Source organism: Eschscholzia californica, unplaced genomic scaffold (assembly GCF_041429995.1).
Source record: "Eschscholzia californica isolate CP2 unplaced genomic scaffold, dmEscCali1.0.p SCAF_1, whole genome shotgun sequence".
NCBI classification, from domain to species: domain Eukaryota; kingdom Viridiplantae; phylum Streptophyta; class Magnoliopsida; order Ranunculales; family Papaveraceae; genus Eschscholzia; species Eschscholzia californica.
In genome coordinates, this window is record NW_028238198.1 from 10,283,213 (window position 1) to 10,425,263 (window position 142,051).

The 142,051-nt window shown below is 36.7% G+C and overlaps 13 protein-coding genes, 2 long non-coding RNA genes and 1 pseudogene across 22 annotated transcripts; 5 read left to right on the forward strand and 11 right to left on the reverse strand.

Moving 5' to 3' along the window:
• Positions 1-8,496: 8,496 nt before the first annotated feature.
• LOC147563998 (disease resistance protein RPS5-like) lies at positions 8,497-11,907 on the reverse strand. The gene has a single exon (XM_086642728.1). The coding sequence runs from the start codon at positions 11,547-11,549 to the stop codon at positions 8,598-8,600; it is 2,952 nt and encodes a 983-aa protein (XP_086498854.1). The 5' UTR covers positions 11,550-11,907; the 3' UTR covers positions 8,497-8,597.
• Positions 11,908-30,904: 18,997 nt separating this feature from the next.
• Positions 30,905-66,624, forward strand: LOC147563999 (uncharacterized). The gene is made up of 3 exons (XR_015225870.1): positions 30,905-31,086; positions 31,819-32,016; positions 66,390-66,624. It is a non-coding gene; the product is annotated as an uncharacterized LOC147563999 (long non-coding RNA).
• LOC147564000 (disease resistance protein RPS5-like) lies at positions 37,446-46,761 on the reverse strand. The gene is made up of 2 exons (XM_086642740.1): positions 45,738-46,761; positions 37,446-39,281 (listed from the first exon to the last, which is right to left on the reverse strand). The coding sequence occupies exons 1-2, from the start codon at positions 46,670-46,672 to the stop codon at positions 37,637-37,639; spliced, it is 2,580 nt and encodes an 859-aa protein (XP_086498866.1). The 5' UTR covers positions 46,673-46,761; the 3' UTR covers positions 37,446-37,636.
• On the reverse strand, positions 48,077-51,852 carry LOC147564001 (disease resistance protein RPS5-like). 2 transcript variants are annotated; one of them, XM_086642736.1, is made up of 3 exons: positions 50,978-51,852; positions 48,512-50,918; positions 48,077-48,465 (listed from the first exon to the last, which is right to left on the reverse strand). In XM_086642736.1, the coding sequence occupies exons 2-3, from the start codon at positions 50,784-50,786 to the stop codon at positions 48,425-48,427; spliced, it is 2,316 nt and encodes a 771-aa protein (XP_086498862.1). In that variant the 5' UTR covers positions 50,787-50,918; positions 50,978-51,852; the 3' UTR covers positions 48,077-48,424. The 2 variants fall into 2 exon arrangements, with proteins under 2 accessions (XP_086498862.1, XP_086498858.1); XM_086642732.1 differs by having other exon boundaries at positions 48,512-51,852.
• On the reverse strand, positions 51,929-59,493 carry LOC147564002 (disease resistance protein RFL1-like). The gene is made up of 2 exons (XM_086644418.1): positions 57,673-59,493; positions 51,929-52,276 (listed from the first exon to the last, which is right to left on the reverse strand). Exons 1-2 carry the CDS (start codon positions 59,491-59,493, stop codon positions 51,929-51,931), a joined length of 2,169 nt encoding a protein of 722 aa, XP_086500544.1.
• On the reverse strand, positions 63,401-66,075 carry LOC147564003 (putative disease resistance protein At5g63020). The gene has a single exon (XM_086642744.1). The coding sequence runs from the start codon at positions 66,019-66,021 to the stop codon at positions 63,706-63,708; it is 2,316 nt and encodes a 771-aa protein (XP_086498870.1). The 5' UTR covers positions 66,022-66,075; the 3' UTR covers positions 63,401-63,705.
• Positions 66,625-67,317: 693 nt separating the features above from the next.
• LOC147564004 (putative disease resistance protein At4g14610) lies at positions 67,318-68,705 on the reverse strand. Its single transcript, XM_086663255.1, has 3 exons — positions 68,349-68,705; positions 68,081-68,167; positions 67,318-67,677 (listed from the first exon to the last, which is right to left on the reverse strand). The coding sequence occupies exons 1-3, from the start codon at positions 68,703-68,705 to the stop codon at positions 67,318-67,320; spliced, it is 804 nt and encodes a 267-aa protein (XP_086519381.1).
• A 323-nt stretch (positions 68,706-69,028) lies between these two features.
• On the reverse strand, positions 69,029-70,428 carry LOC147564005 (putative disease resistance protein At1g15890). The gene has a single exon (XM_086663355.1). The coding sequence runs from the start codon at positions 70,426-70,428 to the stop codon at positions 69,289-69,291; it is 1,140 nt and encodes a 379-aa protein (XP_086519481.1). The 3' UTR covers positions 69,029-69,288.
• An 8,275-nt stretch (positions 70,429-78,703) lies between these two features.
• LOC147564006 (disease resistance protein SUMM2-like) lies at positions 78,704-81,604 on the reverse strand (annotated as a pseudogene).
• A 2,197-nt stretch (positions 81,605-83,801) lies between these two features.
• On the forward strand, positions 83,802-87,202 carry LOC147564007 (basic transcription factor 3-like). Its single transcript, XM_086642797.1, has 7 exons — positions 83,802-83,986; positions 85,518-85,585; positions 86,018-86,166; positions 86,279-86,335; positions 86,443-86,481; positions 86,583-86,767; positions 86,974-87,202. Exons 2-6 carry the CDS (start codon positions 85,518-85,520, stop codon positions 86,756-86,758), a joined length of 489 nt encoding a protein of 162 aa, XP_086498923.1. The 5' UTR covers positions 83,802-83,986; the 3' UTR covers positions 86,759-86,767; positions 86,974-87,202.
• Positions 87,203-89,118: 1,916 nt separating this feature from the next.
• LOC147564008 (uncharacterized) lies at positions 89,119-94,224 on the reverse strand. 3 transcript variants are annotated; one of them, XM_086642804.1, is made up of 6 exons: positions 93,674-94,224; positions 92,991-93,074; positions 91,558-91,647; positions 91,371-91,467; positions 90,089-90,239; positions 89,119-89,481 (listed from the first exon to the last, which is right to left on the reverse strand). In XM_086642804.1, exons 2-6 carry the CDS (start codon positions 93,009-93,011, stop codon positions 89,421-89,423), a joined length of 420 nt encoding a protein of 139 aa, XP_086498930.1. In that variant the 5' UTR covers positions 93,012-93,074; positions 93,674-94,224; the 3' UTR covers positions 89,119-89,420. The 3 variants fall into 3 exon arrangements, with proteins under 3 accessions (XP_086498930.1, XP_086498934.1, XP_086498926.1); XM_086642808.1 differs by having other exon boundaries at positions 92,986-93,074; positions 93,674-94,011; XM_086642800.1 differs by having other exon boundaries at positions 91,558-91,650; positions 93,674-94,007.
• Positions 94,225-95,226: 1,002 nt separating this feature from the next.
• Positions 95,227-104,032, forward strand: LOC147564009 (binding protein). The gene is made up of 13 exons (XM_086642787.1): positions 95,227-96,241; positions 96,456-96,634; positions 96,716-96,936; positions 97,987-98,195; positions 98,304-98,406; positions 99,122-99,285; positions 99,888-100,026; positions 100,746-100,922; positions 101,026-101,162; positions 102,094-102,414; positions 102,508-102,647; positions 102,742-102,839; positions 103,376-104,032. Exons 1-13 carry the CDS (start codon positions 96,087-96,089, stop codon positions 103,865-103,867), a joined length of 2,535 nt encoding a protein of 844 aa, XP_086498913.1. The 5' UTR covers positions 95,227-96,086; the 3' UTR covers positions 103,868-104,032.
• A 10,048-nt stretch (positions 104,033-114,080) lies between these two features.
• On the forward strand, positions 114,081-117,944 carry LOC147564010 (phytosulfokine receptor 1-like). Its single transcript, XM_086642765.1, has one exon. The coding sequence runs from the start codon at positions 114,562-114,564 to the stop codon at positions 117,646-117,648; it is 3,087 nt and encodes a 1,028-aa protein (XP_086498891.1). The 5' UTR covers positions 114,081-114,561; the 3' UTR covers positions 117,649-117,944.
• Positions 117,945-119,930: 1,986 nt separating this feature from the next.
• On the reverse strand, positions 119,931-123,797 carry LOC147564011 (NADPH-dependent aldo-keto reductase, chloroplastic-like). Of its 5 annotated transcripts, XM_086642774.1 has the most exons (5): positions 123,366-123,571; positions 123,118-123,234; positions 122,400-122,978; positions 121,431-121,685; positions 119,931-120,377 (listed from the first exon to the last, which is right to left on the reverse strand). In XM_086642774.1, exons 3-5 carry the CDS (start codon positions 122,964-122,966, stop codon positions 120,120-120,122), a joined length of 1,080 nt encoding a protein of 359 aa, XP_086498900.1. In that variant the 5' UTR covers positions 122,967-122,978; positions 123,118-123,234; positions 123,366-123,571; the 3' UTR covers positions 119,931-120,119. The 5 variants fall into 5 exon arrangements, with proteins under 5 accessions (XP_086498900.1, XP_086498896.1, XP_086498894.1 ...); XM_086642770.1 differs by lacking the exons at positions 123,118-123,234; positions 123,366-123,571 and adding an exon at positions 123,583-123,797; XM_086642768.1 differs by lacking the exon at positions 123,118-123,234 and having other exon boundaries at positions 123,366-123,645.
• LOC147564012 (uncharacterized) lies at positions 120,374-121,382 on the forward strand. Its single transcript, XR_015225874.1, has 2 exons — positions 120,374-121,079; positions 121,151-121,382. It is a non-coding gene; the product is annotated as an uncharacterized LOC147564012 (long non-coding RNA).
• Positions 123,798-126,267: 2,470 nt separating the features above from the next.
• Positions 126,268-129,140, reverse strand: LOC147564013 (flotillin-like protein 4). The gene is made up of 3 exons (XM_086642794.1): positions 129,116-129,140; positions 127,918-129,053; positions 126,268-126,984 (listed from the first exon to the last, which is right to left on the reverse strand). The coding sequence occupies exons 2-3, from the start codon at positions 128,845-128,847 to the stop codon at positions 126,439-126,441; spliced, it is 1,476 nt and encodes a 491-aa protein (XP_086498920.1). The 5' UTR covers positions 128,848-129,053; positions 129,116-129,140; the 3' UTR covers positions 126,268-126,438.
• Between the last annotated feature and the right edge of the window lie 12,911 nt (positions 129,141-142,051).

Sequence of the window (142,051 nt, forward strand, 5' to 3'; positions counted from 1 at the left end):
TCTTTGACTAGATGAATTAGATTCATACTTGAACAACTAGATATTAGTGTTTTAATGTTTGAATAGAGATTTAAACATAAGTTTGATGAGATCAAATTAGGGTTTTGGATGAGATTCATGACCTAGAAACACTAGAAACAAAGTTTTATGAAAAGAGTTTTCATAAACAAGTGTTAGGGTTTTAGAATTTTGATAAAAATCATCAAAACCATGAAGATTGGTTGATGATTTGATCAAAAACAGTACCTAACAGCAGCTGGAACAGAAAGAAAGAAAAGAAAAAGAAGTTGGAACGGCAGGTTTTTCCAAAAAACATGGAAACCCTACTGGCCGGACCGGCCAGGACGCGTCCAGGACGCGTCCGGGCCGGACCAGCACGTCTCGGACAGACAGTCCGAGACAGACAGGGACACGGACTGGAAATCCCAGTCCGTGAAGGACCGGGAATCCTAGTCCGAGCTGGACTAGGAGTCCGAGACTCTCGGGTCTCGGACGTCCCAGAGCGTCTAGGACGCGTCTGGGAATCCCAGTCCAACACGGACTAGGAGTCCGAGACTCTCGGGTCTCGGACGTCCCAGCGCGTGGGACGCGTCTGGGACATCCCAGTCCGAGACGGAATAGGATTCCGAGACAGGAGCGTCTCGGATATCCTTGACGCGTCTGGGACGCGCTCGAGGAACCTATTTAGAGTCTCGGTCTAGGACCGAGACACTGGACGGGCGTCCGGATGCATCGAGGATGCGTCTGGAGCAACCAGAAGCATCTCGGATGCGACTGGAAGCTTCCAGACGCAACTCGGATGCGACCGGAGCATCCAGAAGCGTCTGGGACGCGTCTGGACGCGTCCAGAAGGCATCCCAGATGGGATGGCCTAGCCGTCTGTGCACAGAAGCGTCTGGGACGCGACTGTGGGGCACGGGTGCATCTCGGACCAAAAATCCGAGATGGCACGTGTGCTGTCCCGAGACCAGACACGTCGGGGACGCGTCTGGGAGTTCCAACAGCTCTCGGATTAAGCATCCGAGAGGCATATGCAGCGACCGGATGGCCTGGACGCGTCTGGGACGCGACCAGGACGCATCCTAGACATCTCATCCGAGATGTCTATGGTCTGTCCTAGGACAGAAGCGTCTAGCTGGGCTAGGACGCGTCTGCCCGAGAGACATAGCACGGCAGGAAGGTGCTGTCTCTAGGACCGGACCTTGACTGGGCTGAGTCAAGAGTTGACCAGAAACCAGTCAAGGGGCTTTGACCAGGGTTGACTCAGATCTTTTTGAGTGAGACTCAAAGGCCTTTTGGGCCATGATCTAAAAGGGAGTTTTTCAGACTTTTCTCCCGGTTCCGAGCATAATTTTTCCGACTTAGACCCGGGTTAGTAGAGTACCCAAACGGAGTTTTTCCTTATTTTGATTTTGGAAACAATTAAGGAAGAAACATAATGTTTTAGTTTGAGTATTGAGAATACGAAACTTTAGAAACATTAGACATAGAGATGTCACAAATTCCCACGAATAGCTATGCGATAGCAAAACCTAGAAACGAATCTAGGATACATACTTTATTTATTATGATTGTCATATTTTTGTATGTATGGATATATGTGATTGCGTAGAATAGTATACCTTTAGATAGGATTATCGTTTCTTGTTCTAAGCGCAAGGAGTTGTGCCCGAATAATACTTAGAGTATAGGGTCTTAGAATCTATTGACGAACTGAATGATGAGATCATGGTTCAAGTGGGAGTAGTCAATAGAGGTTCTTGGATATGAATCCAATCGAACCATAGGCGAACAAGAAATAAACTTAAAAGATGGGATCTTTTAAGGGTTAATACTAAGATTTAACAAATCATTACGCAAACCCACATAAACTTTTACGTAATAAATCATGAATGGTTATGCAAGAGTTCACAGTAACGCAACTTGATAAATTACGTAATAAGTCCCAAAAAGAATTTTGAGTAAAGCCTACCCAGATTAAGACACCTGTTGAGCCCTTGTTCATCGATGGTGGGTCATGCCAAAGCAGGGTGCCATCTTTTACCTCGGGACAATACGGGTAGATCTATGAAGAGGTCTACATGTCTAAATGGTTATTCTCAAACGAATCAGCAAAAGGGTTTTGGATTTCGAGGTTAAAGGACGATTTAATGTTTAAATCGTTAACCAAGAATCATATGAGATATGATCAGTAAGGAGTTACTCACCCAGGAGGGTGGAGTTAAGGGCAGTGCCAAAGTACGCTTAGCTTCACAGGAATGGGATCTTGGAATTATATTATTCTAAGGGGACAACAAAAGTAGAATAATATAGGCAAATTAGGAAAATTGCCAGGATAACAAGTTTAATCACTTTCGCATTTCTTACGTGTAGTTTAATTATGACAACAACCATCTTCAACCTCTACACCATACTTGAGAAATTGAACGACACCAACTTCGTTCAATGGGAGAGGAACCTAAGAAAGGTTCTAGGAAAAAGCGCAGAAATATTAGACATTCCGATCCCCGTGCTTTCAGAAACTTCTTCTGATGAAGAGCGTAAGCAAGTAGACGACATTCGAAGGAAGTCAGCGCCAGTAACCGGTTTAATGCTAATGGCCATGGAAAGAAAATATATAGATATGTTCATTGAAATGGAGGCATACACCATTATTCGACGGCTAAGGGAAGTGTTTAGAACACAATGTCGAATAGAAAGATTTAGAATCAGAATGGTGTTACTGGGGATGCGACTGGAGAAAGGGAAACCCGTTCGTTATCATGTTTTAAAGATGATAGATCACCTCAAAGACATGGAATGGATGGGGTCTCCTATGCCAGTCGAACTGGCGGTTGACATGATCCTGAATTCATTGGATGAAAGGTTTAAGGATGTGGTTACAAACTTTGAAGATAAGTTTGGACGGGTATCCTTCGAAAGTCTACTGGCGATTCTGGAAGTTGCTGAAAGTGGTTTCAGCACCCCTGAAACTCTAGAAGAGATTCTAGGAATTCAGGAGACAGTAAATACGGGAACGGAAGACGTTAGGAGAAGGAAGCCGTCTGGGAGGAGAATGGGCAAGAAAGCACCAAGACCCAGAACCATCCTTCCTAACAAGAGATGTCTTGTGTGCGGTAGTACATCTCATATTCGATTAAGAGATTGCCCGCGTTTTTTGGAAGAACAAAACAACGGAGCTGGGAGTTCCGGTCAAGGTAAAAATTATTAAAAGTTATTCAATTAAATACACATTCCTCAAGGTATGCGATACCTAAAAGACTCTTATCATTATGAATGACAGGAGCGAGAGGGAGCTGAGTATTTATTGAAGAGGAGATGAACCTGTCGAAAGCTGAAAAAGGCAAGAGTTGCTGGAAAAGCTCAAGAAGGATCATAGACTCGATAGGCAATACTTTAAAGTAGTTTTAGTATTTCTTTTTCTTTTTAGAACATTGACTCTGTAATGAGATTATGGGAGTGAATAAAATATGAGATATTTTATGATGTTCTTAAAGGAGCCTATCTAACTTTTAAGTGAATTTTAACGAACGATCCGACTTAGTCATTCTAAATCTTGTAAGAGTACAAGAGTTCAGTTAATCGTAGAAAACAATGTTGGACATGAAAGTCTGCGATTAGTGTGATTAGAATGGACGTAGAACTTGATTGTGGAGGAGTTTTAGAAACAAATCCAAAATCGAGAAGTGGATCGGGATGACTAAAAGAGCATGATGAGATCATGAGTCCGATAGTCATCAGTCTTCCAAAACACAAAGTCTAATACGTATCTGCCAAACCACTAAAAACCTAAAAGCTATAGTGAATAATTGAGTCCATTCGAATATGGATATCGTTTTAGAAGGAGTTCTAAAATTATCAATTATTCCAATGTCTAAAAGAGTTTTAGACATAAGTTCTTCAAGAAGAAGAACGGGGTTTTCTCGCCAAACATCGGAACACAATGAGATTGTTGCTCTCGATGGTGTCTTCATTAAAAGGAGGGTCCTTCTAAAGAAGACAAGTGGGAGGAAAAATCGAATGGGATTCGATAAAGAGCAACAAGAGGAAGTAAGGAGTTACTTGCCTTAAAACGAAAGAGAGTAAGAGTTACTCGTCTTACGTGACGAGGGATGTCGACTTGAATGGTTCAAGAGACGATCGCCTAGAAACTTCTTAAGGAGTTAAGAAGGTTGCTCAAAAACCCCAATGAATCTTGGGAAGATTCATAAGAACTATAGCAGAAACCACTCTGAAATTGGATCGGAAATCCAAAGAGATAAGAGTAAGAATGGTTGAATCTTGTGAGACAAGAAGGTAAGTGGGAGTGAAACAAGAGTTGTTTCAGGAGTCCTGTATGTGGGAGACATACAAGAAAGGACAAGAAGACGAGGGTGAATTAACCATGGGCGTCAGAAGTCTATGGAGATAGACTTTAGATGATAAAGACTCGTTCAAAAGGAGTTTTGGAGAGGTCTGAATAAGAAGTTCTCTGGGAGAGAAATTCTACCCAACTCCCGTGAAAAACACAGGAGAGACACTTATGTTAGGAAAACATAAGAACGATCATGAGATGATTGTTGTTTACCCGTACATCTAGAAGGTACTTGGAGTACGAAAAGATGTCGTCGCCCATACAAGTCAGAAGATTGAAGAAAGTCATAAAAGTAATCTTCCGAAAATAAAGATAGGAATCTTTTAGGAAGGGCTAACAGATGGGAAAGAGTTTTCCATGCTGGGAGTCGTTACTTAACTCTACTAGATAAGAAAGTAAAATTAGAACTTGGGAAGTACTAATTTCAGTGGGAGAAAACTGATAATATCATAACAGCTTACGAAGAGTTCGAAAGCAAGATAATTACAAAGCGAAGTGAAAAGGAAAACTAAACTGTCACCTTAGAACGATCATGAGATGCTCGGGTCTAAGGAATTAGGATCCAGGAGGAGAATCCTAAAAAGACTTGTAAAATTGAGAACGTGAAGGAGTTCACGCGGGTGCTCAAATTTTACAAACTCTTGTTATCCGAAATAAACTGGGTTTATTTCGTCATCTAAATTGTGGTTTAGAATTTAGACGACAGTCCAAAAGGATGGAGTGTTCCAGGTAGGTTTATTAGATACGTGATCTAATGAAAGAAACCCTACTAAGTGAACATGGAAGCACATCATCCTACTATCCCTAGTCCAGGTCATTAGTTGGACAATAATGACTTATGAAGACTAGCATGAGTGTTTGACAAGATAGCGCTGTTTCTTGGGCTATGGGAATAGGAGTATTCAAAGGTCAACTTCATGGGTGTATATCAAGAGTTGATGATACACTGGAAACCCGCCGGATGAGAGTACTTCAAGAGTTGAAGTTATAAGGTGTCATAACTCTCATTCAAGCAAATTGGAGAGATTCCTCAAAACATGAGTACTCACTCAGTTTATGGAAGGAATGTCGAACTTTGGTACCGTCAAACGCCATCCGTAAAAAGTGGTTATAAAAGCGGCATACTGGGGGAGACAGGATAGACATGAAATTGAGTGGGAGTACAAGAATGGATTATGTTTTCCTGAGTAAAATCAGGATAATGTATCTCCGGGCCACTTGATGAGTAACAACTGAAAAATGCATGGCCGTGCTCAAACGGATTAAGAGTTAATCGTTTGGATTGGAAGTTGTTCTCGGGATCAAGAGAGTCTGATAAATATGACATATCAGATGAGATACGAAAAAAACATGGGAATCGAGCATTGCACTTGTTCTAAGTACAAGTGGGAGACTGAAGGATATGGTGCCTGAAGTCTGAAGGAATGGTATCCTTCCGAAGGAGTGTCCTTCGACCAAGGATGCAATGCGTGCAATTTGGCTATTAGGATCTTAATGACCTTATTCGGAAGATCATTAGTCCGGTCCAATTAGGGGTCGTAATGCTTAGCTAGAAGCCAACTACGATCGTCGAATCAAGAGTTGATTCGCGGCTAACATAGACCGGATCCTACAAGGGTTACACAACAGAATAATGATTTGAACGGAGAGAATTGACTAGATGGGAAATGGCAAATAAGTGGATTGGATCCGTTATTGGTAAGTCCAGAAAGATTCGGAGAAGTCCGAAAGGGATAAACATGTCCGGGCCCAAAAGGGAGGCCCGGAATGGCTTTAGGAAAGCCGGCCATGTGATGGCCGGCCAAGGCAATAGGGCCGGCCATGTGATGGCCGGCTAGGCCCTAAGTGGGCCGGCCAAGGAAGCCCATAAAGGGCTATGTTGGCCGGCCACACTTAAGTGACCCAATGGAGGGTATTTTGGGTGTTGCCTGTTAATTAGGTTTATGGAATCCTAGTTTGAGTCTAATACCTCTTCTAGGGAATTCTATATATACCTAATTATACAACCTAAAGCTAAAGGCAATTTCAAGAGAGAAATTTCCCAAGTCTGAAAGAGTTTCAGAATATACATCTCAGAGAGAGAGAGAGAAAAGGAGTTTTCTCAAGTATCTAGTCAAGAAGAAGGAGTTCTTCATCTCAACCTTCAAGAAGGTCCTAGCTGACTGAAAGGAGGGAGTTCAAGTCATTATTCGGTGTCTCAAGTAGAGGAGCTACACTTGGAGCTCTTATCTTCCGAATACTGATCGGAATTTAGTTCGTGGGAAAGCGATTAAGAGGTAATCTTCTTTCCAATCTAGTTCATTGGTATGTTCATGTATAGATCCTGGATTAGTGTTAAACATATGATGTTTGAGATTCCGCTACCAACACTAATAGACAATTAGGTGTATGAGATACACTAGGTGAAAACCCTTCACCGCACCATGCGCACTCGTGCCATGGACGGCATCACCAAACCCAAGCAACAGTTTAATCTCCACACCTCCACTATTGTGCCTATTCCCAAATCCCCACAGGTTGCCTTGTCATCACCTGAATGGCTCAGCGCCATGACCAATGAGTTTAGTGCACTTATTAACAATGAGACTTGGGAGTTGGTTCCTCGTGAACCTGACATGAACATTATTCGATGTATGTGGCTCTTTAAACATAGGTTTCGTTCGGATGGTAGTTTGGAGAGGTATAAAGCTCGCCTAGTTTGTGATGGTCGCAGTCAACAGGTTGGTGTCGATTGTGGTGAGACCTTCAGTCCGGTTGTTAAACCGGCAACCATTCGCCTCATTTTGACCTTGGCTCTATCTCGTTCTTGGATGATTAATCAATTGGATGTTACTAACGCCTTCCTTCATGGCACTTTGGAAGAGACAGTTTATATGCATCAACCCATGGGGTTTCGGGATCCCCATTTCCCCGGCTATGTCTGCAAACTAAAGAAGTCCCTCTATGGTTTGAAGCAAGCTCCACGTGCCTGGTACCAGCGTTTTACCGATTTTGTTTTGTTGCAGGGCTTTATTCAAAGCAAATCGGACACATCTCTATTCATCTATCATCAGGGTCCGGACACTGCCTACTTGCTTCTTTATGTGGATGACATCATCCTCACCACCTCTTCTGATGCCCTTCGTTGTCGCTTGATGACGTCCTTGTCTGCTGAATTTGCTATGAAAGACTTGGGCCCCTTATCTCACTTCTTGGGTATTTCAGTTGCGCGGACCGGTGATAGTCTATTTTTATCTCAGCAGACATACGCACGAGACATCATCCACAGGGCAGCAATGGACTCGTGCAAACCGGTTGCTACACCGGTTGACACTGGTCCCAAGCTGGGCACCACAGGTTCTACTCCATTTCATGATCCTACCACTTACCGCAGCTTGGCAGGTGCTCTCCAGTACCTCACATTCACACGTCCCGACATCTCTTATGTTGTTCAACAGATTTGCATGCATATGCACTCTCCCACAGATGATCACTGGAACGCTCTAAAGCGGGTTATTCGGTACATACAGGGTACTACGGACTATGGTCTTTCTCTCACCCCTGCTCCCAACATATCACTTCGTGCATATACTGATGCCGACTGGGCTGGCTGTCCTGATACGCGCCGTTCTACATCCGGCTACTGCGTCTACCTTGGAGACAACTTACTTTCTTGGTCTTCCAAACGTCAGCCAACTGTGTCACGGTCTAGTGCCGAGGCTGAATACAGAGGGGTTGCTAATGTTGTGTCTGAGATATGCTGGCTTCGCAATCTATTGCTCGAACTACACCAACCGCTCCTCAAAGCTACCTTAATCTACTGCGACAATGTCAGCGCCATTTACTTATCCGGTAACCCTGTTCAGCACCAGCGGACGAAACATATCGAGCTCGACATCCACTTTGTTCGAGAGCAGGTACAGCGGGGGTGTGTTCGTGTCTTGCATGTGCCTTCACGCTATCAAGTGGCGGACATCTTCACGAAGGGTTTGCCACGCATCTTGTTCGATGACTTTCGATCCAGTCTCAACGTCCGTCAACCTCCCGATTCGACTGCGGGGGTGTAATAGCGATTATATTGTAAAGATAGCAAATCTCATTATCTTAGGAAAGTTGCTGTATTATATTAACTAGCGATTATATTGTAAAGATAGCAAATCTCATTATCTTAGGAAAGTTGCTGTATTATATTAACTAGTTTCCTATTATCATGCACAGCCTTGTATTATTTAAAGAGATCTTGATTAATGAAAGATTCATTCAGTCAAATTACCTTTCCAATATTGACGTTGTCATCGTCCCATTCCAAGCTTTCCCACCATTCCTTCCCTCCATCAATAAATTTTAAAGTGTTATTTTTGTTACTTCTGTTGTCAAATGGAAGCTTTTTCAATTTCGGACAGAACTCTACTCTTATGTATTCCAAAACGGGAAAAGCCATACTATTTGAACATATGCTCCTTAAGTTCTCAAGCCCAGACAGTGATAGATATTTCAAACTTGAAAACATATTTAACTTTGTATGATCGTCATCCACTAGAAATCCATCAGAAATTATTTCTTCTATTCCACTCATCACGGTCAGACTAAGGCTTTTAAGGTTGTGAGCATAAGTAAGCCATGTAAGGTTCTTTATTGATGAGCACCATTGAATATCCACTTCTTGAAGGTTTGAGAGACACAACAAGTGCTCTTCTTTAAGTTGATCAGCTGGCAAAATTAACTGCTTATTATCCCACACAATCTCTAACTTTGGTAACCTAAACAGAATTAGAGACTCTAAGGTTTGCATCCCCCAAGGGCTGATTTTTAACTCTTTCAATTCAAAGCAAGATTGTAACTTAAGTTTCCTCAAATTCTTCAAGTTACCAAGACATAAAGAGGATGATGAAGAAGAAGAAGATTGTGATGATAGTGAGAGGGAGGTGATATCTATAACTTGGTAAATAGATAGGCGCCTGGTGCATAATTGAAATTTGTAGATGTTAACCGACTTTTGAAGAGACACAAGATTGTCTATCCTGATTCCAAGATCATTTAAGTGTTTCAAGCTCTCTAACTCCATTAAACAAACATCTACATCCCATTCAATGTGGAAACACTCACATAGGTCCAATACTCGCAACTGTGTAAGACAACGTATCACCCCATTAGGTATTCTAATCCTAATACCTTCCAAACGTAAGAACATCAACTTCACCAAATATTTCAATGAACTAGGTAAAACCAAATATGAATCATGTTTCTTTACCTTGAGATATTGTAATTCACATAACTGACCAATACTTGCTGGCAATTCATAACTTTTATATACATTCATGCTTAGAAGTCTAAGGTTAGGCATATTGGGAAAAGCCTCACCAAGTTCGCTATTGTTCTTTAGCAAGTTGAAGAATATCAGAGTTGAGAGATTTGAGCAATTTGATGAAATACGTAGGCAATAATTGTGGATGATCTTTGGCACTAATATCCTTTCAGCCTTCTCCCACTGATCAAGTTTTGGCTCTAGGCCATTCTCTATCAGATATTTTCCTTTGCTTCTCCCGTAGTCAGAGACTATCCAAATTGCTAAATCACGAACTACATCATGCATTTTAACAAACTTGACATATCCGATAATGTCATCATCTTCCTCTAACAAACATACACTCTTGAGATATCCAATGATGTCATGACCTTGGTCACGAGCTTCGTCTATGTTCTCAAAATCGTCTATGAATCCTTCGGCTACCCAATAGTCGATAAGTTTTTCTGTATTAATACGATGATCTTCAGGGAACAATGAACAATACAGGAAGCATGATTTGATTTTTTCGCTCCGTAAATTGTCATAGCTAAACTTTAGAATAGGCAAAACTTCATCATCCATACCAGGAAAGGCTGATGCTGATTTTTGCAGTACATTTATCGCGTGCCTCCATTCATGTACCGTCTTTTTGCTTGCCATAGTTCGACCAATAGTGTTGAGCGCCAGAGGTAGACCACGACACTCTTTTGCAACGACTTCTGCAAGTGCAGGTATTTGTGGATGACCATTTACCACATCTTTTCCAACTTTCTCTTGGAACAGACTCCAAGCTCCACTCCAGTTTAAGCAATCTACTTTGATCTTTCCATGGGCTTCCATTTGCCCACAAACAACCTCAGATCTAGTAGTGAAAACTACCATAGACTTGTTGGTTTCATGAGTAGTATTGTCACAAGAAGGAACTCCTATACTTTGTAAATCAATCCGTTGCCAAATATCATCCAAAAGCAACACAAATTTCTTCTTTGTCAACACCCTGAATATATCTTTAGCTGTTGTGTTTAAATCTGGTTCGCCTGGCAGAGTCAAATGAAGTGAATCTGCGATTTGTTTCTGGACGTTTTTTAAGTTCATATCTTTAGAAACCACAACCCAAATCACCAAATCAAAGTTATGACTCATTTTGGGGAACTCATTGTTGAGTTTCTTCAGGAGTGTAGTCTTTCCAACTCCACCCATCCCATATATACCCAATATTCTAACTTTATCATCTTCATTAACAAACTTCCACAATTCTTCAAGCTTTGGTTCCATACCAACAACCATAGCTGCTGTTGGCATCTCTTGAATCTGTTCATGTGGACATCTTTCAGCAACAACACCAAATTCTCCTTCACTAATGAATTCCTTCACTGTTGATAGCTTTTCAATCACTAAGTTGCTAAGCTTGTAATCAGTCCAACAATTATTTGAACGACTAGGACGATAACAACAACAACCACGTGAATCGAGGAGTATTTGAGTAGTTATTGTTTGTTGTAAAATTCCATCAACTTCTAGCTCTATAGCTTCAACCCTTCTGAGCCAATTCTTAACTTCATCAGTGCGTTCCTTGGGTTCTCCTAGGTCTGACTCCGCAAGACGGATTTTCTTCATGACATCGATTCGTTTACTCTTCAATTGATCAATCATAGATCTCAAAGAAATGAGATTTCTTTTGAGGCTACAGAGGTTGGTAATGTGAGGAGAACAACAACCCCATAGCCGAGAGATGAGGTCGATAATGGGAGTCACAATATCCATTGAAGATAGTTTATGTTTCTGAAGTTTTTTAGTATGATAAATTTTGTAAATGAAAGATAAGAAGATGAAGAAGAGATGACACAACAAGTAAACGTTAAAAAAACAGCTGGCTACTACGCCTTTATTCTTACAAGTTGAAGAATCTAGCGTAAATGATTTCTTCATATAGACAAGTTGAAGCAAGCTTTGGGCCTACTCCTTTTCTCTTTGTCCAAATAATGCTTGACACCAGTAGCTAGTATAAAGTGGTCTTCTAAATCTAATTCATTGGATTCAGATTTGTATAATAGATGAACTCAACTATAGAGACGGTTGATTTAATGTGATTAGTAGTAGTTCGTTAATTAAAGTGCTAAGTGACAATTGAACAGTGTGGTTAGTGAGCATGGGTTTTGATTCCATTCTATGCTTCTTCAACTGTTTGATCTGGAACTATCATTCTTAAATCAAAACAAAACCCTTCTTCTGGTTTAAAAGTAGCTGCTTTAACTACCCCCACAATGCTACTCACTGTTGCTACTGTTATTGTTCTTCTCCCCTAGTAATATCAAACAAAATTTAAACAAATGAACAATACAACTTATTTGGGAATATGTAACGCCCCAAGCCTTAGCAGTCATCGATATTGTCCCCGCTTTAACCACCTCACACAGGTACGGGGTTTTGTTTTTGGCGAAGGCACTACAAGCAGCAATGTGGGACTATTACAGAATATGAGTATGTGGAAAGATCAAGGAGAGTTGGATCGAGACTCATATCGCAACAACTATTGTGGAAATATATATAAACAAATGAACAATACAACTTATTTAGGAACATGAGAGTTATTCACTTAGGTAGAAATATAAACAAAGGTTGTTTGGCAGATGATGTCAAACCAACATAAATACATAATACACATCTATTGTGGGTGCACTCCAATATCTTACTTGGACACAACTAGAGTTATGCTTTGCAATGAATAAGTTGTGTAGACACATGCATAACCCAACTCAGACTCATATCGCAACAACTAAAAGGGTTCTTACATACTTGTAGTGCCCCTACCAATATATAGGGGTGTGTATAACAATAGCCTTTTAAACCCACTTTTGAAAACTCTACTGCCCATACCCTTTTGTTTCTTTTTACTTTTTTCTCCTTCAACCGTGAGTTAGAGAGTGAGAGAGGGTTTTTGATATTATTTTTCCTAGAGAGAGAAAGCTAAAGAAGAAGGAGGGATCGGAAGCTTGGAGCTTGAGGTCTTCTTTGTTGTTCTTGGTTTGGGATTCTCTTCATTGGTTTGCTTTAGATCTAAGGTAGATTTCTATCTCTCTAGGGCTTGAATAGCCATTTTTATAGAAAATCTAGACAAATTAGATAACACTACACAAATGTATAAATTAAAAGTAGTAGATCTTTTATTTCTACATTATCATTCTTAGGTCACTTTAAAATCCCAACTATGTGTGTTAAGTTTTGTAGGATATTTGCCCTAATGTCATACTTGGTGAACCATACAATCTCTGTTAACATTTTCATGTTACATTCATGTACTACAATGATATTTAGGGCTAAACCCCCTTTATTTGCCATGATTTTAACATATGACTCTTATAATTAGATGTCTCTCACTATTTAACAATACTCTTTATATAGATACATGATCATGTCCTAGAACTCAACATGATATGAGAATTTTAGGCTATTATCATCATTGATTCATTACTTGCAAATATTATAAATATGAAACTCGTATGTCGTAATATACTAACGAATATGATTTTGATTTATGTATGTTGTGGTGTGATGTTATTATATGTGTGTGATGTGATGGAGTTGGTGGGGGGTTGTGAGAGTTTTGTGGTTGGTTCGACCCTCTCTACCGGATGTGATATAGGTATGGAGCGTATGGGGTCGGCGCTAACACAATGGATGACCTTGTAGACCGCACTCTCATACAACGTGGATACCAACTTGTCATATTGCTTTTGGTTGTTTATTACAAATGGTGTGATATTATGTATGTGTGACGTGATGGAGTTGGTGAAGGGATGTAAGAGTTTTGTGGTTGGTTCGAATCTCTCTACCGGATGTGATATAGGTATGGAGCGTATGGGGTCGGCGCTAACACAATGGATGGCCTTGTGGACCACACTCTTACATAAGGTGGACACCAACTCGTCATGTCGTTTTTTGTTGTTTGTTACATATGTGGTACACTTTATTTCTAATGGTCACAACTCGGATACTATACTTGGACATCTTTACATGATATGTGGTTGTCTATTTGTTTGGTAGCTCTTGAAACTGTCTATTGAGGCCTTAGAGGTTTCAAAATCTACTTGTTGGGGTCTGACCCAACCTTTTATTTTTCAGGACAAGGAAATCGGGTAGTGCCACCTGCTTGAGTCATAGTTAGCCTTGGAGGTGTTTCTTTAGTGGTTTTCTTTATTTCTTTAGGTAGTTATTTGGAGTTGTATCTCCTAAACACTTGGTGTTATTCTTGTTTGATCTTGTCCGACATTTGTGTTGATGACTTAGAGACACTCTGTGAGTTTTGAGAGACTTGGTAAAGTTTCATTAGTTGATTTATTGTTACTTTTTGAGCTTCATGTTCGATACTATTTGTCTCCTTGATGAGTATATCGTATATGTTTACTGTTATGTGGAGAAATGCTTTAAGTTTAGGTTTTCATGGCGGCTGACGTGGAAATCTGGATTTGGGGTGTTACAAAATGATATCAGAGCTCTAGGTTCATAAATTTTAGGGATTGTGTATAGGGCTTAACATAGTTGGAAGCAGTAGTGGCACGTTAGTCTTTTCTAGGGTGTTGTGTGTGACATTAATTTAGTTCATCGCTTTATTTTTCTCTTCATTAGATCATGGACGGAGATGGAGCTATTGGTAGGGTATGTCGTATTGCCCGCATCCAATGCCAAAGTACAGGCCGAGGTGTAGGCAGGGGGACAGGCCGAGGTGAAGGCAGGGCGGTAGGTCGAGGAGCCTTTGTTGAGGAAAGAGGATCAACAGGAACTGTGGGTACAACGGCGCAAGCTGAAAGCAGTGCAACCCAGATCAAAATCCGAATGGAGGGGCAACGGTGACCATTGATGCAACTGTATTGCAAGATCTGATAAACATTGCAGCGGAGGCTAAAATGCGGGAAAAAGATCGGGTTCAGATTCCAACACGGGAAACAGGAGGTCCTGAGGTACTTGTGGTGAATCAGAGACCACCGACTGAGATGACTTGGGTGCAGCATTATCACCATTTCAAGAAGATGGGGCCACCAGTATTTGATGGAACTGTGGGACCTATAGAAGCACATGGATGGTGCCAGAAGATGGATAAAATCTTGCAGAATCTCGAGTGCTCAGAGGCTTATAAGCAAAGAATGGCAGTGTTTCAGTTGGAAGGAAATACAGCTTCGTGGTGGGATACAGAGGCTCTGTTAGTAGATCCTATGACTATGACATGGACACAGTTTAAGGATTCATTCAAGGAAAATTAGTTTCCATATTCGACACAACAGAAGGTATCAAGAGAATTTCAAAATTTGAACCAGGGAGAGAATCAGACAGTATTAGAGTATGAGCAGGAGTTTCATCGACTGTTATTGTTTGCAACTCACTTGATCCCTACTGAACAGGATAAGATTGAGAGGGTTGTGAATGGGTTACTCCCTAACATTGCGAGACAAATCATTGGGCAACCTAGTTTTGACACTTATCAAAAAGTGGTGACATGTGTTAAGGCACAAGATGACTACATTCAAGAGATGAGGAAGCAGAGGAGTGTCAAGGGAGAGATGCGACATAACCAGAAATGGAGTGGTAATAACAATAAGAATGGTGGTAAGAATCGAAGTGACTGTAGGGTTTTATACCCTTCTACTAGTGTTTATAGCGGAAATATGACATCTAATGTCTACACTAGTATTCCCAGGATCACATGCAAAACTAGTAATTAATCTAATGGAGATAGTGGATTACCTTAATCGCTTTTCCCTCAAACTAGTTGAATTGATTGAAGAAGACCAAGAGCTTCAAGTGTAGCTCCTCTACTTGGGACACGAGCAATCAATTTGATCTCCCACCTTGTTGTATAGCTAGCACACCAATGGTGGTTGGATAATAAGAAGACCTTCTTCTTGCTTGACTAGATAGATAGTTAATGGGAATTAGCTCACTTTCTCCTCTCTACTTGATGTGGTAGAGTAAGAAAGCTTAGAGAGAAATTCCACACCTTATTCTCTGCCCTAAGAGTGTTTATATAGAACCCTAATAAGAATCCACCTCCTTTTAGGTTTCCCAAAACACCCTTTAGAATAAGATTTAGGGAAATAGTCGAAAATAGCAACTATTGGTATTTTCTCAATTCCCTAAGGAGATGACGTCCAAACCCAGCCAAAATTGGCAGATTTAATGTTCATAACATAAGGAAACGTCCCTCCAAAAATCAGCCCAATCCGAGCCCTAAAAGTGCCCGAATCGGCCTAGGCCCAAAAACCCTGCTTTTGGCCTTTTTGTACTATCTTTGCCTAATTCCTTTTTAGGCCTATGAGATATGTTTATGGGACACTCCCATGATTATATCTCACTCCCACTAGTCATATCCTAGATCAATTTGTCACTCTTATGTGTAACCCGTTGTAGGATCCGATCGAAGTTAGCCGCGAATTACTTCGTAATTCGACGATCGTAGTTGGTCTCTAGCTACAACTCTACGATCCCTAAATCAATCGGACTTGATGATCTTCCACATCAATTGTCCTATCCGACAAATTGTTCGCATTGTCACCTTGGTCGAAGGACATCTCCTTCAACTCCTTCAGACTCCCACTTGGACTTAGAACAAGTGCAATGCCTCGATTCCCGTGTCAATTTAGTATCCCATCTGATACGTCACGTCATTCAGACTTTCTTGATATCCGAGTACAACTGTAAAAGACAAACGATTAACTTTTAATCCGTTTGAGCGCGGCCACGCATTTTCAGTTGCTACTCATCAAGTGGCCTTGAGACACTTTGTACCTAATGTGATTAGGGTGACACAATCCATTCTTGCGCTCCCACTTAACTTCATGTCTATCCTGTCCTTCCCAGTGTCCGCCTTTATAACCTCCTTTTACGGCGCGGCGTTTAACGGAACCAAAGTCGGGCATTCCTTACATAAGATGAGTGGAGCACTCATGTTTTGAGGAATCTCTCCAATTGTCTTTATGAGAAGTATTGACGTTCATCACGAGTGATGTACTTCTCATTTGAGGGTTATCCAGTGTATAAACCTTTTACACACTCACGTAGTCGAATAGAATATACTATTCCTATAGCCCATGAAACTGCGCTATCCCATCGACTCCCGTGCTAGTCTTCGTGAGTCATTGTTGTCCATGCAATGACCTGGACCAGGGATTCGATAATAAATATTCCAAGTTCACTTAATAGGGTTTCATTCATCAGATCACGTATCTGACAAACCTATTTGGAATGTTTTATCATCAATGGACTGTCGTTTAAATACTAAACCAAATTTAGACGACTTGTGAAATAACTCTATTATTTCTGATAACGAGAGTTGTAAATCTGAGCCTCTTCCGTAAAAACTCTTTTTACCCACTCAGTTTTACTCGTCGAGGTTTAAAATTATACCTCATGCCTTAGACTGTGTATGAATCTCATACTATGTCTTAGGTGACAGTTCAGTTTGACTACCGTGGTAGTCGGTTTTAAACTTTGCTAATTATCAATTAATTTGAAGACGGTTATCTTCAACCTTGATAATTTCTAATAACTTTTACTAGAGTTAAGGCTTTTAATTCTTTATGTAGTATTTGCAACAGTTCCCGGCTTAAACACTTTTAGCCTACTTTCCTTCCATGTCTGAAAGTTTGCTACGATGACATGTTCAATTTTGTACTACTTCATCCTTTAGCCTTCTAGGATGTACTAAGTAGTGTTTCGGTTTTCCAATCCGAATTCGGATGTTTAAATGCTAATCATGTCCAACATGATTGACTTTATGTTTTCGAACATAAATGTCTCTCTCATGCGTGCTAGCTCATCGGTGTCTTTTCAGACTCCGATTTTTGCAACGCCCTCTGTCATGAGTTTTTGGGTCGAAATTCTTTTAGACTTTCCGAGTCTTAGATTTTCTGTTTCGGATCTCAAGCATCTCAGCGTACTGAGTCTCTCTAATCCTATCATCCTTTTGATCTATGCTTATAGATCTTCAGATGCCCAAAATGGCATTTTATCCTTTTGTGTGTGGTCCTTTATTGAGTCAGTTCGTTACTGTTATACAACACCTTATGTCGTACTCAATCTTTTGTATGTACTCTGCATACGGACCCGGAAGGTTTGTTTACTCCCACTTACCTTCTTGAAATTTCGTGATTCAAGATTTTCTTCATTCCTCAGGAATCAAACTTCTTTGATTGCCTTTTGAATCGAAGATTCTAACTCTTGCGTGCTTTTAATCCGTCGATAGATTTCTTAAGCATGCTTGTGGACATAACTTGATTGGAAGAATCTTTATTCTTCTTGTCTCGTTTCGGGAAACATGAATGTTTCCATCCTTCTCAGTTTTCTATTTTGGAAAACCAATTTAGGTCTTCTGTTGACTTAAATTATCAAGCTTCATGTCTTGACGAGATATGGATTCCACGATGATTTTGGCTTCTAGCCAAAATCTAGAGTCAGTTTCCGTTTCTGCGCAGGTCTTTTATCTCTTCAGAAATAACCTTTATTTTCTGAGTCTTTAAGATTTTATTTTGACCTTTCAGGGCTTTTGAACAACAATTTGGAGTTATCTCAACTACTTTGAGATATTCCTTTAGAGACACTTTCACTCGCTTTGAGAGTTCTCCTGCGAATGACATTCGCTTTTGTGCGGTGGGTTTACAAGATCATATCTTTAACCTTTCCTTTTCCAAGGAGTCGCAGTTTGTTGCTCTTGGTCGAATTTAATCGTCTTGTACAAGTTTCATGATTGTTCTTCATGAAACTCCATGATTTTTCTCATGATCGAATTAAATCGACTTGTACTTTTCTCCCACTTATTCTTGTAATAATTAGTGTTTTTCTCCCAGATTACTAGGTGCGCTAATTATTAGAAGAATACTATCATGAGCAACAAACACTTTGTTCTCTTGATTGCTTGTGGAAAAAGCCCAAATTTCTTCTAAAGAAATTGCGTCAGACTTTAGCTAATTTTGTAATGCCTTTACAAGCTTAGACGGACTTTGGTAGTTTTGTGAGAAGCTATGTCTAGACTAATGGATTTTGGAGGATAGAGTTTGATTCGTGTTCTTCATCTTAATCCTTTTGGACACTCCAAATATGGATAGGTTAGAAGTACGTTTGAAGATCAATTTCTGTTTCTGACTCAAGACTTTCTTTCTTGTCAGTTTGATTCATGTTTTGGTTATAGTGGACCTGTTGTCCTCATCCCTTTCCGATGAACCTATCTTATAGGTTTTTGACCAAGTTTAGAATCTTTTGGTATAGTTTGTTAAATCTAGCACTTATTAACATCCCAATTTAGAAATAAAGTTCTTTATTGATTCTCCGTAATACTTAGTACAGAGATGATGTTAAAAAACTAGAAAAACTATTAATCTAGAATAGTGCCTAAAGTAGACTTCGATCCCTTTCAGCATCCTTAGCAGTCGAGGCTTCTGCTCCCTCTTGGATCTTGTCTTCTTTAGCCAAATACTCAGTTCCCAGCTGCGCCTGTACATTCACAATGATAGGGCAATTTTAGGTATCATATACCTAGGTTTGGGAATTTTACAGTATTTGATAAGTTAACTGTTTATACCTGAATTGGAAGCCACTGTTCCATTCCTTTTGTCCTCCAAGAACTTAGGGCAGTTTCTTTTCCAGTGGCCTTTGCCATCACAGTAGAAACATTTGGTGTCAGGAGGAGGACCTTTTGTCTTTAGGTTTGGCAACTCGTTTGCCTTTTCCTTTTGACGCGGTTTTCTTCTTCTGTTTTCCACCTTTCTTGAACCCTTTGTCCTTTTGTACCATAAGAACGTCCTTCTTAGTCTCCACTATAGCGACGTCCTTTTCGGCTGTTAGAAGCATAGAATGAAGTTCCTCCAACGTTTTATCCCATCCATTCATGTTGTAGTTCATCTTAAACTGATTAAAACCACTATGGAGGGAGTGAAGGATAGTGTCGGTAGCCGTCTGTTGGCTATAAGGGAAACCTAGTTTAGCCAGCTTGCCCATGAGCCTGATCATTTGACGAACATGAGGCCCAACTGGTTTTCCCTTTTCAAGGCGCATGTCCATAATTGCTTTAGAGGTTTCAAACCTCTCCAATCTCGACTGTTTCTGGAACATTTCCCGAAGTTGTCGCATCATGGAGTAAGCATCCATGTCTATGAACTGCTCTTGCAGAGTCGGTTCCATGGTTGCTAGCATTAAGCAAGTTACAGGCTCTGCCTTTTTCCGCACACTCCTTTCTTCATCTATCTCTTCTTTAGTCGAATTATCATCCAATACAGGAATTGGAGTTTCTAGTACATGTTGCTTTCCTTCCATCCTGAGAACTATTCCCAGGTTCCTCTCCCAGTCAAGGAAGTTGTGCTCATTTAGCTTCTCCTTGTCGAGAAGTGAGCGGAAGTTGAAAATATCTTTTGTCATCTACATAAAAGAAATGGCAAAGTTTTAAACTCGTTATCATTTTTGAAAAACTTAGTTTTCCCACATTATTCAATAAAAATCGTCCCCGATTGAATAAGTGATTCCAAGACCCCAGTTCTTCGGAGTAAAGCGGACGAAGGCCCTACCCTTTGACTCCGTCGTTCCGGGTGAGTGAACTACTTCACTGATCATACCTTATGACTCTTGGTTGATAGATTTCATTAATGAATGACTAATCTATCCTTTTGCCTCGAGTATCCAAGACTCTCTTGCTGATCTCGTTGAGTAGAACCATTTAGACGTGTAGGCCTCTTCTATAGACCTACCCGCATTGTCCCAAGGTAGAGGAGGTACTCTGCGAAGGCCGACCCACCTTCCTCGAACAAGGGCGCAACGAGTGTCTTAATCTGGATAGGCGATTACTCAAGATTACTTTTGGGGACTTTTACGCTAGTCTGGCGTTTGTTATAGTGAACTATTTAGCCTAACTAACATCCACGACATAAAGCGTAAATAAGTAAGTAAATGCGCGCGAGAAAGTAAATCAAGCAGACATGGATCCTAGTATGGCCCCTAACCTAGAAGATCTAATCTCCTTTGGTTTTCTTCTTGTTTCGCCTTTTGGTTCGTCTAGATCTCCATCCTTGAACCTCCATTGATTTCTCCCACTCGCCTTTGGATTCCATCCTTGAGTTTTCTTCAATGGACTCATTGACCCTAAACTCTAATTACAAGACTCTAACGATTCGCAGATCGTATAAACTTGAAATTAAAATTAATTACAAAGCATGCACCCATCCGTGCTTAAAACAAGAATAAAGATATAAATCTATGGCCATACTAGTTTCCCGCATTCACATCACATGCAATCATATAATATATCAAGGCTAAGAATTATATATGCATGATTATCTTGGGAGATACTTTTGTTGACATCACATGTCACATTACGGACCTTAAGTCTAAATTCGAAGAATTCAACTAGTGGTGCGTTCCGGTTTTATCTTTTATGATTTCTAAAATCATCTTTAAGAAAAACTCCGTTTCGGGTTTTGAAAGCCCGGGTCAATTTCGGAAAAACATTGGTTCGATTCTTAATGATTTCATAAATCAATTTAAAGAGAAATCCGTTTTGGCCTTCTGGATGGCCCGGATTGATTTTGGAATTATTTGGTTGGAATCGGAAGAAATTTTGGCAAAAACTCCCACTCGAATGATGGTTCCTTTTTGTGGTCCGAAAAGCCTCGAAAAAGCCCGGGACAAGTCCTAGACAAGTCCCGGCCCAAGCCCAGAAAAGGGCTCGGACAAGGTCCGGACATAGCACGGCCCATAGGCCGGCATGTCCTGGCCGAAGCCTATCAAGGCCTGGTCTCGTCCTGGCCGGAGCCAGGACGCTAGTCCATGTACCAGACGCGTCCTAGACGTGTCTGATGCTGGACCGGACCAGCACTAGGTGTCTCGGACTAGTCCGAGACACCCAGAACCTCCCAGACGCGTCTCCAAGACGCGTCTGGTCGAGTGCTCTGGACGCGTCCTAGACGCGTCCAGGAAGCTCCCTCCGCAGCTGCTGGTCGCGTCTCCAAGACGCGTCCCAACAGCTGCTCTGGACGCGTCTTCAAGACGCGTCCAGAAGCTTCTGTCGCAGCTGCTGGTCGCGTCCTAGACGCGTCTCAGCAGCTGCTCTGGATGCGTCCAGAGGACGCATCCAGGAGCTCCCGGTCCGGCCAGGAAGCTTCCTGGCCGGACACTAGGGTTTTTCAAAACCCTAGTTTCCAAAAATTTTTTTTTTTTTCTTTTGCAACTCTAAGTTGCTATTTTCCAAATTTAAAACTTTTCTTAAAATTTTGAAATCTTTTAGAACACTTCTAAAATTTTTACAAAACTTGTAGAAACTTTTAAAATTTCCAAATTTTGTTTTGAGAGTTTCCCAAAACTCAAAACACTTCTTTTTAGAACACTTCTAAAATTCCAAAAATCTTTGTTTTTCAAAAGTTTCCAAAACTTGAAAACAACTCTTAATCAAACCAATTTTGGATCAAAGTCTAGGTTTTTGAAAACTTTTTCAAAGAACAATTTTGAAATCTATTTGAAAAATTCTTGAATCCCATTCAAAATCAATCAATTTCTTATGTTTAAAACTCTTTTAAACATAACTATCAACTTAATCAAGCATGGATTAGTCCGAAATTCAATCTAATTGAGTTTTAAAACACTTTTAATCATCAATTTGATTCTTAATTTGAAATTCATTGAATCCCATTCAATATTATCAAATTGTGAGTTTAAATAGTTTTAAAACACTTTTAAAATATTTTTATAAACTCAATTTATCAAACTATCAATTATATCTAATATGAACTAGTTCGATTCTTAGCAAAAACTAGTTAATAGCAAGAGGCTCTGACGCCACTGTAGGGTTTTATACCCTTCTACTAGTGTTTATAGCGGAAATATGACATCTAATGTCTACACTAGTATTCCCAGGATCACATGCAAAACTAGTAATTAATCTAATGGAGATAGTGGATTACCTTAATCGCTTTTCCCTCAAACTAGTTGAATTGATTGAAGAAGACCAAGAGCTTCAAGTGTAGCTCCTCTACTTGGGACACGAGCAATCAATTTGATCTCCCACCTTGTTGTATAGCTAGCACACCAATGGTGGTTGGATAATAAGAAGACCTTCTTCTTGCTTGACTAGATAGATAGTTAATGGGAATTAGCTCACTTTCTCCTCTCTACTTGATGTGGTAGAGTAAGAAAGCTTAGAGAGAAATTCCACACCTTATTCTCTGCCCTAAGAGTGTTTATATAGAACCCTAATAAGAATCCACCTCCTTTTAGGTTTCCCAAAACACCCTTTAGAATAAGATTTAGGGAAATAGTCGAAAATAGCAACTATTGGTATTTTCTCAATTCCCTAAGGAGATGACGTCCAAACCCAGCCAAAATTGGCAGATTTAATGTTCATAACATAAGGAAACGTCCCTCCAAAAATCAGCCCAATCCGAGCCCTAAAAGTGCCCGAATCGGCCTAGGCCCAAAAACCCTGCTTTTGGCCTTTTTGTACTATCTTTGCCTAATTCCTTTTTAGGCCTATGAGATATGTTTATGGGACACTCCCATGATTATATCTCACTCCCACTAGTCATATCCTAGATCAATTTGTCACTCTTATGTGTAACCCGTTGTAGGATCCGATCGAAGTTAGCCGCGAATTACTTCGTAATTCGACGATCGTAGTTGGTCTCTAGCTACAACTCTACGATCCCTAAATCAATCGGACTTGATGATCTTCCACATCAATTGTCCTATCCGACAAATTGTTCGCATTGTCACCTTGGTCGAAGGACATCTCCTTCAACTCCTTCAGTGACCGCTATCATGGCAACATGATGGCAAGAGGCCCCGTACAGATCGGGATGATAGAGTAGTGGTAACAACTGGTGGACAACCAAAACCACTGAAAGGCAACTGGGAAGACAGAGAGCTTTCCACGGAACTATTACACTTGTCATGGGCAGGGTCATAGAGTAGATGATTGTCTTAAGAAGAATGAGACTCGAACTGGTAATCAAGGGCGACAACATGATCATAATCAACAAGGGAGGTTGCAGGGACGGGGTCAGCAGCTGCAGCTGAATGTCGTAGTTCCTAGAGATGTTGGAGCACTTGCTGAGGTGGTTGAAGGTACATTCCTTATTCATAGTAATCTGGGAAGAGTATTATTTGATCCTGGTGCAATGGGTACATTTATTGCTACTTCGTTTGTACGCACTTTGCCTATTGTGTTAGATCGATGTGTGAGCCCTTTTATTGTGTCGTCACCTTGGGGTGGGTCTATAGTGATAGACCACATTTGTCGGGGGTGCATCATTAAGTTAGGTGAACGAGAGTTTGCTTCGGACCTCTTAGTACTTTAGTTAGTTTACTACGATGTCATCCTAGGCATGGATTGGCTTGCTTCATATCATGCACTTGCGGACTGTTTTGCCACGACAGTCATATTTTCTTTTCTGAGTGAAGAGGTATTGGTTGTGTCTGGACTTACGAGACAGATGAGGGAGATGTACTTGGGTAACGTGGAACTGATAGAGCATCCGGTAATGGGTAAGATGCTAGAGATGATTGGTGTGGTACGTGAGTATCATGGGGTGTTCAACGATATACCAGGGTTGCCACCTCCCAGAGAGGTTGACTTCTGCATAGAGTTGGAACCGGGTACTGCACCGATAGCTAGAACTCATTACCGAATGGCTCCAGTTGAACTACGTGAGCTCAAGGACCAGATTCAACAATTACTTGACTTGGGTTTCATACGCGAGAGTAGCTCCCCGTGGGGTACGCCTGTTCTTTTTGTTAAAAAGAAAGACGGGTCGATGAGGTTGTGTATCGATTATAGGGAGTTGAATAAGGTTACATTGAGGAATAAGTATTCTTTACCGAGGGTCGATGATTTATTCGATCAATTGAAAGGATCTAAGTGGTTTTCGAAGATTGACTTGAGATCAGGGTATCAACAGTTACGGGTTAGAGTGGAAGACATTCCTAAGACTGCATTTGTGACACGGTATGGTTCTTATGAGTTTTTGGTTATGCCGTTTGGCTTGACTAATGCTCCAGCGGTTTTCATGGATTTGATGAATCGGGTGTTTCGGGATTTCTTGGATAAGTTTGTCATCGTATTTATTGATGATATCCTTATCTACTCCAAAACTAAGGAAGATCACGAGGATCACTTACGACATGTACTAAAGAGACTGAAGGAACATTAATTGTATGCTAAGTTCGAGAAGAGTGAATTTTGGCAAGAAGAAGTGAAGTTCTTGGGGTCATGTTATTTCTAGCATTGGAGTATCAGTCGACTCCTCTAAGGTCGAGGCAGTGCTTAACTGGAAGCAACCTACATCAGTGACGAAGGTTCACAGTTTTGTGGGTTTGGCTGGATATTACAGGCGGTTTATCAAGGGGTTCTCGAGTATTGCAAGTCCTTTGACGAACCTAACTAAGAAGGAAGTTTCGTTTCGATGGTCTAAAGAGTGTGACCATGCATTCCAAGAACTGAAGACAAGATTGACTACTGCACCAGTTTTGACCATTCCTGAGAGTGGTGTTCGGTTAGTGTTTTATACTGATGCTTCCATTCAGGGTTTGGGTTGTGTTCTTATGCAAGGTGATAGGGTGGTTGCCTATGTTTCGAGGCAGTTGAGACTGCATGAGCGGAAGTACCTAACTCACGACTTAGAGTTGGTGGCCATAGTGTTTGCTTTGAAGATTTGGAGACATTATTTGTACGGTGAAAAGTTTGATCTCTTTACCGACCATAAGAGCCTCAAGTATCTATTCTGGCAAAAGGAGTTGAACATGCGCCAACGCCAGTGGTTAGAGTTGATGACAGACTAAGACTTCTCACTGTAATACCACCCGGGTAAGGCTAATGTATTAGCTGATGCATTAAGTCGACAACCGAGGGGTATCATAGCCGCATTGATGATGAATCAGTTGAAGATGCTGGAGGATGTGGCAACATATGACATTGATATGGTTGGGTCAGGAGTTGACTCGTTATTTCTGGGTAGTATGGTTGTTAGACCATCCTTGCTGAACCGCATTGTGGATGCACAAGTTAACGATGAGTGGTGTCAGAAATATGTTTCGTTAATGTAAGAAACTGAAACTGAGTTCAGTACAGGACAGGACGGAGGATTGAGATTTCGAGGGAGGTTATTTGTACCGGCAGATCCGGTCTTGAAACGGGATATATTAGACGAGGCACACCGGAGTAAGTACACTGTTCATCTTGGTGGTAACAAAATGTATAGAGACTTGAAGAGGCAATATTGGTGGTCCGGAATGAAGAAAGATGTTGCTGAATATGTAAGGAAGTGTGAGGTGTGTCAGATGGTGAAGGCAGAAAATCGACATCCGTTGGGGCTTCTAGAACCGTTGTCTATTCCAGAGTGGAAATGGGAGAACATATCGATGGACTTCATCACAGGTTTATCGCGTTCGAGCCGAGACTTTGATGCCATTTGGGTGATAGTTGATAGGCTGACTAAGTCGGCTCACTTCTTACCAGTGAAGACGACAGATAGTGGAGATCGACTGACACAATTTTACATTAAGGAGATTGTCAGGCTGCACGGAGTTCCAGTGTCTATTGTGTCAGATATGGATTCATCCTTTACGTCTCGGTTCTGGAAGAGTTTCCAAGCTTCTATGGGAACATCATTACACTTTAGTACAGTCTTTCACCCTCAGACCGATGGACAGACAGAGAGAGTCAACAAAGTACTCGAGGATATGTTACGATGCTCGATACCAGATCTTGGTGGTAGTTGGCAAGATCACTTGCCCTTGGTAGAGTTCGCATATAATAATAGTTACCAATCTAGCATTGGCATGACTCCTTTCGAGGCATTATATGAGAGGCCTTGTCGATCACCATTATGTTGGACAGAGGCAGGAGATGCTAAACTAGAAGGACCAGAGGTGATTCGGGATACTTCTGAAAAGATTGCGTTAATTCGGAGACGGCTCAAAGCAGCTTAGAGCCGTCAGAAGAGTTATGATGACAAACGACGTAGGGATTTGGAGTTTATCGTTGGAGATGAGGTTTTGTTGAAGGTGTCACCTATGAAGGGTGTTTTACGGTTTGGTAAGAAAGGAAAATTGGCTCCGAGATACATTGGACCTTTCAGGATAGTCGAGAACGTAGGCAAAGTGGCTTATCGTCTTGACTTGCCTGCAAGCTTGGCAGGAGTACACAACGTATTCCATATATCAATGCTTCGGAAGCATGTGAGAGATGAAGAACAACATTCAGTTATTTTCTACGATGACTTAGAACTCCAACCAGATGTAGCGTATGAGGAGGAACCCGCTCGCATCGTTGACCGTAGAGAGCATGTGCTTCGCTGGAAGACTATTCCCATGGTCAAGGTTCAGTGGAATCATCACAACGATAAATAAGTTACTTGGGAGTGCGAGGATGATATGCAGTCTCGTTGTCCCCATCTTTTTCTCTCGTCAGGTATGTTCGATTTCGAGGACGAAATTTCCTTTAGGAGCGGAGATTGTAGTGCCCTTACCAATATATAGGGGTGTATATAGCAATAGCCTTTTAAACCCACTTTTGAAAACCCTACTGCCTATACCCTTTTGTTTCTTTTTATGTTTTTCTCCTTCAACCGGAGTTAGAGAGTGAGAGTGGGTTTTGGATATTATTTTTCCCAAAGAGAGAAAGCTAAAGAAGAAGGAGGGATCAGAAGCTTGGAGCTTGAGGTTTTCTTGTCTTCTTTGTTGTTCTTGGTTTGGGATTCTCTTCATTGGTTTGCTTTGGATTAAGGTAGATTTCTATCTCTCTAGGGCTTGAATAGCAATTTTTATAGAAAACCTAGACAAATTAGATAACACTACAAACCCTAGGTTTTAGTATTACTTGAACATAGTTTAGGGTTCTTGACACAAATGTATAAATTAGAAGTAGTAGATCTTTTATTTCTACATACTCATTCTTAGGTCACTTTGAAATCCCAACTATGTGTTAGGTTTTGTAAGATATTTGCTCTAATGTCATACTTGGTGAACCATACAATCTCTATTAACGTTCCCATGCTACATTCATGTATTACAATGATATTTAGGGCAAAACCCCCTTTATTTGCCATGATTTTAACATATAACTCTTATAATTAGATGTCTCTCACTATTTAACAATACTCTTTATATAGATACATGATCATGTCCTAGAATATGATTTTGATTTATGTATGTCGTGGTGTGATGCTATTATATGTGTGTGATGTGATGGCGTTGGCGGGGGTTGTGAGAGTTTTGTGGTTGGTTCGACCCTCTCTACCGGATGTGATATAGGTATGGAGCGTATGGGGTCGGCGCTAACACAATGGATGACCTTGTGGACCACACTCTCATAGAACGTGGATATCAACTTGTCGTATTGCTTTTAGTTGTTTATTACAAATGGTGTGATATTATGTATGTGTGACGTGATGGAGTTGGTGAAGGGTTGTAAGAGTTTTATGGTTAAATCGATCCTCTCTACTGGATGTGATATAGGTTTGGATCGTATGGGGTCGGCGCTAACACAATGGATGACCTTGTGGACCACACTTTTACAAATAAGGTAGACACCAACTCGTCATGTCGCTTTTTGTTGTTTGTTACATATGTGGTACACTTTATTTCTAGTGGTCACAACTCGCAAACTATACTTGGACATCTTTACATGATGTGTGGTTGTCTATTTGTTTTGGTAGCTCTTGAAACTGTCTATTGAGGCTTTAGAGGTTTCGAAATCTACTTGTTGGGGTCTGACCCAACCTTTATTTTTCAGGACAAGGAAATCGGAAAGTGCCACCTGCTTGTGTCATAGTTAGCCTTGGAGGAGTTTCTTTAGTGGTTTTCTTGATTTCTTTAGGTAGTTATTTGGAGTTGTATCTCCTAAACACTTGGTGTTATTTTTGTTTGATCTTGTCCGACATTTGTGTTGATGATTTAGAGACACTCGGTGAGTTTTCAAAAACTTGGTAAAGTTTCATTAGTTGATTTATTGTTACTTTTTGAGCTTCATGTTCGATATTATTTGTCTCCTTGATGAGTATATCGTATATGATTACTCTTATGCGGAGAAATGTTTTAAGTTTAGGTTTTCAAGGCGGCCGACGTGGAAATCTGGATTTGGGGTGTTACAATACTTGACGGATCTATTACTCAAGGTCTACTTGTTTCTCCACGAAATCTCCGGTTAGGATGTTTCTTGGATTCAGATTGGGCAAGAAATCCTCAAGATGAATGATACATCTATTAGTGGTTATGTTGTCACCATTGCCGGTACACCAATCTCTTGGTAACGAAGAAGCAACACACAATTTATAGGAGCTTCACTGAGGTTGAGTACAAATCCCTTGCTCATGCACTGTTGAAACCATGTGGTGTGGGGTCACCACATTATTCAAAAAATTAAATTTTTCTTCATCAGGTCTTGCGACTATAGTGTGATAATCAAAGTACAATTACTTTAGCTTAAAACCCTGCTTTTCACTCCAGAATGAAGCACATTCCTATACCAAAAAATTACTTTTGAACAATTTTGTGGGTTTGGGTTCTTAGATAACTGTATAATAATCTATAGATTAAAAATGACAAAAATGGAATTTCCTGAGAGTTTTAAAAGGAAAAGATTCAATAAGAAATTTCTATCTTTGGATTTTTTTGAACTAAGATTAGAGTTTGGAAGAGAAAAACTTAATCAAAGAGTGGATTCTGAGTGGATTTCAAAGGAGAAACTAGATTATGGTTTGGATTTTTGAGTGAGAGGCCCAAAAATGGAGGGTAAATAAGCATTACCCCCAGCCCCATAAAAAAAATGAGAACCCAGTCCAAATTGTCAGGACAGCTCACATTTTTCTGGTTTTTATTTTATTTATCCCTCTTTTACCGCTCCACGGGAAAGTTCCGTGTTTTCTGACAATCTGACGGACGATAGCGAAGCAATTAATTCCCCTTACATGGCGTCATGTCAGAGAAACATTCAGATTTTTTGAAAATTCGAAAATAACGCCATTTTTTGACGAAATTTCAGCCAATTTTTTTTGGATCCCGCCTATTATATTTTGTTTCAACTCCTTTCTTCTTATTTATACATCCAAATATCTTCTTCATTATTCTTATTTTGTTTCACATTTTATCTTCTTCATCTCTTTCAATCTCTAAAAACATCAATTTTATGTTCTTTCTCTCTCTAAAAGTTTTATGTTCTTATATTTGGATGTTCATCATTCTTATTTTGTTTCACATTTTATCTTCTTCATCTCTTTCAATCTCTAAAAACATCATAGTTTTCTGCCCCCCTCTCACTAAAAGTTTTATGTTCTTATTTTTCTTCTTCATCACTCTTATTTGTTTCACATTTTATCTTCTTCATCTCTAAAAACATCAAAGTACATAACCAAATGACCAGTGCACAGAACCATTTCCGGTACAGAAGAAAATTCCAGTTCAAAAGTGTCCAGTACTAAACCAAATGGTCAGTAACAGAACAATTCCCGGTGCACAAGAAAATTCCCAGCACAAAAATGTCTTGTACATAATCAAATGGCGAGTACACAGAACAATTCCCAGTACACAAGAAAATTTCCACTACAAAAATGTCTAGTACATAACCAAATGGCTTGTACACAAAACAATTCCCGGTACACAAGAAAATTCCTAGTACAAAAATGTGTAGTACATATCCAAACAATGGCCAGTACACTAAATAATTTCCGATACACAAGAAAATTTCCTTTTACAAATCAATGAAATACTACCAAAAATGAAGAAATTTGTTTAGATTGGAAAGAGATAAGAAATAAATCTGGAAAAAATAACGAAATTTGTTGAGATTGGAGAGAGAAATATGTGTGGGAGAAAATAAAAAAGAAATAAGAAATAAATCTGGAGAAAAGAACGAAAATGGCAAGTTGGTAAATTTTGTAATGGCAATTCTATAAATTCGTGGAAAGTACAAGGTTTGATGTCAGGTGCATCAGACTATTTTTCAAAAAAATTCGCATTTCTCGGGAATTTTTCAGTGACAATTTTGTAAATTTATGAAAAGTACACAGTGATGGGAGATGTGTCAGATTATTTGTCAGAAATTTTCGAGTTTTCTGGGAATTTTTCGATGACCGTTTTGTAAATTTCGAAAAAAGAAGGGTGTTTCGGAAATTCCATCCCTAGCCTGACTTGTTGGACCTGTCCCTCATTCTTTATCTGCAGTGGACCTGATACATATTGTTGGGTTGATTTTGGACCTGCCCCTCATTTTTTATCTGCAGTGGGCGTGATACATATTGTTGGGCTGATTTTGGGCCTTTTGTCCAACCCCTCTTCGCATAACTTTTGTAAGAACTTTTAGATTCTCTCTCTCTCTAAAATGTTAGTTCAAGGGTTTTAATAAAAAAAATTCACTAGAAATCTGAAGAATCCAGGCAATTTAAGAAGGAACTAGAAGAGATTAATCGAAGGAATGCTATCCTAAGTGGTATTCATCCAAGTAAATGTAAGCAACTTATAGATGATTATTGAAGCTTTTATAGTTTTAAGGGTTTTATCATTGAAATTTTTAGCATAAAAGGGTGGGGTTTTACTAGTATTATATGTGTTTATGGTTAAATTGTAGTGTTAGAGTAGTTAGGAATTAGAAGAAGAAAAGTTTACATGCTTCACACAAGAAACTGGTTTAGTAATGTTTTAGTAATTAGTAAATCATAGAGGTCTCAAAGGTTTTAACATTTAGTAGTTCGTCGTGAGAGACTTTCAGAAAGGTATAATAATAGTCATTTGGAGTTCGGAACAAAAAAGGTTATGACATTAGAGTACACAGTGCATCGTCAGGCGGACTAATGCATTGTTGCACGTATTTGTGTTTTTCGAAGATGTTGTATTTGAATTTAGAGGAAACAAATAAAGAATAAGAACTAGAATGAAATAAAATTTCCAGCGATGTAAGAATGGACTGAACTATAGGCACAGAGTTATAATAAGCTTTTTGAAATCCTCCGAAAGAGATTTGAAGTGTATTGGAAAGTTTAGTCTTAGGTCGTTGTCGTTTTATTTAATCAACATGATGTGTATAAAAATTGATTTCATGATGTGTGAACAAATTGTGCTTGTCCATTATCAATACCTATAGCGTGATATTTCCGGAAGTTTTCTTAACTTGATTTAAACAATTATGTTGTAAGCCGGGAAAAAAAAAGTGTATTGAATAATTTTGTTGCGTTCACGCCAGATAACTCATCAAATGGAAAAAAGAGTTGCTACAAAGTGAAAGCCTATCATCTTCTCCATTTCCCCTATAAACGGGGAGTACATACAACTTCTTTAATAGAGCCTCGGTTAGCCAGACAAAAATTGAAGTGCCACCAATTTTGCTTTAAAGAACATTTCAGCAGAAGGTTATCGACGGATTGGAAGGCATCGTTATCCGGTATGTAATTTTTATTTTATATATGAAATCATTTATCTCATTCAAATTTTGTGTCATCTTGACATTTTGATGAAGGCATTACATTATATTTTCTAAAACAAAACATGTGATCTTAATTGTGATTCCAAATTCAAATTTCTCAAGGAAGATAACCATCGAGTTGTCCTATATTACATTGACAAGATCGATTGATATACATTTAGCACACTTCGTTAAGTTGAACCAAAGAAAATAAGGGAAGAAATTACATATATTTTAATAGCACTCTTTTTAGGCATTTTGCAGGTTTGTCTTTTGAGAAACACAACTCCTCCTGTTGAGGCAAAACATACTTATTATTCCACACAATCTTCGATTTAATCTGGTACTCCATGGAGATATAGGAGTTTTAGGTTTTAACTCAAGGGTGAGACATACAGAAAAGAGGAAGGAAAGTGGTCTTGACGTTGTCATCGTCCCATTCCAAGCTTTCCCACCATTCCTTCCCTCCATCAATAAATTTTAAAGTGTTATTTTTGTTACTTTTGTTGTCAAATGGAAGCTTTTTCAATTTCGGACAGAACTCTACTCTTATGTATTCCAAAACGGGAAAAGCCATACTATTTGAACATATGCTCCTTAAGTTCTCAAGCTTAGTCAGTGATAGATATTTCTGTTAAGTGTTAGTTATAGTTATGTCATAGTTAGTTATAAGAGTGTTAAGTGTTAAGTGTTAGTTATAAGAGTGAGGGTTATGCTTTATTTTTGTCCCTTGATCAAGGGTATTCTTGTAACACTTAAACCCTATGTTTATCTCTATATATACTATGCAGCCCTACTCGAGTGGGCATCCTTGAGGTTTCAAACATTCTTCATGGTATCAAGAGCCTAAAAGATCTCAAAGTTTTCAGTGCCTCCTTCTTCCTTTTCTTCATCCTCATCTTCAACTTCTTTTCTTTTCAATGGCAGCTCCAATCGAGCAATCTAACCCACCCATTATTGAAAGTCCATCAAACCCAATCTCCATTACTCCCTCTTCCCCTGTTCCCTCCCCTACTATGTCTACTCTTCCTACCTTGACTAATATTGCTAATCTCATTTCTATTCGTCTTGATCATTCTAACTACCTTCTTTGGAAAAGCCAGCTTCTACCCATTCTCCATTCTCAAGACCTCTTCAAATTTGTGGATGGTTCTCTCCCTCCACCATCACCTACTCTCCCCTCTTCATCTGATTCTTCCTCTATACCAAATCCTGACTATGTGTATTGGTATAGAGTCGACCAAATGCTACTCTCCTGGCTCAATGCTACTCTTACAGAGCCCATTTTAGCTCAAGTTCTTGGACTTAACTCTTCAAAAGCTGTTTGGGAATCACTTGAACAAACCTTCTCTTCCCTTAACTCTGCTAGGCTTATGAATCTCAAGCTTCAACTCCAAACATCAAAGAAAGGCTCTCTCTCTGTTTCTGATTATCTTCTTAAACTCAAAACATTATCTGATTCACTAGCTGCTATTGGTCATCCTGTAGCAGATGATGAACTTGTTCTTATTGTTCTTGCTGGTCTTGGACCTGAATATGAAAGTTTTGTGACCTCTGTCACTACTAGAGCCATTCCTCCCTCATATTCTGAACTTCACTCTCTTCTCCTCACCCAAGAGTTCAGACTTCAATTTATCTCAACTTCTTCCACCACTAACCCCACAGCTCTTCTCACTCAAACACCTTTATCTCCTTCATCTTCATCACCCCCTTTTTCTCGCTCATTCAACCCCAATCAAAATTTCAATAGGGGCTATAGGGGTCGTTCTTCTTACAGAGGTGGTGGTCGTGGAAGAAACTCCAATAGAGGGGGTTATTCAAGGCAATCTGTTCTAGGTCCACCTCCCTCTAGACAATCAATTGTCTGTCAATACTGTGGCAAGTATGGCCACACTGCTCGTCAATGTTATTCCCTCAATCGAACAAATGAGCTGAATCAGTCCTTTGCTGCCTTAGGGATTGATTCCATTACTACTGATCCACATTGGTATGTGGACTCGGGAGCCACTTCTCATATAGCTTCTGATGCAGCCTCTCAAATTTCTCGATCAGATGTTGCTCTCCCTGAAAGTGTGATGGTTGGAAATGGCAACACAGCTTCTGTCAATGGTGTTGGTAACTATCTTATCCCTTTTTCTAATATTATACTTCAAGACACTTTACTTGTTCCTTCCTTCAAGAAGAATCTTATTTCTCTCTCTAAACTTCTTGTTGATCTAAATTGTATTGCCATTTTTCATCGCCATGGTTTTCTGGTTCAGGACCTTCCCACAGGGAAGACACTCCTCGAAGGCAAGATGTCTAATGGTCTATTCCAAGTCTCTCCTCCATCCATCAGTACTCCTTCTCTCAACCTTTTTGCTCAGGCTGTTCCACCTGGTTCTCGCACCTCCTCTGAAGTTTGGCATCGTCGTCTTGCACATGTCAACAGTTCAAGCTTTAAATTTTTAGTTAATCAAAAGTTATTACCATTATCAAATTCTGTAATGACTAAGTTTAAATGTGATAGCTGTGTTTTGGGTAAACACCATCAATTTCCTTATCTTTCAGTTAATCATCAATCTAAATTTCCAAATGAGCTTATTCATTCTGATCTTTGGGGTCCATCTCCTTCTTTATCTAATTTAGGATATCGTTATGTATTACTGTTTGTTGATGATTATACACGATATACCTGGATTTATTTTCTTAAGAACAAGTCAGAAGTCTTCTCTCACTTCAAAATTTTCAAACAAATGGTAGAAACCCAATTCTCAAAGTCTGTTCAAATTTTCCAAACTGATGGAGGTGGAGAGTACATTAGCAATGAATTCTCTGATTTTCTTACTCAAAATGGAATTATTCATCGCAGAACTTGTCCCCACACTCCCCAACAGAATGGAGTGGCTGAGCGAAAAATTCGCCACTTAGTGGAAACAGCACTCTGTCTTCTTCATCAGTCCTCTGCACCCATTAAATTTTGGCCAGATGCTTTTCAGACTGCCATTTTTACAATTAATCAGCTTCCCTCTTCGATTCATAAAGGTATCTCACCTTTTGAAAAATTGTTTCACAAGAAACCTAACTATAATTTCCTTCGAACATTTGGCTGTCTCTGTTTTCCTCTACTAACAGCTTATCGATCTTCAAAGCTTGATTTCAAATCTAAACCATGCATCTTTCTTGGTTATAGCATCAATCACAAAGGTTACCGTTGTCTGGATATCAATTCCTCTCGAATCTATATCTCAAGAAATGTAATTTTTGATGAATTTCAGTTTCCCTTTCGGTCATCTTCCTCTTCTCCTTTTCCAAACCCTAATTCCAACTTTCCCCTTTTTAAAAACCCTAATTTCCCTCCACTATCCCTGACGTGGTCAGTCCCACTCAGAGACTCAGGGCTCACTGGTCCACCTGGACCACCTCGCCCACACATCAGCCGTCCACCCACTCAACAAATCTTACGCTCCACTCACATCAGTGATCATCACCCACCTTCTAATCCAACGGCTCCGGTGGTCGGTCACTCTAACTCACCTTCACCCACTACTTCATCACCCACTCCATCTCTCGACAATCAGTCCCCTGCATCTGACGTCCATGTGGCCACCAACCCCTCTTCATCAGACCAGTCAGCCTTTTCTGAACCCACCACCAATACCCTAAATCAACTGTCGTCTTCTCCAACTACCTCAATTCTAAATAACCAGACATCATCTTCTTCACCTGTTCTTCAACCTCCATCTTCATCTCTCCCATCCAAACCTCCTTCCACAACATCTACTCACCCTATGATTACTCGAACTAAGGATGGTACTCGAAAACCAAAGGTCTTACTAAGCTCTGTTTCTCTATCTAGCTCTAGGGATTCCAATACTTTGGAGCTTGATGAACCCAATACATTTCATCAAGCTTCGAAGCATAAACATTGGATACAAGCAATGGAGGACGAAATGTCTGCACTCCATAAAAATAAAACATGGACTCTTGTCCCTAAAGATCCTACTATGAATATTGTCGACTGTAAGTGGATTTTCAGAGTAAAGCAGAGAGCAAATGGTCAAATTGAGAGGTACAAGGCTCGGCTAGTGGCTAGAGGATACTCCCAACAACATGGGATAGATTATAATGAAACTTTTAGCCCTGTAGTGCGTCCAGCCACCATTAGAGCTATCTTATCCCTCGCAGTTTCTAGTTCTTGGTCTATAAGGCAACTAGATGTGAAGAATGCCTTCCTAAATGGTGACTTATCTGAAGCTATATTCATGAATCAGCCCAAGGGTTTTATTGATCCTAGATTTCCTAATCATGTTTGCAAATTAAGTAAAGCTCTATATGGCCTGAAGCAGGCTCCTCGAGCTTGGCATTTCAAATTCAGTTCCTTCTTATTTCAATTGGGATTTCTCCAATCAATTTTAGATCCTTCAATGTTTTATTTTAATTCATCTTTGGGATTAACCATTTTGTTGCTTTATGTGGATGACATTATAGTGACTGGGTCCTCTTCTCTGGTAATCAATCAATTAATTCAGAAGTTGAAGACCAAATTCGATATGTCAGATATGGGTGATCTCAAATACTTTTTAGGAATGGAGGCATCTAGGCACTCAACATCAATTACTCTAACTCAATCCAAATACATCAATGATCTCTTGAACAAATTTGGTATGGCAAACTCCAAACCAGTATCCACACCTGTACTCTCTGGTAAGAAGCTTTCAAAACTAGATGGAGAGACTTTATCAGACTCCTATTCATTTAGAAGCCTTGTTGGTGCACTACAATACCTAACTCTTACTCGACCAGACATCTGCTATGCTGTAAATCAAGTGTCAAAATTCATGTCTTCTCCTTCTTCAATTCATTTAACTGCAGCCAAGAGAATATTAAGATATCTAAAGGGTTCTATAAATGAAGGGATTTGCATTCGAAAATCATTATCACTTCCTATATTGGGTTTCTCTGATGCTGATTGGGCAGGTTCTCCAGATGATAGAAGATCTACCTCTGGTTCTTGTGTGTATCTTGGTCCTAATTTGATTCTATGGTCCTCCAAAACACAACCAACAGTGGCACGATCCTCAGCTGAGGCAGAGTATAGAGCTGTTGCTCACACAAGTGCAGATGTGATCTGGTTGAAGAATTTGCTTCAAGAGCTTGGGTTTCATGTTCAAACACCTCCCATTGTTCACTGTGATAACATAAGTGCTACCTATCTTGCAGTCAATCCCATCTTGCACTCAAAAACTCGACATGCTTCCATTGATTTTCATTTTGTTAGAGAACAAGTTGCAGCCAAGAAGTTAGTGGTCAAGTTCTTACCTGGCAGTGAGCAAGTAGCCGACATATTTACAAAGGGTCTCTCCACTTCAAGGTTTAATGATCTAAGATTCAAGCTCTCTCTTGTCAAACGACGTTCGGCTTGAGGGGGGATGTTAAGTGTTAGTTATAGTTATGTCATAGTTAGTTATAAGAGTGTTAAGTGTTAAGTGTTAGTTATAAGAGTGAGGGTTATGCTTTATTTTTGTCCCTTGATCAAGGGTATTCTTGTAACACTTAAACCCTATGTTTATCTCTATATATACTATGCAGCCCTACTCGAGTGGGCATCCTTGAGGTTTCAAACATTCTTCAATTTCAAACTTGAAAACATATTTAACTTTGTATAGTCGTCGTCCACTAGAGACCCATCAGAAATCATTTCTTCCATTCCATCCATCAAGGTCAGTTTAAGGCTTTTAAGGTTGTGAGCATAAGTAAGCCATGTAAGGTTCTTTATTGATGAGCACCATTTAATATCCACTTCTTGAAGGTTTGAGAGACACAACAAGTGCTCTTCTTTAAGTTGATCAGCTGCCAAAATCAACTGCTTATTATCCCACACAATCTCTAACTTTGGTAACCTAATCAGAATTAGAGACTCCAAGCTTTGCATCCCCCAAGGGCTTATTCTCAACTCTTTCAGTTCAAAGCAAGATTTTAACTCAAGTTTCCTCAAATTCTTCAAGTTAGCAAGACATAAAGAGTATGAAGAAGAAGAAGAAGAAGAAGAAGATTGTGATGATAGTGAGAGGGAGGTGATATCTTTACCTCGGTAAATAGATAGGCGCCTGGTGCATAATTGAAATTTGTAGATGTTAACCAACTTTTGAAGAGACACAAGATTGTCTATCCCGATTCCAAGATCATTTAAGTATTTCAAGCTCTTTAACTCCATTAAAATAACATCTACTTCCCATTCAATTTGGAAACACTCATATAGGTCCAATACTCGCAACTGTGTAAGACAATGTATCACCCCATTAGGTATTCTAATCGTACGACCTTCCAAACGTAAGAACATCAACTTCACCAAATATTTCAATGAACTAGGTAAAACCAAATCTGAATGTGGATTATTTTTCTTTACCTCGAGATATCGTAATTCACATAACTGACCAATACTTGCTGGCAATTCATAAATTTGCTTTGCATCTATGCTTAGAAGTTTAAGGTGAGGCATATTGTGAAAAGCCTCACCAAGTTCGCTATTGTTCTTTAGCGTGTTGAAGAATATCAGAGTTGAGAGATTTGAGCAATTTGATGAAATACGTAGGCAATAATTGCAGATGATCTTTGGCACGAATATCCTTTCAGCCTTCTCCCACTGATCAAGTTTTGGCTCTAGGCCATTCTCTATCAGATATTTTCCTTTGCTTCTCCCATAGTCAGAGACTATCCAAATTGCTAAATCACGAACAACATCATGCATTTTAACAAACTTGACTTTCATGTCGTTATCTTCCTCTAACAAACCCACACTCTTAAGATATCCGATGATGTCATGACCTTGGTCCCGAGCTTCGTCTATGTTCTCAAAATCATCTATTAATCCTTCGGCTATCCAATAGTCGATAAGTTTTTCTGTATTAATACGATGATCTTCAGGGAACAATGAACAATACAGGAAGCATGATTTGATTTTTTCGCTCCGTAAATTGTCATAGCTAAACTTTAGAATAGGCAAAACTTCATCATCCATACCAGGAAAGGCTGATGCTGATTTTTGCAGTACATTTATCGCGTGCCTCCATTCATGTACCGTCGTCTTGCTTGCCATAGTTCGACCAATAGTGTTGAGCGCCAGAGGTAGACCACGACACTCTTTTGCAACGACTTCTGCAAGTGCAGGTATTTGTGGATGACCATTTACCACATCTTTTCCAACTTTCTCTTGGAACAGACTCCAAGCTCCGCTCCAGTTTAAGCAATCTACTTTGATCTTTCTGTTGGAATCGGAGCCAATTTTGGCTCGACCCGACTCGTCAAATTCAGAAACCGAACGCGCCATTGCGTTCGTCTCGTCGAGCTCTTAAATTTAGAGCAAAGAATTACTCGAATCCGATTCCGGATGAATGAGAAATTCGAGTTTGAAGTTTGGGTGAAAAAACGGTTAAGTCAGGGTCTGAAACGTCAAACGGGACAAGTTAGATCAGGGGTCGTTTGAGCGAATACCACGCGCATCCAAATCTGTGGGCACATTTCGGTATTGATCTGACGGTGGGCGTTCCACCCGAGATTTTCACCCAGATCCGACGTCCCAGATTATAACCGACTTCAACAATCAGTTATACTTCCTGTTTGGTCCCTAATTCCGAACAGATATGTCTTTTAACCCAACAGACACTATGCATCCATTCAACTCCTATATAAACCAACCAAATCCACTCCAATTTTCAATCAATTCATTCTCTTCTCTTCTTCTCTTCCCTTCTAACAATTAGAGGTTCTGGTTAGCCTAGAATATCTAATTAAAGAAGTATTTTCTAGAGGTTCTGGATAGACTAGAATATCTAGAAAAGGAAGAAAGAAGTTCTTCATAGGTCGTCTAGAACATCAATTCAATTCATTCTCTTCTTCTCTTCCCTTCTAACAATTAGAGGTTCTGGTTAGCCTAGAATATCTAATTAAAGAAGTATTTTCTAGAGGTTCTGGATAGACTAGAATATCTGGAAAAGGAAGAAAGAAGTCTCGAGTGAAATCTGAATTTCCAAAGCATCTAGAAGATCATCCGCATCAGTCAAAGAGCTCATAATACTGACAAAGGTTCGCCCGCTTTCAGAATATAGAAGTACCATCTTAAAATTCTGAAAGGTTAGTCGTTGTATCCCGAAGGCATTCACCCTAACGTTTGGTACTGTTACGGGGTTGTAAAATGTCTTAAGGAAAGAGAATTTATTCTTGCCTCGACTACATTAAACACCTATCTCGGTTAGCCCGAAAGAAGGAATATTGACTTATCTTTATTCTTTAATAGTTTATCTCTCTATAAAGTTAGAGAAAGGAAACTCTGTCCGAATCAAGCCAAGACAGAGAGAAATCGACTTATCAATTAATAACCAGAGAACAACAATCTTAAGACATTTTATATAGCGATTATTTCTCTGGTTATAAGATATTAATTTGGCTTACTTTCTGTGTGTTTCAGAAAAGGAAATGGCACGAACAAGAACCACCCTACGGGTTCTTCAGCCTAACACCACATACGTGGAAAACCCAGAGATGTTCAAGGGAACTGACTTCGCTCTGAAGTAGAAGCGAGGCAAGTCGAGGAAAAGGCAAAGGCCTGTCGAATGCTACAAATGTAGAAAGCGAGGCCACCTAGCCAAAGATTGTCACTCCACATATGACAGTCAAAGGGAAAAAGCCGATAACCAAGCTTTATTAGCAAAAGACACCGAAAATCGGAATCACCGTCTAATGATTACTGAGTTCGAAAAGGCGTTTGATCTACTTCATAAAATGAACCTCTGTGCAGAGGCACATGAAGATAACCTGGTTAACAACCAGAGATGGTGGGTCGATTCTAAGACAAATCATCACGTTTGTAGTGACAAAAGCCTATTCTCTTCCTATACAGAGGTAGCCGAAGGAGAAACCTTATTCAAGGTAAACGGCTCGACCACCCAAGTCAAAGGAAGGGGAAAGATCGTGTTAAAATTCACTTCCGAAATAGAGGTGACTTTGACCGATGTACTCCATGCTCCAGACAATCAAAAGAACTTGATTTCTGGTTCTCTTTTAAGTGAGAACGGGTTCAGACTAATCTTTCTGTCAGATATCGTTATCATATTTAAGAAAATGATGTATATTGGAAAGGGCCACTTATGTGGGGGGTTATTTCAATTAAATATTACCCATGTAATGCCGAAGGCACCTATTATTAATAAAATTAATAATTATGCGTATATTATTGAGTCCTCCAATATTTGTCACGAAAGATTAGGACATGTGAATAATAAGTCATTAAAGACATTAATGAGCTTGGAGTTAAATTCCGAAACTCGAAATTTACTCAAGACGTACATGTCAAACATTTGTATAGTAAAAAATGACTAAAACGTTGTTCAAAGTCTTTAGACTTAATTCACAATGAACCCTATAACCTAAAAACGGTTCAAACATAAGGTGGAAAAGGCAATTCATTACCTTTATCGATGACTCCACTTGGTTCTGTTACTTACCAACACGTAAGGATAAAGCAATCGAAAAGATCGAGCTTTATAAAATCAAAGTAGAAACTCAACTTTGTAAAAAGATTGAGGCTTTGAGAAACGACTGAGATGGAGAGTATGAATCTCCCTTCGCCGAGATATACGCCAAGAATGGCATAGTTCATCAAACGGCGACTCTTTTGGTATAATGGAAGCACAGAACATTAGAAGGGATAAAACTCGATCAGTGGAGATTAAAAATCGATGATCAATCTAAGCTCGATGAATTTTGTGAAGTATTTCACTAAAATTCTACTACTAGCCAAGAACAGAAATAAGGTTCAACCCATGGTGACCACAAATGTTGACTTAGTTGATGACTCTTAAAATATCTTCTCGATAACAGAGACATCGAAAAACTAAGCGACACCTTGACCACCAAGTATCGACATAAATACTGGGTGTGAAACCGTATATCGAGAATACATAGAGCGATCAATGATGAATACATGATCTTAAAGATTCAATTCGATGACAAATCGAAGATGACAACCGCATAAGTTAGCGGAAAAGTATGTCAAGACAAATGTCAAAACCTAAACGGTTAGACAAGGTCGATGACAGAATGTTCTCGTTATACAAATAGCTACGAGACGATAAACTGTTCGAAAGAAATCATCGGTCTGAGATAATGAAAAATTCCGTGAAACACTCTCGAATACAAAGTTGACGAAGAATGCAAAATTCTGAAATTAAACTTGTCTTCGAGAAAGTAAGTTATTTCGTATAACATATTCAGGCGGTAAATAATTCTCGAGAAGGTCCTTAGGCCTGTCTAAGAATTACAAGGAATCCTCAGATATGTTAAATGGAAGGACCTTGGCTGAAAGATCTCAAGATCAGGAGTTATTATAAATAAATCCTTAAAGTCTTTGTAAGGAGGTCCCTAGTTTTGTATCATTACAGAATAGTCCTTATAAATCCTCATGGCAACCTAATCTTCTTGGATAGACAAGAGAATTAAGGTTGATAAGACGTAAAGTTGAATATTACATCATTCGGTCTAGACGTGACTCGAATAGTAAATTCAAGGGTCTTGGTAAGATTTTCAATTCAAGAGTATGAACGAAATCTAGAGACGATAAAGGACAAAAATAATGAATGATAACTTTGATGATCATAGTCTATCAAACGAGTATATATGATTAAGACATATAACTTAAGAAAGAGTTAAACGAGAAACTCGCCTTGTATTATATCTCAAGGTTTTAATGATCATAAATCATCATGTTATAGAACAAAACTAAAGACACTACACTAAAGAAATTGTGTACGAAAATAGTTTTGTTAAAGAGGAGAATCCAATGGTTACCCTAGAACTGTGGGGGCAGATATTGTTACATATCTGAACAGTACCCTATATGGAATACTATAAAATTCCACCCAAATTGACGAATAAGAGAAAATACTCTTGAAATGTGGGGGGAACCAAAAGGAACCAAAATGCCAATTATAAATGGCATAAAAGTCTCTATATTCTCCTGACGATACAACATCATATGGACGTGAAAAGAGGGAAATTATAGAGTACCTCGGAAACCAGATTTAACCAATAAGAATGTTGGTCAATAAGGTTTAATTGAGTTAAGAACTATAGTTATATTCACTAAGTTGTGACAAGAGTCGGAAATCAAGTGTGTGAATATAAGTGATGACGTGAATGTCCAAATTCACTCAACAAATCTGGGAAAAACACAAATGGAAAGAACTTCTCTTCCTAATCCTAAACTAAGTAACGAGATTCAACCGTGAATCATCTGTTCAAAAGAACAGACAATACTAGTTAGGAATAAGAAAGTGTTTAAAAAGATATGATTCGATGTTTTTCCAGATTGAATCATTACTCATGATTGATAATCTAAAGTGCAAGGTTAGACAGAGAATGGTAGAATAACCACTCAAAAACCACGATAAGCATAAATACTTGAATTTGAACAAATTCAAGAAAGAGTTATCATAGTAACAAATAGTTCTTAGGTATCTGAGCAGACTTGTATTAATTGGTTGTACATATCATAAAAGAAAACGAAGATATGTGGACAACACTCGAATCTCAGATACAAAACAGTGGATATGACAAACCACTAAGGGCTACGATATCACAAAATCCTCAGAGGCAGACGTGCATAGCTGGATCAATAATGTAATCCTAAAGGCCTTGATGGATACATTGTTTTGGAGAAAGCAAAGGAAGTAGGTGAACTTCCTGGAGGATATTTGTTTGTGATTGAAGCCAGTGCACGCAATAAACCTAAGTAGTTGTTGCGTAGGCACTAATACGGTAAGTCTAGAGAATTCAAAATAAATAGACTAGCACCGTAAAGCAATTGCTCTCAAGGAATGCATAAATTAATTATGCTCAATCCTACGTTACCTGGCGGATCCGTAAAGAACAAGGGTGAACAAGAGAGTTGAAATTGCATCATCAAGGGGAATGTGGCAAAAACGCCTAAAGTAAATGAGTAAAGGCATGGTGAAACCCTACCTAGATGACTGGAGATCCCACGATCTAGGTTCAAAGGGCAACTGAAGCTATATCCTGACTCGACAGTAACACTGTAAGAGATTTCTATCTCTTACCCATTCCTAGGATGATAACAGTGTTGCCTGCATTGAGAGGCTAAGCATTAAGCTTTTAATGAATCCGAAAACTTAGAACTTGATTCTAACGTGAGGTATAGCAGGATACCTTATTACGGATAACCTATATGTGTGTGAATTGATGCCGGTTCCGTGGGAAGGTCGTCTAGGCCGACTTCTCTAAAGCACACATGAATTCGGGAATGTTCAGGGCCGAAATGAACACAACCGAGAACCTAAGTCGGTAAGGGATTAGCTGTGTGATAGCTATTCAGGTTTACAATTTCCAGGACTCAGTTCAAGACGATAAGTTCACTGCCGTCCTTGTAGACCTTGTAGTTATTCACTAGGAAAGGTTCAAAGTCGAAAGACTACCTTCTTCCGATGCAGCGAAGTTCCGCATATGAGCTCTTTTAGTGTCAGTATGTCAGTATAGTATGTTTGTATATAGTAAACCTCGAATTTTCATTCATGTGGGGGATTGTTGGAATCGGAGCCAATTTTGGCTCGACCCGACTCGTCAAATTCAGAAACCGAACGCGCCATTGCGTTCGTCTCGTCGAGCTCTTAAATTTAGAGCAAAGAATTACTCGAATCCGATTCCGGATGAATGAGAAATTCGAGTTTGAAGTTTGGGTGAAAAAACGGTTAAGTCAGGGTCTGAAACGTCAAACGGGACAAGTTAGATCAGGGGTCGTTTGAGCGAATACCACGCGCATCCAAATCTGTGGGCACATTTCGGTATTGATCTGACGGTGGGCGTTCCACCCGAGATTTTCACCCAGATCCGACGTCCCAGATTATAACCGACTTCAACAATCAGTTATACTTCCTGTTTGGTCCCTAATTCCGAACAGATATGTCTTTTAACCCAACAGACACTATGCATCCATTCAACTCCTATATAAACCAACCAAGTCCACTCCAATTTTCAATCAATTCATTCTCTTCTCTTCTTCTCTTCCCTTCTAACAATTAGAGGTTCTGGTTAGCCTAGAATATCTAATTAAAGAAGTATTTTCTAGAGGTTCTGGATAGACTAGAATATCTAGAAAAGGAAGAAAGAAGTTCTTCATAGGTCGTCTAGAACATCAATTCAATTCATTCTCTTCTTCTCTTCCCTTCTAACAATTAGAGGTTCTGGTTAGCCTAGAATATCTAATTAAAGAAGTATTTTCTAGAGGTTCTGGATAGACTAGAATATCTGGAAAAGGAAGAAAGAAGTCTCGAGTGAAATCTGAATTTCCAAAGCATCTAGAAGATCATCCGCATCAGTCAAAGAGCTCATAATACTGACAAAGGTTCGCCCGCTTTCAGAATATAGAAGTACCATCTTAAAATTCTGAAAGGTTAGTCGTTGTATCCCGAAGGCATTCACCCTAACGTTTGGTACTGTTACGGGGGTGTAAAATGTCTTAAGGAAAGAGAATTTATTCTTGCCTCGACTACATTAAACACCTATCTCGGTTAGCCCGAAAGAAGGAATATTGACTTATCTTTATTCTTTAATAGTTTATCTCTCTATAAAGTTAGAGAAAGGAAACTCTGTCTGAATCAAGCCAAGACAGAGAGAAATCGACTTATCAATTAATAACCAGAGAACAACACTTTCCGTGGGCTTCCATTTGCCCACAAACAACCTCAGATCTAGTAGTGAAAACGACCATAGACTTGTTGGTTTCATGAGTAGTACAGTCACAAGACGGAACTCCTATACTTTGTAAATCAATGCGTTGCCAAATATCGTCCAAAAGCAACACAAATTTCTTCTTTGTCAAAACCCTGAATATTTCTTTCGCGTCTCTGTTTAAATCTGGTTCTGCAGGTAGTGTCAACCGCAGCGAATCCGCGATTTGTTTCTGAACGTTTTTTAAGTTCAGATCCTTAGAAACCACAACCCAGATCACAAAATCAAAGTTATGACTCCTTTTGGGGAACTCGTTGTTGAGTTTCTTCAAGAGTGTAGTCTTCCCAACTCCACCCATCCCATATATACCCAATATTCTGACTTGATCATCTTCGTTAACAAACTTCCACAACTCTTCAAGCTTTGGTTCCATACCAACAACAACAGCTGCCATTGGCATCTCTTGAATCTGTTCTTGTGGACATCTTTCAGCAACAACACTAAATTCTCCTTCACTAATCAATTCCTTCACTGTTGATAGCTTTTCAATCACTAAGTTGCTAAGCTTGTAATCAGTCCAACAATTATTTGACCGACGAGAACGACAAAAACAACCACGTGAATCGAGTATTTGAGTAGTTATTGGTTGTTGTAAAATTCCATCAACTTCTAGCTCTATAGATTCAACCCTTCTGAGCCAATTCTTAACTTCATCAGTGCATTCCTTTGGTTCTCCTAGGTCTGACTCCGCAAGACGGATTTTCTTCATGACATCGATTCGTTTACTCTTCAATTGATCAATCGTAGATGTCAAAGAAATGAGATTTCTTTTGAGGCTACAGAGGTTGGTAATGTGAGGAGAACAACAACCCCATAGCCGAGAGATGAGGTCGATAATGGGAGTCACAATATCCATTGAAGATAGTTTATGTTTCTGAAGTTTTTTAGTATGATAAATTTTGTAATTGAAGATAAGAAGATGAAGAAGAGATGACACAACAAGTAAACGTTAAAAAAACAGCTGGCTACTACTGCAAATTCAAGTGTCTCGAAGGGTATGTCATAATCTATCTTCTTATTCTTTCATATGCATCAATCGTTAAGCTTAACATTGTGAATTGTTGTTTTGACGTATAACTAGCAAGCATTATGTTGGTTCTGTGGTTTCTTCTTAGGGATATGGAAGTTCCGATGAGTTGGGAAGAAGATGTTTTAGTGCGAAAGAGTATCCAAGATAACAAGTATTCAGAATTGTTATCTGAGTTTGATTCACTTAGTCTTGGGAGGGAACTAAACGTCTCAGTGGCTGAGTAAGATTACCTCTTTACTAGCATTTCTTTTATTCAACCGAGTGTTTATGAATGAATTAAGACCCCCTATCCAAGATCTAAAGATGATTGTTTTGGTGAAACACAGGGGTCAGAGTTTGAGGACGACAAAAACGCAATGGCGGGAAAAATAAAAACTCGATACAGAGAGAAGGGGAAGACAAACGTGCAATAGATAGACATGTTAATAGATAGCCCAGACTCCAGCTTTCTGTCGTAGTGTTCATCCTCATCCATCTGTATATTGCTATGTTACCAATACAAACAATACCCACAGTTAAGAGTTATGTGGCTCAAAACTTGAAAGTGAATAATGTAATAACCACAACTTTCATGAAAAACAAGAGCAGGTAACCTCTAAATCATCAAGTTCGAGCTGGTCCATTCGTTCTGGCTCGAAAAAGCTGATATCGTAGTGATCCAGGATGATTTCATAAGTTTTAATTTAGTTAGATTTGTATCGGGTCTCCTGAGAAACTTTTGACCTTTTGATTCTAAGCCTTCCTACCATAGCTTGAGTTTGCAAATACCTTCTTCATTTTGGAATACATCTACTCTAGTTTCATCCAAAAAAAGGTAAGGCCGAGTAGGGGAACTACATAGCCTGTGTCGGCCCAAATGGCCGAGAATCTCGTATCTCGACTCAGTCTCGGATCTCTCTAATACGAGACTCGACCGAAACACTGAGTTAGGGTTCGAGTTTCTCGTCTATCACGGCCGATCTAGACCGAGACCGAGATGCACTTACTTGACTCCGCCGAACAACCGTTTCAAATATTTTGGACTTTTTTCTTTTTTTAAATTTTATATCCTAATTGCGTACCAGCTATTTATTATCTTCTTTACTTATTATATTCTCAATCAATCTATGATAATTAGCAATAATATAATATAGATATTTTAGGTCTTTTATCTTATATAAACTTTGAAAGTTCTAGTAGATTAGGAATACAAATTATAAAGAAGACATCCCAAAATTAAGAACTAAGAAGTAAAGAAAAGAACACAAGAAGACATTTTAGGTCTTTTGCCTTGTAATGTAACATTAGTAACAGGATTACAAGAGATTGGCCAGATCGAAACAGAGACCGATATAAACTACATGGTATGGGAACATATGCTCTTTAAGTTGGCTAAATCAATCAACCATATAAGTTGCAGAGGTAGAAACGTCTTTACCTTTGTGAGATCATCCATTGAAAACCCATGAGAAATTATTTCTTCTATTCCAACCATCTTCTCTAAGTGAAATGGTTTATGGCAACCATAGACTTCCACATTTTTGAAGGTCTGGAAGACACAACTCCAGCTCATGTTGACTAGACAAAACCAGCTGCATATTATCCCCCACTAACTTTGGTAACAGAGCCAAATTTAGATACTCCAAGGTTTGCATCTCCCAAGGGCTGATTCTCGACTCTATCAACTCAAAAGAAGCTTGTAACAGAAGAAAAAGCGGTCTTTGACGGTGTCATCATCCCATTCTAAACTATCCCACCATTCCTTCTCCCCATAAATACTTTTTAAAGTATTATTTTTGTTACTGTTGTTGTCGAGTGGTAGCTTCTTCAATTTAGGACACCTTGTTATGTTGATAACTTTCAAAACGGGGAAAGCCAAACTATTCGAACATATGCTCCTTAAGTTCCGTAGATCATACAAGCGTAGATATGTCAGATTTGAAAACAAATTTAACTTTGTATGGTCGTCGTCCACTAGAAACCCATCAGAAATTATTTCTTCTATTCCATCCATAATTCCCAAATTAAGGCTTTTAAGGTCCTGAGCATAAATAAGCCATGTAAGGTTCTTTATTGATTCATATCCACAGCCACAAATATCCACTTCTTGAAGGTTTGAAAGAACCTCTGCTGCTGGCAAACCCATCTGCTTATTATCCCACACAATCTCTAACTTTGGTAACCTATCCAGAATTAGACACTCCAAGGTTTGCATACCCCAAGGACTGATTCTCAACTCTTGTAACTTTTCACAACATTCAATTCTAAGTGTTCTTAAATTCTTCAAGTTAGAAAGACTTAAAGAATGTGAAGATTTTGACAGTGAGACAGAGGTGATACCTTCACAGTCTGTGATAAATAGCCCTCTGGTGATGAGTTGAAATTTGGAGGTGCTTACCAACTTTTGAAGAGCTACAAGATTGCCTATTGTGATCCCAAGTTCATTCAAATGTTTCAAGCTTTCCAATTCCATTAGACTTGCACAACCCTCCATTTCCCAGTCCTTGAAGTCAGAATAATGCATATCCAACACTCGCAATTGTGCAAGACAAGGTATCACCCCACTAGGCAATTTATTACCAATTATCCCCATATGTAAGAACATCAACTTCGCCAAAGACTTTAACTCGTTTGGATATAAATTCAACCTTGTATGCCGTAGATAGAGGTATCGTAATTCAGAAAGTTGACCAATATTTGCTGGAGATATAGAAGGTGTAACCATGCTTAGAACTCTAAGTTTAGGCATATTCTCACAAATCAGACCAAATTCTGCTAATCCCCCATTTAAAACTATCAAAGTTGACAGATTAGAGCAATTTGTTGGATGATTAATATTATGACGTCCATTATTCATCACTGATATCTTTTCAGCCTTCTCCCATTCATCGAGTCTAGGTTCTAAACCAACGTGGGCCAAATATTTCCCCTTGTTTCTCCCATAATCAGAGACTATCCAAATTGCCAAATCTCGAACTACATCATGCATTTTAACATCCTTGATACCTGAGGTCAGTGTGGCCTCCTCCAACAAAGACACACTCCTGAGATTTCCAATGATGTCATGACCTTGGTCACGAGCTTCGTCTATGTTCTCAAAGTCGTCTATATATCCTTCGGCTATCCAATAGTCGATAAGTTTTCCGGTGTCAATAATATGATCTTCTGGGAACAGTGAACAATATAAGAAGCAAGATTTGATTTTATCGCTCCGTAAATTGTCATAGCTAAACTTTAGAATAGGTAAAACTTCCTCATCCATACCAGGAAACTCTGACGCTGACTTATGTAGTACATTTATCGCGTGCTTCCATTCATGTACCGTATTCTTGCTAGCCATAGTTCGCCCAATAACGATGAGCGCTAGAGGTAGACCAAGACATTCTTTTGCAACGTCTTTTGCAAGCGCAGATATTTGTGGCTGACCATTTATCACTTCTTTTCCTACTTTCTCTTGGAACAAACTCCAAGCTTCGCTCCAATTTAAGCAATCTACTTTCATCCTTCTATGGGCTTCCATTTGCCCGCAGACAACGTTAGATCTAGTAGTGAAAACTACCATAGACTTGTTGGTTTCATGAGTACTACTATTAGAGTCGAAAGCGGGAACCCCTATACGTTGTAAATCAATCCGTTGCCAAATATCATCCAAAAGCAACACAAATTTCTTCTTTTTCAACACCCTGAATATTTCTCTAGCTGTTGTGACTAAATCCGAGTCGTCTGACAGAGTCAAATTAAGTGATTTTGCGATTTGTTTCTGGACGTTTTGTAAGTTCATATCTTTAGAAACCACAACCCAAATCACCAAATCGAAGTCATGGTTCCTTTTGGATAATTCATTGTTGAGTTTCTGCAGGAGTGTAGTCTTTCCAACTCCACCCATCCCATATATACCCAATATTCTAACTTGATCATCTTCATTAACAAACTTCCACAACTTTTCAAGCTTTGGTTCCATACCGACAACCCCGGCTGCTGTTGGTATCTCTTGAAACTGTTCATGTGGACATCTTTCAGCAACAACACTAAATTCTCCTTCACTAATCAATTCCTTCACTGTTGATAGCTTTTCAATCACTAAGTTGCTAAGCTTGTAATCAGTCCAACAATTATTTGAACGACTAGGACGATAACAACAACAACAACCACGTGAATCGCGTATTTGAGTTTGTTCTAAAATTCCAGCAACTTCTTGCTCTATTGCTTCAACCCTTGTGAGCCAATTCTTCACTTCACCAGTGCGTTCCTTTGGTTCTACTAAGTCTGACTCGGCACGATCGATCTTGTTCGTGACATCGCTTTTTTTACTCTTCAATTGCTCAATTGTAGATCCCAAAGAAATGATATTTCTTTTGAGGTTGCAGAGGTTGGTAAAACTAGGAGAACAACAAACCCACAGACGACATATGAGGTCGACGACAGGAGTCACAATATCCATTTGATCGAGATTTGAGTTTCAACTAATGGTAGAAATAGCTTGGTTTGTAAATCTGGTGATAGAAGTTGAAGTTGGTAAAGTAAGTCTCAATTAAGTAGGAATTTGAGCTGGGGAAAGATAGTTCAAAGTAGATCATATATTTGTGGTGTAGAATGTTTCAAAAGATAAAGTATCTGTGGAGAGAAATTTAAATGGGCTTTGATCAAATTATAGGGTTGGGTTTGGGTTGGAGTAAAGGCTAAGGGCCAGGCGGCCGGATACATCTCTGGGTCCATCAAGTTTGAAATTAGATGCAAATTGTCTGCTGGTGAAGGACATATGCTCAATTAGGTTATTGTCGGCCAATGCCTTCAAGTCAAAAACTTTTAAATTTGTATTCTGGACTCATCACTCGGGAACTTCTCTATGCCCATTTCACAAGATATCCCAAACTAATACTAGAAAACAAAAGCTAAACAAGATACCTTGAGACCAAGTTGCAACTTAATTTACAAATGATAAGGTTAAACAAAACAAATCCAATTCAAAACACGAAAAGCAAAAGTTTGTGATCCCCAAAGATGCAGATAATACTTCACCATGACGACAATCCTCTTATGTATATATTTTTCAAAACGGGGAAAGCCAAACTATTCGAACATATGCTCTTTAAGTTCCCTAGATCACACAAGTATAGATACTTCAGATTGTGATGATAGTGAGAGGGAGGTGATATCTTTACCTCGGTAAATAGATAGGCGCCTGGTGCATAATTGAAATTTGTAGATGTTAACCAACTTTTGAAGAGACACAAGATTGTCTATCCTGATTCCAAGATCATTTAAGTGTTTCAAGCTCTCTAACTCCATTAAACCAACATCTACGTTCCATTCAATTTGGAAACACTCATATAGGTCCAATACTCGCAACTGTGTAAGACAACGTATTACCCCATTAGGTATTCTAATCCTACTACCTTCCAAACGTAAGAACATCAACTTCACCAAATATTTCAATGAACTAGGTAAAACCTGTTAGTGAAGACCTTGATGATGATGGTGTTATCAAAGTGTAAGAATAAACAAAGTTGTTAAAACAAAAGTAGTGTTATCAAAGTGTAAGAATAACAAAGCTGCTAAAACAAAGTGTGGGTGCCTTAGCTATGCTATTGAGTGCCTAAGTAGATATAAGGTCTGCCTATATTCTAAATAGTTGTTAGAAAGTTAGTTAAGAAGTTGTTAGATTAACAACTCTCTAACTAACCTTCGTTTTCTCTCTCTAAACTCTTTAAATAGAGCTGAGTAGTTGTAATTCAAGTGAATCGATTTCCAAGCTAATAAAGTTGTGACTTCTCTTTATTTTCTCTGATAATCTTCATCTTCTTCACTACTAATTCATCATCTTCTTCATCCTTTCCGCCATTAATGTCATTTAAGCTAATCTTTACATGGTATCAGAGCTTGTTTAAACAACAAATTCATCTTTAATTCAACGAAATCGAATCAAGTAAGTTCTAATTTTCAATTTCTCTTATCTCTAATTCATTCATATTCTAATGGAATCTTCAAGTTCTTCATTACAAAATTCAAGTTCAAACACTAATGTTTCAATTTCAAATATATCAAATTTTATATCTGAAAAACTAGATGGATCAAACTATTTGTTATGGAAAGATCAATTTGAGACTATTCTCTTAAGTACTGATCTCCTAGGTTATGTCGATGGATCGATTATGTCTCCAAATAAATATATTGTTGAAAATGGTGTGGAAATGTTAAATCCATCTTTTCTCACTTGGAGAAAAACAGACAGTTTTGTCAAGGCTTGTATGAAAGCTACATTCACTCGAGCTGTATCATCTGATGTTCTAGGGCTTGATTCAGCCAGGGAAATTTGGAAATTCCTTGAGATGATGTACATTGAGGAATATGAAGCTAAGATTGCTTCTTTAAAGGAGCAGCTTCAAAATGTTAAAAGAGGAGATCTATCTGTTAGTAATTACTTAAGGAAGATAAAGAATATTTCTGATTCTTTGACTGCTGTGAGTAATAAAGTACCTGAATCCGAACTCTGTAGAATAGCTTTAAAAGGATTAGGAAGAGAGTATAAACAGTTTGTTATAGCTACACATCAACGTGAATCCAAATTATCTTTTCCAGAGTTAAGAACTCGAATTATCCACCATGAACAGTGGTTAAGTACTCAAGAAAATGATGAAGTAAATGAGTCTGCTTACTTAGTTAGGAGAACACAGTTCAAACAGCAAGTAAAACCAAATCAAGTTGGTCAAAATCAATTGAGGTATTCACAACCTCAACAACAAAGGTATTATGCAAATCAAGAGCAACAAAATTTCTCAAACAGCAACAAATATAGCAATTATAACAGTAATCAGTATGGCAACTATAATAGCATTCAAAAGTCAAATAATGGTATTCAAAAGAACTCTCAATCAGGTGAAAGAGCAAATGATTTCGATTTCTCTAGTATTCCTTGTGGAATTTGCAGAAAATGGGGCCATGCTGCTTCTAAGTGCAGATACAGGTATGCTCCTGATGATTCTTATAAACTCTATAATAGCAATAATTCAAATAATAATCATAATAGTACAAGCATAACTCATAATAGCATAAATAAGAATTTCAATAGCAAAGATAGACCAAACTTTGCTGGTCTGCATCTATATGAAGAAGGAGAGCCTTCTCATTCTCATTCTTATCATGAAGAAGAGAAACTAAGTGAAGAAGAAGCATATGATGCTCAATTTGGTCAATTTGATCAATCTCTGGACAAAAATGAATATGAAGAAGCTCTAATGGTTTCAGTGGTTAAGAAGAATAATGATTCTACTTCAGCAATTTGGTTAGCCGATACAGGGGCTACTAGTCATATGACCTATGATGGAAATGCTATTACAAATGAAAGAAGCTATTCAGGTTCCAACTCAGTCATGGTTGGAAGTGGAACATGTATACCAATTTCTAGCACAGGTGATACTAAACTTACAACTGATAATCATATATTTGATCTCAAGAATGTATTAGTGGTTCCAAATATCAAAAGAAATTTGCTCTCCATCTCCAAATTTACAAGAGACAATCAATGCTTGGTACAATTCTCTCCTTGGGGTTATAAAGTTTTGGATATTTGGTCAGATCAGATTTTCAGTGAAGGGCCAGTGATAAATGATCTATATCCTATCACATTTGAAGTACAAAAACCTCATGAAGCTCATTTTTCATAAGTGAATACTTCTTCTTCCATCTGGCACAGTCGATTGGGACACACTTCTGATTCTATACTTCACTTATTAGCCAGGAATAAGGCTATAGACTTGAATTTTGAACCTCAACATGGTTTATGTCACTATTGTCAATTATCAAAGAGCAAATTACTTCCCTTTGCTAATTCTCAAAGCTATACATCAACTCCCCTCTACTTAATCCACTCAGATATTTGGGGTCCAGCACCAATTTCATCCTCAAGAGGAGAAAGATACTATATTCTCTTTCTTGATGACTATAGTAGACATTTATGGGTTTATCCACTCAAGACAAGATCTGATAGTATCTCTTGTTTCAAACATTTTAAAGCTCTATCTGAAAATCTCCTAAATACCCAAATCAAATATTTTCAAGCTGATGGTGCTCCTGAACTAGCTAAAGGGGACTTCAAAGTTTTTCTTGATCAAAGTGGCATTCTTTTTAGAAGCTCTTGCCCATATACACCACAACAAAATGGCAAAGCTGAGAGAAGAAACAGGCAAATTACAGAAGTTGGAAATGCTTTGCTTTTTCAGTCTCATCTTCCAAAAGAATACTGGTATGAGGCCTTTTCTACAGCTGTTTTTATTATAAATAGGTTACCAACTAAACTGCTAAATGGTTCCTGTCCTCATGAGATCTTATTTCAAAAGAAACCAGACTATACTCAGCTAAGAGTTTTTTGGAGTCTGTGTTATCCTTTCTTGGGTAATACTAGACCAAATAAACTTTGTCCCAAATCTGCTGCTTGTACTTTTGTTGGTTATAGCCTTCATCATAAAGGTTATAAATGTCTAGATATTGAAAGTGGGAAAATTATTATATCAAGACATGTTGTGTTTGATGAGACTGTGTTTCCTTTTTCCTCAATTCAAAATTCTAAGACATCTCCTTGCACTTCTTCTAAAATATTGGAGCTACCACATCATATTCAGTTTGGCTCTGCACCTATTTCAAGCACTGCACCTGTTCAAAGTACACCACCTATTCAAAGTCCTGTACAAATTCAAAATACCTCACCTATTCATAACTCACCCTCTTCTGAACAACAAATTGTTAACTCACAGTCTGTTCATCCTATGAGAACTAGACTTAGAGATGGTATTTTAAAACCCAAATTTATTCCTGATCATATAGCACACTATAGCAGCTGTCACCCTCTTCCTCTTACATATGTGGCTTTGCTCAACCAACCAGCTGAGCCTACTACCTATAAGCAAGCATCTAAAGACCCAAATTGGTGTAAAGCAATGCAGGATGAATATGATGCCTTGATAAACAATCACACTTGGGTTTTGATTCCAAGCTTACCATCTATGAACATTTTGGGTTGTAAATGGGTCTATAGAATCAAATATAAGGCTGATGGCACTGTTGAGAGGTACAAAGCCAGATTAGTGGCTAAAGGTTTTCATCAAATGGATGGCCTTGATTATTCAGAGACCTTTAGTCCTGTAGTTAAAGCTACTACTATTAGACTTGTGTTAACAGTTGCTGTGTCAAATCATTGGAGCATCCTTCAACTAGATGTTTCGAATGCATTCCTTCATGGACTCTTAGAGGAAGATGTGTTTATGTCTCAACCTCCTGGTTTCATTGATGCTACATCTCCATCCTATGTTTGTAAGCTTCAAAGGAGTCTTTATGGCCTAAAACAAGCTCCTAGAGCTTGGTTTACCAGATTTGCTACTTTCTTATTTACTTTGGGGTTTAAGAAGAGCTCTCATGATCACTCCATGTTTGTGAAGAGTCAAGGGTCTTCTATTATCATTCTCCTACTCTATGTTGATGATATAGTGCTTACAGGTACCCACTCTTCTGACTTAACTTTTCTTATTAACACTCTAAAGTCTGATTCCCAATGAAGGAGCTTGGTTCTCTCAATTTCTTCTTGGGTATTGAGGTAACTAGAAACTCAGTTGATGAGCTTCTTCTAACTCAGAGAAAGTATGCTCTTGAATTACTGCAAAAGGCAAACTTGTTGGATTCAAATCCTAGCATCACTCCTGTTTCAGGGGGCAATAGATTATCTAAGTATGATGGTGAGCCTCTTTCTGATCCCACCTTCTATAGAACTTTAGTTGGGGGTCTTCAGTATCTTACTATGACACGACCTGACATCTCCTTTGGTGTTAACTATGCTGCCCAATTTATGCAAAATCCAAGCATCCTTCATCTTCAATTGGTTAAGAAAATTTTAAGATACATTAAGGGAACAATTGGTTATGGGATTTCTATAACTCAAGGAAATTTGACAAATTTAGTGGGATACTCAGATTCTGATTGGGCTGGATGTCCTGATACAAGACGCTCCACCACTGGTTACTGTATTGTGCTAGGTAATTCTCTTGTTTCATGGTGCTCAAAGAAGCAACCAACTGTTGCTAAGTCATCAACAGAGGCTGAATATAAAGCCTTGTCTATTGCTGCTGCTGAAATGCAATGGATCTCTTTTGTCCTCACTGAGCTAAAACTATCAATTACCAAGCCTTTTGTTCTATATTGTGATAATCTTGGTGCCAAAAATATTGCTGCTAACCCTATTTGTCATGCTCGAACAAAGCATATCGAAGTTGATTACCATTTTGTTCGAGATTTGGTATCTACTGGTTCTATTGTCATTAAACATATTCCAACTGCTGAGCAACCAGCTGACTTGCTTACTAAGGGTTTGGCTCGAGCACTCTTTGTTCCTCTTCGTGACAAACTGATGTCTTTGTCTGGATCATCAGTTTGAGGGGGCATGTTAGTGAAGACCTTGATGATGATGGTGTTATCAAAGTGTAAGAATAAACAAAGTTGTTAAAACAAAAGTAGTGTTATCAAAGTGTAAGAATAACAAAGCTGCTAAAACAAAGTGTGGGTGCCTTAGCTATGCTATTGAGTGCCTAAGTAGATATAAGGTCTGCCTATATTCTAAATAGTTGTTAGAAAGTTAGTTAAGAAGTTGTTAGATTAACAACTCTCTAACTAACCTTCGTTTTCTCTCTCTAAACTCTTTAAATAGAGCTGAGTAGTTGTAATTCAAGTGAATCGATTTCCAAGCTAATAAAGTTGTGACTTCTCTTTATTTTCTCTGATAATCTTCATCTTCTTCACTACTAATTCATCATCTTCTTCATCCTTTCCGCCATTAATGTCATTTAAGCTAATCTTTACAAAACCAAATCTGAATCTGGATTATTTTTCTTTACCTCGAGATATCGTAATTCACATAACTGACCAATACTTGCTGGCAATTCATAAATTTCATATACATTAATGCTTAGAAGTCTAAGGTTAGGCATATTGGGAAAAGCCTCACCAAGTTCGCTATTGTTCTTTAGCGAGTGGAAGACTATCAGAGTTGAGAGATTTGAGCAATTTGATGAAATACGTAGGCAATAATTGTAGATGATCTTTGGCACGAATATCCTTTCAGCCTTCTCCCACTGATCAAGTTTTGGCTCTAGGCCATTCTCTATCAGATATTTTCCTTTGCTTCTCCCATAGTCAGAGACTATCCAAATTGCTAAATCACGAACTACATCATGCATTTTAACAAACTTGACTTCCATGTCGTTATCTTCCTCTAACAAACATACACTCTTGAGATATCCAATGATGTCATGACCTTGGTCACGAGCTTCGTCTATGTTCTCAAAATCATCTATGAATCCTTCGGCTATCCAATAGTCGATAAGTTCTTCTATATTAATACAATGATCTTCAGGGAACAATGAACAATACAGGAAGCAAAATTTGATGTTATCGCTTCTTAAACTGTCATAGCTAAACTTTAGAATTGGTAAAACTTCATCATCCATACCAGGAAAGGCTGATGCTGATTTTTGCAGTACATTTATCGCGTGCCTCCATTCATGTACCGTCTTTTTGCTTGCCATAGTTCGACCAATAGTGTTGAGCGCCAGAGGTAGACCACGACACTCTTTTGCAACGACTTCTGCAAGTGCAGGTATTTGTGGGTGACCATTTACCACATCTTTTCCAACTTTCTCTTGGAACAGACTCCAAGCTCCGCTCCAGTTTAAGCAATCTACTTTGATCTTTCCATGGGCTTCCATTTGCCCACAAACAACCTCAGATCTAGTAGTGAAAACTACCATAGACTTGTTGGTTTCATGAGTAGTATTGTCACAAGAAGGAACTCCTATACTTTGTAAATCAATCCGTTGCCAAATATCATCCAAAAGCAACACAAATTTCTTCTTTGTCAACACCCTGAATATCTCTTTAGCTGTTGTGTTTAAATCTGGTTCGCCTGGCAGAGTCAAATGAAGTGAATCTGCGATTTGTTTCTGGACGTTTTTTAAGTTCATATCTTTAGAAACCACAACCCAAATCACCAAATCAAAGTTATGACTCATTTTGGGGAACTCATTGTTGAGTTTCTTCAAGAGTGTAGTCTTTCCAACTCCACCCATCCCATATATACCCAATATTCTAACTTGATCATCTTCATTAACAAACTTCCTCAACTCTTCAAACTTTGGTTCCATACCAACAACCATAGCTGCTGTTGGCATCTCTTGAATCTGTTCATGTGGACATCTTTCAGCAACAACACTAAATTCTCCTTCACTAATCAATTCCTTCACTGTTGATAGCTTTTCAATCACTAACTTATTAAGCTTGTAATCAGTCCAACAATTATTTGAACGACTAGGACGATAACAACAACAACCACGTGAATCGAGTATTTGAGTAGTTATTGTTTGTTGTAAAATTCCATCAACTTCAAGCTCTATAGCTTCAACCCTTCTTAGCCAATTCTTAACTTCATCAGTGCGTTCCTTGGGTTCGCCTAGGTCTGACTCCGCAAGATGGATCTTCTTAATGACATCGATTCGTTTACTCTTCAATTGATCAATTGTAGATCTCAAAGAAATGAGATTTCTTTTGAGGCTGCAGAGGTTGGTAATGTGAGGTGAACAACAACCCCATAGACGAGAGATGAGGTCGATGACAGGAGTCACAATATCCATTGAAGATAGTTTTATTGTTTGAGAAATTTTGTATTGAAAGATAATACGATGAAGAAGAGATGACACAATGATGTAGATTGTTGCGGAAGCGTAAAAGTAATGGAATCCACCATTGTTATTAAACTAAACTAACGAAATAAAACTGATGAAATAACGATAAAAGCAATAAAACGATAAACTTGATTAATAATAAACGATAAACTTGATTAACAATAAACTTGATTCATAATATTCTCTGATCTGAATAACAAGGACGGACCTGACTTCCTTTTATAGGAACTTAGAAACTTCTAGATAGACTCAAATTAGGATTCCTAAATATCAAAGATACTCAAACATAGAAACTTCTAAACCTAGACTTAGTAGGAAATACTAAAACATGGAAACTCCTAAACTCTAACCCTAATGGGCTCGGCCATGAGGCCCTCTAACTAGCTCGGCCGTGAGGCCCATCTTGATGGTCTCCATCATACTCCCCGACCGAGAACGAACTTGCCCTCAAGTGAGACTCAACAATGCAATCCTTAATTCCCACTTCGAGCGAATAGTGCATTGGGGTTGAAGGACACCCACTTGGACGAAATCACTAGCTTCAATCTCATACTGCAAAGAATCTTGCAAAAATAAATGTAGGAAAGAAACTTCCAACAAATTGCAACATCTCCCGTCATCTTTTAATTTGATGAAGAAGACCACAAACACCACATAATACTTTATTGAAAAATCAACCTTGAATTTCTTCACTTGAACGATCTTCCCACGTTCATCTTCGTGTTGCTTATAAACCAAACTCGAATATGGCTTAATCAAATCTAAACTAGAATGAACTGACCTTTTCAAGCTAAAAGAGGATAATTCACTTTGTTTTTCTTTTTCCTCCGTCGTTGAGAAAATTTTATTCTTTTTGTCAAGAACTTCTTCTTCAATATCATCGAACACGGTGACCGAAATAACATTCGAGAACTGTCTACTGGATTCAATCTTTGTCTCCACATATGAAAAAATTTCATCTAAAGGAAGAAAAACATATCTAAAGATGTTTTTCAATGTAGTCCAATCGTCGACGAATTTTCTTCCTTGATCAATGAGTCTCCATTGCATCTCGTTGAATTTTTCATAGACTCTTTTAGACAAGTGTTGTTCGATGACAAAAACCTTATCTTCGTCATGGATTTCTTGGTTTATAAACCAATCTTCCATCTGTTGAATCCAAAAATCTATATGATATTGATAATCAAACATAGGAATTTTGGAATCGACATTAATTTTGTTTTGATCTTTTCGATCAACGTAGAGTTGTTGTGCATCTCTTAAAGGATCCCAACCTAAACGCGGAAGATTATTCCAACATTCAAGATGAGAAGTATTTAAAAAAAAATTATCTATTCCCAGATTCTTAAAGCTCTGAATACCAGCTGATGTAGATTGTTGCGGAAGCGTAAAAGTAATGGAATCCACCATTGTTATTAAACTAAACTAACGAAATAAAACTGATGAAATAACGATAAAAGCAATAAAATGATAAACTTGATTAATAATAAACGATAAACTTGATTAACAATAAACTTGATTCATAATATTCTCTGATCTGAATAACAAGGGCGGACCTGACTTCCTTTTATAGGAACTTAGAAACTTCTAGATAGACTCAAATTAGGATTCCTAAATATCAAAGATACTCAAACATAGAAACTTCTAAACCTAGACTTAGTAGGAAATACTAAAACATGGAAACTCCTAAACTCTAACCCTAATGGGCTCGGCCATGAGGCCCTCTAACTAGTTCGGCCGTGAGGCCCATCTTGATGGTCTCCATCACACAATAAATAAGCATTAAACAAACATCTGGCTATGCCTTTCTTTATTCTTACTCTTTATGTCATGAAAATATAAGAATCTATCATTTCTTCTTAGGTTGTGTTTGATAGGGATTTTTCCAGGGAAAAAGGAAATAATTTCTTTAAAAAATGTTATTTCCAACTGTTTGGTGCACATATTAGGGAAAGTTTGAGTTTCCCTCACGTGATCGATTTTTCCAAAATTTCCTCAAAATTAGGGGAATTCTTGACCCACCTCCCACCAGAGAATGTCTCTCTCACAAGAGCACGGTACTGTCTGTGGATTGTGGGAGACGGGAGAACTTTAATCAAAAGTGATTCGGTTTGGAGGAAATTAGTACTTGATGCGAAGGACCGTGAATGTTATTTTTATGCCGAAGATGACAAGAGATTATCCAGAGCAATACTATACGACCTTGTCCAGCGTGACCCATTTCTTAATTTAAACACTATGTATTGGCCACTTTTTAGAGAAGCAAGATGGACGGTAATAAGAAGCTTCCTTTTCGTTATCTTTCTGAAGTTTAACTAATAAAACATTAATGGACTCATTCGTCTCCATTTTGTAGGTTATCTTTGGAGATGGATTTTTGAATGCTTTTTGTAAGATATAGCATGTCAAGACTCGGATTGAAGTAGTTGATCTCTTAATAAAGCTAGCAAGTGGATGGCGTGATCGTTCCTCAAAGCAGAAGAACCTAAAAAACATCGATAGGACTGTATCTGAGCTATTGAAACAGAACAAGATTAATGAACATCTAAGCTTTGTTTGGACTGTAGATATTCAAAATGTAAATACAATGTACATCCAAGTAATGAAAGTTTTGGATATTCGATCGCAAAAGGAGATACCGAGCTGGCGAAAAAACTCAAGAAAAGAAACTACTGCAAATTCAAGTGTCTCGAAGGGTATGTCATAATCTATCTTCTTATTCTTTCATATGCATCAATCGTTAAGCTTAACATTGTGAATTGTTGTTTTGACGTATAACTAGCAAGCATTATGTTGGTTCTGTGGTTTCTTCTTAGGGATATGGAAGTTCCGATGAGTTGGGAAGAAGATGTTTTAGTGCGAAAGAGTATCCAAGATAACAAGTATTCAGAATTGTTATCTGAGTTTGATTCACTTAGTCTTGGGAGGGAACTAAACGTCTCAGTGGCTGAGTAAGATTACCTCTTTACTAGCATTTCTTTTATTCAACCGAGTGTTTATGAATGAATTAAGACCCCCTATCCAAGATCTAAAGATGATTGTTTTGGTGAAACACAGGGGTCAGAGTTTGAGGACGACAAAAACGCAATGGCGGGAAAAATAAAAACTCGATACAGAGAGAAGGGGAAGACAAACGTGCAATAGATAGACATGTTAATAGATAGCCCAGACTCCAGCTTTCTGTCGTAGTGTTCATCCTCATCCATCTGTATATTGCTATATTACCAATACAAACAATACCCACAGTTAAGAGTTATGTGGCTCAAAACTTGAAAGTGAATAATGTAATAACCACAACTTTCATGAAAAACAAGAGCAGGTAACCTCTAAATCATCAAGTTCGAGCTGGTCCATTCGTTCTGGCTCGAAAAAGCTGATATCGTAGTGATCCAGGATGATTTCATAAGTTTTAATTTAGTTAGATTTGTATCGGGTCTCCTGAGAAACTTTTGACCTTTTGATTCTAAGCCTTCCTACCATAGCTTGAGTTTGCAAATACCTTCTTCATTTTGGAATACATCTACTCTAGTTTCATCCAAAAAAAGGTAAGGCCGAGTAGGGGAACTACATAGCCTGTGTCGGCCCAAATGGCCGAGAATCTCGTATCTCGACTCAGTCTCGGATCTCTCTAATACGAGACTCGACCGAAACACTGAGTTAGGGTTCGAGTTTCTCGTCTATCTCGGCCGATCTAGACCGAGACCGAGATGCACTTACTTGACTCCGCCGAACAACCGTTTCAAATATTTTGGACTTTTTTCTTTTTTTAAATTTTATATCCTAATTGTGTACCAACTATTTATTATCTTCTTTACTTATTATATTCTCAATCAATCTATGATAATTAGCAATAATATAATATAGATATTTTAGGTCTTTTATCTTATATAAACTTTGAAAGTTCTAGTAGATTAGGAATACAAATTATAAAGAAGACAACCCAAAATTAAGAACTAAGAAGAAGTAAAGAAAAGAACACAAGAAGACATTTTAGGTCTTTTGCCTTGTAATGTAACATTAGTAACAGGATTACAAGAGATTGGCCAGATCGAAACAGAGACCGATATAAACTACATGGTATGGGAACATATGCTCTTTAAGTTGGCTAAATCAATCAACCATATAAGTTGCAGAGGTAGAAACGTCTTTACCTTTGTGAGATCATCCATTGAAAACCCATACAATCTCTAACTTTGGTAAGCTAACCAGAATTAGACACTCCAAGGTTTGCATACCCCAAGGACTGATTCTCAACTCTTGTAACTTTTCACAACATTCAATTTTAAGTGTTCTTAAATTCTTGAAGTTAGAAAGACTTAAAGAATGTGAAGATTTTGACAGTGAGACAGAGGTCATACCTTCACAGTCTGCGATACATAGCGTTCTGGTGATGAGTTGAAATTTGGAGGTGCTTACCAACTTTTGAAGAGCTACAAGATTGCCTATTGTGATATGAAGTTCATTCAAATGTTTCAAGCTCTCCAATTCCGTTAAACTTGCACAACCCTCCATTTCCCAGTCCTTGAAGTCAGAATTATACATGTCTAACACTCGCAATTGTGCAAGACAAGGTATCACCCCACTAGGCAATTTATCTCTAATATAACCCATACATCTAAAGACTTTAACTCGTAAGAACATCAACTTCGCCAAAGACTTTAACTCGTTTGGAAATAACTTCAACCTTGTACACGATAGATAGAGGTATCGTAATTCAGAAAGTTGACCAAAATTTGCTGGAGACATAAAAGCTATTTCTATGCTTAGAACTCTAAGTTTAGGCATATTCTCACAAATCAGACTAAATTCTGCTAATCCCCCATTTAAAACTATCAAAGTTGACAGATTAGAGCAATTTGTTGAAGGATTAATATTATGACGTTTAAAATTCATCACTAATATCTTTTCAGCCTTCTCCCATTCATCGATTCTAGGTTCTAAACCGACATCGGCCAAATATTTTCCCTTGTTTCTCCCATAGTCAGAGACTATCCAAATTGCCAAATCTCGAACTACATCATGCATTTTAACACCCTTGCGACCTAAGGGGTCGTAGCTCTCCTCCAACAAAGACACACTCCTGAGATTTCCAATGATGTCATGACCTTGGTCACGAGCTTCGTCTATGTTCTTAAAGACGTCTATATATCCTTCGGCTATCCAATAGTCGATAAGATCATCTGTACCAATATGATGATCTTCGGGGAACAATGAACAATATAAGAAGCAAGATTTGTATTGTTTGTTCCGTAAATTGTCATAGCTAAACTTTAGAATTGGTAAAACTTCCTCATCCATACCTTCAAACTCTGACGCTGAATTACGTAATACATTTATCGCGTGCTTCCATTCATTTACTGTATTCTTGCTAGCCATAGTTCGACCAATAACGATGAGTGCTAGAGGTAGGCCAAGACATTCTTTTGCAACGTCTTTTGCAAGCGCAGGTATTTGTGGGTGACCATTTATTACTTCTTTTCCTACTTTCTCTTGGAACAAACTCCAAGCTTCGCTCCATTTTAAGCAATCTACTTTCATCTTTCTATGGGCTTCCATTTGCCCGCAGACAACGTTAGATCTAGTTGTGAAAATGACCATAGACTTGTTGGTTTCATGAGTACTATTAGAGTCGAAAGAGGGAACTCCTATACTTTGTAAATCAATCCGTTGCCAAATATCATCCAAAAGCAACACAAATTTCTTGTTTGTCAACACCCTGAATATTTCTCTAGCTGTTGTGACTAAATCTGAGTCGTCTGACAGAGTCAAATTAAGTGATTTTGCGATTTGTTTCTGGACGTTTTGTAAGTTCATATCTTTAGAAACCACAACCCAAATTACAAAATATCCCCTTTTGGATAATTCATTGTGAAGTTTCTTCAAGAGTGTAGTCTTTCCAACTCCACCCATCCCATATATACCTAAAATCCTGACTTGATCATCTTCATTAACAAACTTCAACAACTCTTCAAGCTTTGGTTCCATACCGACAACCCCAGCTGCTGTCGGTATCTCTTGAATCTGTTCATGTGGACATATTACAGCAACAACACTAAATTCTCCTTCACTAATCAATTCCTTCACTGTTGATAGCTTTTCAATCACTAAGTTGCTAAGCTTGTAATGAGTCCAACAATTATTTGAACGACCAAGACGATAACAACAATAACAGCCACGTGAATCGAGGAGTATTTGAGTAGTTATTGTTTGTTGTAAAATTCCATCAACTTCTAGCTCTATAGATTCAACCCTTCTGAGCCAATTCTTAACTTCATCAGTGCATTCCTTTGGTTCTCCTAGGTCTGACTCTGCAAGACGGATTTTCTTCATGACATCGATTCGTTTACTCTTCAATTGATCAATCATAGATCTCAAAGAAATGAGATTTCTTTTGAGGCTACAGAGGTTGGTAACGTGAGGAGAACAACAACCCCATAGCCGAGAGATGAGGTCGATAATGGGAGTCACAATATCCATTGAAGATAGTTTATGTTTCTGAAGTTTTTTAGTATGATAAATTTTGTAATTTGAAAGATAAGAAGATGAAGAAGAGATGACACAACAAGTAAACGTTAAAAAAACAGCTGGCTACTACGCCTTTATTCTTACTCTTTATGTCATGAAAAGAAGAATCTAGCATAAATCATTTCTTCTTATAGACAAGTTGAAGCAAGCTTTGGGCCTACTCCTTTTCTCTTTTTCCAAATAATGCTTGACACCAAGCTAGTATAAAGTGGTCTTCTAAATCTTGTTCATTATAATCAGATTTGTATATTAGATGTCCATTTCTTTCAATTAGTAAGTGTTTTAAATTAAGATGTGTTGTATCATGGGTGATGTAACAGAGTCAGACAATTATGTTCAACTCAGCTGCTAGTAGGACGCGTATAAAGCAAGAGCCAAGATGCTCAGTCCAGAGGAATGCCAGTGGCTCAAGAGATGGTTTATCGTTTGGTATGTGCAAGTACATGAATTTTATTCTGTAAATAAAGCTTGACACTAAGCTACTGTAAAGTGGTATTCGAATATTTCTTTATTCTATAAATGCGTAAAGCGATAGGAGCTATCGACCCTTCTTTCTTTTGGTTGCTTGCTGCTTGTTTTTCTCTCGTCTGAAATTGTTCTTTCATTATATTGTTCACTATCTCAATCAGGGCATTGCGTTTGCTTGAAGTCTATGTTTCAACTTAACATTAGACCTAAACCACATGAACTAAACCCTTGATTTTCAACTTAAAATGCTCGATAATGAGCTTGTAAACTTTAACAGAGATATAGAAGAGAATATAGTATTCGTAGATATGAAACAAAACTATGGTGGCCTCTGATTCTACATCAATTTGTGCTCTATTGAAGAATCAGGAAGCTCCTCCTTGGAAACTATGGTGGCATCTGGTTTAAAAATGGCTGCTTTAACTGTTGCTTTACCTATCTAGTCTGCCCTGGCACCATGTAAAACTGTTTACACAAACAAATTTAAGAGAGGATTAGAATTCAAAGGTGGTTTTATTGATTCATTTACATAAGTATTTAGAGATTTTACATGAGAATTATTCACATAGGTAGATATATAAACAAATGAACAATACAACTTATTTAGGAATCTGTACTATGGTGGAAAGATCGATGGTGGTTGGATCGAGACTTGTACGTTGTTGGATTGCCTTCATATACATCCCCAATTTCTCTTTGATCTAGAATAAATTCTAATAATATTATTCCAATATGAGTTGATTGGGCATAATATTATGATCAATATATTTGACTTGTATATCATTCCAATGTTATTTCTAGTGCTCCAAAAGATTCATGAAGTTTACAATGAGGAAGGAAAGTAGTTTTGAAGGTGTCATCATCCCATTCTAAGCTATCCCACCATTCCTTGTCCCCAATAATAACATCTAAAGTATTGTTTTTGTTACTTATTTTGCCAAATGGTAGCTTTTTCAATTTTGGGCAGTTATATACTTCCATACGTTCCAAAACGGGAAAAGTCATACTATTCGAACATATGCTCCTTAAGTTCCCTAGATCAGCCAAGTATAGTTCTGTCAGATTTGAAAACAAATTTAACTTTGTATGGTCCTCTTCCACTAGAAACCCATCAGAAATTATTTCTTCTATTCCATCCATCTGGATCAAAGTAAGCCTTCTAAGCATAAGAAAGCCATGTAAGGTTCTTTATTGATTCACACCCATTAATGTACACATGCTGAAGGTTTGAAAGACACAACAACTGCTCTTCTTTAAGTTGATCAGCTGCTGGCAAAACCATCTGCTTATTGTCCCACACAATCTCTAACTTTGGCAACCTAATCAAAATTAGACACTCCAAGGCTTGCATCCCCCAAGGGTTGATTTTCAACTCTTTCAACTCAGAACACAATTCTATCTTAATTTTCCTTAAATTCTTCAAGTTAGCAAGACATAAAGAGGATGAAGAAGAAGATTGTGATGATAGTGTGAGGGAGGTGATATCTTTACCTCGGTAAATTAATAGACGTCTGGTGCATATCCGAACTTTGTCGTAGGTTACCAATTTTTGAAGAGCTTCAAGATTGTTTATCGTGATTCCGAGATCATTTAAGTGTTTCAAACTCTCCAATTCCATTAAAACAAACATCTACATTCCATTCAATTTCGTAACATTCAAATATGTCCAATACTTGGAACTGTGTAAGACACTGTATGAACCCATTAGGCATTGTAATCTTATAGCATCAAAAACGTAAGAAAATCAACTTCACCAAAAATTTCAGCGACTTAGGTAAAACCAAGTCCGAACGTTTACGAACTTTCTTTACCTCGAGATATCGTAATTCACATAACTGACCAATACTTGCTGGCAATTTAAAAGTTTTAATTACAATCATTCTTAGAAGTCTAAGGTTAGGCATATTGTGAAAAGCCTCACCAAGTCCAGTACTGTACTTTAGCGAGTGGAAGAATATCAGAGTTATGAGATTTGAGCAATTTGATGAAACATGTAGGCAATAATAGCCAGATTTATTCAGTACTAATATCCTTTCAGCCTTCTCCCACTGATCAAGTTTTGGTTCTGCACCATTGTCTATAAGATATCTTCCTTTCCATCTCCCATAGTCAGAGACTATCCATATTGCTAAATCACGAACTACATCGTGCATTTTAACAACTTCCATGTCGCTGTAGAAATTCACGAAAATGTGATGATTGGAGATAGATGAACATAAATAAAGGACACCATATTTAACGAGGTTAAGTCGGACATTCACGACCTACATCCTCGGAGAAAGCCAGAATGGCTACATACTTTATTAACCACAATTGTGGTGATTTGTTACAATGATTGATTAGTAATCGAATGATTTAATCCTCAGAACCCTTTCTTATTTATAGAGAAATTAGGATCAGGGTTCCTAGTTTATCCTAACTAAACTAAGAAACAATATAAAATATATCTAATAATAGTATTAGATATATTACAAGAAATATTCTAAATATATGAAACTGAATATTCTTGATCTTCAAATATCTTGGAATAGTCTGGATTGTCGGATCTTCTCATCTCGATTCGTCTCTTATATCACGTGTTTACATACGTATCTTTTTTTTTTTTTTTTTTTTTTTATATATTACAAGAAATATTCTAAATATATGAAACTGAATATTCTTGATCTTCACATATCTTCAAATATCTTGGAATAGTCTGGATTGTCGGATCTTCTCGATTCGTCTCTTATATCACGTATTTACATACGTATCTCAACAGTCGCTATCTCCCTCTAACAAACACGCACTCTTGAGATATTCGATGATGTAATGACCTTGGTCACGAGCTTTGTCTATATTCTCAAAATCGTCTATGAATCCTTCGGCTATCCAATAGTCGATAAGTTCTTCTGTTTTAATACAATGATCTTCAGGGAACAATGAACAATACAGGAAGCAAGCTTTGCTCCACTTTAAGCAGTCTACTTGTATCTTTCTATGGGCTTTCATCTCCCGGCAAACAGCCTCAGATCTAGTAGTGAAAACAACCACAAATCTAGTAGTAGAGTCATAAGGAGGAACTCCTATACTTTGTAAATCGATCTGTTGCCAAATATCGTCCAAAAGCAACACAAATTTCTTCTTTGTCAAAACCCTGAATATTTCTTTCGCGTCTCTGTTTAAATCTGGTTCTGCAGGTAGTGTCAACCGCAATGAATCCGCGATTTGTTTCTGAACGTTTTTTAAGTTCAGATCCTTAGAAACCACAACCCAGATCACAAAATCAAAGTTATGACTCCTTTTGGGGAACTCATTGTTGAGTTTCTTCAAGAGTGTAGTCTTTCCAACTCCACCCATCCCATATATACCCAATATTCTAATTTGATCATCTTCATTAACAAACTTCCACAACTCTTCAAGCTTTGGTTCCATACCAACAACAACAGCTGCCATTGGCATTTCCTGAATCTGTTCATGTGGGCATCTTTCAGCAACAACACTAAATTCTCCTTCACTAATCAATTCCTTCACTGTTGATAGCTTTTCAATCACTAACTTATTAAGCTTGTAATCAGTCCAACAATTATTTGAACGACTAGGACAATAACAACAACAACAACCACGTGAATCGCGTGTTTGAGTTTGTTGTAAAATTCCATCAACTTCTTTCTTTATAGCTTCAACCCTTCCGAGCCAATTCTTAACTTCATTAGTGCGTTCCTTTGGTTCTGCTAAGTCTGACTCGGCAAGAAGGATCTTGTTCATGACATCGGCTCTTTTACTCTCCAATTGACCAATTGTAGATCTCAAAGAATTGAGATTTGTTTTGAGGTTGCGGAGGTTGGTAATGTGAGGAGAACAACAACCCCATAGACGAGAGATGAGATCGATAATAAGGGTCACAATTTCCATTGAAGACAGTTTATGTTTCTAAAGTTTTTAAGTATGATAAATTTTGTAATTGAAAGATAAGAGAAAGAAGAAGAGATGACACAATAATTTCAATAAATAAGCATCAAACAAACAACTGGCTATGCCTTACTTTATTGAAATTTTTACTCAAAAGTCCAAAAAATGACCCTATAACTAGGATTTGGCCCACCATAGATTATTATAACTTGCAAAATCCATTTTTTCAAAAATAATCCTAATCCGACCCAATTTCGGATCCCTAGGTCACTTTTCCCATCTCTAGGAAGCCCATACTTTAAATAATCCCTATTATACCCTTTATATATAATAAGAGAAGATGCCTGGATTTTTTCCTTCCATTTATACCTCTTTCCCTCCTCAAAAGTTTCTCTTTCCCTCTTCAAAACTTTCCATCCATTTTCTCTCTCCTATATCTGCTCTCTCCTCTATAAGAGAAAGAAATCTTTCCTTCCATTTTTCTCTCTCCTCTCTATCTCCTTAACAACTACTAAGCTACACGGATCCGGAAAGTTTTACAGGTTAGAGTTTCCTTATCTTCATCCCTTCATCTCCATCATAAACCCTCATCTTCATCTTCTTTGCATTTTGCTTAAAACAACATAAACCCTCATCTTCATCTTATTTGCACTTTGCTTAAAACATCATAGACACTCATCTTCTTCTGTAAATTTTCGTTTCATAAACCCTCATCTTCATCTTCTTCTGTAAATTTTCGTTTCTTAAAACATCATAAAACTTTCTTCTTCTTTATTTTTTTTGTTTCATAAAACTTTCTTTCTTCTTCTGTATTTTTTTTCATCTTCATGATCTTTATCATCAACACCATGATTTGTTCCATGAACCTTCTTTAGTTTTTAGAGAGTTTGTGTTCATCTTCATCATCATTATCACCAACACCATGTTTTGTTCAACCATGTTTTGTTCATTGAACCTTCTTTGTTCTTCATCTTCATTTTGTTTTCCATTTTTTTTTTCTTTAAACTTTGTCTATATGAAATTTCGTTTGGTTTTTACACTCAGATTTTGTGACACAACAAGTTATGTCCTAAGAAAAATCCAATATGTTTTCTGTTTTCATAATTTTCATGTGTATAGTTTTCATAAATTTCATTAAAACATATTTTCACTTCCACAAACACAAATTCCTTTGTTTAGAGTATTTTCTGTTTTCGGAAGTATATACTCATGTTTTCACCTTGTTGTGATTTCATGTTATCTGTTTTCATATATTTCATGAACATATTTCCAATTCCACTAACACAAATCTTTTTGTTCAAATTATTTTATGTTTACAGAAGCATATATTGTTGTGTTTATAGGTAGTAAATATTGTCTGCGTTTTTCACATAAAAACTCTTCCTTTTAAGAACATTACATTTGAATTTGTTTTTGTCAGTTTGTTAGGATTTGTCTTCGAACCAACGCATTTTCAGAAACATAAAGTTATGTGTTCTCAGAATATATATTAATTTGAAGACATTTTTTCTACAACACTTGCATATGGAGGTTGACCTACAACCAGATCAGGCACCATGGTGAACACATAACTTTCAGAAACATAAAGATTTTAAACACCATTAATGAGGTTTTTCTTGATGTTTCTAGAAATTTCATATCTGGGTATTACTTCCTCATTAATTAATTTCTTACATGGTGAACAACTTTTACAGAGTTTTTTGTTTAAGAATTCAAAAAGTACAAACTTAGATCTATTTTTCGGTTTCTCTCTCTAGAAATTACGTTTTAGTAGATATTGATGTTTAACAGACAAATTGACAAGTATTTTAAGCATTTTAGAATATGTTGTTAGCACGATGTTAATACAATGAGCAAATTGAAAAATATTTTTTGTATTTTTATAGTTGTTACCATCAAAATCCAAATTTCTGTTTTCATAAATTTCTTGAACATATTTTCAATTTCACTGACATAAACTTTTTTGTTCAGATTATTTACTGTTTACGGAAGCATATTTTGTTGTGTTTATAGGTAGTAAATATTGTCTAGGGTTTTCACATAAAAACTTTCTTGTTCATCTGTATGTTTTCGTTGATGTTTCATGTTTTTCAGATTTCATGTTTTATTTTACTTTTTTGCAGGTTTGGACAAAGAAATTGATGTGCTGAAAGCAAATCAGGTAATTTCGGAAACAATTCCTTTTTGGATGTAAACATATTCAGACATGTTTCCATTTGATGAGCCAATTTCTTTTTGGATGTAAACATATTCAGATATGTTTTAAAATACCTAAAATGTGTTACTTGCATACGAAACTTTGTCTGCATTAGACAACATCTGTCCTGTTGTACATGAAGCATATTTTAATATGTTCAGATAATAAGTCATATATTTTGTGAAATATTTTACTTTGTTCAGATAATAAAATTGTTTATATGTTCTTCAAGGTTAAGGAGGAGCTGGAACCCGAGAGTGAAGAAGAGACAAGATTGTTACAATTCAGTGAAAAGTTGGTTCATCAAGTGAATATGAAAAGTTAGCTTTTCAAGTGAATATGGAAGACAAATTAGGAAATTTATGAATATTATCTATTTTGCCTTCTACCTAATTTTAAGATGTTTTAACTTTTATTTATGTACTCCCTAACATTTAGTTTTGTGTTCGAGTATATTATTATATCATCAAAAATATTTCCCAACAAATTAGGTTTTGTTCCAACCAAATTTTCAACATCAAAAAGGTGTTTGAACAAATCTTTGGTTGTTCTCAATAATTCTGTAATCCCGAACAAATTCATATATGCTCCAAGGAATTTTACAACCTCAAACATATTTCAGAACAAATTAATTTTTTGCATGAAGAAAATTTACAACTTCAAAGATTTGTTTGAACAAATCTTTGTTTGTTCTCAATAATTTTTTGTTTCCGAACAAATTCATATATGCTCCAAGAAAATTTACAACCTCAGAAATATTTCCGATCAAATTAGTTTTTGCATGAAGAAAATTGACAACTTAAAAATTTGTTTTGACCAAAAAAACATTCGCAACCAAAGTTAAGCAAATATTAAGTATATGCTCGAACCAAATATTAAGTTTTTCATGCCAGTATCATAAGCCAATTACTCTTTTAATTAATTAACTTTAAAATGAAGATCCTCAATATACATTCTCAGACCAGTTAACAACAGAAACAGATTTATCTAAACAAATCTAGATATGCTCTAAGCAACTATTAAATTGCTCCACCAAATATTAAGTTTCTTCGACAAGTTTTATATTGTCTTCCATATTCACTTGAAGAACCAACTTTTCACTGAATTGTAACAATCTTGTCTCTTCTTCACTCTCTGCTTCCAGCTCCTCCTTAACCTTGAAGAACATATAAACGATTTTATTATCTGAATAAAGTAAAATGTTTCACAAAATATATGACTTATTATCTGAACATACTAAAATATGCTATATGCACAACATGACATATGTTGGCTAATGCAGACAAAATTTCGTATGCAAGTAACACATTTAAGGTATTTCAAAATATATCAAAATATGTTTACATCCAAAAAGAATTTGACTCATCCAAATGGAAACATATCTGACTTTGTTGACATCGAAAAATAAATAGCCCCATCCAGATGGAAACATATCTGACTATGTTGACATCAAAAAATAAATAGCTTCATCCAAATGGAAACATATCTGACTCTATTGACATCCAAAAATAAATAACCTCATCCAAAATGGAAACATATCTGAATATGTTTACATGCAAAAAGAAATTGACTCATCCAAAATGGAAACATATCTGAATTTGTTGACATCCAAAAATAAATAGCCTCATCCAAATGGAAACATATCTGACTATGTTGACATCAAAAATAAATAGCTTCATCCAAATAGAAACATATCTGACTATGTTGACATCAAAAAATAAATAGCCTCGTCAAAATGGAAACATATCTGACTCTATTGACATCCAAAAATAAATAGCCTTATCCAAAATGGAAACATATCTGAATATGTTTACATGCAAAAAGAAATTGGCTCATCCAAAATGGAAACATATCTGACTATGTTGACATCAAAAAATAAATAGCCTCATCCAAAATGGAAACATATCTGAATATGTTTACATGCAAAAAGAAATTGACTCATCCAAAATGGAAGCATATCTGAATTTGTTGACATCAAAAAATAAATAGCCTCATCCAAATGGAAACATATCTGACTATGTTGACATCAAAAAAATAAATAGCTTCATCCAAATGGAAACATATCTGACTATGTTGACATCAAAAAATAAATAACCTCATCAAAATGAAAACATATCTGACTATATTGACATCCAAAAATAAATAGCCTTATCCAAAATGGAAACATATCTGAATATGTTTACATGCAAAATGAAATTGGCTCATCCAAAATGGAAACATATCTGACTATGTTGACATCAAAAAATAAATAGCCTCATCCAAATGGAAACATATCTGACTCTATTGACATCCAAAAATAAATAGCCTCATCCAAAATGGAAACATATCTGAATATGTTTACATGCAAAAAGAAATTGGCTCATCCAAAATGGAAACATATCTGAATTTGTTGACATCAAAAAAGATAGTGTTTCTGAAATTACCTGATTTGCCTTAGATGAAACAGATTTCATAGTTGGATTTTTAGTGATTTTCCTTGATGTTACCATAGCGTAAAAACTTTTGCATAATCATAATTGATGATTACATATCAATGAATGTAAAAAACAAATCAACCATGATAAAAAATCATTCTTAAATGTAAAGAAGAAAAAAAAAACATGTGTTCCAAACACTAGAAATCTTCAATAGAACCCTAAATATCAATCTGTAAAATATATTGTTTCCACTAAATATAAAACATAAAACCCTAGATTTCTACATTATTGGCTAATGCAGACAAAGTTTCCATTAAATATATTGTTTGCACAACAGGACATATGTTGGCTAATGCAGACAAAGTTTCGTATGCAAGTAACACATTTTAGGTATTTCAAAACATATCTAAATATGTTTACATCCAAAAATAAATTGGCTCATCCAAATGGAAACATATCTGACTATGTTGACATCAAAAAATAAATAGCCTCATTCAAATGGAAACATATCTGACTCTATTGACATCCAAAAAGAAATTGGCTCGTCCAAAATGGAAACACATCTGAATATGTTTACATGCAAAAAAAAATTGGCTCATCCAAAACATAAACATATCTGAATATGTTTACATGCAAAAAGAAATTGGCTCATCCAAAATGAAAACATATCTGAATTTGTTGACAAATGAAAAGTGTTTCCGAAATTACCTGATTTGCCTTAGATGAAGCAGATGTCATAGTTGGATTTTTAGTGATTTTCTTTGATAGCGTAAAAACTTCTGCATAATCAGAAATGTTGATTACATATCAATGAATGTAAAAAACAAATCAACCATGATAAAAAATCATTCTTAAATGTAAAGAAGAAAAAAAAAACATGTGTTCCAAACACTAAGAATCTTCAGTAGAATCCTAAATATCAATCTGTAAAATATGTTGTTTCCACTAAATATAGAACATAAAACCCTAGATTTTTCACCTAAAAATCAATCTATCAAATATATATTGTTTCCACTAAATATAGAACATAAAACCCTAGATTTTTCACCTAAAAATCAATCTATCAAATATATATTGTTTCCACTAAATATAGAACATAAAATCCAAGATATTTCCCAAACAAAACCCTAAAAGTGTTCAAACAGATTGCACTTTTTCACCCTAAATATAAAGAAGAAAAAAACCCTGGATTTTTCACCCTAAAAATCAATCTATCATATTGTTTCCACTAAATATAGAACATAAAATCCATGATTTTTCTCAAACAAAACCCTAAAAGTGTTCAATCGGTCGTGAAATGCTAAGAGATTCGGTCGAGAAACGCTAAGAGATCTTCCAAAATGGGTTTTGGTTTTTTGGAAGGTTTAAACGGTTCAGAGAAAGTAAAGAGAAAAACTAGGAGTGGTAATGGTTTTTGGGAAACTGTTGAGTGAGAAGTTGGAAAGGTTGGGTTGTTTTTTTAAGAAAGTTTAGGAAGAGAGAGAATCTTTTTCAGTCACATCTCAAAATCCTTAATTTTGGGCGGGAAAAGGGGAAATGATATAGGTGTTACTTTATTGTGTAACAAAGGGTAATCTTGTACTTTCGCAGAGTGGGTCTTTTTCTCATTAATATTTAAGACCGGGCCTGATCCTCTCTTGAGTCCCATATTTTGGGCTTAATAATAACCGGCCCTACTTTATTCTTACTCTTTATGTCATGAAAATATAAGAATCTATCATTTCTATTTATAGACAAAAGAGTTGGGAATAAGATAAGAAAGTAAAGAGAAAGTTCAAAGAAATGGTTAGTATAATCCAACTTTAAGCAAGCTCTGGGCCTACTCCTAGACAGTAATACTTATTTTTGGATTGAGTAACAACCTAAATTCTCCTTCACTAATTAATTTCTTAAGTTTTGAGAGCTTTTCGAACTCAAAGTTGCTAAATAATAATCTTGTATTCAGTCCAACAATTATTTAAACGACGAGGATGACAAAAACAACCACGTGAATAGAATATTTGAGTAGTTATGTTTGTTGTATAATTTCATCAAGTTCTAGCTTAACAGCTTCAACCCCTCTGAGTTAATTCTTAACTTCATCAGTACGTTCCGTAAGCTCCACTAGGTCTGACTCGGCAAGATGGATCTTCTTCGTGACATCGACACTTTTACTGCTCCATTTAAACGACGAAGTAAAAAATCCTATACAAAACCAAGACGACACAAGTATTGTTGTCGACTCACGGTTGCCATGGTGGAGAGTAGAAGGATGGTCCCTTTCCCATTTCAAATTTTTATGGGTAAATTTCTTCATGTTCCCTACTTTTTAAATTGGCTATCGCATTAGCCCTATATTTGCTACGCAAGGCCCTTTAGCTCCTAAGTCTTCTAGTACTACATTTGTGACATTATTGAAGAGTTGAGAGTAGAGTTTTCTGAGTAGTGGTCTTTGATTCCCTGGTTGAGCTTGGATTAAAGTGTATATATCTTGTTTCAATAAAGATGAACTCTTTCTCAATGCCTTTTGTGCTTCTCTCCATGACTCCAATTCAATTAATTCTTTAATACTTAGTAAATCTTGAGCATGGGTTTTAATTCCACTCTCTGCTTCTTCAACTGTTTGATCTGGAACTGTCATTCTTAGATCAAAACAAAACCCTTCTTCTGGTTTAAAAATGGCTTCTTTAACTACCAACAGTATACTACTCACTGTTGCTATTGTTATTTTTCTTCTACTTTTACTACTGATAATATCATTTTTGAATTGAGTAACTAGTTTTTGTGAAATTTTAGAAGGGTTTAGAGAAGAATTTAGAGTTGGGAGTTTAGATTGGTTGCAGGGTTTTACCAATGGATATGGAGATGCCATTGATTCTATTCTCTCTCTTTCTTTCTCTGGGGTTTTTATTTGCAATGTTTGTATATGAGGTTAAAATAAGTTGTGAATGGTCATGGTTTGATAATTCTGATAAGGTTTTTGTGTACTTAGTGGACTCATAGTAGTTATATCAACGTTACACAACCCGCCTCTTGGGACTCCCACTTGAACGTGAGAGAAACAAGGGTTTCTCCCTCCACGTAACTGGACATGTGAGAGGAGAGAGAAACAAGGGTTTTTCTCACATGCAGTTCAAGTGGGAGTCCCATGAAGTTGGTTGAGCATACTTTTTGGTGTTATATACACTGACAAAGGGTGGTATTAGTAGTCTAGTAGATCCAGTTTGGGGATTGATTGAGAAGTGTCATGACGGTTGCTTTTCAATGGAACACTGTTACAAGATAAGAGCGACAGTAAGGACACTGCCGCTGTTGCGGCAGAACAGGGACGGTTCAAGGAACGTTGTTGTTCTGGCCAAAACAGTGACGGCTCCGTTACTGTTTCTTTTGTGTTGTTTTGATCATTAGAAAATGAGCTGAATCTGAAATTGAGCTTGACTAATATTTTTAAAAGTTTTGTGGTGCCTAACTAAACAATTTCTTAAAGTGTCTTTTTAACCAAATAAATCCGGAGTCTTGTTCTAAAATAAAATAAACCGAAGACATGTTCTCTTATTTGACTAGAACTTACCTATCCTAGTTTGCTCTGGCACCATGTAAAACTGTTTATATAAACAAATGTAAGAGATGGTGAGAATCCAAAGGTGGTTTTATTGATTCATTTACATAAGTATTTAGTGACTTTACATGAGAGTTATTCACACGGGTAGAAATATAAACAAATGAAAAATACAACTTATTTAGGAATACGAGTATGTGGAAAGATGGATGATGGTTCGATCGAGACTTGTACCTTGTTGGATTGCCTTGGTATTATTCCAGAAAAATTGAAAAGATCCACAATGTTTATGAAACGAGGAAGGAAAGTAGTTTTGACGGTATCATCATCCCATTCTAAGCTATCCCACCATTCCTTCTCCGCAGAAATACTTTCTAAAGTATTGTTTTTGTTAGTTATTTTGCCAAACGGCAGCTTTTTCAATTTCGGACAGTTCCATACTTCCATACGTTCCAAAAGGGGAAAAGCCATACTATTTGAACATATGCTCCTTAAGTTCTCTAGCTCCAAAAGTGTAATACATTTCAAACTTGAAAACAAATTTAACTTTGTATGGTCGTCCACCTGAAACCCATCAGAAATTATTTCTTCTATTCCATCGATGTAGCTCAAATGAAGGAGTTTAAGGTTCTTAGCATAAGTAAGCCATGTAAGGTTCTTGATTGATTTGCACTTAATAATATATACACGTTGAAGGTTTGAAAGAACCAACGGCTCTTCTTTAAGTTGATCAGCTTCTGGCAAAACCAGCTGCTTATTATCCCACACAATCTCTAACTCTGGTAACCTAATCAAAAATAGATCCTCCAAGGTTTGCATCCCCCAAGGGTTGATTTTCACCTCTTTCAACTCAGAACAATCACTTAAGTATCTTTAAATTCTTCAAGTTAGCAAGACTTAATGAGGATGAAGAAGAAGATTGTGATGATAGTGTGAGGGAGGTGATATCTTTACCTTGGTTAATTAATAGACGCCTGGTGCATATCCGAAACTTGTGGTTGCTTACCAACTTTTGAAGAGATTCAAGAGTGTCTATCGTGATTCCGAGATCATTTAAGTGTTTCAAGCTCTGTAATTTCATTAAAACAACATCTACATTCCATTCAATTTCGTTACATTCAAATAGGTCCAATACTTGCAACTGTGTAAGACAATGTATCACGCCATTAGGTATTCTAATCTTATAGCATCGAAAACGTAAGAACATCAACTTCACCAAAAGTTTCATCGATTTAGGTAAAACCAAGTATGAAAGTTTATCATCTTTCTTTACCTCGAGATATCGTAATTCACATAACTGACCAATACTTGCTGGCAATTTAGAAACTCTCCCTAGATTCATTCTTAGAAGTATAAGGTTAGGCATATTGCGAAAAGACTCACCAAGTTTGGTATGAGAGTTGAGAGATTTGAGCAATATGATGAAATATATAAGCAATACTCGCCAGATGTATTAGGTACTAGTATCCTTTCAGCCTTCTCCCACTGATCAAATTTCGGTTCTGCACCATTGTCTATAAGATATCTTCCTTTCCTTCTCCCGTAGTCAGAGAGTATCCAAATTGCTAAATCACGAACTACGTCATGCATTGTAACAGCTTCCATGTCGCTATCTCCCTCTAACAAACACACACTCTTGAGATATCCGATGATGTAATGACCTTGGTCACGAGCTTTGTCTATGTTCTCAAAATCGTCTATGAATCCTTCGGCTATCCAATAGTCGATAAGTTCTTCTATATCAATAAGATGATCCTCAGGGAACAATGAACAATACAGGAAGCAAGATTTGATGTTATCACTTTGTAAACTGTCATAGCTAAACTTTAGAATTGGTAAAACTTCATCATCCATACCAGGAAAGGTTGATGCTGATTCTCGCAGTACATCTATAGCGTACCTCCATTCAGGAACCGTATTCTTGCTAGCCATAGTTCGACCAATAGTGTTTAGCGCAAGGGGTAGACCACGACATTCTTTTGCAACGACTTCTGCAAGCGCAGGTATTTGTGGGTGACCATTTATCACTTCTTTTCCTACTTTCTCTTGGAACAGACTCCAAGCTTCGCTCCACTTTAAGTTATCTACTTTGATCATTCTATGGGCTTTCATCTCCCGGCAAACAGCCTCAGATCTAGTAGTGAAAACAACCACAAATCTAGTAGTAGAGTCATAAGGAGGAACTCCTATACTTTGTAAATCGATGTGTTGCCAAATATCGTCCAAAAGCAACACAAATTTCTTCTCTGTCAAAACCCTAAATATTTCTTTCGCGTCTCTGTCTAAATCTGGTTCTGCAGGTATTGTCAACCGCAACGAATCTGCAATTTGTTTCTGAACTTTATTTAAGTTCAGATCCTTAGAAACCACAACCCAAATCACAAAATCAAAGTTATGACTCCTTCTGGGGAACTCATTGTTGAGTTTCTTCAAGAGTGTAGTCTTTCCAACTCCACCCATCCCATATATTCCTAGAATCCTGACTTGATCATCTTCATTAACAAACTTCCACAACTCTTCAAGCTTTTGTTCCATACCGACAACCCCAGCTGCCATTGGCATCTCTTGAATCTGTTCTTGTGGACATCTTTCAGCAACAACACTAAATTCTCCTCCTTCACTAATCAATTCCTTCACTGTTGATAGCTTTTCAATCACTAACTTATTAAGCTTGTAATCAGTCCAACAATTATTTGAACAACTAGGACGATAACAACAACAACCACGTGAATCGAGTATTTGAGTAGTTATTGTTTGTTGTAAAATTCCATCAACTTCTAGCTCTATAGCTTCAACCCTTCTTAGCCAATTCTTAACTTCATCAGTGCGTTCCTTGGGTTCGCCTAGGTCTGACTCCGCAAGATGGATCTTCTTCATGACATCGATTCGTTTACTCTTCAATTGATCAATTGTAGATCTCAAAGAAATGAGATTTCTTTTGAGGCTGCAGAGGTTGGTAATGTGAGGTGAACAACAACCCCATAGACGAGAGATGAGGTCGATGACAGGAGTCACAATATCCATTGAAGATAGTTTTATTGTTTGAGAAATTTTGTATTGAAAGATAATACGATGAAGAAGAGATGACACAATAAATAAGCATTAAACAAACATCTGGCTATGCCTTACTTTATTCTTACTCTTTATGTCATGAAAATCTAAGAATCTACCATTTCTTCTTATAGACAAAAGAGTTGGGAACATTAAGATAAGAAAATAAAGAGAAAGTTCAAAGAAATGGTTAGTATAATCCAACTTTAAGCAAGCTCAGGGCCTACTCCTTTTCTTTTTGTCCAAAAATTTCTTTAACAATCTAAAAAAATATCAGTAACAACCTGAAGTTTTTCAGTCCAACAATTATTTAAACGACGAGGACGACAAAAACAACCACGTGAATCGAATATTTGAGTAGTTATGTTTGTTGTAGAATTTTCATCAACTTCTAGCTTTATAGCTTCAACCCTTCTGAGCCAATTTTTAACTTCATCAGTGCGTCCCGTAAGCTCCACTAGGTCTGACTCGGCAAGATGCATCTTCTTCGTGACAGACTCTTTTATTCCTCAATTTAAACGACGAAATAAAAAATACAACTCCTTATATAAAACCAAGACGACAATCGCATTAGCCCTATATTTGTTACCTTTGATCCTTTATTATAAAATCGGTCTTTCTTTGAGCTTTTTTTGTAAATTCCGTGATGATTCCTGTTAACATTGTTAAAGTGATTTCTCTCTGGACAAACCTTTGACTTCGTCTCATATCGGTGGAATATACATATATTATATATATAATATATGTGTGTGTGTATTTTACTTTTTGACTATTTATATAAATAGTTGACTATTTTTTTGAAATCAATCTCTTTTCTCTCTCTCTTTTCTAAAGATGTTTAAGAACGTAAATTGTGGCGATCATTTTTCAAGACGTAGAGGTCTCTCATTCTTTTTAAATAAAATCCACACATTATTTTTATATAATTCAAGTGTGTATAAGACTAATTATTGCTCTCGCCAGGAAACAATATGTAATAAAAAAACGTTGTCAGCTAAAAAAGTAAAATATGATGAGAGAAAAAAACGAGAAAAATATACACAAAGTGTTTTTTTTTTTTTTGAAAAACTAAAAATCTCAATCCAACAAACTTATATTTATTGATAATCTATATAATAAAACAGAAAGGAAAACGATGACTGGGACAAACATCCTTATTTAATTATGTATATTGTTTAGGAGTCCCTCCCAAAATTTAAAATATAGTTCTTCGTAGAAATAAAGTTACCTATTAAAAAAACAATAATCGTTTCCTTCTTAGAAATAAAATAATTAACTTAAGAAAAAAAAAAAAAAATTTCAAAGTTAAAAGAAGAAATTAAAATCTCTCTCTCCCAATAAAATAATAACTAATTTAAGAGAAAATAAACAAAAAAATTTATAACTAATAAAGAAAAAAAAGGAAGATCAATCATTGCGAGTGAAAAACAACCAATTAAACTAAACAATCATTATATGTGAAAAACAAAAAGAAAAAATTGATCTAGTTTTAAAAACCAAAAATCAGGAATTTTTTATTTTTTTATTTTTATTTTTTTTTATTTTTTTTATTTTTTATTTTTGTTAAAGGTGGTCGGCCGGAATTTTTTATTCTGGCAGCCAACCTTTGCCGGAGAAGAAGGGTGAGGTGGATAGAGGTGATGTGGTAATTGTTAGTTGAGGTGGACAAAGAAAAAGAAAAAAAATAAATTACAGAAATGCCATGGGGGTAGAATTGGGAGATTGGAAAAAATTTAGGGCAATTGGGAAATTTTTGGGGCCAAAACAAACTGTCGACCACTTATTAGGGCCAAAACGGCGAGTTGGTCACAAATCGGGGGCCAAAACGGAATTAACCTTATTATTTCCATTATATATTGCTTAAATTACATGGGATAAATCTTTATGGCGAACTGCTTCCACCGAAACTTGATTCCCACGAACTTAAGAGAAGGAGTCCAACCGCTACTCCAAAGAGTGGTGGAACGTAATACTTGTAGGACCTAAAGTTTGGACCTAAACAAAAAGTTTACTCAACCCGCCTCTCGGAATTCCCACTTGAACCGGATGTGAGAGAAACAAGGATTTGTCTCTCCCCTCACATGCCTAGTCACATGGAGAGAGAACTCACCCATAGACGGTTCAAGTGGGAGTTCCACCAGTACTATACTAACATAGTCCCATAAAAAAGATTGACACGTGTCGTACCACATAGCGGCCGCTGGTGCTTTTAGCATCGCCCAAACTGAAATACAAGTGAAGTAGACGGGTGGAGTTTACTGGCTAGGTTATATATATTTCAATTAGAACAGGATAATAAAGTTCTCTTCCCTCGCGGCGTGCCAAAACCTCCCCCTTATCCACAAAAAACCTCTGAAGGTATACACACTTCCCTCTTTGATCTTTTAGGGTTTTCAAATGTGTTCTTCATATGTCTTTCTCTGTTAGAAATTCGGTATATCTTTTCTCTATTTCATGATTTTAGGTTTATGGGATAAGGTTTTAATACACAGCTAGGGTTTCACTGTTTAGTTGGAAATGTGTTATTTGGTTTAGAAAGATTTGTCTGAAGAAGCAATTATAGCTTCAAGCATGAAGGGTTTTGGTTGTTAATTAGTTTGTTCATTTAGTTACTGGATGGATTTGGTAGATTTCTAACACAAGTATTTAGAAAAATGATTAAAAAAAGCGTCAAAAGTAGACATACCCCCAGACCTAAATAGGAATCAATGGACCATTGAGAGTGAAAAAATCCATAGAGAGAGAGAGAGAGTTGCTCGAAAATGGAGACAGTTGATTTCGTGTAGGTCTGCAGTAGGCTTTGACTCCTAGCCTCTTCTAGCGTTAGTCAAGTATTAAGTCTTATCTCCAAAGAGGCCCAATGTTTCTTTTAGTTCCTGTTCATTTTCTTTATGATGCATTTCTTTAGTGAATAACTTCAGATATTGTTTGTGATCAATACTATTCAGGTTGGGATAAGTTTATTAGTAGAATTGAAAATGTCTCGTGTTACATTCATTTACTTTGGTAATTTACTTCACTAGTCTCGTGTTACATTTTTTTGTTTGTTCGATGTTATCGCACGTATGAGTTATAAACGTGCACATTTTTCATGAATGGTCTTTTGGTGGGTAAATGTTGATAGAGGAGTAATAATTCTTCGTAGGGGGCCTAATTTTGGAACCTTCGTTTCTAATTGAAGCTATCAAATAATCCAATACTGTTTTTCTCGTTCTGTCATCATGAAATATGTGAAAGCTCTTCATTTTGCTTAGTTGCTTATTATGATTCTGTTGTTACTAGTTAGCGAGTCTAAAAAATGTAATTAATAATTTTGTTACCAAGACTTGAGATAAATCTACAATCCTTTCTTGGTAACAAATTCAATACTTAGAACTCGTGAAACAAAGGAAGTGTCTTAATTCATCTCTGACTAAGCTTTCGGTTCTGCCATCTACATGACATGGCTTAGTGTTGGGATTAGTTTTGGCATTGGCACAATATGGGTTCCACCTAAATTCATTTTCTGCCGTGTCATTTTTCTTGCTTTGATTATAAAATAGTTGAAATCCGGCACATCAAGAAGTCCCTCCGACATTGTTATGAGTTCCATCTCTGTATAAAGTACTACTAGGAAGTCTGCTAAACTCACCTTTATGTCTGATAACTAATGTGCACAGAATACAATAATAAAAAAAAGCTCACTTATTTCGTGTCTAAAAAAACTATCCTCTCTTTATGTGTGTTTATGTAGTTGTTTCTAGCAACTTCAGAACTTCAGTCCCTTATGAAACCTTGTCAAAGTTTTAATTAATAGTAGACTGTTTCTTCGGTGTTATAAATTTATGTTATCATTGGATTATACCGAGAGCTGGATGTTCTACTGATTTCACTCTCTTTTGTATTGCAGATGGACAGGGAGAAGCTCATGAAGATGGCTAGTGCAGTCCGCACTGGTGGAAAAGGTAGCATACGAAGGTATCATCATATTATATTTTGCTTCTTAGTTCTTACATTATAAGGTAGCTCTTTTCTGAATGACTTCTACCCTCATTCTACTTGAGAATGTTTTGATTATGATTTTGGTTTCTAATAGGGTATAACTATTGTGACTGTTAGAACACTACTAACCTTTTCTTGCTAGGTACTTTGAATAGATTTAATTGATACCATTTATTTGTCTGTTTTAGCCTTATTTTGCAACAAATTGTTTTTCTCAATATATTTGTATTTTGTAGTGCTTAAAGAAGTTGATTTCCTTTGCATGAAAATCTGTTGAATATGTCTTTTATATAGTTTGTATGCGGGCAAATTTAGTTATTTACCCCCTGTACAATTATGATTCAAAACGTGTTAAGCTTTTGTATGTTAATCAGTTGTTTGCTAAAATGTCATGTATCTAAATCACAGAAAGAAGAAGGCTGTTCATAAGACAACAACCACAGATGACAAAAGACTTCAGAGCACTCTCAAAAGAATAGGTGTGAATTCCATTCCAGCTATCGAGGAAGTTAACATTTTCAAGGATGATATAGTCATCCAGTTCCAAAATCCAAAAGGTAAAACAATTTAAAGCTATCGAAGTCGTTAAATTGGTTTCCTGCCGTGAGTGTGTAAGATTTTATTCCATTTGTTATGTTACTAATAGTACTTGTATAATATTACTTCCAGTTCAAGCATCTATTGCTGCCAATACTTGGGTTGTCAGTGGCACTCCTCAAACAAAAAGTAAGCCCTCAGTAGCTTTGTATAGTTTGCTTATACAGACTACGTTATATATGTCATTGATTTATCGTGATCTTAACTATATTTTGGGTTATTTGCGTGTTTCGCAGAACTGGAAGATCTTCTACCCAGTATTATCAACCAATTAGGTATTTACGAAGAAGAGATCCACAGTTACTTTTGTAACTTGATTATTTATTGCTCGTGGTATTGACTATGTCATATTTGGTGTTTTATTTCATTTCTAAAGGACCAGATAACTTGGACAATTTGAGGAAGCTAGCGGAGCAGTTCCAGAAGCAGATGCCAAGTGGTGCAGCAGCAGCAGCAGCAGGAACAGCTCAAGAGGATGACGATGACGATGTCCCAGAGCTCGTGGCTGGGGAGACATTCGAAGCTGCAGCTGAGGAAAAACAAACTTCTTAGACATTCACTGTAAGGGAGCTCTATCCCCAAATTTTTCTTATTTTGAAACTACATTAATGGCTGATTGTTTTAATGTTTGTTTTTACGTACAATTATGATTCTGGGTTACTTCTTCCCACCAAATCGTACTAGCAAGCTACTAGTATTATTTTCGGTTTGGTCAAGAATCATAAAATCAAGCATATCTTACGTGTGTTCCTTTTGTCCTTGTGCAGCACTTTCCTTGACAATGGTGACTAAACTCTTCGCTCCACCTTGATCTTCAATGCATATGCGCGGCTTAATAGTTCCTTTGATTTTTTAGGATTTAATTTCTTGACTTTGCTCGTGTGTGAGGTGGTGAAATAGATGAACTGTTAAAAGTGAGGTTAAGTATATTATAGCTTGAGCATTCTATGTTTCGATCAATTTTTAATGTTTGGACAGGTAAATTTTGGCTTGGCATATTGTGTGGATTATTCGCAGCCACTTTTTTACAATATTAACCTGTGAAGTTATGAAGTATCTAGTAGTAGTTCACATGCTTCAAAGTACCACTCTTGTGGTTCTTCGAATTTTGAGAAATACCACTGGTGTCACTTCTGATTACACTCTTGTGGAAGTTATAAACATGGAAAGAGTAAACTTCTCTGCTTGGATTTGGTGTAATTTAGGTTTCACTTTAGGGGTATTCATATTGTACAATTTAAGTGCAGGGTCCCCATACTATTTCTATATAGTTTTAACCTTAAAGTTGGGGGATATTCTTAAATCGATCGTGTCACAGGGTTCCTTGCAACCTCATTTTGCAGCTAAACGTTCAGGATCTAGCGAAAAATTTATGCAATATTCCTTAGCTTGATGAATTGTTAGGGAAACTAAGTTGTGTTTACGAGTTTAGACTACTTCACTATCGATTGAAGTTCAATAACATTTGCATTTGGAGCTTAACTTCAGGCATTTTAAAACGAGCGTCACACATGATAAACTTTCTTATACGAGAGTACTCCCTTATGGGGTGTAGTGGTTTTCTGTATTTAGCTATAATTCTTCGACATGTTACTGATTAAGATTTTGAGATATCTTTGTCCTCGAGCTTCCTACTAAGATTTTGAGACTTCTTTTGTTCTCAAGAACAAAGTTTGCCAATATAAAATTTTGGGTCCATACATTTTTTCGTTTCTTTTTTTTTCCCTTTTCTTCATTCAAGCCTCTACCACCACTTTTCTTGAAGCACCCAAGTACAACAGATCTTTATAGTCATTCTTAGAAAGAAATTCACATCTTATCCTTGCACCGCACCCTTTGCCACCACGACTTCTTATTCTCTCTTCTTTCTCTAAATTTCAACGAGAGAGGGACTCGTCAAAATTCTTGTCTAGCACTGAATGCGAGTTCAAGTAAAGGAGAGTCAAATTCTTGTCTAGCACTAAATGTGAGTTTAAGTAAAGGAGAGTCTAGTACGGGTGGGAAGAGGGGGGAGAATATCAGTAGAAAAATGTAACGGTTGTCGTTGATGATGGTGGTCTACCAACAACTGTGAGGGCAAGTAGTAGTCAAGCTAAGAAAATCAAATTCTCGCACCCAAAAATCTTTATACTGGTCAACAATTGGTAGCTCAAGTGGTTCCAAGGTGTTGACATAAACTCCAGAAATCCCTAAAAGGTCCCAGGTTCGAATCTCAGAGAAGGTGGAATCTTTGATTATTTGAATTGGGGTTATGAGGGTATAAATAATGTAGTGTAGTTGGGCTTTAGGCCAGTATCTAGTTGGGCTATAGGCCTAGTTATGTTAAAGTTTGAGTGGGCTATAGGCCAGATCATGTTCGAGTTTGAGTGGGTGGGTAGCAGGCTTATCACATCTTTGATGTATTCAATACCAATTGTAACAACAATGTAATCGGTTCTCAAAAAAAAAGAAAAAAAAAATCTTTACACTGGAATAATAATTTTTGTTTAGGCCCTTTTGGGAAATGGGAGGCACAAGAATTCCAAAAATGATAAAGGTATTTCTTGTGCCCCCCCTTTTGGGAAATGGGAGGCACAAGAAATCCTTCATGAATTAGTTGGTATCATCAAGGAGGACTCAAAAAAAGAAGATGGTCCAGTCCCTTCCACTAATTGGTTGGGAATGTAATACTAGTAGTACTCATATTCAATTCCAACCAAAAACAATGTTAGTAAATGATATTATTAAGTTGTCAGATTTATTAATTTATTTCTGAGAAACAATTTTCTGCACAAACATAAATTTCAATTGAAAAAAAAAATTAAATGAAGACTTCAATATGAAGTAGTAAAAGAAGAGGCCATCTTTCATCAAAAAAAAAAAAAAGAAGAGGCCACAAAATTTCATTCACTTTTTTTTTTTGCAGGGAAAGCTTTTAAACAGTTGAGAATATTAAGATTTAGCATATCAACATACATCATTTTCAACCACAACTCTCTAGATTCCCTCTCTCTCTCTCTCTCTCTCTAAACTCTTTAATCTGTGTTCTTCTTTAACTGTCATGAACAATCTTCAGTGGTTACTTTTTCTACTACCCCACCATTTCTCTAACCCCAAGAAGAAAAACAGAGGAACAATAAAGAGAAAGGATTGGGTTCTTCTGACTGATTTCAACACTTCCCCATAAAACAGTAAATGGTTGGTGTTTTCATTAATAAACAATTTTCTACACACCTTAACTTCTCCTGTTAATGGCCAGTGTGAAGTATATGAGAATCATTGTGCCCATGCTAGACCTGTACCACCACCAACAACAACAACAACAAACAACACAACATTCAATTAAAACTTACCCATTTCCTACCTAATTGTGAGATTAAATAAATGAAGTTTCATAATCTAAGTATGAGATCATGCTTGATTGTATTTGTTCTTTATGAATCGGTCTTCTAGCCGAAGGTCTCAAATTTATTAGGATAGCAGAATTAGGTTCACATGTGATAGACGCACTAGCCAATGGTAACACTTTGACGTCATAAAGTCATTTGCTTAACTTAAAGAACCCATACAGTAGGAAACATGTGACAGTGGTCCTAGATAGATCAAGGGAAGTTAAGTAGTGTTTTTTCCCCAAGTCAGATCTGAAATCTGATTCGAGGTCTCAGTTAACTCGAGTCAGGTTTCAAAATGTTTGTTTTTGTTTGAATTGTGATGTTTGATTCGAGCCAGATTCATTAACCAAGAAAAAATAGACACCACTCACACCACCTTGGCACTAATTGTGTGTCTAAATTGTTGGATACGGTAAACAAGTTTTGAGGGAACTAATATAAGTAGTTGCTTATTAAATGTGAATATGGTATCAAATGGTAGAATTAATTTGGGAGAAGGTGGGATATTTACACTGTCGCGAAGATGAGAAGGATTCTCCTTGGGTTGAGAGATACAAGGCGATTTAATCTCTTACTCCTCCCATCACTTGTGTCCACGAGCGTGGTTGGGGCTAATGAAGATACTGCTTTACTCGTGATCAATGGCTCCAAATGTGAATTTACTGAAAGAACAGAGACAATAATCAAGATATCTTCTTAAAGTTATGTGCCAAAATGCAAAAATGTATGCTAATTACTACAAACACTCCGATAGCTTGTTTTTAGTAGTATTTTTTATTATTGTGTCGGACATCTGAATACACACACACACAGTAATACTCTTATTGGTTACTCTAGTCACTTCAACGTGAATAATGTGAAATTTTGATGTACACTTTCTGTAACTTTTTTTTTTTTTTTTGAATTGCACTTTCTGTAACTTGCACATAAGTATATTAAGATGTACTAAAGGGTGACCACCAAGAAAATGAAGAACCCACTAACCAAGACAAGAAAATATATATGCTGACCGTCGTCGATTGTACACTGGGTTTTGGCATTATTCCAACCAGTATCTGACAGCTCAACCACTGTCGGGTAACGTCATCTATCATTCTATCGACTATCATGGTGTTCATGTAACACAAATAAGGATTCATATATCAACTAACTACACTAAGAAGATAAAAATGAGTCCTCCGTGATCTGTTAGGGAAGGTGGGCAAACAGAGATTCACTTTTGTACTGGGATAGAAATGTGTCTTTCATTATTCTATTAAGGATCGAGGGGACCAAAAATATTAGAAGTATACTGTTAGTGTCATTGAAAGCTAATAACTTGACAAATAAATGAACAAAATTAAAACTTGAAAAGTAAGGCGTATTCTTCTAATCTATGGAATATTTGGAAGCAAAGTGGAAATCTTTAGAGGTAGTGAAGTTTAGAAGATGAGATTTCACCAGAGATTAGATCATCTATTACTTTTGGCTTGTTAACTTAATTAGGAATTAGCATGTTTTAATTTTAACATTTTCTGTATAATTGAGATATGTTTCTAGTATGTTTCTAATTGAGATTAGATCATCGAAATGACCGAAATATTTCCATTTCCACGTCTGCCGAAATTTGCACCGAAACTGAAATTTCATTCCTTGCTTTGGGGTAGATTTCAGATTTGACTTGGAGGACAAAAAAACATTACGTAAGTTCTTAATAGTGATGATCAGTAAAGTATGCTTGAAATCTCTGAAAACATGAGCAAAATATTGAGACAACTTTAAAAGTCAAAAACAAATCAAGAAACATACAGTACCTTTTACTAGTATCTTTTTTGATGTTATGTCTGTTTCTTCATCATCGCCACCACTTCTTCTCTCCATTCTACAAGATCCTTTCCGAACAAGCACCCTCTATGACACAAAATGCAAACCGTTATCGTCTTAGAGACAATTATGAATGAGAATTGCAAGAAAATAGTTCTGAAATTATCAGATACTTACCGTCTTTCTTGGGCTACCAGAAGTAATATCCGAGGATTTTAACAAGTTCTCGATATCCAAAACCACACTGTCCATTGTTGTTTCTTGAGCCTGCTAAAAGTACAAAAAAGATAATCTGAAATTTCTTCTTGTGATCAAGATTTTCACATATTTTTCATTATAAGAACATCACAAAAAAGTAAATCAATTAATAGTTATCATAGTTTAAGTTAAGACCCAAGAAACTTTTGCCAAAAAAAAATAACGGATTTAAACGTTTCACTCCTCTTCCATGTGGGCTGCTTAAATGTTTCATTATTTATTAAAATAGGAATGTTCCAACCTCTGTTGTATTTGATTTTTTTAGAACATGAATTTTAGCTAAACTCCTAAGAAAATCACTTAAATGAATTTAATGCTCAACCAAAATTAACAATTTCAAGCATCATTAAGCTACTAAAATTAATACCACAACTAGGAACAACTAAGCATGCCCAATTCTTTATTACTTAGTTGCCTACTTGCCTATAAAATAGAAGAGAAATGCATAATAATGTAATCAAGATTTAAAGTCAATTCCTGTATAGAAGATCTCTTCATGGGGTACTAGTAAAAGATAGGAAACTTCCAAGATATATATAAATATACTACTATTACAGTATAATTTGGAGTAAAGAGGTGTCCTTTGAGTGGACCTCCTAGCTTGCACCTCATTCAAAATAAAACCAAGAAGGGTTAAGTTTGTATGTGTCCTCCAATACAACTATTATCTTTTTAGGTGATCTTGGATTTTAGATTATTGGTAGGTGAGATGTGGGACTAGTGACACACCATCTCACGTATGGCATTTTATGAGCCTACACCTGTCCTTTTTTGTTTGTGTTGTGGAGCACGTGCGGTTGTTAGCCTATTTCTGTTTAGAACTAACTCTGGTACCACGTTAAGTTGCGGATATCAAACTCAAACCCAGATGACAGTGAGCAGATATATCATGGATATTATATTGTTGTTCATGAGACTTCCCTTTGTCAATCTGGGACCATTCTCACATCTAGCAATTAAAGGAGTCAAATAATTAACTTTTTCTAGATTTGCTATTTGGGTTCAAAGTCGATAAATTTCATGCAACAGTTGCGAAGGTTTCTCATTTCCTAAAAGACATTCTCAATAATAGAGAGGAGATTTCCTCTTCTTGATTGGATCCACCTACCATTTATGTGTCAATGAATGTTACATATAAATGAGAAAAAATAGTGTTGTCTTGATAATGAATGGACACTAATATCTTTCAAGAAATGTACATAATATTTATAATCACCATCAAGATTTTTCTTCATCTTTTGACAAAAGTACAACCACTATGGAGGGCCTACTTGCTAATGGGTATCGGTGGATCCGAATTATATTTGTCACTATTAAGACAAAACGAGGTCTACGTTAAATCTTAACCTCACCTGAGCTGGAATTTGTTCCATAAAAAGAGTGCTAGCAATGCTTGAGAGATTAAGAAGCGTAATTCGAAGATCGAAGAAGAACCCCTGCAATCAAAATGAAGAACGCGAAAAGTAATTACAGACATCAAAAACAATTACAAATGTACATTTTAAAATGGCTGGCTAAAAAGGATGCCAATAGAGATGAAATGAAAGAATCAAAAAAGAGAAGAGAAAAGGGGAGTGATAGAGTATTTTAATATTTAGAGGGATCTTAGAATAAAAATAAAATTAAAAAACAAAGGGTAAAGGACAATAAAGACAATTCCAAATGAATCAAACATATAGAAAAGAAGAGAAGGAGAAAACCCCACAAAAAACGAGATTAACTTAGTAATTCCTTAATCCAATGAGAGATCTCAACTCACTATAATAACTATTCCCAAAATAACCCCACAAATCCTTCAAAATTACGATGCAATGAAATAGAACAGTACATATATATCAGATAAGAGATAACTTCTTCCTCCATTACTGTAAAACTAAAGCTTTTTAGAGAGAGTGAAAGAGAAATACAAGTTTCAAAAAAAATCACATCGATACAAATGCATTCAAAAAACCCTTCTTACAAAAATCATACCCATAAACAAAAACTGATTCAAAAATCAAAACCCACAAGAGAAAAGAGAGAGAGAGAGGAATACCTGTTTTGGAGGCAATGTTGTTTGTTTTGATCTTGCCCTGAAGTTGAACACACTCAAAACCCAAAAAAAAAAAAATCCTATTTTGGTGATGAAAATGACCCCATTTTTGAGAATTTAAAAAAGTTTTAGAGATTCAGAGTGATTGAGAGTATTGGGTTGTAATGATAGTGAGACTTCATGAAGGAGGAAAATTGACACAAATTTGGCTGTTTGGATCACAAGCTAATTTTGGCAATGGCTTCGATCTTAGTAACCTCCCTCTCTCTCTTTCTCTCTCTAGATATTGATATGTATGAAGTTTCTCTCTTTTAACTCTTCTTCTTCTTCTTCATCTGCTTTTATCTATTTTGGCTCGTTATAAAAGGAGTTCTCTGCACCAGGGGATCTCTTTCTAAAATGCCCATACTACTTGTATAAATTACAGTATTGCCATTGTCACGGAAGTTATGAATTTTGGAACATTCGCAACGTTCTGAGTAATTTTGCTCCTACGAATCGTGCATTCACATGATGGATTGATGGGACGCCTCTTTGGTGCCCCAGCCCGTGGGAAGAGAAATAGAATTCCGCATTGGGTGCTTATATAGCCCCATCCCACTTTTTTTTTTTTTTTCCTATCAGGACCCTCACATGTTCCACCTTTTCATCCCTTTTTCTCCGTAGACGCTCTAACCAATAGAATCGGTGTTGGGTGATTCTACAGGCGTCTCAGTTTTTTGATGTACGACCATCATTCTGTATTGTCTCATTTTTTCACCGTTATAGACGTTCTGAGCACTCCTTGAGTACTCCTTCATCTTCGTCTTCTTCCTTCATTTGCAGTTTGACTTTTTCTTCCTTCTTGATGAGCATCATTTGTACTTTGTTCATTGAAGAAGAAGACTAAACAAAGACTTCAAAATATCTCAATTTCTTATTAAAGTCTTTCATTTAAGTTTGTACAACAAAAAGTAATGAGTCTCAGTTAGTTGGTTGGTGCGGTCTTTGCTTTACGAGTGAGCTATCTAGGGTTTACATGGTCTTGTACATACTTATTTTTCCAAAATTCCAACTAATGTTATCTACAAATGGAAGTCTACCTAAATTTATATGTCAGTGGTACTGTAGAGCGTATAGTTGATTCGACTTCGATGGTAGATAGTTGATTCTTCACTTCGATGGTAGAGAGTGTTTAAAATTCTAAAGTTTGGTTCGAAAACTATATCTTGAAACTTAAAACTCAATGTAAGTAACTAGTTTTGATTGTGAAATACTTTTAAAGGGTTAAATGGTGGAAAGTAAAAAAGTACATATGAAACCATTATGACAATACTTTTTAGTATGAAAAAATAGTCCTCAAGAAATGTATGCTCGTTAAATGTTGAATAACATATATACATTTTATTTGATGTTTTAGCTTTCTAAAGCCATCCAAGAAGCTATGGTATATGTTGTATGATTCAAGTAGCCAATTGTTTCTCAACAAAAAAAAAGTAGTGAATTGTTTTGTGAAAAAAATAATAATAATTTGTATTGGCATAAAATTGTTTTGTATTTTGTAAAAGTTAGATTCGCGAAATAAATTTTAGTTTAAAAAGTTGTAACTTAATTTGTTTATCCTAAACTTAAACTTTCTTTGTTTATGTATTCGTTTTCTGAACTTAAAGTAATGACCGAGTAGAATCTATTAAATTTACTTAATATTATTGTCAAGTGAAATTCTCAATTGTTATTCGTTTTTATCTTATATAACCCATTTTCACGGATTTTGCGTGGTGTGGCGTGGTGGGTTGGAAACGATTCGTGACGAGACGAATCATGTCGTCGTTCCTTACAAGCCAAGATTACAGGGTCTGAGAAGCCAAAATCCCAAGCCTGCTATGCCCCGCCAAACCTATGACGGATCATAAGTTTTTTCTTTTTTTTGAGAAATCGACTACGTTACAAGGCATTGATACATCGACGATGTGATAAGCACGATAACCACCTAAGTTAAATTGTGAAATAAGCCTTAAAGTCCAACAAGATAAAAGAGGCCTAAATCCCGACAAATCTATTACATTATTTATACTAATAATAACTCAAGTTCAGTATTTTCCGGATTTACACTTCCAGTGGATCGAACCTGAGACCTCTGCATTGCAGAGTAACGCACTAACCGACTGGGCTACGAGTTGTTAGCGGGCCGTGTCGTGTTGACCCCACTCGTAAATAGGCCATGCCGGTCCGTTTCGTAGTCGACACAAGCACACAGCCGTGTCGTGTGGACCCGCGGGTTTCACCATTTTTGCTATTACAAGTTGCGCGTAATCAAAACCCTAGAAATTCATCCCTAAACCCTAATCACACTCCAATACCAGATAAAAGTACTCTCCCTTCCCCTTCCTTTCTCAAACACACGCAGATCATCTGCCGGTAAAGTATTTGACATCCAATGGGAAGGAAGAAGAACGTCATCCTCCCTCCCCAGCTTCCACCGGATATCACAGAAGACGAAATCGTAGTCTCAGATGAAGATTTGCAGTTTGTGAAGGAAAATCCGACGTTCGCCGGTTTTCTTAAAAGGGTAGATACCCAATCTATTAACAGGTATGGTTTCTTACCCCACAATTAGTTATTGTTAAAATTTAGGGTTTATGAAGCAGAAACTACTGTTTACACTTCAGATAATTAACATTGTATCATACATTTCTATTAAAAATACTCAAGTTCTGTTTTTTCAATTTGGTGATCGATTCTTGCTTGTTAATTGTTTTATACCTATTGCCTGATGTTATTAGTTTTTCTGTTTGTCTACTGAAAGGCACGTAAGTCGTGTTGCGAATAAGAAAGAAGATGTTATAGAGGCTCTGTATGAGAAGAGTGTTCAGAAGAGGTCTTTAGAGAGAGAAAAAGAAAAACAAAAAGAAGTGCTTCGAGTCGATCCAGTAGACGCCCTTCCTATAAAGAACTTGGACGGAACTTTGGTTTACCGAACGACTTGTAAGTTTTTCTTCTTTTTCAATGTACCCTTTTTGTGTTTTTTTCTGTTGGAAATTTTATCGATTACATGTAATAATTCAGCTTCGAAGAAATCCAAGTTTGCTAAAGATGAACCAGAGGAAGATGAAAGTGATGAAGAGGATAAAGATGGTGAGGCAGATAAAAGTGTTGTTAAGCTTACAAAACCAGAAAGGAGAGCCAAGCTGAAGAAAAGTAAGAAAGAGGCAAAGAAGCAAATGAAGGAGCAAATTAGTGCCGACGACGAGGAGGAGGTGAAAGTAAATCCGCAAGCTCAAGTGCTGGTAATTTCCTTCTTATGCTCATGAGCTATGGACTATAATTTATATAAGTTATGATAAAGTAACAGATTATATAATTTATAGAGGTAAAGTCTCAATTGTTTCATGTGTTAGACATATTTTGTTTTCCTTACCTAAAAGCTCTCACATGGTTGCACACGGAATAGAAACTTACTGATTGTATTTCTTTTGAGCTTAATGGGCCGTGAAACTACTGGTTAAATTGTTAGGAAAGAGGTCAATAGTTGATACATAGTTTAGTTTAAGAGTTTAGGAATCTATTTAGTAGGTTGTTGCTTTTCTAAGAGTATCAAATCTCTTTTCGTAGGGTTTACAATGGGCCTATGTTGCTATTTACGCTGTAATAGATATTTGCCACATGCATTATATTATATGTATAGGTCTAATTATACCATCTAAAAATATGAAGACAGGAAAAAGAAAAAAATCGGCCGAGCAAAGTGAGGAGTGATGTAATGGGATAAACAACTTCTCAGTTGAATGGAAATGTAAATTCCACCTAAAACTTCCATCTCGTGCTTAAAACATGTCTTGCGTTCAATCTTGCCGAAATCGTATTTTGTTATGATCTCCCTCAGACTACCAAGATTGGACATGGCTGACGTTTGGTTAGTAAACATGTAAACGTTAGCATGTAGGGTATATTAAGAAATATTGGGTTTTGCAATGTGATGTTTTGATTCTTAAGTGTTATTTCACGTCCCCAGAAGCTGCGATACAAGCACCTTTCTTCCTTAGCATTTTGCTTATTGCTATTACAGAACAATTTTTCAGTCTTATAGTTTTAGAGTTGTTCTCAGCCATGCATTAAATTTGTAAGAGTTCCGTTGTTATTACTCTAGCTTAATAGTACATTAGTACTAGTTTAAAATATCACCCAGGTCAGTGATTGACCTCTGTTATCTCTTCTGAATGTTTTTCTCTACGTCTTGAGATTGTAAAAACATGATATGCAATCATTTTCTAAAACCATTCAGTTATTAGCTTTATGCAGTAGCATCTGAAACTATTCATGATATTATATGTCTCCAGGAAGAGGTGAAACAAGATCTTTCAGCGGAGGAAATGGTTACAGAAAAGAAGCATAAACTAGCAGAGTTGGGAATGTCCTTGCTTACTGATCCGGAGTCGAATATTAAATCCCTTAAAGATATCTTGCAGTTATCAAAAGATGAAGATCACACGATTGTTAAGCTTGGTCTCCTCTCCTTATTGGCTGTTTTCAAAGACATTATTCCTGGGTACCTTTTATGCTTTATCCTGTTGTTTTCCTCGTAGTTCTTCACTCACCTCTACTGTTTGAGTTAGTTGCTTCTTGAACTTAACCTTTCGATCATATTGTGCAACAGTTACCGCATTAGGCTCCCCACTGAAAAGGAGATGGAGATGAATGTTTCCAAGGCTATTAAAAAAATGCGATTCTATGAATCAACTCTTCTCACTTGCTATAAGGTTTGAATTTGTTCTTATGGAGTGACTTGTATTTCTATAAGCACATTAATTAATTTATTTGACATGACTGGTTACGGGATTGTGATTTCATTTCATATTGATGTAACTTCTGAAATGAACAATATAGCATGGAAATGATAGCTGGCCTCTTAGAATGTTAATATGGGTTGTTTATTCTCATTTCATCTGAGTAGGCGAAAATGTGGGATTAGACTGGGGCTCTCACACGCAGTGTGGTACTAAAAGTTAAAAACAACTGTGAGGAAAGTAGGAAACAACCTCTTATTGGTTAAGGTGGAAGACTAAAAATTATATCTTTTGTCAGTCCAAATGGCCTTCTATTTCCATTATTCATGTTTTACCATTAAAGAACCATTGTATTTTTTCATGGTGTAGCAAAACAGAAGAGGACAGCTAGCTCGACCCGGTTCACCTTTTTGGACAGTTATTACCCATTTTGAGTGATTTTTTTCTGTTTTTTTTACCATTGCAATTAACAGCTTTGGTTAAAACAACAGTTTTAAACTGTCATTTTCCATGCTGATGGTCAGCACCATGGACTGTTTTATTGATTTTACGATGTCCACCCTCAAATCTGTTCAGTTCTATCTATATTTATCCAAAAACAGAATTTTAGATTTTAAAAACCATTTGTCTGTTTTCTACTTTTCTTACCTTCGAAGGATGACATAACTTATTCTCTTATGTTTATCAGGCGTACCTACAGAAGCTAATCGCCATACAAAAGCAAACGTCCTTTCAGCATGTTGCTGTCCGTTGCATGTGTTCATTGCTGGATGCAGTTCCCCATTTCAATTTCCGTGAGAACTTGTTAGCTGCTGTCGTTAACAACATGACCTCCTCAGATGATGTCATAAGGTTCTGTTATATCTAGTAATTCAGTTCATAAATATGTTCACATTTATTGCTATAATCTGTAGTCCGTAGTTTTGGGGTATTAATGTTCAAAAGGGGGTTGGTTTGATGATGCTGTCTTTGGTTGTTAGGATTTTTTTTTTTAATGAAAATTTTGAATGAATTGAACAGATGATGTCATAAGGTTCTGTTATATCTATTTTTTTTTTTGTTGAAGGAGGTTCTGTTATATCTAGTAATTCAGTTCATAAATATGTTTACATTTATTGCTATAATCTGTAGTCCGTAGTTTTGGATTATTAATGTTCAAAAGGGGTTTGGTTTGATGTTAGGATTGTTTTTTTTTTTTATGAAAATTTTGAATGAATTGAACAGAAAAGGATAAAATATTTACAAGGTTCCTATGTCGTTTTTGAACAACCTAGGAAAGAAGAAAACTAGAAAATACTATGTTTCAACAATTGCTTCCAAATATTACACAAAATTGTTGAACGTCAGGTTTATGGCCCATGACGAGTTCCTACTACAGTAGTACAACTGCCTTGATGTTTACAATGGTTCTCTCGATTTTAAGCGCTTTATCTTTGAATATGTGATTGTTACAGGAAACTCTGTTGTTCAACTATAAAGTCACTTTTTGTTAATGCGGGAAAGCACGGTGGTGAAGCAACTGTGGAGGCTGTTAATTTAATTGCCAATCTTGTTAAATTTCATGATTGCCAGTTGCATCCGGATATAGTTGAGGTATGAGATTTTATTCTTTATACAAACTACTGTTTGGGTATGTCCTTTCCTTATATTAGATATTGAAGCATATTTGCTCGAAGGTATCAAACGCATTCGTGGAAAAAAGTTTGAACAGAAGTTTTGTTGAATGAAATGATTAACTAATAACACCCCTTACTATATTATATAGCTTCAATTGCCAAGGGACCTATACGGAAGCAACTTAAATCAAAAGTAAAACAATGATAACCTGATATTGAGGATATTTGAACAGAGAATTGATCTTGAAACCCAATTCGAGAAAAACTACCAAGAATGGACTGAAAAAGCTAAAGGGCGTTTTAGTTATTTTATGTTAATTGGAAATGGAAACAGCACTATATTACTGACAAAATTCAAATAGATATGAAATGTGGTCAGCAAAAGTCCCTTTTAAGAACAGATGGAATTTAGTTCATAGGGCAAGAGAACTTCGTAAAATTGGGATTTGAAATAGTTTGTAGAAGTCATTAGTTTTACTTGAATATCTAAGTATCTAACCATTCTGCTGCGAGAAGTCTCTCGCTGTGGTTTTCTTTGCTCAATGCTCGACCAAACAATACTTTCAATTAGTAGGACATTTTTTTTATCTATGCAACCATAATTTTTATTGGTGAATGGTGAAAATGTGGTTGATTATTTTGCTTATTTCTTCATATTGATTTATCTTTCTTTGTGGCCTACGCATGTGTTTTCAGGTTTTCCTGTCGTTGACTTTTGATGAAGATATTGGGAAGCCTGATATGTCGAAGGGTGACAAAAGAGTTGGTAAAAAAGAACAAAAGAGAATGAAAAACTCGGAAGATCCAAAGAAAGTGCAAGTGAACAAGGGAAAGAGAAGTAGGCAAGAACTGACTACAAAGACTAGAGAAGAGGTATTTTTTTTGAAGTTCAATCTAGAAAAACTATCTTTTCGATGTTGTTCACTTTAGTAGCTTGTTACTTGAATGAAGAGTTTATTTGTATGATTTTATGTAGGTCGATGCGGATTTGAAGGCTGTTTCATTCGCCCCAGATGTGCTGGAGCGTAAAGCGATGCAAACAGAGACTCTTTCTGCTGTATTCCAGACATATTTTCGCATCTTGAAGCACACAACTCAAACAAGTCCCGCCAGGTCCGTCAGCTACGTAGACTCTCCCCCTATTCCCCCTACCAGTGTCCACACAAGCCCCACAATACGACATAGGTTTAGAGTTTAGGCATGTAAAGACATGATTGTCAAAATTGAAGAGGGTAGTTGTGGCTATTATTCTTACTTTTGTTTAGCTTAATGGTGACTTTGTATCAACTTGTGCACTCGAGGGAAGTCCAATAGCATATTGGTAATTGGTAAATGTTAATGTATATCCTGACATATTACTTACCTTACCTTGCCATATTGAAATTATCCGATAATTTGCTGACTTGCAAATTATTTGATAATCCGCTGGCTTGCAAATCTTCTGATATTTCTCTGATATGCAAATTATATCTCTGATATGCAAATTATCTATCCGGTATTTCAGTGAGATGCGAATCATCTCAGATATATAAGCTGTTATGCAAAGAAAAGGAAATAAATAAATATTGAAATCGACTAGTCATGTTTGGAGTTAGAACAGTATTTTTTCAAATTGGCCGGCTGGATGAGTATTTCTGAGGAGTCGTTTTAGTCATAGGTCCTTGTTCCATCCGTTTCGAGCTTCCTTGAGTGCATTGGTGTTCATTAATCTGCAAAACATATTTTTTTGCAAATGTTTTCAACTCAGGTTATGATATTAGCATAGGAATTACTCTTCCTTTTCATATGATTCAGGATATTTTTTCTTATATTTTATGTCTTCTTGATGTTATCCATACCTGGTCTTCGTGGCCATCTCTTTTATATTAATTTATTTTACAGGTAAAAAGATGGTAGTTCTGGTCTAAATTTTGTTTGCTAATTGGTATTGGTCCCTGTTGCTTTGATAAGATGAGACGTCTAGTCGAGTAAATCTTAAATGTGCATAGTTCTTGTTATCTTCGTTTCTATACTAGTTGACTGTTTTTCGTTTGGTTGATTCCAGATCAAAATTGGTTACTGGCTCTGGATCCGGGGGATTTGGGAGATATCCACTACTTGCTCCTTGCTTAAATGGGTTGGGAAAGTTTTCTCATCTGATCGACTTAGATTTTATGGGCGATCTTATGAATTCCCTTAAAAAACTCGCTAGTGGTGGTAGCAACAATGACTCTTCTCCAGAATATGGTTTGACTGTTACTGAGCGACTCAGATGTTGCACTGTTGCCTTCAGAGTGATGAGGATTAATCTTGATGCATTGAACGTGGATCTGCACGAGTTTTTTGTTCAGCTATACAACCTGATACTTGAATACAGACCTGACAGGTTTTATACCCAAATGAATTTTGATCAGTTCTTTCATGTTTTTATCCGCATTCTATGTTAATAATAGTTTGGTAAATCGTAAACAATTATCAGAGATCAGGGTGAGGTTTTGGCTGAAGCTCTAAAGACAGTACTGTGTGAAGGAAGGCAACATGATATGCAAAGGGCAGCTGCATTTATAAAACGCCTTGCTACATTTTCTTTGTGTTTTGGATCTGCAGAGGCCATGGCAGGTAAATCTCGTCCGTTTGTCAAAGTGAAACATCTTCTCTTTCGGCCATATTCTTCTATTGTATTGAACTATTGACTTCATTGAACTCGTTGTAGCATTGGTCACGCTGAGGGATCTACTTCAGAAGAACATTAAGTGTCGGAATTTGTTAGAGAATGATGCAGGTGGCGGTTCCGTTTCAGGTTCAGTTGCGGTAAGCTATTTTATTTCTTTTTAAATGCAAAACATTCTTATAATCTACCTACGCTAGGCAGGCAGTCTCTAGGGATAGCGATGCATTTTCTATTGGACATAAATCTCACACCTTCACGAATAATAATTCTAACCCAAATCTATTCGTGCCTGATAAAATGTTTAGTTATTGGATTTTTATTATGCCATTCTGGCCCTAATGCACGACTATTTTGATATATAGTTGGTGTATTTTACGAGTCAAACTCAGATATGAATTGACTCGAGCCAGGTAGAATGTCTGTTTTTATCTAACTCGTGTGACTGACTCGTGATGATTTTGGATCTACTTGAGCCGGACATAAAATAAGTATGAATTAAGAACTTATTGTCTTAAATAACCTGAAATGACTATTGCCCCTGATTAAAGCTGGTCAGACTCGAAGCAATCTAATTCAGACCAGTTAGATTCGAACAATAAAAGAATAATTACTACCATTCATTAGGGGAAGTTGTGATAGGAATTACTCCCTCTCACATGTTTCCATTTGTCTGCAGAAATACCAGCCTTTCGCATCGGACCCAAACCAAAGTGGGGCACTCGCATCTGTTCTGTGGGAACTTAGTCTGCTAAGCAAACACTATCACCCTAAAGTTGCTGCTGCAGCTTCCGGCATTTCAAACTTGTCGACTGATCAGAATCAAGTTTATCTATCAACAACCACTCCTCAGCAAGCTCTCATTGATTTATCACTTGAGCAAGAAACTTTCAACCCAAAGGGAAACCTATTGGCGTCAAACAAAAAGAGAAAGAGGTTAAGTGGATCTTCTACATTAAGTGATGAACTAATTCAAGATTCACCATGTTCACTAGATGAAGATGATCTAAGAAAGAGACTATCAGAACATTTTAATGTGCTTCGAGGCATCACGGAAAATGAAAGATTAAGGAGAGATTTGAATCACACTGTTTCATCCATAAAATTGTACGAACAATATAAGAAACAAAAGAAGAATCAAGAAGGCTCAAAGACTCGTAAGAAAAGATAAGTTGGTTTCTTTATTTTAAGAGGTTGAGGTGTTTTCAATTTTGTCATTAACTGTTTCTAGGGTTTTTACAGCTTGTGTTTGTGTTTTAGGCAATTATACATCAGTGACACAATTATGCAGTGTTTAAGTAATAATTTATGCTTAAAACAGCTTCTCTTTTTTGTAGTTTATGGAGTCATTTCATCTCTTCTCCTTGTTGATTTTATTATAAATAATGCTAGAGGAGTTCACAAGGCAAAATTCACTCCTTATTTTTGAGTACTTTTTTTGAACTCTCGATAGACTTTTTCACTCTCGATGGACAGTTGATCTTTAGTACATATCATTAAATAATATGTACGAATGTGACAATTTTCAGACGGCATAGCAGAACAGTTAGGCTGTGTCTGGGTCATTTGAAGTGGAAATTCAATACCAGTATTGACTTTTCGGATTTCATTAAACCTAACTTCAGAAATATTGATGTTTGTACGAGATTTCCTATGCTAGTTTGCATAACATAAAATTTGCTAAAATCCTTTCATATGATATGATCTTTAGCTCGTAACGTTTTATGTATTTGGTAAAGTAACTAATATAATGAAAGAATCTTATTTTTACTTTTAAAACTTTATCCAAGTGATTGCTCTACAAACAAGATAAAACGATATTCTTGACAAGGTATGTTTGTATACTTTGTCATGCAATTGGAGTTCGCAAAATCTTCATTTTCTTGCTTAAGGTGACTAATCAAGAATCGAAGTTTGGGATTGAGATTTTTCCGATCGTTTAGTGCAATAATCATCTTCTTAGTGCTTCTCCTGTTAGTTTGATAATACACAAGTTTCGTTTTGTCTTTCCGTACTCAAGATGACTACGAGGCATCTAATTCAAGATGAAGACTTTTTGGGACGGTTTGATGCAATATTCGTATTCTTAAGTTTCGTAGTCCAATGGAAGGGGGTATTAAAGTATATCAAAGATGGAGATGGAGCAACATCAGAAGATGAAAGTTCGACCAATAAGATAATGAATAGTAGCCTAGGAAACTAGTAATAAACTTGAATCGCGTTATAAATGTGAGATAGTTAAAAGTTATTTTATTTTTGAGTTGTCTGGTAAATGTAATCAATTAAAGACAGACGGTGGAGAACAATGACATGTAGTTGTTCATGGTTTTCATTGTGGTTGTAAGTTAGCTATTGTAGAGAAGATCAAGACTACTCTGGACCACGTAATCACCACCTTATTTATTTCTACTACTGGACCACGTATCCAACGCCTTATTTATTTCCATTTATACCATACAACGGTGAAATTTAAGAGCAATCATAAAGAAAGTGTGCAGCCTATTTATTCTCTCTTCTACCACAGGAAAAGATTCAAGAGATGCCAACAACAACTATGGTTGTTGGTATGAAAATGAAACCAAAGCTTGCAGAGTTGTGGAAGTTTGTTAATGGAGAATTGGAGATGATCAAGTCTATAGTCGTTTTCAGTACTAGATCTGAGGTTGTATTTAGGCAAATGGAAGCCCATATAAGGATGAAAGTAGATTTTTGCTTAAATTGCCCGCAAATAACCTCAGATCTAGTAGTGAAAACGACCATAGACTTGTTGGTTTCATAAGTAGTTAAGTTGGAAGAAGGAACTCCTAAACATTGTAAATCAATGTGTTGCGAAATATCGTCCAAAAGCAACACAAATTTCTTGTTTGTCAAAATCCTGAATATGTCTTCCGAGGCTCTGTGCAAATCTGGTTCTCCAGGCCGTGTCAACCGCAGTGAACACTTGAACGTTTTCACTTTGGCAATCTTGTGTCTGTTCAAAAGTTGGTAAGCACCTCAACATTTCGATTATGTACTAGATGTCTTAGAATTAATAATGGTAAGGTATCACCTCCCTCACACTTTCACAGTCTTCATCATCAGCTTCACAATCTATTAATCTTGCTAACTTGACGAATTTAAGAGAACTTTCGGTGAGTTTTTCTTGTGCTTTAAAAGAGATGAGAATCCGCCCTTAGGGGATGCAAACTTCAGAGATAGTGTGGGATGATAATAAGGTAGTTTTGCCTCATCAACATGAGGACGAGTTGTACGTTTCAAACCCTAAAGATGTTTCGGTTTCTAGCTGCAATGCCATAAAGAACCTTAATGGCTTGCTTACGCTAAGGACCTTAAAAGATAAAAGACGTGGTGTGTGTTGGATAGACGGAATAGAAGAAATAGTCTCATCTGATAGCCTTAATCTTACAAAGTTAGAGACGTCTTCGAGTTTGCAATGTATATGGTTGGATGAGCTAAGCAACTTAAAGAGCATATGCTTGCATACCTTGGATTTCTCCACTTCGGAAAATCATTTATTTCTATGAAATTATTTATCTGATATCAGACACAATTATTTTGCCCGGAGGGAAAACACTTCGATGAGGTGCCAACACTCCCAAAAGAAGACGGTGCTTATAGGACTTTAACTTTCTTTAGTCAACATTCAAGCCCATTTAGTTATAGCAACCCAGCCCACATCAGAATGGCCATAAATAGGGTACATAATGCACCAAAACTATTTTCTTTGTTGAAAATGCACAAAACTTCTCATCATCATTGTATATTCTTTAATTGAAATATCTTTTGATGTTGTTTTCTTCTTTCTTACTCAAATATATTGGACTTCCTAAAAGTTGTTGTCACCCAACTCCATGATGATACTCTTTCATTCTACTTCTCTCTAACTTCGGATCTTTTTAACAAATTTGAAAAGAAAAATTCCTACAAAGATACTCGAGCTTCATTCCGACATTGAAAACTCAGATTTGCTAGACAAGGAGCCGAACTAAGTTGTACTATTACCTTCTTTGGCAAATTAGCTTTATGTGTCGGAACTAGAACCGCTAGTGAAACTTACTTTGGTTGAATTTAGTATGTATGCATCTCAGCTGGAGAAATTATGTTGGATTAGACTATTTTTTCAGAAATCGACAACCATTATCAAATTTTCTTTTGACGTCTAATTGTGGCCATGTTGGCTATTTTTAGACTAATATAAGAGGCTAGAAAGTTCAAATGTAATTCGCCCGGACATAAATATTTAAGTGGTTTTTCAAACAACTCAAAGGATTAAATTGCGATAAAGTAACTTTATAGTAGTCTTCAAATAACTTAATGCAAGGAGTCAAGGACCACTAAAGTAATATGCTTGCAGAGAGTTACACCCAAGCATTGAAATCAAAATTCTTGGATTTTTAATTAACAAGCGAGTTGTTCATAAGGCTAAAGTAGAAGTACTTTTGTTTGCAGTGCTTTTGATTTGTGCATGCAAACAATTCATTATTGACACAATCTAGTGGAATGGAAATGATTTGCTTTAAGAACTAAGTCTATGAAAATTAAAGAAAAATAATTTACTTCAAAAAATATTATATATATAAGCAAAACTATATTAATTGGTTAATTAGTATATAGATAATTTACTTCATACATCATACATGCATGGAAGTTCAAAGTCATCCATGTTAAGCGTGAAGTCCCAGTCAACTTCTGGACTAATTGACTAGGATTAATTTAAAATAAAAGACTTGACTTAGACTTAATTTATTTTTATATTTTTATTTTAGAACTTTATGTTAAGAAACTGTTATCTTTATTTCTTAAGCGATCCCTATATAAAATAACTCAGAACTACTAGGCATGCGTGATGCGTATGATCCGCCATTTACATTTCATGCTGGTGTCCGTTATTATTATACTTACAAAAAATGTTTAATTTGGTAATGCACCTATTCCATAATACAAAGGTCCAAGATTGATCACATACAAGTGCAAATTCAGTTTTGTTGAACTTTAGACTAGTAATTTCGCAGAACTTTAGGGGCCTTCAGTCCCTGTAAAATTTAAATTTGACAGTTATCGTACTTATCACATGGTATTTCCACAACTACTACCATATATTTAGCTTGCTTAAATCCACCTTAAGGAATTAGAGATATTAGTGGTTGTGGGCACCTCCTTCAAAAATGGTTGTGGTACTCCAAGAAAATCAAAGATAAGAAGAGCTTCATCAACCTATGCATTCTTCCGACAACATTTTGGATTATTTGAGTGAAAGAAATACCAACATACTTGAAGCAGAAAGAATATAAAACATAGTTGTTAAGATTAAGGGGTTGGTGTTCCATTGGAGAATAAAACAACCATGGACCAAGACCACAAATTTTAATGACTTTATCTGTAATTTGGATGCCAGGCTTGAGACTTTTAATGTAACCAGCTTGTAAATTTGTTCAAAGTTTTGGGAGCATTTTTTGTTACAATTACTTTGCTTTTTAATGAACTATTTCGTTTTTCTTCTAAAAGAAAAAGACTCAAAACTAATCTAAGTGTGTCATTCAAATGAGTCAGACAAAAATAAAATTCTGAAATTCGACTCTAGATAGAGATAAATTCAACCTCAAGTCAGACCGACAGTCGGCGAAGGGCTCCCCGCTTCTCGCACCAGAAAGAGAGAGAGTGAGAGGAGAGATGATGAGAGAGAAGAAGGAATTTTTTTTTTTTTTTTTTTATTATGTTTGAAGGTCTCCGGTTAAAAAATTGGACAGTCGATGACCTTCGCACGTGAACATAATGAGGTGACAAGAGAGGTGAAGTGGAGGAGAGAGGTGATGAAATGGAAGAGAGAGAGAGATGAGGTGGCGTTTATGTTTTTAATTTTTTTTTGGAATTAACTTCATTTTAACCCCTAAGGGTAGTTCTGAGAAAAATTGCAACTTTCTTGATTTTGGAGACCAAAGTCGAACTGTCGGACATTTACAGGGGGCCAAGAGGGTGAGTTGATCACAAATTAAGAACCAAAAACTAATATTTATATATATATATATATATATATATATAGGGAGCGCCCCTATATTACTATAAGTGAATGGGGATCGCCTTTGGAAGCGTTCACGAAGCGTTCACCGATAACCAAAGCGTCGCTCCTTCCTTTGGATTATGTCGTGATTCATAAACCCGGAAACGAAACAAAGTTCGTCCCTTTCGTCAAGTAGGCATATGAACCACTTTTGCTTTGCCTTAAACTCTATTGGAACAAAGCAGAGAAGGAGGCTGAATGGAGAAAGGAAAGGGACAAGGGCGGCCTTGCTTGGCGTGAAGGCTGCTGGTTTGGGAGTAGGGTACGGTACTAAAGGTCCTCGGACTTCCAAGTGGTTTTTCTTTTGGGCAGCTGTTCACCGTTGGATCTCGCCAATACAACCCCCTATAGTTTTCGTTACCGAGAATATATTTATATATATATGGATGGGCCTCTAGGCTGTAGATCTCTTTGAAGAGTCATTTGAAACCAAAGATGGCTTCCAACTCTTATTTTGTTTCATGGAACATTTTTGCCTTTTAATAGGAATCCAATTTCTTCTTTATTTGCTAAAGAAACGGAATCCAATCTTTATTAGTTAGATTGGTATTTTTTCTAAACCATGTCTTTACAAATGGAAGTTCTTCTCACTCTTCATCAAACCAAAGAGGGACATTGGAAGAAAACAATTAGAAATAGTTACATAGGTTCATAACTCTACCTTTTTCCTTTTTCTTTTTCTTTTCCTTTTTGTCTTCCATAGATTTCCTTTTTCTAGGTATGTCCAATTAATATTAAATATATTGAAGTGGACTTGAATAAATCACTAATAATATTGAGTAGTTCAATTGTATTCTTCAATTCCCAAAAATAAATAAATAATTGTATTCTTCATTTTAATACACAAATAATATTGCTATGCATCAATTCTCTACTTTTTTTTTGTAGAAACTCGAACGTGATTCTCCACTTAAATATCTGACCAATTATAACCCTTTATCCGTCGACCATATTTTTTTTTCTTAAATTTGGAGCACATCATGTTTGAAATTCATACAATGAGTCAAATGATAATTGAAGAACAACATAAGTGATCCGGTTTAGGCCATGGAAAAAAACTGATTATTACCGTTAAGTCTCATTAAGAAAAACAAAATAAAAAAAGTAAACTAAGCTCGATCATCTACTTCTTATATAGGATATACAAGTGTTTTTTCATGATATATACTGCACAAAATTGTCAAATACAGTACATTAATGTGACTCCTTGGACATAAAGTGGTACTTAATCATCTCAACAATTAATATAAGATTGGTGCTATATTGTGATATCAACCTTTTAGGAATTTAATTATGTGCATAATATTAGTTTACAAGTACCATATATCTCAATTCTTATTGGCCACCCTAGCAAATGGATATCAATTGACTATATTTTCATTTTTATATAGTACTTCTTATAAGTGGATACTAGATTAATTATTATTGTTATTATTATAAACAAGTGTTAATTCAATATATATCATTATGGATCTTTTTAAATAATTTTTGAGTTTTTAGTCCAAAAATCTACCCTTAAACACACATTTAGTCCACCCTAATATTAATATAGGATTTTACGCCAAAATAATAATTATAATGGATATTTAGTGCAAATTACTTAAAGTATGTCTAGATGTCAAAGTTACAGTGTTTTTTCTGTTTATTGATTCTTGTTTTGTTTCATAAAGTACCTGTTATTTATTGTTAAAGTTTCATACTTTATTTCATTTTTTTATATATGGCATACATAACACATTATGTATTAACAATGTTTCTTTCAAAACGGTAAAGGACTAAACATTCATTTTCTGAGAAGATTGGACCTTAAACCCCTTTTTTAACTTTATTTTAGACTTAAAACCCATGGACCCCTTTTTAAACCACTAAACTTTGTCATATTTGTATAAATCAACTCATAACCCATTATTATCCTCACTAGTAAATATGGGTTCATGTCAGCATCCCAATTTCAGTTTTTAGTCATGTGTTTGGGTTAATATAGCAAGGCGATTGATAATTAACAACAAATTTAATTTTTAGAAATAATCTCAGAGATAACCATTACGACAATTAAGTACATTATAAACTTCGGATGAATGGGGAAGAAATGGAAAAAATTGGTTCATACATTTTTCATCTTAAGATAACCATTAGGATCCAATTAAGTACATTATAAACTTCGGATGAATGGGGAAGAAATGGACAAAATTGGTTCATACATTTTTCATCTTAAGATAACCATTACGACACTTAAGTACATTATAAACTTCCGATGAATGGGGAAGAAATGGACAAAATTGGTTCATACATTTTTCTTTGACAAATTTTGTAAATTTAAATTTAGTATAGCACTTGTTGATTAATCTACCAAATGGTAAAACCAACTACCTGTAAATTAAGGGACAAAAACTAGTGTAGTACAAACTTGAAGTGGACTTTTTTTTTTTTTTTTCATTTTTATTTTTTAATCTGCCTTTCTTCTCATTGCATGTTTTGCTTTTGGTTAGATTACAATGATGATAGGTTTCTTATACTAAGTGCTCCACTAATTTTTAGAGGATCAAGCACTTAAATCTCATAATAATAGACAAACCTTATCTATGAAGGTTACTAATTTTTTTATAGAAGAATATAAGTTGGAGTTCCATCATTAAAGAGGGTCAAGCACTAAAAAAGTACCTTTTTCTTTGTTTTAATTTAAGTTGTGGTGCTGATCTATTCCTTAACCTATGAGTTTGTAGGGTTATAACCTCAACCTCATATGAAGACAATATTTGAGAGAGAAACTCACAATCACTTCTAAGTACAAGTGGGAAATGCACAAATGGTAGAAGTCAAGGGCATATGATCTATAAAATATGTTTGGGTCCAACTTTAGATCTTTAAAGTAGAAAAGGAAGGGAAAAATATTAATGGTTGGTTAGGTTATAGGTATTATTATTTTTTAGAAAATATTTCATTTGCAATTTGCCCACCCCTATTGTTTGATTAGCTACATGTGTCAAACTTTGAAACAAATATTCTTTACAAATCATATTTGTTTTTTAAGCAAAAATATATGCATCCGCACAAATATTTGTTTCAATATACAACAAAAACTTAACACATAAAGTTGTCTAGATTTTTCGTGGAATTGAAAAAGAAGCAGCAACTTGGATATAATTATACTATTGATTTCGAATACGGATGTGAGAGAGAATGTGTTGTTTATCACTTTATTGGCGAAGAATATAACTTCTAATGTGTAAACACGAAAGAGAAATGAACTAGGGGTGTTCGTTGGTTCGGTATCCAGTATTTTGGTGACATCCGTTACCAAACTACTCATGGTTTGGTTAGTGATTATTCAAACCGTTACCAAACCGATCAGAGCTTGGTTCGGTTACTAACCAAACCATCATAAGCGGTTTGGATACTACTGGATACCAAACCATTCATAAAAATCAATTTGTTCTCCATGAAAATCGGCGAATCGAGTTACTTTCTTCATACATTGACGTATAAAATCAAGACAACACTCCTGAAAAACCTGGAGAAACAATCAAACTAACATATGCATCGAAAAACCATTTGAAACATGAAAGACATGTGCACGTCCACCGTCGAAATATTATATAGTAGCTAGTAACATTGATCATACATGAATTGTTTTAATCTAATACTAGCTAGTAACATTATATTGTAGTAGTGTTGTTGTTTTGTATGGGTAGTAGTTATTCTTATTTATAGCAACTTGATGAAAGATATGTATTTGTATGAAATCATAGAGATATGATAGATGTATTTTAGAAAAAATTATGTAAATATATAATTATATATATATTAATTGAACTTGACTGGTTCGGTTTGGTTTTAATGGTTCCTAAAAAGTGCATCCACTTACCGAACCAAACCTGTTGGTTTTTGAAAATCTACAACCGTACCAAACCACTCGTCGTTTGGTTTGGTTTGAAAACCGACTGGATCGGTTTGGATTGGTTTAGTTTGATTGGTTCGGTCTATTTTTGCACACCCCTAAAATGAACCAATTTACTGTCACAACAGAGCCACTATCAATACTACACACCTATACACCTACATTTTTCATTGTCTTTCATTTACTAATTTCTAATGTATTAGTGCTCAACATGCACGGGAAAAAAGAAAATAGGGTCTACCCGAATCTCCTAAAATTTCGCATCCAACCCTGCTCTCGCCCCTTTGATAAACGTCATCGAACATATTGAATCTTTATAATATCCACTATGATTCGTAGGAAACAACAACGATAGTAGTAGTAAACTAATATTCATGTATAGACTTCGATAGTAGAAAAAGTGGGGGTTGCATACATAGAACCTACATTGTTCAATCTTTAATAAGTGCATAAAAGATTTGTATTGTAACCAAACTGGGCTAAATATCTATGGTTATGCATATATGTTTTACTCAATTTAGAGGGTAAAGCTTGTAACATGTAAGTGGAAGAGAAAAAGGAAATATAAATTCAAATTCAAATATGGTATGGTCAACTAGAATAGTGATGATCGGTACTCTATGATATTTAGGCAATTTTGGCTTGGCAAACAAATAAAGAGTGGGTCACCCACACTAAGTTGTTGCTTGAGAGTTTCAACAACAACAAAAAAAAAAGTTGTTGCTTGAGTAGTTGGACATAAATGGCTGTTCATGTCATTAAATCACAAAAAAGGGGATTTTGTAACACACAAATCTAATTATCTATCTTATAGGTGCTTACGGTGTGTGGTTAATGTACGAACAAGCTCATCAGAAATTTACTCGAAATTCTTTTACATGATTCAAATTACTAGAATATCTTCACAAAGTAGTATTATTCTTGAATTCAGTTCCGACAATACAAACATAAGAAGACACTAATAATTATCCCAAATGAAAGAGAAATCTTGTTCACAAATACAATTTTCAGTACTCCGATATAGTTTTTTTTATTTGTGTTGTTTGATTTAACTGAAATTAAAATCAACCCGAATTAGTTATCCAGACGAATCTAGGAGTTTCAAAATCGAAATTAGACAATTTTTAGTCCTCCGTGGAGTAATTTTTTTTTTTTATCTGTTTTATCGGTATGGTTTGATTTAACAGAAATCAAAATGAACCCAGATGGGAGTTTTGAAATCTAAATTAGTCAATTCAGTCTCAAATCCCAACAATTAAAAACGAAAAAGAAAACATTAACTTGAGTTTTAGGTCAAGTGAGCATAATGTTGAATTCTATGTGAAGTACCCGAGTCGATCCGGCATAGACCTGTGACAGAAGTCTTACCGGTGACAAGAAATCTTAACTGGTTTTAGCAGGTGACTGACTAGTAGTAACTCTGCCAGTCTTCCTTCCACCTTACAACACCTAATAATCACACTGTCCCTACCACTAACGTCTCCCCTTTTTCTCTCTCTCTCTCTAAAAGCGCACGAGATAGAGAGAGAGAGAGGCAATCAGTCTTGGTCTTGGATCTTATAATCAGACGCCAAATTGGTCGAAAGTCAAACCCCAATCTTCTTTCTTCTTCTTCTTATATTTATCTCTATATTTGACAGGTTTGTCTCCTTTACTTCTTCTCTACAACTAACAAGAAAACCTCATCTTCCCTTAGTTCTTCTTCTTCCTTATGTTTCTCTTGAACAATTTGGAAGTTATTAGAAAAATCTCCCCCCTATACTAGATTTCTTTGGAATTCAAAAATGGGTTTTGCAGCAAACTGATATTCACACTGAAATTAGAGCTACCCATTTGTTAATTTTTCTTTTTTTGATTCTATTTTGAAGAAGAAGCAGAAGAAGAAAGGTGGAGGTTAGTAGTTGAGTTCATGGGGTTGTTTAGAGAAATGGGTATTGGAGATTTATGGGTTTGGTTTATTTTTCTTGTTATCTTTTCTAAAGTTCAGATTTTGAATTCTCAAACCCCAATTTGCAATTCAAATGATCTTAAAGCATTACAAGGGTTCTTCGAAGGGATAGATTCTGGGCTTGAAATTTGGGGATCATCATCATCAAATTCCAGTACTTCTTTATCTTCTGTTTCAAATTGTTGTAATCTAACTGGGGTTTCATGTGATTCTTCATCATCAAGAGTTATTGGATTAGAGATTAGAAACAAAAGATTAAGAGGAACTATAGCTGAATCTTTAGCTGATTTAGATCAGCTTAAAACTCTCAATCTATCTCAAAATTATCTAAAAGGCATAGTTCCATCAAAATTGTTTCTTTTACAGAAACTAGAGTTTCTTGATTTGAGTTTTAATCAATTATCTGGTTCAATCCCTATGGAGATTCATCTACCCTCTATCATCATATTCGACATTTCTTCGAATTCCTTCTCTGGTCCTATTGACTCAGGTATCTGTGAAAACTCAACTCAAATTCAAGTTCTTAATCTAGCCATGAACTATCTCAAAGGAAAATTCCCACCTGGTTTTGGAAATTGTTCTTCTTTGAAACAACTAGACTTGAATTCTAATCTTTTCAGTGGGTATTTGCCCGATGATTTGTTCACATTACAGAATTTGAGCAGATTAAATCTTCAAGATAACTTGTTTTCTGGGCTATTGAGTGATAAAATTGGTAATCTCTCTAACCTTGTTCAATTAGATATTTCCTTGAATAACTTTTCGGGTAATCTTCCTAATGTTTTCGATAATTTTAGAAAGCTTAAAAGACTTTCAGCTCATTCGAATAGGTTAGTTGGGCATTTACCAACTTCTTTATCAAATTCTCCCACAATTGAGTTGCTTAGTCTTAGGAACAATTCACTTAATGGCTCAATAGATCTTAATTGTTCATCTATGGTTAGTTTAACATCACTTGATCTTGGTTCGAACAAGTTTAACGGACCACTTCCAGATAGTCTTTCGACTTGTCGTGGGTTAACGATGGTTAATCTTGCTCGTAATAATCTCAATAGCGAAATCCCCGAGAGTTTCAAGAATTTGCATTCTCTATCTTACCTTTCATTATCGAATTCAAGTCTTCATAATATTACTTCTGCTCTTTCGGTTTTGCAAAAGTGTAAGAACTTAACTACTCTTGTTCTTACTTTGAACTTCAAATCTGAAGAAATGCCTGTAGATTCAAGTTTAGTCTTTACCAACTTGAAAGCTCTTGTGATTGCAAATTGTGGGTTGACTGGTTCAGTCCCACAATGGTTAATGAGCTCAACTAATCTGCAGTTACTAGATATATCTTGGAATCAGTTAAGTGGAACTATTCCGAATTGGATTGGTCAGATGGAATCCCTCTTTTTCTTAGACTTATCGAATAACTCTTTCTCCGGAGAGATCCCGAAAGGCTTAACCAAACTTCAAAGTCTCATAAATCGTAATCTTTCATTGTTAGATTCCTCTCTGGACTTCCCTCTCTTCATGAAGACGAACCGAAGTGCTAGGGGTTTGCAGTATAATCAGATTAAAAGCTTTCCACCATCTTTGGATTTGAGCCATAACATGCTTAGTGGACCAATTTGGCCTGAATTTGGGAACTTAAAGAAACTTCATCTGTTCGATTTGAAATGGAATCGTCTTGAAGGACCTATTCCAGCCGAACTTTCGGGTATGACTAGCTTGGAGACTTTAGATTTGTCACATAATAATCTTACTGGAGCGATACCTTCCTCGCTTACCGAGCTAAGCTTTTTATCGAAGTTTAGTGTTGCTTATAATCAATTAGTTGGGAAAGTCCCTTCGGGTGGTCAATTCTTAACTTTTCCATCCTCGAGTTTTGAGAATAATCGAGGTCTTTGTTACGACCACTCTAACTCATGCTCTCCGAACTTCAAGTCTTCTCCTGTCTTAACAGAAAAAGCGCGGAAAAGCAAAAGTGGTATTATCGGAATGGCTGTTGCAATTGGATCAGGAACAGTTTTTCTGCTCATAATCATAGTCTTGGTTGTCATGAAGATTCATAACAGAACTCGGGTTGATCTTGAAGAAAGTAGCGATGATTTCATTGATAAAGAGACGGATACATTAGGATCAAGATCAGTGATCCTATTCCAAAATACAGAGATTATTAAAGAGTTATCTATTGAAGATCTGTTGAAATCAACAAACAACTTTGATCAAGCAAATATAATTGGGTGTGGGGGGTTCGGTTTGGTCTATAAAGCAATCTTGCCCGATGGAAGAAAGGTCGCAATTAAACGACTGTCTGGTGACTGTGGGCAGATGGACAGAGAATTCAATGCTGAAGTTGACACTCTCTCAAGAGCTCAACACGAGAATCTCGTCCTTCTTCAAGGTTATTGCAGATGCAAATCCGATAAGCTTTTAATTTATTCCTTCATGGAGAATGGGAGTTTGGATTACTGGTTACATGAGAAACTTGATGGTGCTTCCTCACTCGACTGGGATACAAGACTTCGAATAGCTCAAGGGGCAGCTAGGGGATTGGCTTACTTACACCAATCTTGCCAACCTCATATCTTACACCGAGACGTAAAGTCAAGTAATATCCTCCTCGACGGGAACTTTGAAGCCCATTTAGCAGATTTCGGGCTGGCAAGACTTATTCGCCCTTATGACACTCATGTCTCGACTGATCTAGTTGGAACTTTGGGATATATTCCGCCTGAATACGGGTTAGCTGCGGTTGCTACTTTTAAAGGGGATGTTTATAGTTTCGGAGTTGTTCTTTTGGAGCTTATAACGGGTAAAAGGCCCATGGACATGTGCAAGCCCAAAGGTAGCCGTGATTTAATCTCGTGGGTTCGTCAAATGAGGACCGAGAAGAGGGAAACTGAGGTATTTGATCCATGCATATATGACAAAGACCGTTACGAGGAAATGTTACTTGTTCTTGAAATTGCTTGCCTTTGTTTGAGCGAATGCCCAAAATTGAGGCCGTCAACACAACAAATAGTCTCATGGCTCGACAACATCAATCTAGATACAACTAAATGAGGAAACAAGATGATTATCGTGTGCGATGGGTCTCTCTAACGAGGTCAGCTGTAAATACTTTATCTATATTTTCGCATACTCGGAGTTTTGATTTCCAACATAGGGTTTTAATACCTAACATATCAACTTTGAAGTTGAGTGTTTGTAGAAATTTGTGATGTGTAGTTTACGAAAATTTCGCTATTTGTGCAAATAAAAGAAGAAAATAGTTTTACTTTTGCTTTGGGACTGCTCGTACTATTTTGTTCATGTGGATAGTTTATAGAAAATAATAATCTTGGAATCTTCACTGTTAACATCTTTAGTTTAAATTATAGCTCTTTCTATAAGCAAGGTAGATTATGGAATTTGCTATCGATTTGGGTTTTGATATATCTTATACTCACTGTCTTTATTATTTGTTCTAATTGTGGATAATTGTTAACTAGCCTACTAGATTTGGGGAAACTAGGAATTTGTGAGTGTCAAATTTGTGGGCATCCGACTCATGACAATGAGCGAAGAGGTCTTAGATATTATATTGTTGGTTCTGAAACTTCCATTTGTCCGTGTGGGGCGGCTATTCGATATCTAGTTTCAAGAGCACTTAGAACCAGTACTTGTTGGAGTAAAACTATGATATGGTGTCACTTTCACAGCATATATGAGAAGCCTTTTGGTTATCTTTGAGATATTATTGTTTTTTCCTCTTCTTTTTTGTAGGCATTTTTTAGTGCTTTGTGTTTGTTGGAAGGCTGTAGTTGGACCTCCTGTTTTCTTTTTATTATCTTTTTTGGCTATCATCTCTTTCTTTTGTGGATGCGATTCCGACGAGACCACCACAGAAAAGAACAGCTAAAAAGTACCCGACTCCTGGCTAACTAATATTGTAACTTGATCGGGTGGGTGTCTCTTAGAGACCCTGTTTGGTTATCAAGGAAAAGTTCTTGGGAGCAACTTTTGCCGTCCCACATCCCCAAAGACCTCCTGTTGGATGTTGTTTACGATAGGCGGGTGCCAGCACCTCTCGCCCATGATTTTATATTTGCGGTGAGCCCAGACACACTGCAGAAGGCCTCGCACACTTAGAGGTACTCGGAGTTTTACCTTTGATCCAGACTCTGAGTTCACATCCAAGCGATAGATAGTGTAACTCGCATTTGGAGATGAGCCACCTCCAATCCTTGTTTCATCTGTGACGGTTCAATTATGGCCTACTTATTTGATATTGTTCACCATTACGCCCCACTATGAGATCATGGTATCATTCCTGGCAGAGTGCCCAAGCCACTTAAAAGACCTTGCACATCCCAAGATAAGCATTGCCCTAACACACTCTTGTTTTGAGTGGTCTTTCGAGTATTTTGGGACTATAACATCGCACCTAATCAGAGTCGACATCTCATAGGTTGCCGAATGTTGGAATACGTTACCAGATACTCTCCTCCACTGTACGTACCGCGTACCCGATTCGCCGTACCCGAATTTCATACCTTTTTTAGGTGGGTTCACGATCCAGTACCCCAAAATTAGTGTACCGGAATTTTTAGTCTTAATTAACCTAAAATCTTTGTAGAAAACTATAAATTCGACTAATTAAGTAGTTAAACTACAAATTTTTTTTCAATTGGCTTGTTAGATTGTAAGTTTGATGGAGAAATGATGTCTAAGAGTAGGTGTATCTATTATAAATGCATCATAGAGAGTATTTATTGTCTGTGAAAAATAGTCCAAAACGTATCGAACTCGAAAATGGCGTAGCGGAGAAGTACACCCCTAGCGTACCCGATACTCACATGATTGCGTTCCGCGTACCGGTACCCGTACCACGTACCGGAGCGATCCGCGTTCCAGGTAACCTTGGGTTGGATCGTAACAAAACCTACTCACTGAACCGAAAGGTTCTTTATCCAGAAGCTTCCGAACCCAATCCGACAAACCACTGAACCGACGGGGTTCCAGACCCAATTTATCAACCCTCCTGCAGGTGAGAAAAAACATATACTGGCTAAAGAGTGTATGAAGAGCCACCCACCCTATAAACGTCTCTACTTCTTATGCCTCTTTCTATCCAAAGGTATTATAACAATGGTGGCACGAAAGGCCACTTTGTCCTCTCTAAATAGCTTCATTCAACACCACAAGTGCAAAAACTCGTCTCTTAGTTTTATCATTCATTTTATATTTCTCCTCAAGCTGGCAAAGACATCCATCTCGCCTCTCATCTGTTCTTCCTCTATCGCTCTCCCGCCTCTCTCTACCGATCAACGACAGAGAAATCATGAACATAATGAAAAATATCATGAACAACTCACAAATCAGTCTTCACTTGCAACTCTAGATTCTGTTTACATTTTCAAATTAGGTTTCATTTTCATAAGTAGCTAACTGAGGAAGGATACAAAGAAGACGATATTACAAGTAATGGTTGATAACACAAGATGAACATATGATTTGTAACTTTATTTCCACAATGTCTGAGATAGAAACAATTAAGCATTGAATTCATAGTCATCTTCCATCTCATGCACAGCTTGGAGGGGACTACTTCCGAAAGAAAACCCAATCTCCGAAGAATTTTCAATCCCATTTCCGAACAAACATACCTGAGGTTCAATTTTGTTCAATCGGTTAAATTCTTCGTCTGTGAGTGACCAGCTAAAAATATCGATATTCTTTCGGATTCTGTCCGGCTTCAAGCTGCAAGGGAGGACACTAGTTCCTCTCTGAAGTCCCCATCGCAAAATAATCTGCAGCAGATTATAAACACAGATTGGATTTTTAATCATCTGCACTTTTAGGATCGCTAATAACAATTTAAACATGGATGCCGTTACTTTGTATAAAAGACAAATTTCAACCACGTTTTACCATCTAGTATAATCAGCCAAAATAACGAGAAAAAGTTTTTGTAACAGAAAAATAAGAAGGCCATTACGATGGGTATAAAATACAAGTGGCAAAACTACATGTCGAACTAACTGATTTATTCTAAGGGATTCGTAGATATTGATTGAATTATAGAGTTTATATGATAATGTTATTCAATTGTATTTCGTCGTTAAACCCGGCAGTCAATTCTACCACAAAAACGAACAATAGAACATTTACATATGAAAACAATAATTACTAATATCCTTTTTGCTTAGTTTCGAGAATTCTAGTTGTTACGCTGAAGACGTCTTCTCTTCCACAATGACATTAACATACAATTATGACCCAACAATTTATTTCATTACGTAGAAAAATAAAAGTTAATATCATAGCCTAACAATTTTTTTCATTTATAATCCTCTTCTCATTTACAAAACTTTCTTGTTTCTAGTCTAAAGAAGAAAGTATTGAAGTAGTCCTTTGTCTTTTTCTCCTTCGGATAGCATCTTCCTTATATAGTCTAACGTGAATAGGATGCCTCCTATATGTGAACACGATTTGTTTTGAATATGTTATCAGTTTATGTTTCTACTTTTGATAGTTTGCAAGTAAAATTTAAATTTCTTGACTCATTGTGGGCAAGTGTCAGGTCTATGTAATGAGTTTTGAGTAAACAAAATACAAGCTCTGTTAAGTGATCTAATGGAGACGATTTTTGAGGGATCAAGATATGCTTCTGCAATAAATTCAGATCAAACACTATTTTCCTTAACAATTTAATTCTTCTGGATCTACAACTTTAAGGAAGTAGTTAATGAAGTAATCTGAATAACGTGAAGAGAGACATTATTAGATCAATCGCAAAAATGTGACTACAATTTCAAGAGATAACAAGAACAGCTACATTATGAACAAGGATTACAATATACCTGTTCAGGCGTCTTTTTATGGCGGTTTGCAATTTCAGCAACAACAGACAATTTCAACATAGGGCCATGAACCGATCTTGACCTTCTAAACGATATCCGAGGAGTTCCTGGTTCCTCATCACCACTGGATCCAGTGTCAGATAGTCCTTGACTAGAAGTTGGTACTCCTAAAGGAGTGTGAGCAGAAACATGTATGCCCTTTAATTGACAAAATTTCACAAGTTCATCTTGTCTCCAAAAAGGGTGCAACTCCACCTAATACAAGCCAATCACAGAACAATCAAAAACTTGATAAAGTTCACCGAGAAGTATCTCTTTGCGTCTAAAATTACACTATCTGCAGTAATTTGGTCTGTACGGAAAGGTAGGAACAAATGCATCTTCAATTTCTTATTGTTTCTTTTGGTGCGAGAGAACAAATTTGGTTCTCTCGGCATCCTATGGGGACTTCCCTTGTAATTGGGACACTTCAATAGTTCAATTCAACATTGGGAATTGAGTATTAAGGTGTACATATATACATACATACATATTATACACCTTCAGAAAAAAATCGCTATCACTAGAAGCGGAAACCGACACTCAAGTAGATAGAAAGAATCCTTCAAGAAGCTAGAGAAAACATAATGTCATTGTAGGCGTCAAACTGACTCAAACAAAGGTTGTCGGGGCTTAGGCTTCGAGCCTATTGATTATTTCCCTATTTATCAGTTAATTGCTCTTTACGTGCTCATCATATACTAATATTAAGTTAGATAACAATAAGTTGACCAGACAGTTTTAGGCAGGGATATTTTTATTAGGGTTTGAGCTCTAAACTAGGCTTACACTATAGAACTCATTTTCACTTTATTGTAGAAAACCCTACATGTGGTCTAGCCGCTTTTTAGAACAAAGAAACGAGTAATTTATTCAATATTAACTACTAAAATTGAAAACTCAATAGAAACCTAAAGAACACGAGTATACCTGATTAACAGCTGGGACAATTTTAGCGAACTGTAGAAGTTCAGTGATCTGTTGAACACTAAAATTACTAACTCCGATAGATTTAACCAGACCAAGCTCCACTAAACTTTCCATGGCTTTCCATGTTGGCATCAATCTCTGTGAAACTTGTCTATATTCACTACTCGACTTCCATGGAGGATCGGTAGCATCACCAAATGCCAAATTCTCCGGCCAATGAACCAAATAGAGATCCAAATATGACACTCCAAGATTCTTAAGCGAAACTCTTACTGAATTCTCTATTCTCTTTATCGAATTTGTAGTACAATATAATTTAGAAGTCAAAAAAACATCTTCCCTCTTTAATTCACCATTAAAAGCATCTGCAAGTGCTTCCCCAACTTCGATTTCGTTCCCATAAAGATGGGCACAATCTAAATGACGATACCCTACTTCTAAAGCTGTTTTTACAGCATCAACACAGAGATCTCCACCATTCTGCCATGTTCCAAGGCCTATAGATGGAATTTTCGCCCCGGTATTCAATATGTAGTAGTTTCCAGTAGCAACTCCTTTAGCTTTCATTTTCTCAATTTCCTGCAAAACAGAAAAATCGACAGCAAAACAAACAATCAAATGTAAAAAAGAACCCAAAATTCAACCTTAAGAACACAAATTCAATTAGAAGAGAAAAACCGAAAATATAAAAAATAACATGGATCATCAAATAACATACCAACACAATAAGAAGCCTAAATTATCAACAAAGGGATAAACAATCTAACAAACAAAAAGATCAATCAGAAACTTGGAATGGGTGATCAAATTCTACAGACAGAACATGCTTGCTTACCTTCAAAAGAATGCAAATAAGAAAAATTAGAAACCCTAGAATTTCACATATAAAATCTCAAATAAACCCAAACCCAGAAATCAAAACTTAAAGGGAAAGAAAACCCAGGTCAAAGAATTCAATAAACCTACCCAGAGTACAAATTGCAGTGTGAATTCAATGTTTTTCTCTCTCTATATCTTTCTTTATTCACTTTCTCTCTCTAATGGAAGAATGAAGACAAACAAAAGAAGAAGAAGAAGATATATTACTGTATTATTATACTGCATTATTTTATATAATTTTTGTTTAGAGAAGAAAGAGAAAAGAAAAGGGGGAAGATAATAAAACTGGGATTGAAAGTTATACCTAATAGGAGAAGACTGAAAATCTTCTAAACAACCTCACCTACCCAAAGTAACAATCACAATCATTTTCAATATATCTTCCCTTTTCCTTTGAATAGGCAACCAAACTTCTGTCTCAGAAAAGGTCAAATGAGTCATTGATAGAGAATCCAATTAGAACACGATTTTAAAATTATGGTGGCTAGTGTTTATCCATTTCTCAAATTCCCGACAGGTGGGGTGGGGAGTAACATTTAAATTGTCTGACTAGTAGATTTTCGTGTTTATCACATGTTGATGATGTATCAAACTGATATCAATATGTGAGAGAATCCCCATCCGATAGACGGACTAAATGAATTAAAGTACATTTGATCATTTAAAAGTTGAACAAACCGAACCGAACCGAACCAACTGACTCTATATTCTGTATTATTATTAGTTTATAACATTGACTTTATTCTCGATTTAGAGATGTTCTAATGTAATCTTATTTGTATGCTTCATGCCTCATGGCCTGTCTTGAAAGAAATGATCCCTCTTAGATAAAACATTCTAAACATTATTTTATTTTTTATTTGTAATTCTAAATTCCATCAAAAAGTCAAATGTTTAATTATGTTATTTTTTGGGGCTACGGGGTTTTGAATTCATTTCAGGGTCCAAAATAGGCCAGGCTATGGGTGTTTAATTCATTTCAAGATCCAAAATAGGCCAAACATCCACGCTCCGAAAAAGATGAGTGCAGGATCTTTTGCATAAGAGTCGGATTTTATTTTATTTCCTTGTAAGGTATTACGAAACTACATAACACAATATGATGGTTCATGACATATAACATTTCAGCAATCATTACGATATAGCATTTCTTTTATATAGCTCGTATTCTTCGACTTTGATCTAAAATTACATTTTCTGAAAAGAGGATTAGATATATGTAATCTGAGTTTGTAAGATTCATCAATCACAAGTGAAGTAAACTATCCAAATAACCAAAATCTCTATAGTTTAATGTGATACTTGAGGAAAAATTTAAATAAAGACTACTAATTTCTTTACAATTTTGATTGCCAAAATATTGCCCATCTTAGTGACACAGGTGGTATTGTTCATCGTCTTATCGATATTGTTCATCTTAGAGATTACATGATAATCCGCATTGAAAAAGTGCTTGGTAAAGATGTTAATCTAGATCGGGTATGAGTTTAAGGATACAGCTTGAATAGTGTTATATACTACTCTTTTGGGTACATTTAATTAGATGTTGTGTACATAGTTTTTGTTTTCTATATATACATTTATAAACCATGATCATGAATATCTCGCACACACAAGCTGCTGTTGGTGTTGTAGTTCGTCTGATGAGGAAAGAATTCTCATCGGTTAAGGACGTGTATGGCACTTATTAATTGTGCTAGCTTTTCTGAGTTATAGTTTTGCTCCGGGCAACCTGTCTTTGTCAAGTTTTCGTCTCCGAGAGATTGCAAACGGTGACATTATATCAACACTATCATCGTAGTCTTAATTTAACACTGAAATTTGAGAAATTCATTGAAGATGTGCAAACCTCCTTCAAGTTCAAAGTTCCGACCGTGGTAGTCGTATCTCGTATGATGTATATGTTAGGAGAAGCGGGGAGAGCCATTTTCAAATGAAAGAACGAGAGACGGTTTGGGTGCTTGTGGAAAGTCCGGACTGACTACTCAGATTTAGATCCTGAAGTACACCTTAACAGAAGATTGATATGTCAGACAAGAGGTTTAAGGTGCAAGAAAGTGTGCTATTTCACAATGGGTATCCAACCATACATGGCAATGGCTACTTAAAATCTGCTTTATTAGCTCGAAACCTACCTAGCTACTCTTATAATCTATTTCTTTTGTAGCGGTTAATATGTATGTCTAATGCTATAGGAAGAAGCAGTTTGACCTATGGTCCACGATGACATGATGGCGGGGGCTTTCTCTCTTTCAACAGCGGTGCGTCGGCAAGCTACCTAAAGACGTTCTAGTAGATGCCCGCTACAGCTTAGATGAAGCTGCAACAGTTTGTCGTTACTATCTTAGGTATGTTTATTTTCATTCAATTATTTTTCGTCGTTCTCAGTTTCAGTTGGGATGTTCAAGCTTCTTCCCCATTCTCATCTCTTTGAGATTTCTAAATTATGACAGAAGATTAGAACTAAACGACGTATATTACCGGGTTTATATAGCTATACATTATGTATCCACTCCTTATGTTGGTAAAAATGCTTGTAGTTTCCTTATTGAATTAGTTTTTTGATAAAAATGTTCGACACTTGTACAATCAAATATGTCTTTTTGTTGGCTACTTGACATACAAACGATATCTTGAATTGCAAGCAAAGACCGATAAGGCGCTAGGCCCTTTATGATGAAAAATGGAAGAAGATGTTCTACTTGGGAAACAGAAACGGTTCCAAGATGAGATGGTTAATTAGCTAATTTCATAAGAGATAATCGTCTCAACATTATCTAAAGACCTCTCAACATATTATAATGTTCAAGGACACCTGCACGGGTATGAGTGTAACGTCATCAAGAAGATTAGACGATAAAAAAAAGTTGATTTTTAGACTCAAAATTAGATTGTTTTCGAAGTAAACATCATTTTCGTTGTCGAACACAACCTTTAGGTAGGAATTCTTGAGTGAGAGAGAGATAAAAAAAGAGAGTAAAAGCAAACATACTTCGAACTTTAAACTCACATTAAAGACCAAAACCCGAAAACGTTAACTTTTGAATTTTTAAACAACTTCCCGAACACAATCATTCTTAAAACACAAAAAACCATCCACAAGAACTAACCTATTATAATATTTCAGATCCGTAACTTAGTAATATTTAAATTATTAATTTCAAGCGGGTTTAGTATTAGTGGTAGAAGTCGAACGTGCCAACCATGTTGGCGGAGTCATCCCTGTCTGCTCCTCCACAGTCTGTAACAACGGTGGCAGCATCTTATATACTCCTGCTATCTCCTTCATCGCTCCTCCAGCAGCACCACCGGTAATATCTCCACCAACACCACTACCCCCGGACGAAGAAGAATCAGTAGTCCAGATACTTATCTTCGGTTTCAAACCTTGAACTGCACCAGCATTAATCTTGGCAATATCTTGGTACATTCCACCATTTATCATCAAGTAATCTCTTAATGCACCATAGTTATCATTGAAAGCTTTTAATAGAGTTCCAACATAAATGCCTTGAGCTTCTGCTAAAGCAACCAAACCTTCTGCTTCTTTTCTTTTCGCATATACTTCCCCGTCAGCCGCCTGTTGTCTAGCATAGAGTTGTGCCTCCGCAGCAAGCCTTTGAGCCTCGGCTGATTTCTCCTTCTCATATAAATCCGCTTCTGCTGCTTTTTGTTTCTTGTACAAATCCCAATTTGCTTCTTGTACCTGATTTTATTTCATTGGTGGACAATGAAATTTCAACACATAGAAAGAACTTATTTTTCCGAGAAACTGTAAGATTCAAATTGAGTAACCCGATAGAGAGTCGAGAGATATGTATGATATATGTCAATTTCATATCCTATCATTATAAAACTTTAAGATTGTGTATTTTAGAGGTCAAACTCCATCAAATTGTCGTCAAGACGCTACTCCTAATGGTCTAAGTCGAAAAAGTTATTTCATATTTTCAAGGGCCGCACTCAAAAGTCTTTGGAAAAGTTATATTCTTAATTTTGTCATGTACCACTTGACAGTTTCCCATCTCAACTCTAATAATTTAAACAAATATGGGTCAATCTCTAACAAACACTCTAATTTAGAGGTCAGAGTCAGACCAATAAATTTTTGGACATTTTTTGTGTGGAGTAATGGTAGTGGAAATTTATTTGGACAGATTTTATAGGGGAGAGGTGATTTTCATGAAACTTCTTCCTCAACTTCAAAAGTCTCCAACCCAAAAATTGAAGTCACATTCCTACAGTGACTCTTTAACTTTGACCTAATTATACAAAAAATTGACAGCCAAGATTAATTGCTTGCTTGATGTAAAAGGTAAGTAAGGTAAAATTAGGTCAAATAGCCCTAACAGAATGGCTATATAAAAAAATAGCCCCTTGTTTAAACCGAAAATAAACTCGAAAGATTATTTTTCAAATACCATATTGACTAAGGGTATATGGGCCAAAACAATACTCAAAAAAAAAAAAATTTAAGGATCTCCGGTTGCAACAATTACTTACGAGTTACGACTTACCATCTATCTCCATCTATTGACAATGCAATCTTAGGCTTAATGGAAGTTAGTGGTCAAAAAGATGTCATATCGGTTTCTGAGTCAGACTTCGAGTAAAAAAAAAAGTTTGTTAGTAAACTTACCTTGATGTCATATTCAACACTAGCTTTGCTAAGAAACTCAGCCTTGAGCTTTTCGGTTCGAGTCAAAGCATTCTTCGATTCGACTTCCCTTTGCAACTCAGCCTCCTTAATTGCTACTGCCTTAACTGCTTCAACCTCAGCTAACTGTGCCAACTGAGCCCACTTTGACTTTTTAGTAGCCAAAGAAGCATTAGCCTCAGCAACTTCAGCCTCCCTATGGTTCTCAAAGATCTTAACTTCAGTCTTAACCTTAATCTCTTCTTTTTGCCCTTCTCCTTGTCTTTGTATCGAAATAATCTTTGTATCCGCGTCTATTTTCGCTGCATTCTGTAAGGTTTGTCCACTCCTTAACTTAGCACCAACTTCACCTTTCATCTTAGCTTCGGCTACATCGACTTTCGCCTGGTTTGCTGCTTCATTCTGAATCTTCTGACCCAAATACGAAAAATATTCGTGTCCTCGAACATCAACAAGTTGCTTAATATTTGCATTATAGATTAACAACCCAAATTGATTAAGTTCAAGTTGAACTTTCTCAAAAACTTCTCTTTTAAATTCTTTAGTACCCTTAAAAACATCTTCCATAGTCATTGAAGCAGCAAGAACCCTAGTTTCACCTTCAATTATACCTTGAACTAGCTCTTTAACATGGCTAGAATTACCGTCGTGACCCGAGAGAAGTTTCGCGTATTTTAAGAGACTTGCTTCATCTTCAATACGAGGACCGATTGTGAAAACTGCAGGGAGGACGAAAGCAAGTTTTTCGGAACTCATGGCTTGAACGTCGAAAGTGTAATTGACAGGCGAAACATCGAAGACATTGCAAGATTGGCCTGGTAGAATCCATGCTTTCTTAGCGAGTTTGATATCGGGTATTCTGAAACCGGTTATCACTAGGTACTCGGAAGCTTTGGCAACCTTGTAACCCATATTTGAATTCTAGCAGTACTAGTAGTAGCAACAAGAACAAAAGAAAGAAGATGAGAAAAATAAAAGTTGATTTTAATTGAGCTCTCGGTGAAGATATTTATAAACTCCAATTGAATTAAATTTGACAGAGTAGTACATTATTTAGACTCTATTTATAGAGATAATGATCAATAACAACTCAAGGCTTATCCCCATTAAAGGAAATTCTTTGACCCATTAACATACAAACACGTTAACAACTACTAGTATTAGCCTAATAGTATAATACTCCGTATAAGACTATCTCATGTGCATGACTCATGAATGTTATTGGTTGGGTGTTAATTACAAAGGCATGGATAATAACTGTGCCCCGGCCGCCCGTGTAAAGCAACCAAAACTATTGTTTTGGCCCATAATTGTATGCCTAATAGAATATTCGTGATGCAGGGAGATTTTCATGAGATATTCCAAGTATCTTGGATATCTTAAAAACTAGTTATTTTAGTAGTATAATATTTTTTTTAGTAAAGAATTATTAGTTTTGGCAGTTTTATATCTTTAGGAAACCTTCTAAGTTTTAGATTCTAGTATCTTATTTATTTAGAAGTTGTTATTAGAATTTAATTAGGTTTAGGAAACTAGTATTTTATTAATTAAAAATTGTTATTTGAGTTTGATTAGGTTAAGGAACCTCTAAGTCTACATAAGGGGGGCCTATGAGTTGTTTTATTCATTCAAATTATCAATAAAGTTCAGTATTTTAGTTTAATCTTATTAGTTTTAATTCTACAAGTTTTAAGACGGAGATCTAAAGGTTTTTTCTACGTTTTAAAAGTTTTAGACGAAGATCTAGCCATTGTAGACGAGGGTATATTTTAGAAAAGACACTCTCCTGCCTTATTATACAAATTATTATTATTATTATTATTATTATTATTATTATTATTATTATTAATTTGACCCGATCTACTGATCTAATATGAAAAGTTTGATTATGTCCATCAATTCTATTGTCCCCAATCCAATATCTAAGTTGACTTTGCATAATTAGCGAGCGATGGTGAAAATGTCGGTTAATAGAACGAGTAGTTGAAATTTGAGTGTTAACTTGCTTGAAAATGATGCATAAAGTTTTCCATCAATCCGAGTCACAATAGGCCGAATTTAACTTCTCATTTAATTCATTCTTAACAGGTAGAAAAATCTGCTTCTGATGTAGATGTAAGTCGACGAATATCCAGGCCTTCGGACGAATTTCTCAGTCAGAATGAGTCTTTTGCTTCAACTGTCTATGAGAGTTCGAAGCAGTTTGTGACGGTTAGTCCTTCTGACATCACACACACACACGCACACACACACATATATATATATATATATATATATATATATATATTGGTTGCTTACTAGTATAATGTTCTCTTTTGTTCTTCTTTAGAGTAATGGTGGTATTGGATATAACGAGAGTTTGATGAGATTTACCAAAGGCATGGGATCATTAGTCCAAAATATCGTGAGACAGAAGTTGATACCTCTGAGTCATGGGCCAAATACTGAAAGTGGATTTTCGTCGACACCAAGTAATGGGCCGAATACTAAAAGCTTATTGTCGTTGACACCAAGTCATGGGCCAAATACTGAAAGTGGATCTTCGTCTACCAAACAAAGACGATATCCATTTCATGCCTCACAACTTCAAGTTGGATCACCATCTCTGCAACAAAGAAAAAGCTCAGTTTGCAGTACAAATCTTCAAATCCAACCACCATCTACTCTACAACGACATAATTCTCAAACTAGACTATCATCTACTCGAGGATGGGAGTATCGGGTTCATGGCCCAAATTCTCAAATTGGATCCTCATCTACTCAAGAGAGCCCAAATCCTCCAAACAACAACATCAATGTTCCGAGGTCTCACAATGTCATTAACAACTTTTCTAGCCTTGGTTCTCTATCAAATCCTCCAAAGAGTGTCTTAGATATTCCTCCATCTCGTGGTCTTCCTTCATCTGTTCCTTGTAATTCAGAAAGAGTCATCAAAGATTCTACCTCTCAGAATTTTATCCAAAACATTTCTGGCTACCCTGCCGGTCCTACTGCTGGAACCAACCTGTTAGGAATGTAAAGCTACTTAGTTTGAAGCTTGAGGTGGCATCGACAAGCTTGTGGTGTCAACTATATATCTATGTGAGGTGTCAAACAAGATGAAACACCCATGGTAAGTGAGACACCTAACCTAGGTTACAAGCCTCTTATCTTTTGAAGTGTCCATCTCTCAAGAGGACATCACAAGCTTAATGAAACACCTCATGTGGTGAGGTTTCTACACCATATCTCACACTTCCTATTATAAAAGGAGATGAAGATGAGGAACTCAAATCATCCCATTCTCATCCCATCCTTTCCATCTTCATAAACAAGCTAAGAGAAGAGAAAGTGAGTTAGTATTAGAAAGAGAGTATAGTTTCTTCTAAATACTTGTCTTTCCTTTTGTAAGAGAGTTGATAGTATTTCTCCTAGTATAAAAGAAAGGTTGTTCATAATTATTATCTCCTTATTCAGAGAGAAGTAGTTGTAATTAATTCACCTCTAAGTGTAAATCTATCTACAAAGTTGTTCATCTTCGTGGTGTTTGATATTCGGCTTTAGTTGCAAATCGAGTGTCTAAGACTCACAACCTTTCTAACACAACAATCATGGACAGTTGGATTTTCGTAGAACTTTCAAAGGAGAAACCAGTCATCAGATCCACAACTCAGAGACTCCAATGATGAGACATGAGAATGTCTCATTTGAATCTCTTAACTCGGGTTAGTTAGTCCGGTTCGAGCGTTTACTCTAATGATTTGTTTGATTTTCTTTCTCAGGTCTCATTTACGGAGTTCGATGCAAAAACATCGTTGATATAGACATACTTGAGGGGCATTTTGGTCATTTTAATGACAAGGGTATTCTGGTCAATATTAGTGCTCATGTGAAAGTAGAACCCAAGATGAACCCGTGGGTGAAAACGGAAATCAAATCGGAGTTCGAACGGGAGAATCATAGCTAGTCAAAGTTGGGGTATAAATCGGTTGACCAAATCAGCTTGTGGGCACGTGGCGCATAAGAGGGAGGCATAGCAGACGGCTCAGATAGGGTGAGGGCTCTCTTCGGTTACAGAAAGTTGTACTTCGGGAACTTTTAGACTGCATAATCTCGTATACCCGCATGCAAGTTTCTACCGTACTCCCCAGTCCATCCAACCATCCAGATTCGTTTCCTAGAAATCTGATGGCCACCGAATCTTTTTATACATGTGGGTCAATCTGAAGCGCGTTGCAGCCTCTTAAAATACTCCGCGATGGACCATATGGAGAGAGAAGTGAGAAATCGAAGAATATTATGAAGATAAATTAGAGAATGGAAGGTTGTAAAGATGGAAAGATAGAAACCGAGAGAGAGAAGGAAAGAATGAAACAGAGATGGAAAGTGAACTAGTCAGAAATGGTAAGAAGAAAATAAAGAAGGATTTGGGAATCGGTTTTCTTCTCTTATAACCGAAGGATTAAAGGAAAAAGAAGGATATACTCGGCTGGGGGACAGAGAAGAACAGTACATCATCATCACAAGAGGAGCTCACGGCTGAAACCAGAGAAATCATTAAACATCTCTCCATTCGGCCATTAAAGTATGACCGAGAGCTAGAGTGAGAAAGAGTTTGAGAGTTTACTGTTAGGTTTCTTTTTCTTTTGATTCTTCTCTTTGTGAGAGAGGGAAGGAGAGATTGAAAGAGTTAGTAAGAGAGAAGCTCTTGAATTGTAGAGAGCGAAAGAGATTTAATTTAAGTTATAAAACTCCATTATTATTTTTTTTCTTCTTCTTTCTTCATCATATTCGGTTGTAAAGATTAAGAGAGAGTTTCTGTGTTCATTAGAGAGATAAAGAGAGAAGATTGAAAGAGAAAGAAAGAGAAAACAGAGAAGGAAAGAGAAAAACCAGGGAAGGAAAATTATTTTCTCACCTGGAAATCGTTTCCGGGAAGACGAGAAAATAATTTTCCCTAAGGTTCTGTTTGGCTGCGCAGAAGAAAAAAAAAGGCGAAAAAAGGTGATTTCTCTCCGATTCTTTTCCTTTCTTTAATGTTATTCTTTTCCTTCTCTTTAATCATTATAATACTCTCATCAATCATGTGTAACTAACTTTCCCGATCTAGGGTTAAGGTTAAGCTTTAGTTTTATGTGATTTTCTGACTTAATCTCTTTTAACTGCTTAAATACTTTGATTTCTTCGCGTATCTTTTACGATAACCCCTTTCATTAGTTATACTTATGTTTGATGGTTCATATTTAGGCTTTAGGTCTTTAATGTATCATGCTTACGTTTGATATCTAATAGTTAGAGTACCAGTGATTTTATGTACCGAAATTGAAAGTTTTAAAGTAAGTGTCCTGAAAAGTAAAGATCATCCGAGGTTGGTTATTCTTCCTTGAGTTATAAAAGAAGAAGATCTAAATTGCATAAGTCAGATGTCATATTTGCTAAAGTGGATCCTGAAACCCTAGATTCTCCCTTCTCATAGGTTCCCTTTATCTGAATATCAACTTTAGTATTATTTAATTTTTAATTGCTATTTATCTTTTTATTATTTGAAAAAAAACATATTACCAATCAAACCACTATTTTGAAGACATAGTAGCTTTAAGATTAGAATTGAAATTTGACTTAGTCTCTGAGGAACGAACCGGTCTTACCGGAGTTTTACAACTTGACAACCGTGCACTTGCGGGTGTAGACCTATTTAGAGTAACCTTTTAGGCCCATCAAGTTTTTGGCGCCGCTGCCGGGGACTAAGTTCAAAATTTGTTCTAATCTTGGAAAGTTTTTATTTTTAGTAAGTTTTGATTTTTGGCCACTTTGACTTGCTTCTCTATTTTTGGTGTGTAGGACATTAAGGAGCGAAAGAGAAGGCGCAAACAAGGAGGAGGAGTCGAAAAGAAGAAATTTACAGTTTTATTTATTTTATTTTATTTTTGGTGAGAGAGAGACTTTAGACTTTCTTAATTTTTTTTTTTTTTAATATTTGGATTAAAGTTTTGACCCTAAATTAGAGGGCTTGTAAATTGTAACCGAAAATCAAACGAAGCCTCGGGTTCGGACACTTAAGGGAAGAGTGGCCCGGGTCGTCTACAAAGGTCGTCGCCCGTCTTGAACGGGAGGTAATTTTTCTAATCACCCAAGAATCCCCTGTTAGTGGGTACTTTTTATAAGATCTTCGTAGTGCTTCCCCGGTTTTCGCGTTAAAAAAAAAAAAAAAAAAATTGAATGAGAGATGGATAGATCGTGGTCCCAACATGGAGAGGTTGTTGATTTGAAGTCGTCTGACTCGCTTAAGGACGATGAATCATGGTTGATAAATGTGTTAAATGAGACCATTGTCTCGCTTGACTTTGGTGAGGATATAGAATTCTTTAAGGACCCTGAGTACATCGCGATCAAAGAGAGTATAGAAGGTTTATCTAAACCGACTTCTAGGGAGTGTGAGTCTGATATTAGGGTTTCTCCATTGAAGGAACCCAAAATACCTGTTTTAGAGAACCCTAGTTTAAGTCCGGGTGTCATTGATAGTCATCTAGATTGCTTTGTATTTTGTCCCTCGAAACCATGTGTAGATTTTGAAACACTCTCTCCCTTTGTCTACCATCCATATGAAGACCCCTTCTATCCGGTCTGTGATCTCTCTGGTGCAGTACCAAACTTAACGACCTTATTGTCGTCTAAGTTTGGGGATTGCCCTTCTTTCTTGATAGTCTCACTTACACTATCACCAAGTTACAAAAATGTGAGACTATCGTTCACTGAAAACTTTGTGTTTTGGGTGGACCCACAGATGTATCGATTATTGGTTTACAGTTAGTTACGCTTCTGTAATCTAGTAGGTATAATCTTTTCTATTTTTCGAATCATTTGTTTCGTCTGGCTGAAGACGTTAAACTTAGCGCTTTCTGGGAGGCAACCCACGCTTAAGACTTCCGAATCAGGTAATATCTTTCCCTTCACCCTGTTATTTTTTACATAGTTTTCAGAACATTGAGGACAATGTTCGGTTTAAGTTTGGGGATAGGGGAATGAATTTTTTGCTAAGTCCTTATTTCAAAAATTCAAAAGGGTTTAAAAATTTTCAAAATTTTTAATTTTTGGATTGAAAATGTGAGTCTAGTTGTTTTTGCTTGTTAATAGTTATATAGTCTAGTTGGTCAGACTATCCGTTTGCTAAAGGTTTTTCCATGAATTTCGAATCTTGAGGTTGTCTGTGCACTAGCCATGTGAGTGTTAGATAGGTGAAGAGTAGACTTTTCTGAGAGAACTTAATCGATCATTAGTGGAGACTTAACCCATGTGAGATTCTGAGCCTTTCTTGTTGTTTTGAGTGATCTCTTCTGAGCTAATTCTGAGTAGAATGAAGAGCTACTCAACCTCGTAATATTGAAAGAACTCATTTGATCTCCTGAGTTCAAATTTTACAACCACTAGGGATGTCCTCAGGAAGCAAACCTTCTCTTGTAGTCTAAGAAACTTGAAAACAGTGTCAACTAGAGGAAGATAGAAATCCATATGTTAGAACCCTGAGAATAAGGCATGAAGCAAAGAGGAGAAAATTATACCCAAGGAAATTGTTGAGAAAGTAAGATGTGTATTTTGATTTGTTTCAAAAAAAAAAAAAAAAAAAAAGAAGAAAAAAAAAGAAATAGAAAAAGAAAAGAAAAAAAAAGTGTTTGTGTAGTTTTGTTTACGTGTTTATCCCTTGAAGTAATTCTTGAAGATTTGAAGACGTCGAGGTCTCAGGAGTTCTAGTCACATCATCATTATAGTCTATTGACCTCTAGGAAGCATTGTTAGACAGTTGATCAGGTGAGAAGAGTTGGTTAACTTCCCCAGTCCGTATTAGTGGTTGTTGCCTTTCTATGAGATCAGTCGTTTACCAAAAATTTAGTCCGTCTTTTGTAATGTGTTGAGTTTTTCTTCATGCTCATATTCGCACATTGAGTGAAACATTTCTGAGTGACTTAAATTTTTGAGTGTATGACCGTGAGGCAGTAGTCGAGGCGAAATGTATTGAGAAGGTAATCAAGGTTTTGTTTGTTCTGAACCGAAATGATACTCATATTGGCTGGTCACGTGCACTTCGAGTCTTGATTACTAGTGAAGGGAATTTTAGCTTTTGTATGGTTTGGTTAGCTTGGATTTCATTTCTATTAACTTTCGAAAGTTTACCGGATAAACCTTTTTAGTCCACATCATATTTAAACCCTTCTGTATTTTTGAAATTCTTGAATTTTGTGGGTATATTCACTGGAAACCCTCACGAGACAAAACTCGTCCTCTAGGGTAACTTAGAGGTTTAACGGCTTATTGCACATGCTAAGTGCAATCGTGATTCCCTACGAAAGTGGTGAATTGGGCTTGGTTTTATTTTTCTGTTTTGCTCGAGGACTAGCAAAATCTAAGTTTGGGGATGTTTGATGAGACATGAGAATGTCTCATTTGAATCTCTTAACTCGGGTTAGTTAGTCCGGTTCGAGCGTTTACTCTGATGATTTGTTTGATTTTCTTTCTCAGGTCTCATTTACGGAGTTCGATGCAAAAACATCGTTGATATAGACATACTTGAGGGGCATTTTGGTCATTTTAATGACAAGGGTATTCTGGTCAATATTAGTGCTCATGTGAAAGTAGAACCCAAGACGAACCCGTGGGTGAAAACGGAAATCAAATCGGAGTTCGAACGGGAGAATCATAGCTAGTCAAAGTTGGGGTATAAATCGGTTGACCAAATCAGCTTGTGGGCACGTGGCGCATAAGAGGGAGGCATAGCAGACGGCTCAGATAGGGTGAGGGCTCTCTTCGGTTACAGAAAGTTGTACTTCGGGAACTTTTAGACTGCATAATCTCGTATACCCGCATGCAAGTTTCTACCGTACTCCCCAGTCCATCCAACCATCCAGATTCGTTTCCTAGAAATCTGATGGCCACCGAATCTTTTTATACATGTGGGTCAATCTGAAGCGCGTTGCAGCCTCTTAAAATACTCCGCGATGGACCATATGGAGAGAGAAGTGAGAAATCGAAGAATATTATGAAGATAAATTAGAGAATGGAAGGTTGTAAAGATGGAAAGATAGAAACCGAGAGAGAGAAGGAAAGAATGAAACAGAGATGGAAAGTGAACTAGTCAGAAATGGTAAGAAGAAAATAAAGAAGGATTTGGGAATCGGTTTTCTTCTCTTATAACCGAAGGATTAAAGGAAAAAGAAGGATATACTCGGCTGGGGGACAGAGAAGAACAGTACATCATCATCACAAGAGGAGCTCACGGCTGAAACCAGAGAAATCATTAAACATCTCTCCATTCGGCCATTAAAGTATGACCGAGAGCTAGAGTGAGAAAGAGTTTGAGAGTTTACTGTTAGGTTTCTTTTTCTTTTGATTCTTCTCTTTGTGAGAGAGGGAAGGAGAGATTGAAAGAGTTAGTAAGAGAGAAGCTCTTGAATTGTAGAGAGAGAAAGAGATTTAATTTAAGTTATAAAACTCCATTATTATTTTTTTTCTTCTTCTTTCTTCATCATATTCGGTTGTAAAGATTAAGAGAGAGTTTCTGTGTTCATTAGAGAGATAAAGAGAGAAGATTGAAAGAGAAAGAAAGAGAAAACAGAGAAGGAAAGAGAAAAACCAGGGAAGGAAAATTATTTTCTCACCTGGAAATCGTTTCCGGGAAGACGAGAAAATAATTTTCCCTAAGGTTCTGTTTGGCTGCGCAGAAGAAAAAAAAAGGCGAAAAAAGGTGTTTTCTCTCCGATTCTTTTCCTTTCTTTAATGTTATTCTTTTCCTTCTCTTTAATCATTATAATACTCTCATCAATCATGTGTAACTAACTTTCCCGATCTAGGGTTAAGGTTAAGCTTTAGTTTTATGTGATTTTCTGACTTAATCTCTTTTAACTGCTTAAATACTTTGATTTCTTCGCGTATCTTTTACGATAACCCCTTTCATTAGTTATACTTATGTTTGATGGTTCATATTTAGGCTTTAGGTCTTTAATGTATCATGCTTACGTTTGATATCTAATAGTTAGAGTACCAGTGATTTTATGTACCGAAATTGAAAGTTTTAAAGTAAGTGTCCTGAAAAGTAAAGATCATCCGAGGTTGGTTATTCTTCCTTGAGTTATAAAAGAAGAAGATCTAAATTGCATAAGTCAGATGTCATATTTGCTAAAGTGGATCCTGAAACCCTAGATTCTCCCTTCTCATAGGTTCCCTTTATCTGAATATCAACTTTAGTATTATTTAATTTTTAATTGCTATTTATCTTTTTATTATTTGAAAAAACATATTACCAATCAAACCACTATTTTGAAGACATAGTAGCTTTAAGATTAGAATTGAAATTTGACTTAGTCTCTGAGGAACGAACCGGTCTTACCGGAATTTTACAACTTGACAACCGTGCACTTGCGGGTGTAGACCTATTTAGAGTAACCTTTTAGGCCCATCATCCAACAAGCTTTAGTTTTCCCATGCTCAATACTGGACTTTCAACCTTCCGTGCAAGCGGGCTCGTTAATCTTGGTACTGGATATGTCTCGCCCGTGAACTCAGGTAAGCTCGATAGTAACCGTTCATCAGATGAGTTGGCCTTAAACTAAACTTGAATAAACTTATAAGAAGTAAGTAACAGATCAAATTCAGCTCTGTACCGGAAGTTATGTTACTACTTTCTCAAAGAGCCTTCTGCCGATTAACAATAGAGGAAAACAACTCCACTACGTGGCTGCAAACGCCTTTTTACACAAGAGAGGGGCGCCAATTACAGAAACACCGGGTGCCTTTGGGAAATTTTTAAGTACAGGGTTTTAGAATCCACTACAGAAAATAACCGTTTTTTAGAAAGGTAATATAACATGCTAAAAAGAATGTGTGAAAACCTACCTCGAGCCGACGAGCCACTCCATCCAGGGGATGTTGACTAAACAACAATATAACATTAACTAAGGACGATTCTAAAAGTTCTTGTAAATTTGAAATTTCCCCGGGTAAATAAATAAAAAACTTACAAACATATTAAACCTATAATATTTTTTTATATCAGATTCATCTCAAAATAAGAAAGAAGATAAAATAACCCGACATTTCTCTCCATCTCTATCTTCATCTTTTTCACCATGACTATCAACACCCACTGTCACTACCACTAATACCAGCATCTATCTCTCAAGTTGCGATGAAGTCATCTTTCTGTCTATGTAAAACTACAAAGCCCGAAAGGTTATAAACCAAAGAAGAAGAAGCTCCCCTAGATTTGTTTTAAGATGAAAAAGACGGGAAAAAATGTCGCTAAGGGAAGAGAAAGGTCTTCAATTAAGAAGACTAAATGGTAATTAAAACATAATTGACAGACACATTTACTTAAAAAGTTTGATCAAATGTTACATCATGAGTTGGATAAAGATAAGTTCCACAAAATATGAATTTTAACTTCGAAGGAAATCGAAAACAGGACTCCCCGGTACGCAGAGTGGATGCCCAACCATAAACCAAATGGCGGTGGACTCAAAATTGCATTATAGGGGTAAAATTCCTCGTTGCGATTGCCACATACAAAAAGGGGCAATAAGAAGATAGCCAAAAAGTAGGGGGCAAATACAAAAAGGGGTCCAAGAGGAAACTAGAAGGGGGCAAAAAGGAATGAAGGCAAAGATAAAATTGAGTGAGTCGTTGGATGTGTTTTGGTATAATTGAATCTGAACCGTTGGGGTTAGGGCATAAAAGACACCCTACATCTTCAACTCATCCTAACCACTGATTCTCTCTCTCCTGCAGGGTTTTAGTAATTACTAATAAAGTGGGTGTTTCAGTAAACCCATTATTGGGGGTTTCAGTAATTCTCCCCTAGACAATAGAAACCAGAGGGACTCTAATTCTCTCTGTCTCTCTCTCGTGAACCCTAAAGTTGTTGGATCTTCAAACTAGGGTAGGTGGAGAATGAATCATAGAAGGATAGAAATTGAAGTTACCCCTAACAGTTTGAAATTTAATCCCATCAACAAGAAGAAGAAGAAGAAGAAGAATATTACTCAGTGTCATGATGATGATGAAATTGATCTACTAATAGTCCCTCCAACCTTGTTCTTCTTTAAGCAAGACAAACAAGACCTCTTCTTACTCATCATGGAGATGATGATGCTAATGATGGTGGGAAATTCATCTAGCAGTAGTAGACTTAAACAATTTGGTTTTTACTTGGTGGCTTCCATTCATGAAAAACACAAATTGGCATCCGCCTCATCTGATTCTGCCCACCACAAGTTGATTCTTCTTACTTATGCCCTCCTCCCTATACTAGCCTTTTTGAATGCAGCAGGAAGTAGTAAGTTATTCAGATCAATCACACCCCATGATTATTTTGTTCAACCCCCTCCTCATAAATCCCCCAATACTATTACTATCACTAGTAGTAGTAGTAGTGCTCTTATTTCAACCCATACTACTAGTATTAGTCCACCCATTATTGATGATTGGTTCGTATTTGAGATACTAACCAGACTCCCTGTGAAATCCCTTGTTCGTTTTAAGACTGTTTCGAAGAGATGGGGCTCCTTGATTGAAAAAGATCAAAACTTTATTGCTTCACACCTTCTTAACCGTTCTAAGACGAGCCTTCGTCGTCTATTTATCATCAATCCTGTACCTCTCCCCCCGCCAAATATAACTAGGCCGCCAAAGGTAAATCAGAACGAGTATGTTGATGGAAGTAATGAAATGTTCTGTTGGGACAAAGGGCATGATAATGAGTCGTACATTACAGCTGACCTAATTTTGTTTCAACAACACAACAACAACAGCAAAAATGTTGTTGTGGTTGATACAGTAGGGGAGGTGGATTCGAACTCTTACGATTTCGTTTCGAACCCTTTAAACGGTTTAATATGTCTCATTGAGTCAAATTACAAGTATGCTGTTCGTATATGGAATATCAGTACCAGAGAATTGTCGCCATGGTTTCAATCATCATTGTTATCCGAAGAAATAGGTGATAATGGCATCCCTCGCTGTTGGATGAAGAACTATACCAATGCGACGCCTAACTACCAATTTGGTTTTGATCCTTCCTCTAATGAACAAAAATTGGTCTGTTTGTGGAATGTTTTCTCCAAAGAATTTGAACGAAAATATTTGATTTGTGAGGTATTGACAGTAAGACCTCAAGGTATTAATGGCAATAATAGATGGAGGAGGATCGAAGAGGTCCCAGATGACCTCCCTTACCGCCCAACGAATGGATCTGTTCATGTGAATGGTGTTATTTATTGGAGCAGTTTTAGATTTCATTATGGCGTCTGGGACAGTAAACATCGTCCTATATGCATATTGGCATTTGATGTAAGAATGGAGAAGTTCAGGATAATCACGGTCCCTGATTTCATCCTTGATCAACCTAGAGATGACATCAAAAGGGATTTCAACCCCCTCTACAGTGATTCATATTCTACTAAAAATGGTGAGCTTGTTAATTTATTAGAAGTGGGTGGACGTTTAGCTATGTTGGTTAGAATGACCAATTGTATGTTCAAGATGCATATATATGAAGATGACGATTGCAAGTTGGAAGAGGAAATCAATATAACGCCTACTGTTAGTGGTTGGAGCTTGTCAAGTAATAATAATGGAAGATGGAGTGAGGCGGGTAGTATGACGTTGCCTTTTAGTTTAGGAGAGAAATGTGGTGTTAGGTTTTGTAAGTTTGTAGGATCAGATGACGAAATTATCTTAACATCATCTGAGGGACGAAATTGTGATAAAGATGTGGGGAGGAAGGAATGTGTGTCTTTTTATTCCTACAATTGGAAGAAGGGTAGCTGGAGAGAGTTTGAAGTAAGTGGAATTCCCTCTTCGGTTCCACATTTGTGCACAGGAAGTTATGTTACTACTTTCTCAGAGAGCCTTCTACCAGTTAACAATGACAAAACTCTCTTCTAACAGTAAGGTGGTTTGGTTTTTATTGTTGCGGTGTCTTATTTTAATCGATATTTATGTTACATCGGCTTTATTTTTAGTCGATATTTATGGTACTAGTCTATGTAATTGACTGATATTTTATTTGTAACTCTTACTTATACTTCCTGTTTCTTTCCTCTGAGTAGTGGTGAAATTAATGATAGAACTTTTTTGAAGTGCTATAGAT

What these genes read in the sequence shown, in the direction of transcription:
- LOC147563998 (XM_086642728.1), bottom strand. Translation starts at nt 11,549, where the DNA reads ATGAAGAAATCATTTACGCTAGATTCTTCAACTTGTAAGAATAAAGGC.
- LOC147564000 (XM_086642740.1), bottom strand. Translation starts at nt 46,672, where the DNA reads ATGGATATTGTGACTCCCATTATCGACCTCATCTCTCGGCTATGGGGT. An exon ending in CAAATGGAAGCCCACGGAAA is followed by an intron (nt 39,282 to 45,737) that starts GTGTTGTTCTCT and finishes CGATTCCAACAG; the next exon opens with AAAGATCAAAGTAGATTGCT.
- LOC147564001 (XM_086642732.1), bottom strand. Translation starts at nt 51,266, where the DNA reads ATGGATATTGTGACTCCTGTCGTCGACCTCATATGTCGTCTGTGGGTT. An exon ending in CTGTTACAAGCTTCTTTTGA is followed by an intron (nt 48,466 to 48,511) that starts GTTGATAGAGTC and finishes CAAACCTTGGAG; the next exon opens with TATCTAAATTTGGCTCTGTT.
- LOC147564002 (XM_086644418.1), bottom strand. Translation starts at nt 59,493, where the DNA reads ATGGATATTGTGACTCCTGTCATCGACCTCATCTCTCGTCTATGGGGT. An exon ending in ATAATCCAGATTCAGATTTG is followed by an intron (nt 52,277 to 57,672) that starts GTTTTGTAAAGA and finishes CTTCACTAACAG; the next exon opens with GTTTTACCTAGTTCATTGAA.
- LOC147564003 (XM_086642744.1), bottom strand. Translation starts at nt 66,021, where the DNA reads ATGGATATTGTGACTCCCATTATCGACCTCATCTCTCGGCTATGGGGT.
- LOC147564004 (XM_086663255.1), bottom strand. Translation starts at nt 68,705, where the DNA reads ATGGAAGTTGTTAAAATGCACGATGTAGTTCGTGATTTAGCAATATGG. An exon ending in GTGAATTACGATATCTCGAG is followed by an intron (nt 68,168 to 68,348) that starts GTAAAGAAAGTT and finishes AATGGAATGTAG; the next exon opens with ATGTTTGTTTTAATGGAATT. An exon ending in TTGAAGCTCTTCAAAAATTG is followed by an intron (nt 67,678 to 68,080) that starts GTAACCTACGAC and finishes ACTTTGATCCAG; the next exon opens with ATGGATGGAATAGAAGAAAT.
- LOC147564005 (XM_086663355.1), bottom strand. Translation starts at nt 70,428, where the DNA reads ATGGAAATTGTGACCCTTATTATCGATCTCATCTCTCGTCTATGGGGT.
- LOC147564007 (XM_086642797.1), top strand. Translation starts at nt 85,518, where the DNA reads ATGGACAGGGAGAAGCTCATGAAGATGGCTAGTGCAGTCCGCACTGGT. An exon ending in TGGCACTCCTCAAACAAAAA is followed by an intron (nt 86,336 to 86,442) that starts GTAAGCCCTCAG and finishes CGTGTTTCGCAG; the next exon opens with AACTGGAAGATCTTCTACCC. An exon ending in CAGTATTATCAACCAATTAG is followed by an intron (nt 86,482 to 86,582) that starts GTATTTACGAAG and finishes TCATTTCTAAAG; the next exon opens with GACCAGATAACTTGGACAAT.
- LOC147564008 (XM_086642800.1), bottom strand. Translation starts at nt 93,011, where the DNA reads ATGGAACAAATTCCAGCTCAG. An exon ending in TGGAACAAATTCCAGCTCAG is followed by an intron (nt 91,651 to 92,990) that starts GTGAGGTTAAGA and finishes TTGTACTTTTAG; the next exon opens with CAGGCTCAAGAAACAACAAT. An exon ending in AAAAAAGATACTAGTAAAAG is followed by an intron (nt 90,240 to 91,370) that starts GTACTGTATGTT and finishes CTGTTCTTTCAG; the next exon opens with TAAATTCACATTTGGAGCCA.
- LOC147564009 (XM_086642787.1), top strand. Translation starts at nt 96,087, where the DNA reads ATGGGAAGGAAGAAGAACGTCATCCTCCCTCCCCAGCTTCCACCGGAT. An exon ending in CTCTTCTCACTTGCTATAAG is followed by an intron (nt 98,407 to 99,121) that starts GTTTGAATTTGT and finishes TATGTTTATCAG; the next exon opens with GCGTACCTACAGAAGCTAAT. An exon ending in ATCTGCAGAGGCCATGGCAG is followed by an intron (nt 102,648 to 102,741) that starts GTAAATCTCGTC and finishes AACTCGTTGTAG; the next exon opens with CATTGGTCACGCTGAGGGAT.
- LOC147564010 (XM_086642765.1), top strand. Translation starts at nt 114,562, where the DNA reads ATGGGGTTGTTTAGAGAAATGGGTATTGGAGATTTATGGGTTTGGTTT.
- LOC147564011 (XM_086642770.1), bottom strand. Translation starts at nt 122,966, where the DNA reads ATGAAAGCTAAAGGAGTTGCTACTGGAAACTACTACATATTGAATACC. An exon ending in TTGTCCCAGCTGTTAATCAG is followed by an intron (nt 121,686 to 122,399) that starts GTATACTCGTGT and finishes GGCTTGTATTAG; the next exon opens with GTGGAGTTGCACCCTTTTTG. An exon ending in ATAAAAAGACGCCTGAACAG is followed by an intron (nt 120,378 to 121,430) that starts GTATATTGTAAT and finishes AATCTGCTGCAG; the next exon opens with ATTATTTTGCGATGGGGACT.
- LOC147564013 (XM_086642794.1), bottom strand. Translation starts at nt 128,847, where the DNA reads ATGGGTTACAAGGTTGCCAAAGCTTCCGAGTACCTAGTGATAACCGGT. An exon ending in GTGTTGAATATGACATCAAG is followed by an intron (nt 126,985 to 127,917) that starts GTAAGTTTACTA and finishes AAATAAAATCAG; the next exon opens with GTACAAGAAGCAAATTGGGA.